The sequence below is a fragment of the Rhamphochromis longiceps genome, linkage group LG16 (assembly GCF_057381845.1).
Source record: "Rhamphochromis longiceps isolate RC_006_pf linkage group LG16, R_longiceps_female_GT1.1, whole genome shotgun sequence".
NCBI lineage: Eukaryota > Metazoa > Chordata > Actinopteri > Cichliformes > Cichlidae > Rhamphochromis > Rhamphochromis longiceps.
In genome coordinates, this window is record NC_140572.1 from 37,480,672 (window position 1) to 37,599,288 (window position 118,617).

Below are 118,617 nucleotides of genomic sequence, written 5' to 3' on the forward strand. Positions count from 1 at the left end.
AGTCCTTGATGATCCTCCCCGCTTTCCTCAGGCACCGCTTCCTGTAGATGTCTTGGAGGGAGGGAAGCTCACCTCCAATTATCCGTTCAGAGCACCGCACTACTCGCTGGAGAGCTTTGCAGTTGTAGGCGGTGCTGTTGCCATACCAGGTGGTGATGCATCCAGTGAGGATGCTCTCAATGGCACAGTGATAGAAGGTCCTGAGGATGCGGGGGCTCATGCCGAATCTTTTCAGTCTCCTGAGAAAGAAGAGGCGCTGCTGCGCCTTCTTCACTGTTTTGTTTGTGTGTACTGACCACGTAAGATCCTCAGCCAGGTGTACGCCAAGGAACCGGAAGCTGCTCACTCTCTCCACAGCAGCGCCGTTGATGGTGATGGGGGTGTGTACTTCTCTGCACCTCCGGAAGTCCACTATCAACTCCTTTGTCTTTGCGACGTTGAGGGTGAGATGGTTGTCTTGACACCAGTGGGTCAGGGCGCTGACCTCCTCCCTGTAAGCCGTCTCATCACCGTTGGTGATAAGACCCACCACTGTAGTGTCGTCCGCAAACTTCACAATGATGTTGGAGCTGTTAGTGGCTGTGCAGTCGTAGGTGTAGAGTGAGTACAGGAGAGGGCTCAGTACACACCCCTGTGGAGCACCAGTGTTCAGTGTGATGGGGGATGAGGTGATGCTGCCCAGTCTGACCACCTGGCGTCTGTCAGACAGGAAGCTAAGGATCCAGCTGCAGAGGGAGCTGCTCAGTCCTAGATCCTGCAGTTTCCTGTCCAGCTTCGAGGGAACGATGGTATTGAATACTGAGCTGTAATCTACAAACAGCATTCTCACATACGTGTCTCTCTTCTCCAGGTGTGACAGGGCAGTGTGTAGTGTCAGGGCTATGGCATCATCAGTGGACCTGTTGTGGCGGTATGCAAACTGTAGAGGGTCCAGTGAGTCGGGTAGTGCAGAGCAGATGAAGTCCCTGACCAGCTTCTCGAAGCATTTGCTTACGATGGGGGTCAGGGCTACAGGTCGCCAGTCGTTCAATGAGGAGATGGTGGAGGATTTGGGTACAGGGACGATGGTGGCCATTTTGAAGCAGGCTGGGACTACAGACAGAGAGAGGGAAAGGTTGAAGATGTGCGTGAACACTCCAGCCAGCTGAGCCGCGCATGACCTGAGGACGCGGCCGGGAATCCCGTCCGGACCAGTAGCTTTGCGTGCGTTCACCTTCCTGAAGCACTTCCGCACATCCTCCTCAGACACAGTGTGCGCACTGACGTCATCCGCGGTGCGCACACTGTCCGGTCTCATGGTGTTCGCTGTGTCGAATCTAGCGTAGAATACGTTTAGATCCTCACACAGAGAGGCCGTGGTCTGCGGTGTGCTGGGTTTCCCTCTAAAGTCTGTGATCGTGTTTAGTCCCTGCCACATACTCCGAGGGTTGTCAAACTGTTGCTCCACCCTGTCCCTGTACTCACGTTTGGCTGCTTTGATCGTCTTCCGGAGTTGGTAATGTGCGTGTTTGTAGTCCGATGTGTTCGCGGAGGCAAAGGCGGTGTTCCGTGCCGCCAGTGCCGCGCGAACATCTCCGTTAATCCAGGGTTTTTGATTTGGGAAGGATTTAACTGTTCTGGATGGGACGACATCTTCCACGCATTTCCTGATAAATCCACAGACTGAGTCTGTGTATTCATCAATGTCTCTGGCGGCCACGTGAAACATTTCCCAGTCCGCGTGATCAAAACAGTCCCGCAGCGCAGACTCCGATTGGTCCGTCCAACAGTGCACCGCCCTCCGGGTTGGAGCTTCCTGTTTCAGCTTCTGCCTGTAGGCGGGCAGGAGCAGGATGGAGCAGTGATCTGATTGGCCGAATGGGGCGCGGGGGAGGGCTTTGTACGCATCCCGGAAAGAGGTGTAACAGTGGTCGAGTTGCCGGTTTCCACGTGTGTTGAAAAGGATGTGTTGATGGAGTTTTGGTGAGACTTTCTTCAGGTCTCCCTTATTAAAGTCTCCGGCTGTGATAAACGCTGCCTCTGGGTGTGCGGTTTCCTCGCTGCTGATCGCGCTGTACAGTTCCCTGAGTGCACGGTCAGTGTCGGCTTGTGGGGGAATGTAAACAGCCGTAATAATCACTGCTGTAAATTCCCTCGGTAGCCAGAATGGCCGGCACTTAATCATCAGGTACTCCAGGTCCGGTGAGCAGAAGGATTTGACCGGGTGCACGTTCGCATAATCACACCAGCTGTTGTTGATCATGAAACACACACCACCGCCTCTGCTTTTCCCAGTAAGATCCTGTGACCTGTCCGCGCGGTGCACAGAGAACCCCGGCAGTTGTATTGCGGAGTCCGGTACTTTGTCCGATAGCCAGGTTTCTGTGAGGCAGATCACGCAGCAATTCTGCAAATTAAGGCAAATACTCAGTCACATGTTTCTTTATATTTTATTACGTTACAGATTAAGTCACTTGTTCATACTTACTTTGTTCTGTCTTTTCAGTCTTCACGAAGATCAGGTGTGGGGAAATGCCTGCCTAGCATTTCCTCATTTTAAAGTCCTGCTGATGTCACACATGACATCAGCAGGTCAAACCAAGTGGAGGGGTTTCTTTGTCAATAGAAATGCTTCCTTTTTTTGTGTTAAGGTTTAAAGGGATTTGTTGAATGTTTTTCTTTTCATTAATACCACCATTTAGCTGTGTAAATGTGCATATTAGAAGTGTGAAGAGGTTTTGTGTCTTTTTAATCATCTGTGTAGAGTTTTAGATCCCTCAGTTCGAGTGAGTGGTACTGGCTGGGCTAATTGGAGGGAAATTGTTAGCCCTATTTAAAGCCAGTCTCTACTAGATTCAAGAGAGAGACGCTCCACACCAGTTAGTGGCGGTGAGGCTCCATTTTGCTGTTTGCCAACCGCTAGTGATGTGCATACCACTGATTTCCTTTCCGATCCCAAGTAATATTCAGGGTGGTATCGACGATACTTTGTGCAAAACCTTATTTTATTTATTGTATCTTAAATTATAGCATCATAATGATTACAGGACATCAGATCACTTGTTCTTATCACTTAATAATGCAGAGTTCATCATATAAAACTGAAGTTGTGTGCTATTTGAACACCTTGCCTGCCTGCAGCACTAAAGGACCCCGTGAGAGACATCTGTCTCGCCCTAGCAGCACCTGTCCCTGTCCTCCTCTTCAGTTCGTCTCAACATACGCTCGTCATATCCTGTGATATGATTTACTCTGAGGCGTTTGACAAGGTTAGTGATGTTGCCACAACCATACATGCCAACCCTCCCGATTTTTCCAGGAGAATACCGAATTTCAGCGCCCCTCCAGAAAATCTCCCGGAGCCAAAATTCTCCCGATTTTCCACCCGGACAACAACATTGAAAAACCATATCGCAGAATTCATAGCGCGGCCCAGCCAATTCCAGTTTCCAACAATGGCGGCAGCGACTTAGTTTTAATATTACTCTTATTTCTCTTTCTGGGTCGCAAAAAGACTTTTAACATATTTTCAGGTGAGACTATAGCTGTGTGAACTTCAAATATCTGAGCCGACCGACACATCGTCTTCAAACCCCCGCGGGCTTTCACTACTTGGGTTAAACATGATATATAAGTCACTTTGATAACTTAAAAATGTTATTGTTTGGCTTTTCCAGTGTTTTATTTGTTCGTGAGATTAAAGTTATTAGATTAAATTAAATTTAACTTTATTAATCCCTCGGGAGGGTTCCTCCGGGGTTTTCACACAGTGAACATGTGGGAAAACTTCCTCCTGTGTTAATGTTCCGCCAATAAACCCTATACTGTAGAAGAAGAAGAAAGAGAGAGGAGAGGTGAGCTGTGTTACCTGATCCATGTTCTGTTGAGTTTTGTTAATTGAGTTGATTTGGGGGAAGTTTTGTTAATTTATACATTAAATTAAGTTCACTGTAAATAAATTGCTCACCTCTGGGAACCTGAAATGTCTGCGTAGTCTGCTTTCCTACCACCTTCCTGGACGTTGGAGTCTGACTATTCACAGGTTGAAACTGAACTTCTTTTTCTTAAACGTATGAATGGCTGTCTGTCTCTCTATATTAGCCCTATATGCTAACATACACTACAGCTCCCTTGTTACGTTGAATTGGAGTAATAGAAGAAAATGGATGTATATATTTTGACGTATGCAATAACAACATTTTATTGAATAATAATCTTGAAATTCTAGATATTAAAATCCTTCAATCAAAAATGAGCCCAATAGTTAGTTTAGAGCTTTAGTGATCGAGCCTTACATAATAACTTGGTGGGAGAACTTAGTGCTGCTGGAGCAAATATGCTCCTCACAGAAGTTGCAGGGGTTGAAATCTCCGAGTCGCCATGCTGCCGCTTACAGTCTGTAATTGCTATGCTTCAGGCTTTACTGGAGTGATTTTTCCAGTTATTTATACTTCACCCAAGTGCTGAATATCACCCTCCATACAGCTGCACCACAGCGGGGCGTCTGGGTGCACCTTCGACAAGGCCACCCTCTGAGACTTCCTCACCTCTCTGCCTCTGTAACTCCACCTCAACCGAAAACGACTGCAATCAGTCGCTTAGTTTCCCGTTACATCTGCCATTTGAAATTGTGAGGCACCGTGCAATCATTCTAATCAAGCTGTTATTGGATGCCACACGGTGAGTTAAACATAAAGGAGCAAAGTGAAAAGTCCCAGTTTTCTTGATGTCAAAGCTGCTGTGTTAATCTTTTCTGCACCTTTGACACGGAGCAGAGCTTTAGCACACAAACCTTTGAGTGCATAGCTGCTGAATCTGGCTTTCACTTCAGTCGTGCTGCATATGCTTACTCACAGACCGCTCTTTACAGCACATCTTCCTCTTTTTTACATTTCAAATGCACGGTTTTCACTTGGAGCTTCTCTCTTACCCTCAATCCATTTAATAATGCGCGCACTTTAGCACAGCCTACTTCCATGTCCTTAAAATTGTACAAAACCAAGAAGGAGATCCTTTGAAATGCTACTGAAAGGAAGGCCCGCTTCATTGTAACAATCAGTGAGCGTACCATTGCACTTAGTGATGAGGTTCTGCTCTTGAAAATGCAGCTCAAGTAAATCTAGCTGAAAAAAGCTTGCAGAGGATGATGGGAGAGTGCAATTAAGCCAGCCGGCTGAGCAGGTGTCAGTGGGTTGTTTGTTACCAAACAAGCTGCTGTTGCTGACCATGTCCATCCCTTTATGGCCACAGTGCACCAATCATCTGATGGCTCGTTCAGGATAACATGGCACCAAGCTCAAATCATCTTAGACTGGTTTCTTGAACAAGACAGCTGACTTGACTCAAACGGCCTTCAGTCAGCAGATCCCTGCAGAGGACCTTTGGGATGTGGTGGAACGGGAGATTCTCATCAGCTGGCAAATCTGCAGCAGCCGTGTGACGCAGTCACGTCAACGTGGAGCGAATATCTGAGGAATGTTTCCAGCAGCTTTTTGATTCTGAAGGCAAAACCCAGCATTCACAGGTTGTACCTAATAAAGTGTCTGGTGTGCATCTGAATGCACAGATTGCTCTAATGAAAAGTAGGACATGCTGTAAAGACCCCAGAGTCCCTGAACAGTGCTACGGCAACATGAGGCTCTGTTTGCTCCTGCCTCAAAAAAAACATCACTCCTGGTTAATGTATTCAGGCTGCTGTGCCTCAATTTGGTATTTTTCTATTTCCATATAAATGACTTATTTGTGAGTTTTCAAACTACTCGGAGAACTTGAGATTTTTGCCATTTTAATTCTGAATTTGTCCATTTTGGGGGGGTGGGTCCTTGAAGCAGTCTGTGGGTTTGCTCACAATGCAAAGGTGTGCTTGGCAAAGCTTTTGGTACCACTGTAGCGACAGTGAAGTACTGACCCCCAGTGGTGAGCAGTGGTGATGCATTTTAAATCAAAGCAGAATGTGGTTCATTTTTCTCTCATTTATTCATGTAAGTGTGCAAAAACACTGAGTTTAGAGCGTCATTAAAGCAGAAACAATCTTCTAGTTACGGCAAAGATGACCTTTTCTGCTTCATGTCCTGATCATTTAATGTTGGGGGCATGACTCACTGCTCGTCCACCTGGACTCACACTGAGCAGCCTCTTCCCAGTTCACCTGTGCAGGAACAGGACTATGAATGATTTACATGCAGGACTTGTTCTGTGTGCCAACCTGGCCAAATCCCCTCCGAGGAATTTGGACAGGCTTTTTTTGCCAACGAGGCAAAAGTGAAGCTTTCAGCATTCTCACAGTTGAAGTCGATGGAGTGTGACGTCTCTGAAGATTAATGAGGGGAGCTTCTGCTGAGCGAGCAAGGCGACAGGAAACACGAGCAGCCGCTGAACGCCACTCTGATCACATGATCAGGAGAGTACTGCATATTCTACGGATCCACCCCACCCACCCAAAAAGTGTCTAAAAAGATAAATCACAGTCCTGTTATTTATTTTATTGAAATATAATCGACCCCTGAGGCTAGAGAAGAAGGCCACAGATTGTGCCTCGTCTAGCGCCTCAGTCTGACACAGCCAGTTAGAACACAACAGACCTGCCAAAAAACACGTTACACAACTTGTGAAAACTCCTTTTTTTGCAAACCAAATGTAAAAGTTTCCACCTTCATTCACTTACAAAGTTTCGGGATGTATAAAACTGAAATCTGTTACATAATTTAAACAGAAGCTCTTCATTTACTCACAATCGCCCTTTCAGGATTCCTCAGGGATTTTGATCAACCCGAGAAAGGCAGCAATCAAATGTTTCTGGACAAAAAACAGATACCAGCAGGTAGTTTGCTTAGTTTAGCACGAGCCTCACCAGGAAATTTGAAAAACACACACAGTGGGGAGCTTTTTTTCTTTGTCCAGGTCTGGGACACACTGAGGTAACAGACAGTAATAAATTATTTAATTCCTTATAAAACACACAAGATTCATATCAATAATACAAAATGGTATCAAACACACATGATGCAACATTTTCAACACATTCGGTTTTTCTTCTTTTTTCCTGGAGTCTGTTGCTTCTGTAATAGCTGGAGTCCTTTTCTGGAAACTCCTGATCAGTAAATGTCGATCAGTACTGTCAATGTTGTATTCCTCCTTTAGCAGAGGGCGATTCCCACTTCCACGCTCAGGTGAATTTGTCATTTAATAAATGATTTTTCACGGGCAGCCTTCTTAAATTCAAAACTGAATACCGAACAACGTTTTTTTAAATACCTTTTGAATATTTTTAGTCCCATCCTAGTTTTACTCTGTTACAATCACCACAGAGGCAACAGGCACACAGCGTTACGACACCTATCAGCTCGCTTCGTTTTCCCTATTTTTACATTCAGACGTTGTTACCGTGCTCCTCGCTTCTATTACTGATTCAGAAAGAAAACAACATGCCGATAGGAAAGTGAGAAATCGTATTAAAAGTGCAAAAAAAAAAAAAAAAAAAAAAAAAAAAAAAAAGATGCACTCCTTCCTTCAAGAGTCCGTATTCATCCAGAGAGCAAAGTGTCAGCTGAAACTTTAGTGCGTTAACAGTACGAGCCATTTCGTATATTATTAAACTGTACATTCCTATCCACCGCACGACCACGAGCACCGAGTCACTGAGCGTGTTGTTGCTTCTAGTGTGCAGTTTCCCTACACCTAACCGTGGTCTGTGGCTAAGCTAACATGGCTTTCAGCCCTGGGAGCGCCGCGCCGCCGACACATTCCCAGGTTACCGTTTTTACCCCCCACACAGATTTATCTTATGACGTAGTCCTGAATTCAGTGGTGCAGTCTGAACAGCCTGTAGACTGAAATAAAGTGACATCACATGGTTTTGGTTAGTGGCCAGCGCAAATCACGAAGCTCTCGTTATCCCTTATTCTATTTCATTAAGACTTTCCTGGAGAGCTTCTGTAAAACAGCACTGAATCTGTTTACATTGCCACAGTTTGTTTTTTTAATATCAAATATAATCATATTTTTCTGTAATATTTCAGCTATAAAAACATGGGAGGAAAAGAAAAGTATCAGGACAGCTGATCGTACAGTACTTAACAGATTGCACTCGTTACCGACGACGACTGAAGAGGCAACCGAACCAACCGTCAAACACTTCGAGACAAAGTGGCTCCTGGTGCCGTCTGTTTGCACGTGAGAAACTAGTCCCGCGTAAGAGTGTAAACAAGGCCTTTAACAGATCGCCACGCCAACCGGTCTCAGTATTCTCTTTAACAATAATCAAACACTTGCTGATCTGCTCGTAGCATTCACTGACACATGTGACACGTTTCTTTCACTTGCCCTCTCGCCGCCCTCCAAACTGACATTTCCAAACCACATCACCACAATGTTCACGCTCACTATACTCACTGGGCTCACCGTCCACGTATCGACGACACTGCACAACATCTATTGTCACCACTCTCGGCTTCGTCCGCTCTGCAGAAAGAGAACAGGGATCCAAAGCCGGCCTCGTCGGGCATCACGTCGGAGCTTTTCCCACCGGAATTGAAGGTGCGTGGGGACAGACTGCTGGGAGTCAAAACCACAAACACCGCTGCTTTTCCTTCCCTTGCTCAAGAGGACAAAAGGTTCCAAGTCCAAGGTGATTCTGACCCCTGTCTTTCCCGGACAGTTTGTTGTCTTGTGCCACGTTTCATAGTAAGTTCATAAATTAGATAACTATGCATTTCAGGGACGAGTACAGATGGGGAGAGGTTCTCAAAGAAAGAAGAAAAACCTTTGAAAAGGACCATATAGTGAGGGGGGCAGGCGTAGCGCTCAGTCCGAGGCATCGTGAGGGGCCGAGTCCAACATTTCAGATCAATTTCATCCTTCCTGGATCCATCGAGTCATTCCTCAACCAACCCCCAGTCCCTTTTGTGCTCCCGTAGTTTGACCACTGCTGGGGAGTTCCCTGACATCCAAAGGTTTGTTGGTGTGTGTGCGTGTGTGTGTGCGCGTGTGATAGATGATGGAGATGATGAGCTTGGTCACAATATGGCGCAGTGGAACCTGTGGGAGGCCGTGGAACGCTCCGCCCTCCACTTCATCTTCTTTTTCTTCTTCTGGTTTCTCTCTGGGACCTGTTGTCTGCAGGCAGCAAAAAAGAAGAAGAAAAGGCATAAACCTCTTTTTTAATCATTTGAAAGCAAAACTTTAACTTTGTACTTTAAATGATCATTTTTCTCCAGCTCAGGAAATCGTCATTTTAATCTCCAAATTTTACCCACAAGGTCAATTTCCCAAGTTTTACTTTTGATTTCCATTTCTGACGCCGAGTAGTGGGAATCAAATTTAAAAACAGCAGATAATTGCAATGATCCCCCTGAACTAGTACATTACGCCCCTTTAATAAAACTCTTTTTATAACCTTTGCACTGTTTTTACTGAGCTCCAGGCTTGTGTGTCTAATGTTTTCCTGTGCTCATGTCTCCAGAATCGAGACAGAGCCGAGTCCACTGCTATAAAAGAACCCATAAATCCATAAATCAATGCACTGGCTGTTGCTGATTAAGTATAGCATTTCATGAGTGCTCAGGGCAGATCATTCAATATTCTGTGAACCTCCCTTGTGACTGGATGTCTAAAGTATGACCACAGGAGGGCAGTGTTGATTCATCGAGCTCCAAATGTGTTGCAAAGGAAGAGTTTTCTCATGAGTCAGCTACAAGCTGGCAAACGCACAATAAGAGCTTTCCACAAGTCTAGTAATCGTCTTTTTTTAATAACGTGTGAGAGAACGCACTGATCTGCTGCTGTGTAACGAGCACGAAGCCCCGACACCACAAGAGGGATTACTTGTCACCCTTCGGAGTGTTCGGCCAGACTTATAAACAGGATGTGACCACATACAAAAACCAAATTCTTCTGAAATTACACGGGTCAAGACAGGAAGTGGCTTTGGTCTTGTTTCCCCCCCCCCCCTTTTTTTCCCCCATCCTTCCTAAAAACACTTTCACAGTCCAGCGTTGCGCTGCGTTGCATCACTTTAGCTTTATGGCCAGCTGATGCATTTTTACTGTTGCTTGATATGAGATTTCAGCTGCTCCAGAGTTTTGAAGTTTTCTTTGCCATGCTGTTTGTTATAGGTGACTGCAGATCAGACTCCTTTAATTAGAGCTGCATAGTCATGTTTTGTGTTTTGGTATCATCTATGCCTCTTTGATCCAAAACCCTTTTACCAAGTTTATAATTAACAGCACCGTCACAGATGTGCATATTAGCCAATGGCATTTTTTTTTTTAATCCTTTATTTATCCAGGTAAAAAATCTCATTGAGATTAAAAATCTCATTTCCAAGAGAGACCTGGCATCATGGCAACAAAAGTCACATACCACATTGGTATATAGCATTCAAACTAATACCCCCTCCACACCATCTCACACGCCTTTAGGACAGAGCGCTGTTGTCGGGAGGATTTTGTAAAAGAATCCGAAATTCGTGTCTTGTAAAACAAACCTCACTTCATCTTTAATGAGACGGGAACACGTCGGCGTTCCTTTGCAGTTTTAACCTGCACTCACAGGCGGTACCACGATTTTTGTTCCATCTGTTTTAATGAAGTGCTGCCTTTCACGCAGTGGTGACCCATCTTTACATAAAGTGCATCCCTATCCCAGCGTATTTATTTCAAAGATCTGAAGGTCCTCAGGTTACCTTATAACACGAACCAGTTCATGAAAGGCTTTGTCCACGTTCATTGGGGGGTCCTTGGCACTGGTTTCAATATAAGTTATCTGAGGAAACAAATATGAAACATGAGCAGCTCAGTCAGGTGTTTAAGTTTACAGTAATGTGCAGTTCAAGTCTGTGATGGTTCTGAAAGACCAATAATGATTAAGCATTAATCGCATTCAGAACTGTTGCCTGTCTAAACAAGCTGAGAAGTAGCAGCTTGCAGGCCTATAAATGCCATTTGCTCATTTCCTTGAACGCTGGTCTTTTCTGCCCCCGTACACAGCCTGTGTTTATTACAGACTAACATGAAAACACTGAAACTTAAAGCTTTGCATAATTCAAAAACCCTGATGCTGTTTGTAGGCGGTAATAAGTCATCAGGGACACGTGCTTAAGGAAAGACTACTTACATTATGCTTTGCAGCCATCTCCTGCCCCTGGTCAGTTGTGACTTTTCTTAGGTGGACCAAGTCCACTTTGTTTGCGACCAGCACCATGGGGAAGGCCTCCCTGAGACGATAAGGACACAGAGTCGAGATGCAATGCATCGCTGTATTACTGAATATTTTATCGATGCGTACAGATGTTTCAAACAGCCTTGAATGCTTAGTCATAGGAGGATATGACTAATTCTCGCTTGCATTTGAAACGCTAACACACTAAAAAACAGGCCATGTTTAATTTGGGATAGATCAGCTGCTGATGAGCGCAAATTTTGACAGACTCCAACTCGTTCAGTTCCGTTTTTTTGTTTTTCCATTTCCTGCGTGTGACTCAGTTTTATTTGTCAGTCACGGTCGAGAACTGACGACGACAGATTTCAGCTTTGGAAATAACTGATGTTCCGTCGGTGTGAGCAAGAGCGAGGAAAGGAGGAGACCTTCATCTTCAACCGCCCTTAAATCACATGATAACCATACCCCTCAGCGCGGCCCGAGTCAGCGAGGGCAAAGTTTGGTCTTTAATGAATATGATGAACTACTTCCTCTTTTGCTATATTTAACAGAGTGGTTCACACAGACTTTCAGTTGAAATGTTGGTGCTTTCCAGACTGCTCGTATAGCTTTTGCAAACAAACCTTTTGAACTGCGTACCCTTTGTGTTCATAAGGGCACACTAGGACAGAGACCAAGACTCTCTGGAAGATAACATGTGCCTTAAATGGAAAGGGGAACCTAATCGGATGCTATATATGACATCTAAGGCAAAATTTACTTCACAACATTTCAGTTCTTTGTCTCCCTTTGGACCAAACATGACACAGACAGCCCTGACTGCACATTTATGACACAGTCTGACACAGATCTGTCTGACGGTGTAATGAGACATTTATACTGAATGAGATTAACAGTATAAAGAAAAGGTTCAATAAAATAAACTACATACAACTTGCCTCCAACTTTCACACAGTGCAATCAACGTTCGTGGCACCAGTGATTTCAAGCGTTTCTCATGATTAAATACCGTCTCAGGTTGCTTGGCACCATGTTAGCAGTAACCATCCTCTGACTGAGGACTTCTGAAACCCCCCAGTGCAGCCAAAGCCAAGAAATAGGTTCAGTCACCAACACACTAAAAAGTGATTCTCTCCACCCAAAAAATACTATCCTCTGTGCTCTCATGTAACACACTGTAAAAAAAATGCCCACTTGGAAAAGTGTGGGAGTTTAAACTTGAAAAAGTTTAAACTGCCTATATATGGATAAACAAATGCTTATAATGCACTGATACAGTAAGCGCACCGTGCATTCATTTCTTTGTATAATCTTCAGCTGATAAGGCTCACTGCTATGACGTAGTCAGCTAGTTATTAAAGCCATGTTTTAATAACTAGCTGCAAAACTTGCTCCAAGAGAAACAAAGAAAAGAGGGGCTGCAAAAGACTTTGCAAGAATATTTTATTTTGTTGTCCAAGTGTTTATTTTTCTGCTCCTACCTGTCTTTGACCCGTAGTATGAGTTGATGGAATCGGTCAACGTGTTCAAAGCTGGCCTTGTCCGTCACCGAGAAGACGATCAGGAAGCCGTCTCCCGTCCTCATGTACTGCTCCCTCATTGCACTGAACTCCTCCTGACCGGCCGTGTCCAGTACTGTGTCCATGTCGGGACAAATGCATTAATACACTGAGAAGGGTCTCAGGGCTCTTCACTTAAATCACACAAGTACACGAAATACTCCCCGAGCATCATCTGATGCAAGGATCGCACTTTGAACATGCATACGTTCATTAAAAATACATCAGACTAAAACAAAACTGATCCACACACAAACATCAGTAGTATTTAAAATGTGATTTTTATCAGAGCCACTGTGGACGTCCTGTCACTACAACAGGTGAGTTTTAGTTTCATGCCCCCCCCCCACCAGCACAATCGCTGCACACTGGGAGAAACACATTTGTACATCTACGTGGGTCTGTGGGCCACTGTCCTTATCTTGAGTGCATTCATGGCTTAGCTACACACTTGCGTAACAGTTGCATCACAAAGTGACATTTTCTCTTTGCAAAGGTCAGAAGTTCACTTATAAAAGACTGAACATATTCAATGATAGAACAATTTAGAAATGATCTGTTTTTCAGGTCTTTTTGCATCCTTTATAATTACTCAATTTATATTTAAAGGGAAAGGATAAAATTATGGAATTGTACACAGTTTCTCTCACATGGAAAAACCACAGCTGATGTTTTATATAAAGCTCAGTGTAGACAGCTGCCGCAGGATTGTAATTACGGGCAAAAGAAGAACAATAACAAATGTTAACTTGTGGCACGATGATGGATGTGTTGTGCTGACTGAAACAAAAGGAGGGAAAAATAAGCATAGAAGATTTACAAGCTGTCTGGTTCTTTGGAACTCACCGTCCAGTATGGCCCACTGTCCGTCTATTTCTGTGTGTTTAAGATACGAGTCCTCAATCGTGGGATCGTAGTCTGGCACGAAGATCTTCTGGAAAAACTGGATGGTGAGGGCACTCTTCCCGACACCCCCATCCCCCACCACCACCAGCTTGTACGTTGGCAGGTTGTCACTTGGCACGGCGCTGGTTGCCATGGCTACCCTCTACAGTGGCGGTAAAGGTGGGAAGTAGGTAGGATAGCAGGTGGCTGACGAGACGCACCTGGCTGGCTGAAATGCAGAACCAAGTGAGGGAGACGAGGGATTGACAACAAAGGGAGGGAGGGAGAGAACAAGCCAGAGATGTGTTAAGATTTTTATTTCCCCCCCCCCCCCCCCAGGCTGGTTTTACATCACCATGGAGACAGAGCACAGCCAGGAGATGTAGATCAAAGCAGAAAGAGGAAAAACAAAGATGGGAAAACTAGAGCAAGAGAGGCCAAAAGGCAGAGTTCAGCTCGGCTCACGCTGGATTATTTTCATAGCTGAGTAACAGTAAGTTCGTCCCAGAGCTGCACCCACCAGAGGAACAAGCTCAGCGGCATGTGCTCACGGGCTGAAAGCCCAAAGCAGCGACAACACAAGGTGGATTTACACATCGGTGGGTTACAGCTAGGGCTGGGTATCGTCGCCGATTTTTATAATTGATTCAATTCTGATTCACAAGCTCCCGATTCAATTTTGACTCAAATGATCAGAATTAGAATATTTCTGTCTCAGTACATGTCTATATTTTTATATCCATGTATAGAAACAAAGCTGACACGTGTGAGCATCACAGCAGATGACTGTGTCAAAGTAACCAAGGATAAAAACATGAAGGCGATTTTCCTGGCCTGGCTTTTTATAGCAGATAACCCTATTAAAATATTCTGCAGTAGTTAAGAAAACCATGAATCAACATACGAACATTGAGTCACTTAAGCAGCATCAGGTAGAGCTCTCTCTCTCTCTCTCGACACATACACACAATCATAGGCGAGCGCTTCCTTTGCAAGCAGCTAAAACCACCACACAGGAAAATCCCTGCCAAGCAAAATACTTCGGTTTCAAATTAAGAGCTTTCCTCTAAAATACAAAAAAGAAAATGCTGTCATTCTGCTGCTGCGTGAAACAGACGACCATTAGAGCGTGCATATGGCATCTTTGTAAGCTGGCACATTTTAAATCTAAGTGGGAAGCTTTCCTGCGTGTGCTTCACAAGTCAAAACTAAATGAATGACGACAACAAAGCCACAGAAATATGACGGCTCAAAACACAGATGTACAGCTGGAGCTTCTAATTACTTTTTAAGAACAAAAATGAACTTCAACATTAAGGGGTTAAACTGAAGCTTTCTGTGGGAGAGGCGTCAGTGCTCAGTATATCAAATCATTCAGAGGCATTCTGCACTTAAACCACAGGAGAACAGCCTGTTTGCTACTCAGTCGTAAGATTATGTGCTTCGAATCAGGCATCGCCTTGTTGCTGGAGCTTTAATATCCACCATGCTATCTCAGTCTGTCGTGGCAGAAAGTTCAGACCACAGCTGTCCTCGAAGCTCCCAAATCTACAAAGAATGAGTCACGAGAGGAGAGCGGGAAAGCGGGTGAGAGAAATCGGAAGCAGGAGTGAGGCGGAGGAAGTCGGGCCGTACGAGGACAAAGTTGACAGAAATGTTGTAGCGTGGTGTTGAGTCGCTGCACAGAGAGCCGCTTTAGTTCGCTTCCTGTTTTTGATGCGTGACACTGACTGCTCTTAACTCCAGGCATACAATTAAAACAGTTTTTTAAAAATAATCTGAGCAGACAAATAATCGCACAACACTTCCTTCATGGAATTAGATCTGCACAGGTTGGAACCAACTTTTCCTCATCATTCACAACACCCAAATTACAGCCACAGTCAGCCCAGACGCTGCCAACCTTCAGTCCAACCCAGAGCCATCGGAAGCTTGGAGATGTGTGTGATAAATCTGGGGTGACCAGAAACAAGTCGATCAGAGGGACCGCTTGGCTCGAGCAGTTTGAGGACAAAGTTAGAGGTTAGAGGAGGAAAAGATGAAGAGCACCGAGAAGCTTCATGGATGTAATGAAGGAGGACATGCACAGGGTTGGTGTGACAGAGGCAGATGCTCAGGACGGGTGAGCTTTAATAAATTTGCATTTTCCTCTGCGTGCCCTTCCTAATGCAACCCTCCCATTTACCTGTGCTTGGAACCATTACTAGGAGTGACCAACGCCCATGAGACCGGGTTTGTGTGTCATCCCCTCCCAAACCTAGAATCTTTCACATGTCAGACAAATAACCACCATGGAGCCCCAGAATTTCATCACAGGCTCTACAGGTCGCTCTTCCAACTGCTGCTTATAAAGAAAAAGCATCTGCAATCTTTTAAGAGTGTGCATGAAGATAACCTGCCAAAGAGGCCTTTCTGTCCAGAAAGAGCGTTGGAGTAAATCTGCAGTTTGATCTTGAGGGTACAAAGAGCAGGCCTTTTGAAACAGAACAATCAGAGAGAGTCGTTTTGCCAGTAACTGAAGCATGACGATAGGAAATCTTATTGTTCTGGATTGTTTTGCTGCCTCTGGACAGCTCTCAGTCGTTGACTCTACTATTCATTTTTTTTGTATTGGGAAGCATCTGAGGAAAATTTGAGGCCATGAGTATCAAAGCTGAAGTTGAACTCCAAGTAGACCTTGTAACAGGCTAATGATCCTAAGCACGCTGGCAAATCCACACTGGAATGGCTCAAAAGCAAAAAAAGACCCAGATATGAATCTCATTAGAATGTTGAAACATGAGGCACGTGCAGGAAAATCCCCACACAGCTCCAAACTTAAAGGATTTTTCCACAGAGAAAAAAAAAAAAAAAAAAAAAAAAAAAAAAAAAAAAAAAAAAAAGTGTGTCTGCTGATGTTATAAAAGCTGATTTGATGATACCAGCACTGCTAATCTGTAGATACCAAATATTTTTAAAAATTAACAAATTTAAATAAGATGTACCCTTTTTAAAAACAAAAACCAAACATTAGTTTGGGGAGCTTTCCTCAACATAAATAAAATAAATTATCCAAATGGTTCTTATTATTTTGATATCATTCCAGACTCTTTGGCTAGAAATGAAACACCTCCAATGTTCATAAAGAGAAATTTGCTCCAAGGTCATTTTATTGGTAACATTAAGTATATGAAATTTTATTGCAAAGATATTAAAACATGCACCCAAAGCCATCCAAATACATATAACACATAAAATTAAAACCAGACTTTCACATTACAACGAAACCTGCAGATTTACAGTTTTAATTAAACTGCAGCAAGAGATAAAAGCATAAAAAAAGAGAAACATTCACCCACTAGCATCAACACTCCTACCACCCACACACCCATTCCTCCTCCATCGTGCAGGAAACAGCTGTCAGCTGGCTAAAGTCCATCCTTTCCTGCAGCACAATGGAGGGAAGGAAGATGTTTCCTTCCTTTGCAATGCCAAGCCAGGTTAAGCAAAAAGATTGAGTCAAATTCCTGATGTTAAAACAAAAAAATAAAAATAAACTCTTCAGTCGTTTAGATGTCTGGATGGCTGTCAAAGCCACAAAATAGGTGTCTATTCCACTTTAAAAGCCATCTATGACTGAAGAAAAACAAATAACCTCATGAAGCACTCTGAAACCACAGCACACATTACAGCTGTGGTTTTTACACCAGTCATACATTTGGTGTTCTCGATGAAACCAACTCACATCTAAACCTTATCAGGTTCATCTTGATTTCACTCTTAGACTATTTGGTGGCATCTCCCTACAACTGCATCTGTGCCTTAGAAAAACAGAACGACAGGTGACATCAGAAACCACACAGAAGACTCTGTGGAGAATCTGTTTATTACAAACTAGCCAAACCACTTAACCCCAGCACAAAAGAGACAAATAACCCTTAACCTTCGCCTGACTTTTGGACAATAACATGCATCGAGAAAAAGAGAGCGATAACATGAGGACTAAAATGTTTGATGTGTTCAAGAGAAGTGTGTTAAATTTGTAAAATAAGGACAACGTGTTACAAACCACCCAAAACAGTATCTGCTGACACTTCTGAGGTATCACTTCACTTCACTTTAAACAGACTGTACTTGTGTTTTACTCAAACCTGGCATCAGCTGCAGGACAGAGATGCTAACTAGCCAACTGTAGCAAAATATAATATAATATATGGCCGGGAAGCATTAGCATCAAAGGGTTTGTTTGTTTTTTAAATATAGATTTGTCTGTCTGTGAGAACGTCATCTTCGACTGCTAAGTTAAGTGTTGACGTGTTTTCCAATCAGCTGTGCGAGGCCCTTCTACTCTCCATTCTTGTGTATTTGTGAGCAGCTCGCTCACTGGTCAGGTTGTTGTTGCGACAGTCCTTCATCATCTACCCTCAAAACCAGTTTTGTCCTTAAAGCTGCAGAGCAGGAGTTCAGGATGAGAGACTGTCTCAGTAAGGCAGCTGGTTTACTGCCTACTCGTATTAAGTGACAAAGAAGAAACATGAAAGTTGTGCTCAGATCACACATGCATTCCTCTGTGGAAAACCATCCCTGTTGTATTTATAACATTATGATTTTAGGGGAGGAATTATGCTAAGAAAGCAGTCATGGTTTATAATCCTAAAGAAATCCTAGAAGGCAGGTTTAAGGTTTAACAATCCAACTCTAACCCAAACTCATGTCAGTTTCCCACTGGGCTACACGAGAAAGTCGTTCACTCCTTTAATAGATTCTTTCAAAATAAGACACACCTTTGATTTCTCACTTGTTCTAAAAGCATTTCCTCCCACATTCATTCCAAGTTGTTAAAAGTACACCCAACTGCACGTTACAACTACAGTTTTCTACAGTGTGTCCCATTACACGAGTCCAAAAACCACAAAATTAAATCACAACAACTATGATTTCAGTAAATACCCTGTGGGACACAAACAGGAGCACTCGCTCATGTCTTCACCGAACTCGGCAGCCCCAGCTGACCATAAAATGCCGTTTCCCCCCCTCATCCCTCACACAGCCAGTAAATCTGCAGCACATCTGCTTACACTCTGCTGGTGTGTGCATTTACACAGAAAATGGATGAAGCTGGTGTGTTTTGAGCCTCATATTCTGCCCTCGCAGAAAGTCTCCCTGGGCTCGAGACGTGGCTAGTTGCTGTTGGGAAAGGATCAAGGGATTTCCCTCTTCACGTGGGAACAAAGCAGCTCCATAACTCACAGAAGGAACACAGCAGTGCACGCCCCGGTCTGCACTGTACTGCTGATATAAACACTCATCAATCAGATGAAGTGTTAAACCATAATTCACCAAGTTAAACATGCGATAAAGTCCACACAGATTCCACTTTAACGTTTTAACTTATCCATTTCGAAAATTTACATTTTGCTGAAGTTGATCAAGAATAATAATCGTTTATGTTGAAACTAACTTTTTGTTGAGAAACAGGGTTCAAAAAGCAGGAAAAGCAGTAATTCACCATAGAACTGCCCGCCACTGAATCCATCCACAGATAACTCCCCAACGGGGTGAAATCAGTGCCCGACCCATCAAAATCAAGACACAAGAAGTGGAATCCTTCACTGCGCACATTAACGCTGTGGATAAGAACATCAAGTTCACCAGGGAAGACACAAAGGACAACTGTTTGCCTTTCCTGGACTGCGCTGTGCACATTGAAGAGAACGGCAAACTCAACATCGAAGTTTACCGGAAGCCCACACACACAGACCAGTACCTCCTCTTTGACTCCCATCACCCTCTGGAACACAAACTTGGAGTAATCAGGACCCTACACCACCGGGCAGAACATGTTCCCTCTAAGCCTGAAGGGAAAAAGAAGGAACACACACATGTAAAGGAAGCACTCAAAACGTGCGGCTATCCTAAATGGGCGTTCTTAAAGTCAGCAAAGAGGCACAGAAAAGAAGACCAGACACCAGCGAGGGAGGACAGACGCAACAACATTGTCATCCCCTATGTAGCCGGCGTATCAGAGAAACTCAGGAGAGTTTTCTCCAAGCATGACATCCCAGTGTATTTCAGACCCAGCAACATGCTCAGACAGAAACTGGTTCACCCGAAAGACAAAACGCCAAAACACAAACTTAACAATGTGGTGTATGCTGTACAGTGCAGCGAGGAATGCTCAGACCTCTACATTGGAGAGACCAAACAGCCACTTCACAAGCGCATGGCACAACACAGAAGAGCCACCTCCACAGGACAAGACTCAGCTGTCCATCTGCATCTTAAGGATAAAGGACACTCTTTCGAGGATGCCAATGTTCACATTTTGGACAGAGAGGACAGATGGTTGTAAAGAGGAGTGAAAGAAGCCATCTATGTCCACTGTGAGCGACCATCTTTGAACAGAGGCGGGGGTTTACGACACCAACTCTCTGCCATCTATAATCCAGTTTTGAGATCCTTCCCAGACGCCTTAACGCCCACTCACATCCTGGGCCATCTGACCTCAGGAATTCGCATGATAAGGTGGGGCCAGGTTTCACAATGAACACACCCGAAACTCTGGCTGATTGGGACCCACACCCAGTTTCCCACCTTGGCTCAGGCGATTAGAGGATCATCAGGGGGTCCTTTGTCCCTCTGTGGGGGGAAACTCCCACTAGGTTTATATCTGGGACTCTCCACCATTTGACCTTAGAACTGAAGAAGCTTCTCGGATGAGAGGTGAAACGTCTTCAAGCAACTTAAAGAAGTCCAGACGCTTTTCTTTGCAAGCTCCTTTGACTACGATGACCTGGATGACTGAGAACCTTCACAGACAGACCCATATTAACCATGTAATGATCTAATCGCATCACAGTTTATAACAGCCAGTTATATAAAAACAAATAATTTATTTTTTTACTATAAGCTGGGAAAAACTTCCTTCAATCGTGCATGTTTAGAAAGCCATAAAGACGCCAACCAGCTGATCAGAGCAGCAGAGAATAAAGGAGTGCATAAATAACTGTGCGTTAAAGAAAGAAAACTGCTTATATATTTAAAAAAAAAAAATTTTTAAACCCTTAAAACTAACAGCTAATAGCTGAGAATGCCACTACCTCTAATTAGAAATTACAGTCTATAATCAGTCGGCTTAAAATAACAGCAGTGTGGATCTCACCTGTTCAATCTGGGAGAGAAGGCACTGCACAGCTCCCACCATTTATAATGTGTGACAGTCCTGCCATCTAGCCAAAAATCTAAATACACAAACCTGCTCAGGGACAAAATAATAAACATCAGGCTGCAAAAAAAAAAAACAAGCGCAAACAGCCAGTGAGTCTCATGTTAACAGTGTTAATCCTCAAACAGGAAACGCTAACATTATTAAGGTAACGCCACAGTCCAAGGACAAGCATCACGCCGACTGGTTCAGGACATATCTGTGGCTCGAGCCTTTAATGGCCGAGCGAGCTGCTTGGTTGGTAAAATACACGGCGGTGTGTTACCTCACCACTGTGTATTTTACCAACCAAGCAGCTCGAAGCCAGAACGAACAGAGCAGAAATGAAGATGAGAGAAAAGTGAAGTTAAAGCCATATTATAGCTGGAGGAGAACAGCGATCTGAGGTCAGCTCACAGGTTACGTTCCCACCATCCTCGCCTCCCCCTGGGTGGGGGGCCAGGGGGAGGCGAGGAGCATTTAAGGGGGTGACTGTGGAATAATCACACAGCCAGTCATGTACACTGGGCACTTTAAAATGTTTGTGTGAGACAGACTGGGTGGGAGTAGTTGCAGTACAGGACTTTTCTGGAAAGGGTCATGTAAGGGGTGTGGGGATGCTGGGAAGGATATGTAGTGACTGACACCATCCAGCCAGGAAGCACATGAGTAATGGTTTTCAAAAGACTGTCTCTGCCCATCAACACTAAAAACAAGCTCTGTTTTCAAGCTAGAACTGGCTCAGCACCATTTCCAGAACCTTTTCCAAAACGCGGGACTCGTGCAGACGCAGCAAAAGCTGCACAGAAACCGAACGTGCAGCCTCCGTGTGGAGTAAGATGCTATCCCCAAGCCAGCGTCTTATTGCACAGCTGAGACTGCTTCAAAGTAATGATTATTTAAGCAGCAGCAGGCTTTGATAATTACACTTCACAGTCAGATGCTTTAAACTCATTCTGGCAGTCGGTGTTTTACTGTACGACTGCCTCCAACAGGAACACATCAATCAAAGTCTCCCGCCTTCGACGCATTTCCTCCAGTAACACGTTTCACGCTCAGATCTCAAACACCCCACGGCTGAGAGGACAAAGTGCGAACAGCTCGCTAAATGACTAATCACATGATTGCAGGTCACAACCACTTAGCAGCCTCTGGTCTCAGAGCATTGTTGGTGACCCGATTTAAACATAAACTGCACAAACAGATGATGTGCAGCCTGAAAAAACAAAATAATCCATAAATTTTCAACAATGTGTGTCAGTTTGATCCAGAGTCACTCCCAGTACAGAGACACGCTCCTGTCATAAATCAAAGCAGCTCCGGGGCGCGGCGGCTTGGTGTTACCATAACAGAGCATGCAAACTGCTGTCAGGGAGCAGCTTTAAATGTGATGTTTGCAGTGCGTCTTTGTACTAGAAGAAAGATGAAATGCTTTTAAAGTTTGTTTGGTTTTTTTTAATATTTGATTACGCAACAGTTTTAGTGGTCACTACACTGCATACAGCTCATGAAATAGAAGGGCGATCTCAGAAACACAAATATAACGTTGTCTGTGCTTTGTGATTAAATTTGTCAATTTGCTTGCTAGTCAATATAAAATGAGAGTATCTGTGACTAATGTCACCGCCCATCAGTTAGGAAAGTCCTGTTGTGCAGCCTCACGAGTGTTTTCAACATCACCTTCTTGAGGTTTTGAAATCATATGACAGAGCAGGGAAGTGTTTCAAACCGGGCAACCGTGGCCAAGGAGGTTGGGAAGCGCATCTGTAACCGGAAGGTCGCCGGTTCGATCCCCGGGATCGCTCTCTGTCCTGGTCGTTGTGTCCGTGGGCAAGACACTTTACCCTACCTGTTGGCCAGAGGGCTGCGATATGGCAGCCTCGCTTCTGTCAGTCTGCCCCTGGTGTGGCTACAACTGTAGCTGCCTCCACCAGTGTGTGAATGTGAGAGTGAATGAATAGTGGCATTGTAAAGCGCTTTAGGTGCCTTGAAAAGCGCTATATAAATCCAATCCATTATTAATTAAGACTGGGTAAGTGTGGCCCAGGTAGGAACTAAACTGGTTTGGGAAGAGTCATTACATCCCCCATTTACCAGTAATACCTTATTTGCATACCTCACATAGTAAAAATGATGGATAATCTGCAAATAATGCAGATTACAGCCTCAATAACCTGCATAAAATAGTGATTTTTATTTTAATTGTGCAATTCTTCCGTTAAATCATGAGCATAAAGAGAAACTCGGGCTTGTTTTTACACTCGTGTAGCTCCCGTTTCTTCTATCTCAATACGACTTAAAGTGTGTAGTTTATTGCTGGGCTTCAGTACAGTTGCATCCATAAATCAGCACATCTCCAGAGGCGTGCTTTTCCTGCAAGACTCGATATTGTGAAATAATAAAACATCCACGAGCAAAAATACAGGCAAAACAAGTTATTTTCCAAAGGTTTTGTTCACTTCCAAGTACTTTTTCATTCTTTGTCACTCAGTTTTATTAATTTTTTTAAATCCACTGACATGGAGTGCCCACCAGTATTTGGACTTGTCTTTAACACACACACACACACACACACACACACACACACACACACACACACACACACACACACACACACACACACACGATTGTCTTTCATTTCAGGAATAAATCCTAGTTTGCTTTTTTTGTGGAAGCTACTGTTCTGCCTGTGATGGTGATACTGTACATGCACACCGCCTCCTCACTTTTACAGTCTCTCTCTCTGTGTTCTTTACAACTTGGTGGCCACACACAGAAAACAGCACTGTGTATTTTTATCCTTAGAGAAACTTGTAGCTTCTGTCTCAGATCTCCTTTAAACGGCTGCTTGGTTTGTGATAGACCAACGCATCCTAAACTTTGAATATGTTGCAGAAGCACCTGAACGCGCTTATTTCAAACACTGAATTTAAAGACAAAGGATCAGGCAGGAGGTAGCTGTTTGTCAGCTGATGTTATATTTATTGCATTTTCAGCATTTTCTTTTCATTTGAATTTAGGTAAAAGTAATTAAAATACAACCAACTGTTGAGCATAGTTCAACCTTCTGAATTCTGACCTAAGTGACTTTCAAACTTTATGCTGAAGAGACACCAAAAACAACTACAACGACATCCAAGACAATTTCGTCTCGTCGGCCGAGGGCACTTTTGAGCGCACCGCCTACGATGACTTTGTCTTGTAGTAAGCTCCAGTAGCATATAACCTACTCACTCACACACACACACACACACACACACACACACTCTCTCTCTCGCTTACTTCCTGTGGTCCACATCTAATGTTGGGTCACAGGACACAAAGTTGCTCTCAGAGAGCTCTGGCTCTTTAGCTTGCATCAGTTCACTCAGCCCAGTAAATGAAACCCTCAAGCAGAAGTCTGACCTGACAGTTGTGTGTGTGTGTGTGGGTGATTTTGGTCTGAGTTTTCTCTACGGAGTCAAGTGACCAGCTTCATCCTCATTATGGCCTTTCATGTACTTTTTGTGCAGTTGCAATCATTTGGGAATCACTGCTGGACCTAATCAAGCATGAAGGATACCATCTCAGTACATGACGGGGACAGAGGATAAAGGCTGTGAAGTCCCACATAAAGCTGGACACCTGGTCAATCTAGTCTGCAGCCATCTGAATGTAATTTACCTGCATGAAACGTCACAAAACTGTTCAGAAAAAGTCAGAAAAGCATCCAGCACTGTGCCCACCACCATCATCCTCATGAGGAGCAGAGGGAGGTGGAGAAGGAGAGAGGAGAAGGGTTTGGCCTTTCTCTGAAGTTCTGATGAAAAGATAAAGAGGGATCTGTCTCCAGACAGCCTAATGAACTGATGATTTCACTTTGCTATTAATAGTGGTGGGTGTCTGTGTGTGTGTGTGTGTGTGTGTGTGTGTGCAGGCTGACTGGTGCTTCTGAATGATCTCATCCTATGATTTGATGTATGAAGAATCTCTCTGTTCTCTCTGTCCAGCGGTTAAATCTGCACACGATTTCTGCCTCACAGCCGGACACCACTGTGTGTGTGTGTGTGTGTGTGTGTGTGTACACAGCTGCTGGAAATAAAGAAATAGAGTAAGAGAAAAGGCAAACACTGTGTTTATGACTCTTCCCTGCTGGAAACGTCTGACACACGGAGCCAGGGCCTGCCTGAGTGTGAGGACGCCGACAGTAACCGCCCCTGAATAACGGATTTCGGCTGCTTCATCCTTTTCTTCAAGTTTGCACTGAAAAAGGAAATTCCGCAAATGTGATGCGGTAGGTCGTACGCTCATTTACAGCGAGCTAATCCCCGCCGACCGCCTGCCGTGCTGTCATTACTCGAAGTAATCCTGTGGCTGTTAGCTAGGCTACAGTAAGTTGTTGGCTTTCGCGTTAACGGCAGATTTCACCCGCGGGAACACCGACGCCCGCATTCACGACCTCTAGAGTCTCACACTCACCTACAACGAGCTTCCCTCTGGCGCAACGGCGACGTGTCCTCACACCGACATGTTTCTCCTCATCCTCCAGCTCGACTTCAAACCACCGCCGCCCTTTTGCCTCAGACGAGAGTGAACTGCCCACATCTACGAAACAATACGCCGAGTAGCTAATCTTTGTATTGCAACAGCTGATGCTAAAAATAGATGCGCCCCCGAAGGGGTGGACAATGGTTTTACTGTTGAGACGCGAAAGGACTAAATGTTGTTTTTCAGTGTGATATTAAATGTGTGTTCATGATTATTACAAAAATATAAGCCCTCTGTCTTTTCCCAGGATGTGTTTCTGGTGTTAAAATGTATAAAAACCACGAGGCAGTGACGGAGTACCCCCTTTTTTACTGAAATGGACTGTTCCCTTCTTCAGCGGAATCGTTTAAAGGGCTAGTCCTGTCAAACTGACCGTTCCTAATTTAGGGGAAGTCAAACGGATTAATTGGAAGACTGAGTGTTGATGTTGAAGCTTGTTCGGGATTGTTGGGGGTCTAATTCGCTTATACGTCCACGTATGTGGGCCTATATAATATAGTTATATAGAGTATAATATAATTTCATGTATATATAAAGTATTAATAAGCATTAATCATGAAGTACAATTCTTTGGACAATGTGAATCACGATATAATTTTTGGACATCTAATTGTATTTTCGTAAGGTTTGCAGCTTTTCCTACTCATGAAGACCTCCCCCGTTCCCATTCATACTACATTAAAATAGAAATACACGACCAATGAAATGATAGAAAGTTCCCGTTTGTCACTATCTGCTGTAGAAAATTCTGATTTTCACAGCAGATTCACAATAACACTAACAAGGTTTCTTTACATTTTACAATTTGCATTTATTTCTTACAATTTAAGCCCAAAGAGTCATCCTCACAGACTTCTTTTATTTACTACAGCAGTATTTCTCTATTAAGCAAAAAGAACCGAGATGCACTATTGAAATTACACTTTTTTCTTATATTAAAATATATCAGGGTTTAAATGTGAAATTAAACTTCTTTACACTGACAGAAAGCTGAGTTTTAATTAGTTAAACACCGTGTAAAATGAGTTTGTCATCCCTGCCCTGTCGCTTTGAGCAAAGACACAACTCATCCCTTCTTGTTTACCCACTTTGTGTCGAAAATTATTTCATAATGTACAGAAAATATAACACACGATTATATTAAATACTTAAAAAACTTATAATATAATATAATATGCATACATATTATATGATGTCTTATACAATGCTGAAGGTAGTGTTCCATATGTGATACCATAGCAACGAGCCAAAACACCAAAACCCTAAAACTGAAGGTGTTACTGTTGCAGCGATGTGCAGGGCTTTGACTGCACGCTTTTTTCTTTTAGTTTCCGTATCCATGCCCACATACAGCCTTTTCAGATGTTAGTAATTGGCACTTGCAGTATGTTGTTGTTTCATTATATAATTCTCTCACATGTGCGAATCTCGTAGATTAACTCCTTTATTTTTTATTACCAAGTCTTAACCTCCAAACTAGGAGACAAACTGAAAACTGTGATAGAAAATATCAACATCATCCCTTTTTTTCATTTATTTTTATTTTTGTATCTATTGATTCATTTACTGAATATTTACTTTGGTAATAATAATTATTATTTTAATAATGACTTGAGGTTAACCATGAATTTCACCTGTGTCATTTACGTGTATCTGTAACAGTGTATCTGTTAACAGTTTTGTGTAAACATGCCCATGCAGGAAAACAGTGCACTGTTAGCTCGTTTTTGCAAGAGGTCAATAAAAGCAATCAAGAGAACGGGAGCAGGACTGTGCGTAAATGCACTGATAATGATTGAAGGTAAAGAATGTGTATCACTGAGAACAGATAACTGCACATGCTCTAAGGTTCATTTCTGGCACTTAGACGTAGTAACCACTGTTTGTTTTATAGATTTAAAAAAATGACTAGAAGTTACATTTGAGCCATCAGGTTCATTCACAACACTTTGAAAAGACACCGCATGTCGTCATAAAGTGTAACTCTGAAAGGCAAGGTCTACAGGGTTGTCTAATTTAAACAGAGGCTTCTCATTAGTCACACTAAGCAGTAGAGCTTAAAAGAGGAAACTTTATACCGTAAGCTTGTTTGGAGGAGGTGAGTGTATGCTCTCAATATCAACCTGGAGCCAACAAAGAGTAAAGCTAGTACTGTATCTCATGAGAGAGATCGAGGCTAACACTGTTCATGAGTGGGCACATAGACTGCATATTCAAATACAAGTGTGATTACTGATGGGTCTATATTTAGAATAAAGTAATAACTGACTTCCAGTAACCCTCAGAAATATGTGTGTGTGAGAGAGAAAGATGTAAATAATTCAATTGAAACGAGGAAGAAGGAGCCGATATGCATTTTACCTCTGAAAATAATCAGATGTTAGACATTTTACAACTCACATTACAGTGAGTAAGTGATGGGAAATGAAGTCGTCGCTCTCTGGCAGCATTTCCAGGAAAGCCCATTTTAAAAGCATGTACTCAGACACACACACACACAGCCAACATGCACACACAGTCATTCTTTCCATATGATTGATGTGGTGGTAAATGTGATATTGAATCGTTGTTGGTCTTGATAATATCTCATCAACACTTGTGGAAGGAAGAAAGTGAGGAAATGAATTTAATCTCATGTTTTCCTTGTTTTGATAAATGGGCTGGTAGTTAGTAGTTACTCAAGATACCTTTTTCTATACTTGTAAGCACTCTCTGTCACGGATGCATTAAAGTGTCACGAGCTAACAGAATGATCACCTAGGTGTGAAGCACTGTAAGAGTTCAACAGATTTATTGACAAGTTTTTTTTTGCACAGTGAAAAGGTAGTAACAAAGCTGATGGTGGGGCATTTGAGTTCCAGCAGTGGCAGTCAGGCAACACAGGCTTCCCAGGGCATGCGCACACACACAAAACAGGGCTCATGGGAGTGGGGCTTCATAGCAAGAAAGGTTACACAGAGAGGTTATCCAAGACATAAAACACACAAACCAAACAGAATCAAGGGCGTCTCTTGGCTGGTGCAACGTTGTGACAAGCTTGAAGTAGTTAGCCTAGTCATAGACGAGCAGAAAGTGAGTCAGTAGAGCTGATTGCAGGCAGGTGCGTGCCTGAAGGAAGGCGGAGAGGCAGGAGGAGCTGCACTGAGGCAAGGTGACCACAACACGCCAAAGAGACAAAATAAGAGAGGCAGGCCAGCGCGAGAGACTCGAGGAAGTTGGCACAAAGTTCAGTATTGTACCCAAGGATGCTTCATCATGCAGGCTTCTTCTTCTGCCTGCTTCCTCTAGGGGTCACCACAGTGGATCATCTGCCTCCATCTCACCCTGTCCCTAGCTTCCTCTTCTGGCACACAAACCCTCTGAACATCCTCCATCCTGTTCCTTTGTATTTGGCCGACAGCAGCGGAGGCAGTCACTGTTAACCTGCATGGAAATCTCATCTTTTATATTCATATATGATGCAGTTGCAGACACTCATTTTAAACATGGTCTGTGTTTGAAAACACGAGATAACTGTATGTGCATTTTAGTCCTATAACCTGTGTGCGCACTGTTTTTTTGTTCTACTCCAGCCTTTATGATGTCAGGCTGAGTACATATCATTAAGAGCAATCTTAAAGCTGTTACACAAAAGCTCCACCAAAGCTTTTATCTGTAAGAGAAACCCAGTTAGAACAAACTTGTCTTAAAAGGAGGATGGCCTTAAACAGACACCATGTAAAACAGCTTGTTTCAGACACAGGATGAATTGAGGAGCTGCATAAAGGCAGAGTAAAATTTAAATAAGGATTATTCTGAACTGTGAATCATGCAAAGCTACTCTGGAGCACAGGAATAAAATATCTGGAAATAAGCTAAACTTTAATTTAGCCTCTCAGATGCAAGGCTTACATATGTTTAGAAAGTAATGGTTGCCCTGCTCATTCTCGATGTGAAATATCTGAGCTCTCCAGGTTTTCTGTGACATATCAGGCATCGATTTGACAGTTTCGATATATCCTCACATGTTCACAAAGGTAAACACGGTGCTGTTCAGATCTACACAAGAGCAAGATCTCCGCTTTGGTCTTACCAGTGTGTTTATGAAGATGTGAGAGTCATGCCCTGTTGAAACCTAAAGATTTATTGATTAAGGCTATGGTCGACTTGTAGGACGCAATCAAGAGGTAGTAAATCGGTTGGCTGGAATACTGATTTAGTCATTAATTGAGAGGTCTCACTGCGAGCACAGGCAGCAGGCTGATGGGATGTTAATTTGATAAGCGATTGCTTTGCATCTACTAATTTGTCCTCGGATTCTGCAGGTTGAGCCTTTCTTGTGGCCACCCTACACCTCCAGTAACAGATTGCACTTAAACTGCAATGCCGATTTCCTCTGAAGGGGTATCAAAGGGTGTTCTTCATGTTCATCTTGCACAGTGCCATAAATACACCACTGACATCTGTGTGCATGTGTGAGCAGAGCAAGACCTTCACCACCACTTGATGGATAAACACGGATTTATTTCGGGGTCAGAAGGAATGCAGCTTGAAATTAGCTCTTGTTTATTTAATAAAGTGAAAGGAGTTGACAGTATAGGCTCCAAGCCGTCTTTAGCCTGTGTTTAGTCCTCTCATGCAGATCTTAAATGCCAATATCTGCCTGCCTAAATCTTTCCACAGTCATAGGGACGTAGCTTCTTCCAGCATGTAGTGTGCAGAAGACCTGAGGAACCACCACAGAAGGGCCGGGCATCAGTCAGAGGACTGACACGGTCCTGTGTGACGTGCATCACCATCAAGTAAAGCCTTATTTAGGGTTATAGCTCAGTAGAGGAGAATGTGTATCCCCCTTTAAACCCACATCAAACACACACACACACAAAGACACATACTTCTATTGCCTCCTGCCTGTTGCCATGGAGACACTAGTGAGCCCTTTCCTTATACCAGGAACAGACTGATTACATCACAATATGCAGATGCGAACAGTGCACACACGTGTACTGTAAAGTGATTTCATTTTACCATTCCAGTCTGTGAAACAGTTGCTGTGCCCTCAATGTGCACACAAGCTTATGTTGTCATCGCTCGACAACATCCATTTATCTCTGTGTGCGTGCGTATGTCATTTATAAATGTTTACCATGAATGGAGTCTTGTTTCCAGATCCTACAGATCCCTGCAGACAGTATGTTTATGTTTGATGACGTGCACTGGTTTCATATTTGTGTTTTCATAAGGAAACCATTACAATAGAGAAGGGGGTGAAATTAGCTCAAAGAACTGAGAGTGATGAGGGGAAATATGAGCTTACTGTTGGGTGATTAAACTAGATAGAATAGTAAACCTTATTAAGAATGAGAAAAGTAGACTGTGATTCTCTTTCAAGCTCCATGCAGATGCAGTGAAAGAGCCTGAAAATGTGCTCAAAGGATATTCTCTACCAAACTCATCGGAAGACTTCCAATAATGTTTTAACTTCTTCTCCAAACAGTTGTCACATTGGTGCTAGAGCCTCCAACAGGGTGGGCTACACTTTGAGCATCTGAATTAACAGGTGTCGCTTACAGCGCTGGTTTATGCTGAAGTCTGTTCATTCTGAAGTGGGAATAAGAGTAAGTAAGAATAGACTGTTGTCAAGAATAAACGTTGATGTTGTTGTGTTATTATGATGCACTCCTCAGATTCGGCATCAGTGTTTAATGTAATATTTGGCACTGAAGTTGTTTTAGCTCAAAGAAAAAACTTGGAGTGCCTTCTTTCCTCACAACAAGTATAGACACATTTACATAACGCTGCTTTGTATTTATTTAGTTGTTTAGTTTTGGGTTGGTTGCTTAGTGTCTCACCCTCCAAATGGCTCAGGTGTGGGGGGGTGATGGGTAGGGATGGGTATCGTTTAGGTTTTATCCGATACCGGTGCCAAACTGGTACTTTTGAAATGGTCCCGGTGCTTAAACGGTGCTCGAACCGCTGCTTAAAGAATGGAGAACACAAACTTTGTCCAAAAACCTCTCATGTTTAACTGTTTTCCTCTTTTTCTTTGGTCATTTTAGCCTTTTTGGCCAGGGTGAAGGGAGTATCTGCCATCAAACAAGAAGACAGCCGCATGTAGCTATGATGATGTTTGCTAGTTCACCTTACATGCATTAATGTAATAACGTGGTTAGTGTACTCAACGTAAATTACACACGAACAACATTAAGCTACTCACGCAGAGAAGAACGGCTGCTGCTGCATCATCATCCGTCATCATTTCTTCTACACTGGCAGGGCTAGGGGCCAGGACTCTCCTCTTCGGGTTCTTGGGGGATGTTGCTAACTCCGGGTCCGATAACAGGCACCACACCCGCAGTAGATGTGCTCGGTGTGAGGTCTCGCAGCAAGCTATCAAGTACGGCGCATTTCTCTGCAATTTTAAAAAAAGCTATGCGTCGCCAGGTGTTTCATCAGATTCGTGGTGTTACCTCCTTTGCACTGTATCACAATATCACCTTAAAGCACGTGTTGCAGGCTGCTGAGTTTGCATCTTTTGCTGTGAAGTACAGCCAGACTTTGACCGCTTCGCCTTGGGCCTTTTTAATCTGTAGCTCTGCTCTAAAAGAACGTACGTACCTGGGCCCGCCTACTATCCTTGCAAAGGTAAAATGATTGGCTAGAATCCAAATGTGCGCTGCTTTTCGGTCTGGTTACTACCGTTTATGTCAGAACCGGTGCCATGATGGAACCAGATACTGGTACCCATCCCTAGTGATGGGTGGAGGAAGGTGACGGGGCGGAGGGCCCAGCTTTGGTCCCACAGGACCGAGGTGAAGGTTCGGCTTTCAGAGTTCATGTCTCGATGTGTTCCCTGTAACTTCTCAACAAGCAAAGTTAGGACGTGTTCGAGCTGACTGACACTTTGATGGGACACGACTGCTGAGTCTGCAGAGTCCAACCGGTGGCCAGAACATTCAGTCACATTAAACAAAGGATTGGACTCAATAAGCAGGACCCGGGTGCCAGCAGCACTTTTACAGATCTTATTACAAAGATTGAAGAGCTGGTAAGTGCAGGTAGGCCGGGGGTTCTCCCAGAGAGAAGAGAAAAACAACCAAGGTGAGTTTAAGATGATTTTGTTAAGTCTTGTAATTGGATTTAGTTTGGATTGGTTTCCAGAGAGGTGGAGAGGGATTCGATGGAGAGTGGAGCAGGGAGGTAAACGGATTAACTCAGGCTCTTTAAAGCAGCAGGGATCCATGGAAGCTGAGGAGTAACTCTCTCTGGAAAACAGACGAGAGAAAAGGGTTAAAGGGCACAAAACATGAGGATGAACTAAAGACATGCGAGTCTTAAATACCACCGTGGGGGTGACAACGGCCTGGGCGAGAGCAGATTTTTCCTCTCCAGACTTTTGTGGATTACATTTCATCACCGCCCACTGTCACTTTAATTTGTTTTAAGGAGTTCAGCTCCAATCAAATGTCACATAATTCTCAGAAACCTAGATAATAATTTCCTCCCATCTGCTGAGTCCCCCCTACACTCCGACACCTCCCAGCCATAACCTTGACATGCCTATCCCCATCTCATCTCCTGCTTCACTTCACCTCCTACATGTAAACTTGTACCTTTTGGTTCATCATTCCAGTGCTCTTGCTATTGCTTCATTACTTCACGATAAACAAACCAGTTAAAGTCTATGTTTCCTTTACTGACGGATTTGTTTGCGAGTTTATCTGCTTTCTCATTTCCTGGAATTCCTACATGAATATTGTGTTTTTCCCTTGACTAATTAGCCATGAAGCGACTTACAGTACTCCATAAAAAACATGTGGTTATTGGTTACTCCTGTAAAAGCTGAATGTTGAAGCTGAATCACCACATGAGTATTTTGTTCTCTGTCACTTCCTCTGTCTGCTCCAGAGCTAAAACTACTGCACATCTTTACCTCACAGTCAGAGCACAAACCGCTCCTTAAGAACCAAAAGCTGATGACTGAATGTGCTGAATGTAGCACAGGTGTGAAGAACCGTGGCCATTTTATTAGGTTCAACTTTTTAACATAAATATATATTCAGCCAATCACTTGGTGCATTTAAGCATGCAAACGAGGTCAAAACAACCTACTGAAGTCCAAACCAATCATAAGAATGGAAAAGGAAGGTGATTTAAGTATTTTGAACAAGGCTGCTCAGAGTATTTCAGAAAATGCTGATCTTCTCAGATGTTCCTACAAAAACCATCTCTGGGGTTGAACCTTGAATCAGATGGGTTACAGCAGCAGAAGAGCACACTGCGTACCACCCAGTCAGCTGAGAACAGGAAGGCTACAATTCACACAGACTCACTAAAAGTGAACAGCAGAAAACTGAGAAAACATTGGCTGACCTGATGAGTCCTACTTCAGATGCTAGGGTCATAAACATCTTGAGAGTACGGATCCATCCCGCCTCGTATCAGCAGTTCAGGCTGCTGGCAATGACGTGGCACACATCTCAAACTGGTTTCCTGACCATTTCACTGTACTCACACGACCTCCACCGTCACAGATCTCCAACAGAGCATCTTTGGCAAATCTCCAGCATCTGTATGACACAGTCATGTCCATATGGACCAGAATCTCAGAGGAATGTTGAAAGCAGAATGAAGTGGACACTGAGTGTATGGGTGCAGTTATTTTTAAGCATTAAATAACTTTAATTTTGATGGTCACTGAGACAAACAGAACAGGATGTATAGATTCAGCAGTGAAATCTGAGTAAAAACACTGAGGCACAGAGAGGATTTTCCACTTCAGCACAGAAAGGCCCGAACCAACAAACCTACAACCTTCCCTCTCTGTGGAAGAGTAAAAAGCTATTTTAAGGTAAATAAAGCTGTGCAAAATACTGGGTGCTGAACTTGAAACTAATTTTCTGGGTGAACTGAAAATTAGTGACCAATCGGCACACAATGTTCTCCCAGCTTTGATGAAATCTCCCTCAACACAGCATGTTTTCACTGTTTAACCAACAGCCCTTTGCTAGTAGTAATAGTAGTAGTTCTTTTTTAAACAATTATCATTAAAGTTCATCACTCTATCAATTCATCACATGAAACCGACTATTTTCGCACTTTTGGTTGCACAACTTTCACTTCCTCCTATACAGGGCAGCCCCTGGATGGGGAACAAGTAACAGTCTATGATTCAGCCTGTGCTGCTGTATATTACTGTAGAAGTACCTATCTAGACTACATTACTAACATCTGCCTGTTTGATGTTTTACGGGAATTTTCCACAGAGGGGGAACCACATTTTTTAAATTTATAATATTTCATAAAATTATTGCCAAGCCTCATCAATCCCAGCTCTTCTCCTGTGCTCATCTCTGCATGTAAGCCTGTTAATATTAATCAGGTCAATATTATACCAGCAGCGTAACCGTGTTGGACTCTTCTGCTAAATATTTCATTACTTTGAATTATTAGATTCTACGGAGGGAAATGTGACCGCATACTGCAAGAGACATCTTTGAGGCTGCTTTCAGGCTGACACCAAATTCACACATGCAAAGTGTCAGCGACACATTTTTAGACGCATGGCTGAGCAAAGCCTTGAATAGCTGCTGCAACATCTCCTTCCTGCCCTTGATGTAAAGTGAGATTATCATTTAAAGCCGTCCTCCACTCCTTAACCTGTGATCCAGTTTGCAGCAGGCTATTTTATTTCTAGGAAGAGAACGGCTAAATAAAATCACGGCTGGACACAGTGAAGCAACGAGAAATCTGCTGACCCTGTGTGCGGTAGAGCCGCATCAGCTGGCTTAACACAGATATGGTAGCTGAAAAGTTTGTCGTGCACAGTGAGGTTTGGTGATAAAGCTGCAGAAACGTTGTGAGAGGCTTTTAGGCTCAAATGTGTACCATTAGCAAAGGACAGAAAATGCCTGTGAGGTGACCGGAGCTGTTTTCTGCTCTTTCAGCACAGTAACAAATTTGGAGCTTCAGGAAAACAACAGAGCTGGGTTTGGTGTTTAATGTGTGCACAGTGAAGGCTAATTAAGTAGAACTCGTGCACACTTAGGTGTAGAGCAACACTTGATTAATATGGAGTTTTAAAGCCAGAGATATTATTATTTAAATCACAGAGTCAGAGTTACTCGTGCTGAAATTAGTCTGCGTAGCAAGCAGTAGCGGTTTTTTGATGCGGGCGACACGGGCGGTTGCCCGGGGCGGCATCACGGGCATCGTGAAAAAAAAATGCTCGTACTCATGCTGCCCCGACATCACGCCAGCGCATATTGGGAATGGCAGAGGCACCGATCGGTTTTTTTTATCGCCCATTTGCTGGGAGTAAGGGCGCCCTCCGTTTGCGAGGTGCGCCTGCTGCTTGCTGCACAGGGAGGAGAGGACGGAGCGGCATCTAATAACCAACTCGCAAAATAAAACAAAATAAAAACAAACCAACAAACACGAAAACACCAGACATCATGATACAGACTTATAATTTGCAGACTTATAATATTTTTTTTCGACATTCTGTACGCGAAAAGTGAGCGCGAGAGCCCTCGGTGCGCCTGCTCGCTGCTGAAGTCAAAGTAAACTTTATTGTCATCTCCGCTACATACAGTCCAGTATATAGAGAGACGAGACGACGAGGCTCCAGTTACAGCAGTAAACAAACAATAAATATAAGAAGAGTAAGAAAATAAATATACACTTTAGGACTCGGGGTAAAGGATCAATAACAATTTAAATTTATAATTTACAGTTTGATGATTTAAAGTCTCACACACAACCCGTCGAAAGGGGGCCGGCTGCTTCCAAATAGAGCACATTTCATTCATAATGTTGTAAATCCAAGCCCATTATGTATTCATGATTTGAATCCTGGGTTGTGTGAAATCCCAGAAATAAACCTTAGACAAAGTGAATCTGTGAACTAAGGTGTAGGTCTGTTAGGTTATGTTGTGGCGATCCTCGGGTTGGGGGATGGGTGTTCATACTGGAGTGCAAAATGAAAACCAGTGGAAGATGGACAAGAAAAGTTCAAAGCCATCTGGTGCTCAGTTTAGAAAAAGAGAAAAGAAGAGGAGGAGAAACGAGCAAAAGATGCAGGTAAGCAGATGTGTGATTGGATAATGGCAGCTCATCCTGAAACAATCAGAATCAGAATACTTTATTAATCCCTGAGGAAATTATGTGGGTTACAGTTGCTCCAAGAAGAAATGGTAAAAATAGTAACAGTAACAGACTAAACTCCAAACAGTACATTATGTTACAGATTGGAATATTAATTAGACATTGTCAATTGTTGATTTGTCCTGTTCTCATTGCATGACGAATTATGATGGCTGTTTGGTAGCTGTTTGCATACTATGCATACTCTCTCTCTCTTCGTGTGTGTGTGTGTGTGTGTGTGTGTGTGTGTGTGTGTGTGTGTGTGTGTGTGTGTGTGTGTGTGCGTGCATGTTTCTCTGGTGAAATTCAGTATGGTTCTGACAACAGTTTTATGTGGGGGGGCGCAGAGACAGTGTTCGCCCACGGCGCCAAACAGGCTAGGACCGCCACTGGTAGCAAGGCTATAAATTGGTCAAGGGTTAGAGAGACAGTCTTCTGAAGTCTGTTCTATTAAACATGCAAAAGATTTCGACCTTTGTCTTAAACGTTTTCCCTGATGTCATGAAGAGCACCTTAAACTGGAACAGCAGAGAGGTCATATTTTTGGTTGTGTTGCTTTTTACCTCGCCGCTGTGCAACAGGAAGCAGCATTTCGGATGTAACCTAGTTGTCCAAGCGCAACTTAAAACCAAAAGAAGGGCACTGCCAGCCAACAATACCTCAGCTTTATTCATAGCAGTCAGTATTAACAGAAAACAAAGTGCAAACCCATACAAACCACATACGGTCAGTTTGTACAGCACTGTTTTACCATTTAGAGGAGTTGTTTTTTTATGAAACAAAACAAAACCGGATGATAAAATATATGTTGTTGAATTTTTCTTTTTTTTGTCCTTTGTATCATGTTTTTAATTTAATTTTAATTTCAGCTGAACTAGAAATTCAATAAAGGCTTTTTTTAAACAATTATTATTATTACTATTATTTATGCATTTATTTATTTGTTAGCCAGAAATGTTACTTATACCGTAATATGAGGTGTATAAGCTTGACCTGTTGGTGCTGTACACTCTTTTCTGTCACTGATATCTTTAGTTAGACTAAATGTATAATATATATGCAAACAGAGCTTTAGAAATGCATACTGATTAAATATGTTCTGCTCTTCTAATGCTTAAAAATCAATTCAGCTACATGAGCACAATGCATTAGATTTAATAATTAATGTTAAGGTTGAATAATAAATAGGAAATGATTTAAATTTAAGTTCATGCAGCTTATTTATTTATTTACTACCTTTGGTAAATGTATTCACAAAGGAACGTTTAGATGTTGTTAAATATATAATTTTTTTATTGTTTAACAAACGGAAATTAAAAAAAAAATTAATTAGCAAGACCACTTCAGAAAAACAAGTAACTGAAGATAATAATAACAAAAATTCACGTCAAATCAATGAGCCTTCTAACTTTACCGTCGTGAAACTGTCGTGAAACGCCATGACGACAGCTAAATCGCTTTCCGGTCACTGTTATGTCTCCATGCCGTGCAGCTGTCCTTGGAAAGTGTCTCGTGTGCGGCTCGTGGGAAAGATGCGGAGAACAGGTGAGTGTCCACCGGAGCGGAAACTGAAGCAAGTGTTTCAGACGCGCTCGTGCTAAATGGAGAGAAGCGGACTCGTTTACGGCTCTGTGTGTAAGGGTTAAGGCTGCTGACGTCATGCGCAGTAAAAGCATCATTAACAGGCTCGTCGTTGTTGCCGTTTGCAGTGAAGTACTTCACGTTTCATCAGTGACAGCCTGCCTGTGCGTGCTTCAGAAGCTGTTGGTGTGTCTCCGACGACACGACCGCGGGCAGGTGTGAGGCAGGTTGTAGGGTTAGCTCGGTTTAATTCATCTGTTTGTTCACAGCGAGTCCTGAGTGAAGACAAGACTGACTATGATTAAGTTTGACCCCAAACTACAAAACAAGTTAGTCTGACTCATCAGCGAGTTAAAAAAAAAAAAGTGCAGAACTGCTTCTTTAAAGTCCATGAATGATGACGTCATTATCACGGTTGCGGATTTGACTCGATCCTGAACACTAAGGTTGTTATTTGGGACTGTCACCACATCAGGTTGTCTCTGTGTGACTGTAAGTATTCATTTTAATGAGGTACTACAATACTGCATGTACTACTATACTACTACAGACCATAGAAGAAGAATTGTGCTGTCTCTCATCTTTCATTCAGGTAAACAACACTTATGATAGATACTTTATCGATCTCTCAAGGGAAACTACTACATTACAGCAGCATGTTACTCAATAAACATACTTTTAAAATGTAGAGATTTAAAACAATAAACTTATAAATAAAAATGATATTCAGTTAAAGAAGTGTAAATAATAAGACTAATAATAAGAGAGCAGGTGTGATGGGTTGTCCATGATGGAGAGCAGTTTGTTCGATGACCTCCAACCCTCGCTGACTCAGACGCCTCCAGATTCTGGCCAATGATGTTCCAGCCTGTGGATCAGTTTGTTGATCCTGCTGGCATCTCTTGCTCTGATGCGGCCCCCCTCCCAGCAGACAACAGCAAAGTAAATGTCCCGCGCCACCGCAGACTGGTAGATGGTCTCCAACATCCTGCTGCACACTTTAAAGGATCTGAGCTTCCTACAGTAACTCCACTAAGGTTTAAATGTTTCCATGTTACAAAATACAGAAGAGATGGAAGTGACCAGCCAATCACAGCCTGAGGCTTCAAGTTTAGTTGATTTTCAGCTTGTTGTGTGATTCTAAGGCAGCTCAAGTTCATTTAACTAACATGTTTTAGGTTGTAGTACACTGTGATAACCACGTCGTGTGCACTGATGTTGCGTTAGCCCGCATGATGAGCCCTAACCTCGAATGAGATCGTGCTATGTGACATGTTAATGACATGTTAAGTTCCTGGGGGAGGATGAGTCAGCACAGTGTCACAGTTTTTATATATCTGTGACATGCAGCTTGTTTTCATGGATGTATCGTCTGTCCTCTTCACAGATGTCACCAACTGAAGCTTGCTGCTGAAAACAACACGGGAGCCAAAAAAAGGAAGAAAATAAAAGCCATGGCGTCTCGTTTCCTGAAGTACTCCGTGCTTCTCCAGAAGTACCGCACTCCGCTGCTCATTGCGAGCTGCGGTGGAGTCTTCGCCGCCAACATGTTCTACCACGTTTTCCCTGACGTCTCCTACCGTCAGCTCTATCAGGCCTGGCACCGGGGGGAGCCGGTCGTGCTGTCGGAAAAGCTGGAAAATCTTTTTCAGCAGGTTTTAATTTATCTTATTTTTTCAAGATCACACTTCAGATATGTTTAAAAGACTTCAGCTGTAATATGCATGTGATTGTCGCTGGAATGATGCATAAATATTTTTAGTTGCTGATGAGAGGAAAATAGCAGTAAAGATAGACGCAGGCGTCTTAGATTAATAACCATCATTATACACAAATCGAAACAAATTGTTCACAAAACATGAAATTTGTTCTTTCATGAATTTCATAAAATTCACATTTCTGCTTTGTCATTTGTAGGTGCTGAAGGACTATGGCGTCAGCTCACCCAAGAATGTCTCGGCCTTTGCGTCCTTTGGCTTCCATCCGGTTGGCGCTGGCGTCCCGTGGCTTCCTGCGGGGGCCCAAATCGGCATCCCGGCTAACTTCAACAGCACCGCCGACGACCCGAGTGGAATTACCAATCGCAACATTTTCATCAACGGCAAAACGGTGGACTGGAGCAGTGAGTCCGGTTCGACTCTAAAGGAGGCGCTTGTGTTTTCCCTCGATGCGCAGAAGTTCGCCATAGCGCGCGAGGTGGCCCGCTTGCAGTCCGGGGGACCCGTCATGAGCGCTGCTGTCGCTCCGTTCTGCCTGGGAGGGGTTTGGGTGTACAGCGTGGTGCTGAAGCAGGTTTTCGGGCTGTACGGCGGGCCTGCGCTGCTACGCGGGGCTGTGAACATCGTTGCGCTTGGCATTGGTGCTGTTTCCTACTTCCTCACCTCGGACGCCGTCAGCCAGTGGCTTGACTATAGCTCGGACCGACGTGCGGCCGGAGTGTCCCGCGATTACGCCAAAGGAGGGGTGGAGTTTTACGATAAAATTCTGTCCAGAAACAAAACGCTGCGCTCGCTGATGGGGCAGAAGGGAGAGGATATGTACGCTCCCAGTGGGAACTTGTTTCCTGCTCACGTCTTTCAGCTGAAACACACGCCGTACACCTCCAGGAGGGAGCAGATCCTCGCTCTGCTGAAAGAGGAGAAAGTATGAGAGGAGGGCTAGCGATGGGAACTAAACTAGCAAGACTTTGCATGTTTTTTCTTAAAATTATGTCATCACGGATGTGCTGAATGTAATTTGTAATCAGCAAAGTCCTGAGGGGTCGTGTATTTGCTGACTTTATGCAACAACGATGGCGTGTAGGGCACAGTGTACCAATAAACTGTTTCCCTGCCTGTGTTTGTGGTCATATGTGTGATCAGTCGTATTAGTCAGATGCTGATAAGTGCTATTCCTGTTTCTCTCACCCAGGTGAGAGAAACAGGAATGTACATGCATGCATTTGTATTTTTGTTTCTATAATATGCTCTGGATAGATTTAGACTGTGGGCTGCTGACAGGTTATGCCTCTCTCTGTAAAACAGAACATTTTAAGCACATAATCAGTGCATGTGCAGATTAGTTTCTCCCATGTGCAATAAATGCCTCGACATAGCAACAGGTATTACAGGAAAAGCCATAAAGCCTTTGAATGAAAACAAACGCTGCTGTGACAGTGATGTACTGTCTTGTTGGTATATGTATGATTTCTATACATTTTACATCAGATAAAAACTTTGGTTGTAAGATTCAGATAATTATTTTTTAAAAGCGAGACATTTTAAATGAGAATAAGAAAGAAAAGTGCTTCTTTGTGCCCCCCTCTCCCTGTTAATGCCCTACCTGCCCCCCTGGCAAAACTTTGCAAGACCCGCACAGTTTATAGCTGATGTTTGCTGGAGCTGTGGCTCCAGCAAACATCAGCTGATACTAGAAATTAATAGCAAATAAATTCTAACAACAGCTGATCAAGCTTAAACGTGCTGCTGTTGTTTAGCAGCTGTAAAGCTGCTGGTCATGATGTCGGTTTGGATATGTGGTGAGAGGGAAACATGAAGATGAAACCAGGAGATGTCCTTACTGAATCATCAGAGCTGAACAGGTGATGGAGAAACAGGTTTACCTTTTAGGTGACATGAATGAGTTGAAGTTATGAAGTGTTTCTGAGAGACAAATAACACCAGGATCCTTTTCTAAGTAGCTGACAGCTGGTAACTGTGCAGGGGCGGGTCTAGCAAAGTGTTGCCAGGGGGGCATGTAGGGCATTAACAGGGAGAGGGGGGCACAAAGAAATACTTTTCTTTCTTATTCTCGTTTAAAATGTCTCGCTTTTAAAAAATAATTATCTGAATCTTACAACAAACGATTGATAGATTGATGCATATATACCATCAGAACAGTGTACATCACTGTCACAACAGCGTTTGTTTTCATTCAAAGGCTTTATGATTTTTCCTATAATGGTGGGCCGGTCTCTAGTCAAAATGCCCGGGCCGATTTTTTGTCCCAGTCCAGCCCTGTATGCAGCTCATCTGCAGTCTGGTGTTACCTACATCTTCCTATTCAGAAGGCAGAATTTCCGAGTTTCTGAGTACAATCAAAAGCACCACGACTGCAGTTTTTGTGTTGGATGTAAAAAGCGCACATGACGCTGTGACGTAGGCTAGAATCATGGCGGAGGTCAATGACGGTCCAGGCGTGGGATTTCTCTCGTGGAAATATGCACATTATCTTTTTCTTTCTATTGGTTGGTGACACAGTGCACTGTGGCAAGTAAGCAAGCTAGAAGACTGCAAAGTTATGGAAGCAACACATTAACAAGAGAATTCTGAGTAAAACCAAAGTTACTTTCCCTAGTAACTAGTTACTTTGAAAGTAACGAGTAACTTGAAGTAACTGAGTTACTTTTGATAGAAGTAACTAGTAATGTAACTAAGTAACTTACCCAACACTGCGTGCGCAAATGGAACAAGGCAGTCCTACACATTTGTGTAATGTGTGCATTGAAGGACAAATCCTGGTCGAGAACGACTCCATGATTCCTCACAGTGTTACTGGAGGCCAGGGTAATGCCATCCATGTTCTGAGATGTTTAGCTAAGTACAATAACCTCAGTTTTATCTGAATTTAGAAGCAGAAAATTCAATCGTCCAGGTATTTGTCTTTATGATATGCCCACAGTTTAACCGCTCGATTCAGCATGGATAAACCAACATGGGTATCGTCTGCATAGCAGTGAAAATGTATGCAGGTTTTCTAATAATGTTACCAAAGGGAAGCGTGTACAATGTAAACATTATTGGTACAGCAGTGCCCTCTGTTGGCCAAATATGAACAAAGGACAACCCCACAATAAAGAAGTCCATGTGCAAGGCAAGGTCCACATTTCAGCAGCTTTGGGAAAGATTGTTATGCGGAGTTTCCAGCAGAGGTTAGGGGTGTTTTCCATGGGAGGACATCATGGCTGATAAAACCTCTGAGCAATCACTGCCGATTCTCTTGCTGTCTGCTCTCCTCTGGCCAGTGATTCCAATTTTAGGCAAAGCAGTTTTTTTCCTTAGAAATGCATGGAGTCTGTTTCAGATTAGAAGCTCACAGCATCTCACTGGAAAAGGGGATGTCATTAAAGTGTTGGCTCGCCACCTGCTTCTGTAGCGAGAGTACAGAGCAGGTGAAAGAGAGCCTGGAGAGGTGGAGGTTTGCCCTGGAGAGAAGGCGAGTGAGAGTCAGGAGAAGGAAGACAGAATACATGCGAGTGTGAATGAGAGGAAAACTGGTAACAATGTGAAAAAGTTGAAAATTGAAATTCTTGAAAATGTCTTAAAAGTAAAAAATATGTCAAGTGGGTGGAGACGAGCGTCAGAGGTGAACTGTGACAGGTGGAGAGCAGTGGGAGTGAAAGGGAAGGTTTACGAGGTGTTACTGAGACCTGCTGTGATGTGTGGCAGGGACAAAAAGACAGGAGGCCGAGCTGAAGATGCTGGACAAGATTAGAAAGACATCAATCAGATCAAGTTCAGTGTTTTGGAGACACAATTAGAGATGCAAGGTTGAGATGGTGCAGAGGAGGGAGAGTGGATACACCGGGCAAAGGATTCTGAAGATGGAGGCAGGAGAAAAAGAGCGAGACGATGCCAGAGGTTCATGCATAGGTATGATGGAGGAGGTTGCTGAGATAGGGTGATGGAGCAGCTGAAAGGAGAAGAAGAAGGGTCACCATCTGCTGCTGCCTTTGTGCCTTCAAATGGAATCTGAAAGTCTCAAACTCTATTTTAGGGATTCTTCCAAAAAGAAAACACCTGATTTAATGTCACGATGATAAAGATGGAGAGTCCAAAATCTGCCAAAGCTGACTGCAAAAGCCACATAATGCATAAAACCTGACATGAGTCATTCTCATCAAACCATTCAGTGACCTCTTAATCAACAGGAATGCTTCACCGCCACATAAAAGCATTGATTGTACACAGAGATCCTTAAACCTGTAAGGGGACAATTACACCTCCCAGTTCAGAATAAATAACTCCTAATGGCTTTAAAGAGAGGGCTACTGTAAGGATCCACAATTTGCGCAACTAAACTGTTTGGTGATAATAATCTTAACACAGCTTACGGTGACTCAGGACTCATCACATGCTCACTCAGATTCCCTCAGGTCATCTGTCTGCATATTAACAAGGTTCACATATAACGTTTTAATTACACTTCCAATCTTATGCCCCATGGACTGAGCTAAATATAGAAGCATGCAATTAATCGTGTTGTAGATAGATGTGCAGACAGATTTGTTGTTGTTTTTTAACATCGCTGTCCTTCAGTGACACAGAAGTCTGTTTCACCGTTGAGTGAATGGGATCGTGAGCAGGTGCATGCTCTGATAAAATCCAGACATAAGATGCGTGAAGATGGGAGAAGTGGTGAGGCAGAACGAAAGCGTGGCTGCATTCTTCTCAAAAACATCCACCATCCTCGGTGCATTAGTGCCCTTGAGCAACATGCTGAATTTGCTCCAGCTCTGTGGTTATGCAGCACATTGTGGGCGTTGACATGCCGCAGTATTTATTGGGAAATGTTCTAGCAAATACACATGATATAAATGTGTTTTTGTTTGTTCTCCATCAGTTCATACGATGCTGGAAAAATGATGAAGTTCAAAAGAAGGCAGGAGAGTACTGAAAACGAGACAAGAAGCTTTGACAATTCTGCTCCACTCCATCAACGACAAAGCAGCTTTTGAATTATGCAGATCAACAACACTGGGGTCATTGTCTTCTTCTTACTACTGCGCTTCATCAGCTTACCTCATTGTGTTCCCCACAGAATTATCCCAACAATGGTCCATTGTTTGCCACAGCGTGGCTTGTTTCTTTTGCTAACCACTTGAGGGCGGTATAACCCAGATTACCAACCTACTGTCTTTTAGAAACAAAGGATGGGAAACAGATTGATGAATTGATGAATGGGCAGCCTTGGATTTGAAATGAAAGAGAACATTTACTTTTATTCTGAAAAGCACAGCTTTTTGTCTCCAGCAGAGAGATACAGAGCTCCCTGCAGAGCAAACATGGAAGGTGGAAAAGCTTTGTTTGTGTTTGTTTGTGTGCAAGTTAAGGGGTCGGGCACTTACTCCTGGTGCAATTTATCAGTATGTATACAGAAAAATAGAGACATCAAATGCATTTCAGGTATGCAGAACCACCTATATATCCATCCATCCATCTTCATCCGCTTTATCCGAGGCCGGGTCGCGGGGGCAGCAGCCTAAGCAAAGAGGCCCAGACCTCCCTCTCCCCAGCCACCTCCTCCAGCTTATCCGGGGGAACACCAAGGCGTTCCCAGGCTAGCCGAGAGATATAATCTCTCCAGCGTGTCCTGGGTCTGCCCCGGGGCCTCCTCCCGGTGGGACATGCCTGGAACACCTCACCCAGGAGGCGCCCAGGGGGCATCCTTGTCAGATGCCCGAACCACCTCAGCTGGCTCCTATATATATATATATATATATATATATATATATATATATATATCACCCTATCTCTCTCCCTTAGATATATATAATTTTTTTAATTTATTTATTTATTTTAATGCAATATAAAACTCTGCATTTAAACATTGGTTATTATTAATTTCTGGCTCTCTTCCACAATGTGTCTTTTGTCCTGTCCCCCTCTCTGAGCCTGGTTCTGCCAGACGTTTCTTCCTGATAAAGGTGAGCTTTTCCTTCCCACTGTCGCCAGCTGCCCAGTCATCTGACTGTTGGGCTTTTCTTTGTATTATTGTAGGGTCTTTACCTTACAATGTAAAGGGCCTTGAGGTGACTTTTAGTGTAAAATGCTGATTGTTCTGTTATAGGGCCAAGCGTTCAGGAGTCGTCATTATAACAACTTATGCTGCAGTTACAATTAAGAAAAACTTAAACTTCAGAAACATATTTGACACATGTTACTTTATTCCCAACATTCTATGATAAACATTATTACGTGTCATCTCCTTATGTCAATGACAGTGGAGGTTTTTGCCCGACATTAGTTGGGCTGTATCACATTTGATATGTGAGTTTTTGTATGTTTTAAGATTTCTACATCATCTGTGTGATTTTTCCCCTCGGATAAACATAAATTAATTGCACTTTATGGTTTCAAGTAATAAACTGGAAAATAAAAGCTGGTAGCAGATATGATACATAATAAAACTCATTTATGGAAATTAATATTGATTTTTTTTTTTATTTGTCAGAAGGTTCAATAAACACTAAAAAAACCAGAGCTTTGTCCATTTTTACTGTGTCCATGGAAACCTCACAGCTGAAACTAATTGTAGAGAGTACACTTCTGTCAGTATTGTGTTTGGTAAAACGCGGTCAAACTTATTGTACTTTGAAACACATTAATATGAAGTAGATGAAAGAAAAATGGTTAAAGATAATATACAGGAAACATGTTTGAGATGCATAAAAGTTGACGTGTCTCACACCAATTTCCATCAATCTATTAACAGACATGGTAGACAGCTTCAGTTCTTCGCTGAAGCTGTTAACCATGAGGCCAACTTCTGGTTAACTGGCAAACAAGCTGACCCTTTAATGTTACACTAGCTGAAAAGAAACTGAGGACCATTCAAAGTCATTTTACTCTGTGAGCCACATAAAGCCTACTTTGATCTAAATGGGCTGGAACAGTGGAACTCCCCTTTCTGTAGCTATTTTAATATAGGAAAAAGAATTGTAGAAAGAAATGATGCTGTAGTAAATGAAAGAAATCTGTCAGCATGGCTCTTTGGGCTTAACTTGTAAGAAATAAATGTGCAAAATTGCAGAAAAAGCTCTGGTATTTCATTGTCCAGACTGTCCTGTCATCATAATATAGAAAGTTTTTCTTAAATGACAGAAAACTTTTTTTTTTAAAAAATTTGAAATCACCAAAATAAAAAATAAACAACAAATCTTTATTAGTTTGCGAAAAACAAGACCTTTTCTGTAATTTAACTATCACTTTATTTACACTGGGTTAGTGTGAATAGGAATGGGGGAGATCTTTATCATTAGGAAAAGCTGCAAAACCTTTCAAAATACAGTTAGAAGTTCAAAATGTATCTCCTTCACGTTTTCCAAAGCAGTCCAACGGGCTGGAGTCCGATACTGGCCCCGGGCCTTATGTTTGACACCCCCGCTCTATGGCATGGTATTGCCTTCAACAAACGTTTTGGTTATTACGCCCTCCCTTAACCCCTTAGTGTATCATATCTGATAAGTCAGTTTTTGAGACTCTTTGATCACCAGCACGTTTTAAGCAACACGTTTAAAAAAAATGCCGGATGTAGAAAACGCGATTCAAATTAAAAGTTGTTTACGCAAATTTATATTTCATTCATCAAAAAAAGTCGGAGGGTTCGAAGAACACTGAATTTTCTGGTAACTTTGTCACGGTTCAGACTTTAACGGGGTGAAAAGCGTCAGATTTTGCGGCACTGCTACCTGTGTGCGACGCGTGGCCCCGCCCCTGTGCGTTCGCTTTGCGCAATTACGTCGCCGCGCTGCCGCTGCTGTGCTGCAGGGCAGACAGGCAAAGCAGCTGCGGAGACAGCGGGGAGTGCTGACAACAGCGCACAGGCTCGTGCTGGGAAACTCAGAAACGCAACATTTTCCTAATTTGCGGCTTTAATGTGCGGCTTTCTTCGCGCCTGAAACGTTCACTCTTTGTTTCGGTGCATGCGTGGGATTATTTTCTCATTCCGTCGGCCTGAAATGACTGCTGGTCCCCGCGTCTAGCCAATGGTTACCGCTGGGGGTCCTGTCCTGTGGATTATCCGTCGTCGCCGAGCCAGTCGCATGGTCGAGCCCGGAGGAGGCCCCTCTCTGCTGGATGGATGTGCGTGAATCAGCGCGGAACTCTGAGCCACTGATGAGCGCTGTGATAAAGATGTCGCCTGGATTTTATCGGCAGCGGCTGGACTGATCTTGGATGTTCGGGCTCTGTTGCCCCCCCACCCCCCCTGTATACACAGACCATTTCCTCACATAACAAAAATTGTATTCCTTAAAAACTGGACGCCCCTGGAGCAGTTTATGACGGTAAGAAAGACGCTCAGTCACAGCTTTTCCCCCCCTCTTGGAGCCAGCTGACGCGGGTTAGCTAGCTAGCTTAGCGCTGTCACTTTTATCCAAGTTGTTCCCGCACACACTAAATAGCCAGAATTGCGAAATAACAGCGGGAGAGCGCTGTTTCAAAAGGCACGTTTTGCAACTGCGCTTGTGTTTGTTCAGTGGAATCTCATAAAAAGCCCCAGCACATACACATTTTCTCCCACAGCCTTAATAGCCAGCGGTTGTGTAGCTTGCTAGCTGTTTCTTAGCTCATTCGATATCTCGCAGCTTACAAGCTGATCCAATGTGCGCAACATTAGTGCGCATTTAAAGGCTTATTTAATCAATGAAACTTTGTTAGCAGCCTCCCCGGATCCGTTTCATGTGTTAAGATAAACGGCTCGTTTATCTGCCAGTCACCGGACAGCGCACAATAAGCCCTTTAATGAGCAGTTAGAGCTCTCTGGAACCAGCGCGGCGTCATTTAATGTTGTGGCTTTAAATATGGCACACACCTCTTATCGAGCGATAGGCACCAGTGAGCGCTTATTACACGGTTCCTGCGTCCCGTGTGTTGTTTGACGGGCTCCGTGGATTTATTTTAACGTGTAGCTTGGTGCATTCAGCGACCACAGAGCTGGTTGTGTGTTTTTGGTCAATCGTTGCTAAATAATTGTTGGTGAAGCAGCGTTTGTGTACATGTCACATTCCTGAAATGTCACGGGAGGGGGGCCTGCGTGGACGAGCTGCTGAGACGCAGCCCGTGCATTCGTATTTATTCTTTTTTTTTTTTTTTTTTTAATGTGAATAAAATGATGGAGATGATGTGCTGATCGGTAAGGTTTTAATGTAATGGATGTAAGGGGGTTCGCTGGGATGAGGCGTCCTCATTTTTTCGATGACGTAATCCCCCACCATCCGTGCCACATCTTTGGGTCGCAGTCGGTTCCTCTGCTGCCTGCTGCTCCCCAGTCTGCTGCCGCTGCTGAGATCATATGTACCCTGCTCTGTGCTGTTTATCTGACCGTGTCTCCGTCTCCCTTCGCTCCCTGACTAAACTGTGACATGACTTTAGAGTGATGTCCTCTGAATGGGAACCAGGAGCTGGGCTCAGTGTTCTCCAAAACAAACCCAGGCATCCAACCTGCACGGCATACTGTGCATAAACAGCAGAGTCATATAGCAGTTCGTGAAACTGTCATTGCATTCAGTCTGTTTTGTGTTCCTGCACATGAAATTTTGTATGATGGTCGTATATGTACTGATTTGTGTCCATGTACCCAATGTGAATGTTTTCACTCTTTTAAAGAGTAACAAAGTGCATATTTGGGGGGTTTGGTGAGAGAGCCTCCTCTGCTCACACCAGACAGCACAACTACAATCCCATAATTCAATTAAGTTATATTTGCACAGCGCCAAATCACAACAACAGTCACCTCAAGGTGCTTTATATTGTAAGTTAAAGACCCTACAATAATACATACAGAGAAAACCCCACAATCAGACAACTCCCTATGAGTTAACACTTGGTGACTGTGGGAAGGAAAAAATCCCTTTTAACAAGAAGAAACCTCCAGCAGAGCCAGGCTCAGGGACGGGCGGCCATCTGCCACGACTGCTTGGTGGGGATGGGAGAGAGATGGGACAAAAGACATGCTGTGGAAGAGAGCCAGAGATTAATAATAACTTGAGAGGTGTATAAGCACATAGTGAGTGAAGAAGAAAGACTCAGTGCATCATGGGAGTCCCCCAGCAGCCTACACCTATTGCAGCATAACTAAGGGAGGATTCAGGGTCACCTGGTCCAGCCCTAACTATATGCTTTAGCAAAAAGGAAAGTTTTAAGCCTAATCTTGAAAGTAGAGATAGTGTCTGTCTCCTGAATCCAAACTGGAAGCTGGTTCCACAGAAGAGGGGCCTGAAAACTGAAGGCTCTGCCTCCCATTCTACTTTAAATACTCTAGGAACAACAAGTAGGCCTGCAGAGCGAGAGCGAAGTGCTCTAATAGGGTGATATGGTACTACAAGGTCATTAAGATAAGACAGGGCCTGATTATTTAAGACCTTGTATGTGAGGAGCAGGATTTTGAATTCTGGATTTAACAGGAAGCCAAAAAAGGAGAAATCTGCTCTCTTTCTAGTCCCTGTCAGGACTCTTGCTGCAGCATTTTTGGATTAGCTGAAGGCTTTTCAGGGAGTTTTTAGGACATCCTGATAATAATGAATTACAGTCGTCCAGCCTGGAAGTAATAAATGCATGAACTAGTTTTTCAGCATCACTCTGAGACAGGATATTTCTAATTTTAGCGATATTGCACAAATGGAAGAACGCAGTCTTACATATTTGTTTAATCTGCACAAATATGGACAGATTTTCAATTGTTATTTGAAGTACTTTATTAATCATCTTTAGGAAGTCCATTGTTGGGTTTTGGAATTAAAGGAACGGAGTTATACTTAGACAAGAAAAACTACTCCTGAGGTTTAGGCTTTAGAAGTACTAAAATTACTGGATTAGGATTAGCTAATGGGTTAGGTTTTAGGTTTCTTTCTTAGTTGCCAGGGAAACAGGACCCTCTAAATAAGCCGGCTGATACTAGACAACAGCTGTAGTTACAAAACATGCTTCCTATTGAAATACATGTCAAAGTCATGCTGACTGGCTTTGGGGGGAAAAAAGGAGAAGTCATGTCCATGAGCTCTTTTTTATGTATTTATTTTTTGGGACTATTTCATGTTTAGATTTAAGGGCAGGCTGGCATACAACACATGACTTACATGTATTAGACACAGAGCTGTTTCGACAGGAGCGTTTCTGTGTGTTTTTGTCCCCTCCAAAAAAAGGTAACAGATTGCTGTCCAGAAATGTATGCGAGCTGCTGTTTGGTGTTGGTCTTGACCTGAATCCATGTGGGAATCCCTGCTCAGGCTGCTAGTTTCTGGAGCTGAACTACTTATCCTGGGAATTAGGCCTGTCATGCATCACATTTTTATTTGGGACAGTATTCCAGGCTGTTGATTGCGACCATATCGTGTTAAGCCGTGGAAGCAAGGATTATTTGGCATTAGAGACTTGCTGGCTTGTGCAGTCATTAGTACTGCAACTGATGCTGGTTTTGTTATGAATTGCAGGTAGCAAGATTTAGTTTTAAATATGAAACGTAAATATGTGATACTGCTTTGAAAACAAGCCAAACCACGATGGGGTTTGAGCTGAAGATGCGAGTGTCCATCCGTTTACCGGACAATCCATAATCACGAAGCAGAATCCCACCCCGAACGCTGGTGCACACAGTGGGAGTGGGTGCTGTGCCGTGGCTGTGTTAGCATCTAAATACGACTAAGTACAGCAGAGCAAAGTTTGCTTCCATAAAATAAAAATGCACTCATCGTTTTTATTTTTATACACATTATAAATTCATGAGCGGTGTTCTGAGGAGAATCCTGCTTTGACCCCGTCTGCTCTGCCCGAATCTGAAGAGGTTTAAGCAGCGGATAGACACAGTTGGTGGAGCTTAGATCGCCTGCGGCAACAGCCCTGCTTTACTTGAGCGCCACACCTGAACCTGCCATCCCTGCGGTGTACATTAGGAGGGTGTGTGTGTGCGAGGAGGAGAAAGACATAAGGGGTACAGGTGTGGCAAGGGTAATTGGGATAAACTGCACCTGCTAGCAGAGGGCAGGGGGCTCCCGCGGGAGCACCTTTGGTGTCAGGAATGATCAGATCCCCAGGTAACCTGCTCAGATTTGTGAATGATTCAGTGAATGTGATGAGGAGGCAAACTATAATTTATGCATTTATGGGCGCCACAGACTGGAAGACTTTGAAAAGACTTGGAGAAAACTTAAGTCTGAAGACGGTGTGTCAAAACTCAGAGGTTTAATCATAGATTGTAAGACTGGAGATGCTGCAGGGTCAATATTTGCAAGAGTACAACAAAAATTCCTCTCGGATTATTTCCCATCATCCTCCTGGTGGAAATTTACAAGATGTCGAACAATAGAGCAGAAACAGAACAAGCGCTTGGCCACAGCTGTGTGTGTGTGTGCGTGCATGCATGTGTGTGCACGCTCTATGGTTTGTTCTGCAAAAAAAGAAAGAAAAAGAGAAGACGCAGCAGAATGCGTGCACGACTCTGGCTGAGCGAACAGAGAGCGTGCCACCCTTCTGGCCGATGACAATATTTACATGGCTAAACTTCATGATTTACATGAGCCAAGATGAAAAAAACAGATATTAAACATATGTTATGATTATCATTAGAGTTTGCAACGCATTTATTTTGCTCATAATTTTCTATTGTTCAATAAGACTTTAAATATCTGATGGGCTTTTTACTGCAGTGAGTGCATAAGCGTATCCATGTGAGCATAAGGCTGTTTAATTTCACTCGGGAGCTTTATTGTCAACAAAATGACAACTACGTCAACCTCTCATGCTGTGTGACAATCAAAGCAAGCCAGTGATATGGATGAGGATCACAAAATGCTTGTGCTGGTGATTGCCAGAGTAACCACCAGCACAAGTGTTGCACATAAGTCAGAAAAAAGTGACGCGCGGAGGTCGAAAGTGCAGCAGATTTGCATCTATTTCAGCTTGATTAGTCCTCTCGTTGTCAATTTATCATCACACCATTTCTGTAACTACAGGGAAGGTGCATAAAGATGTCAGCCCCTCGGTTAAACATAGGTCATAAACCAGCCCACCTAGCAGTTTGGCCAAAGGTCAGCTGTTCTTGTTATGTGTACAGTCAGGGTTGGGCTGGGAGCAGCAGAGTGTTGGGGAAATGTGATTTTAAAGAGCCTAGAAAACTGAACAATTCTTGAGGACTTGATGCTGAGTTTCTGTACTGTCATAAAGTCATGTCTGTTCAGGGGAACGTCCGTCTGACTTTATCTTTCCAGCATTTCTTCCATCCTCGCCGTCTCCTTTTGTCCTTTCCTTATTTTCTTCTGCTTCCTTCCCCCCTCCTCTCCTCGTCCGGCTGCCTGCTCTTGTTAGTCTCAACGTTGGAAAGCACACCCTTTCTCTCAGCGTGGTGCTTCTCCACGCTGACAGCTTAGTGTTGCTGCTAACTGAGAGTATTGGTAAGAAGATTGCTGGCTGGGTGCTGCAGGCAAGATACGTTATCATGCTTTAAAGATGCTAGCATTTGCAAGCCTCAGATAAGTAGGCTTGGAAATGTTGCCAGAAACGCTGTGAAAAAGCCCGTCAGAAACTTTGTGTAAAACTCGAAACATTTTGAGGCCATATATGTAGTTATTGTCATTTTTGCCTTCTTTATTTGATTGACACCAGCTTCCTGTGACCTTTTGCTCACAGCCCTGTTCATGTTTAGCCAAGAGGACCAGCGACCTTTCGTTATGACCCTTTGGACAGCTCGCAGTCCTGTTTGCACACATGAAATGGAAGTTTAACCATTGATCCACAGAGTTTGGCCGTTTCACTTTGGAGTATCATGCCAGCTTTCTGCAGTTACCCGTACGCCGTCAGCATTATCGCGCTGGACTGAACTTCCTTTAGTCTGTCAGACTGGCTGTGCACAAGTGAACCAGCAGCCATTCATTCACACAAATATCCAGCCAGATATCTCTCAGAAAGGCAGCTAGTTAGTGGTCTGTTGCTTGGGCGGATATGGCACGACTTTTTAGCGAAAACCGTCTCCCGAGCTCCAAACACAGCTGTGTTTATTTGGCGCGAGATACCACAGCTACAGGACGCCAGGATGAAGGTGCCTCGGCAGATCCAGACTTCCAAAATGGAAAGCGGATAGCGGCACATTTACAATGACACAGATTTTTGTTTTTGATATGCTGCGACGAACGAGTTATCAAATGGTGGATGAGTGTGACAGGCTTTTAGAAATCTTGTCTGAATATCAATGGAAAGTAAAGCGGGAGGTTGACATGCACGAGTTTTTCAAAATCGAAATCCCAGACTAAAAATAATAATTGTCTGCTTGTGAACAGCGGGACAAAAATAAAAGCTGCCTTGTGGATTGGGTGTAGCTGTTCTTGCACTGAATATTATTTGCAAATGAATGCTGTATGTTATGACTGGATGCAGGTGTTGTAGCGGTTCTTCATGATATATTTTGTTGGCCATGTTTGATTTACTTCTGAGAAATCTTATTCTTTGTCCAGCTTCGGTGTGCTTGAGTCACGCATAACTAATCAGGTGAAACTGCATATTATGATAATGGTGCTCTCACTTAGCGGGGGGGTCATAATGGTTTGATTAGCTGGAGCAGCATGCTGTCCAGGCGAAGGGGAGGTGGATGCAGACCCCCTACTGCTTAGGCAAACGCAATTAATGCCTCATAGAGCTGCATCGATTACTCCATTGCTTAGTTGAGGAGAATGAATTGAAAATTATGATGATTTTAATCTTTAATTAATCCATTTGAGTTATTTAAAAGACATCCAGATATATTCTAAATGTAACACTTAGTTATCCTGCAGGCTAATGGACAAATAAAACAGGACATCACCGATGGACACATTTCGAAAGTATCTATTAGGTGATAAAATTATTGTTTGCAGAAATGCAGACAGGTTCATTTTTAGGGTTCAATCAGAGCAATCGCTGATATTTGAGTAAGTAGTAACTGTCTTTGAACTGAGGTTGGCATGCAAAAAATAACCATCACAAATCAAATGTTTACTTTTACAAAGGTGGTCAAAATGTTCCGTTATTCACAGCATGTAAGTTGAAGCAAAGTCTAAGCTTTGTCTTTGTTGGATGATCTGGAAGCTTTAAGTGGCTGTCGTGCTGTATCATCACATCAAGCCGGCCTGGATCATCCACAGTCCTTTTTTTCCCAGCGGAGGCCCTAGGATGAGACTTCAAGGGATAAAGATCTCATGAAAAGCCTCCCTTCACTGCATCCCTAAACTGTTCTTGGCATTAGTTGACGGAGGAGAACGCAAATGCCCGATACAGCCTTTAATCTGCCAGCGCCCTAATTAAAAGTCTGTGTGATGACTGGTCTTGTCTAATATAAGAATAGTGCAGGTAATACTCTGCAAGTATGTGGTCTTCTCGCTGCATCCTGCGTGCTCTACCCAGGCAGCATGTTCACTTATACCAAACTGAGCTTTTCCCAGAAGTGAAAACGCATCTAAACCAAACGTATGAGGATGATTTGTAACGGTTCTTCAGACTTGTTCCAAATTTTGTGTGTTTTAATGGCTTTAGGAGAGGATCCTGTTTTAAAAAAAGAAAAAGGTACTTGAGGATTTTGGACAGTAATGTGTTTGCGTACAGGTAGGACTGAGTTTTGGAATCATACCCGTTGTTATGGAGGACCACAGAATGAAAATATGGAAAAAAAATAATGCGCTGGAAACACAAACTTTTCTGTCTTCTTACCGTCTTCAACGTGATTCACTGTGTTCTGACACCCACACTGCTGTAGACTTTGGAAACATTGTGACTCGAGGCGTCTATTGTAATTCAGCATCCTTTATTGGCCCTATTATGAGTCATCTGTGTGTTCTAATAGGGCTGTACAATTTATCAAAAATCCTATTCAATTAAAATTATGATTTCTAACAATTATGAAAACAAAGATGATGGAGATAAAGCAATGATGGGGCTGCCTTGCTTTGACAGTACAGCTGCTCTCATTTAGTCTTGTGTTAGAAACCCAGCTCACCTCTTTCCTTCGCAACGTTTGAACCTCTCCGAAAGGCCAGACTGACTCCCTGAAAGGCTGAGGCCAATTTAAACCAGCCTGAGACACGACGACTTTGGGCAACAAGACAGATAAACCAATCGAACGGCCTGGAAACTGTTTCACAGGGAGCCCAATTAGAGGGTGAGATTATAGCTGTGAGACAGAATTACTTGGATACATGTAAATCTTCGTACAGCCACTGATCACTTGAGATGGATAAACAGGCATAAACAGAGAAATGACCGTTTGATAGGTGTGGAGACAGAAAGGAAAGAGGGTGACTTCCTGGCATGAGTGGGCGTGTCTAATGTGTGAATTGATGTTTGTTCTTATTGGTTACATTCATGAGTTTACCAATACCGGTAACCTTATAGCTCTGAAATACCAGGAACTTCCTGTGATCCTTTCCATAAATAAACTCAAAAAATGAACTGAACTCCTTCTAGAACAGTCCAAGTATTACCGGGGAGGTACTCATCTAATGCAGCTATTGGGTGTCTAGAACCAGTTGTAGATGATTGTGCTCGTTATTTATTTATCTGTCTACCTCTCTGCAGTCTTCTTGTTCAGACTGCTGTCGTTCAAATTATCGGGAGTGTTGGCAAACTTTGTCAAACCAGTTAGAAAATGCGATGTTAATCGTACTTGTGGGTAATAACGCCGCGATGCCCTCAATATGCTGCGTTTTGGGAACGTCTTTGTAAAACTGCTGCACCGGTGAGATAATCATATCTGACGTTTTGGGGAAGTTGTCTGTTAAATTTGGAGAGCGCTCTGGAGCGAGCAGAAGAAATGTAATTCAAGTTTGCCCTGGCAAAATGAAGTTTTATACCAGTTTATGAGTAAAACTGCTACATCCTAACATTATTATCAGGATTCCTCTTCAGTGCTGCCCCACCCCCGTGTTTACTATCCTCAGGTATGTGAGCACAGCTGACTCCCTGGTTATGTTCCAGTGCTTGTTCAGACTTGTGTTTTCCTTCACTCTCCTCCATCCCACATCCATTTAACCCAGCAGCAGGTAGACACGTGTGCGCTTACACATACAAGCCAATGAACATTTGAGTTGTAGATCGATTGCCGCGTGCCCATTTTAACCTGCCACCTGTGCAACCTGAGCTCGGTGTGTGCGTGTCACCTTCAGATCCTCAGGTCTGCCTTTGAAACAGCTGCTTAAAGAGCCTTGAATACCTCGGGGGGTCAGAGGACACAGTTGCTTAAGAACAGTGGGTCAGAGCCAAAAATGGATTGCTCTTTTTCTGCTGTGCCCTCGATGTAAAAACTGCATTGAAGGGCTTCTGGGCTTTTGTACTTCCTCTGTAGACAAAGGGAATTTTGACGTGACTGAGTTGCAAAATCCCAAATTTAGCCCGTTGTAATGTTTATCCTGAATATAATGTTTTGAGCTATTTTAAAAGTAATGAGAACGGGTCATAGGAGATATTTAGCCTACCTTAGTGACAGTAAGAGTGCTGTTATTTTGGTGACATAGTTAACATCTCCAACTTTTCAGTCTTATGCCATCTTTTTTCAGACATGCAGCGTTATTTTTGTGCTGCACTTGACGGGCTTATTACTGGAACGTCAACGGTTTACATGGTAAAACCTGGTTTTATCCGCTGCTTGTTGTTGTTGGAGGTCTGTCGAGGAAGCCCGGAGTGATTCCGTATCCAACCTAAACACTCACTAAAAGAGGAGTTTGAAAACCTGGGACATTACTATTTTTACTTCGTGCTACTTATTTCCTCACCGTCAGGCCTGTTTTCTGTCCAAAAAAATCCTCGTTGGTCTTGAATCATATTCCACAGGACCAGCTTGTCCAAGACAAAGCTGTTTGTAAATTCTCTCTCTGTAATTTGGTCAGTTTTAGCCAGCAGATGGCTTGTGCCAAATGTAAATTTATAAATTTGTGCTGTGAAAATGTTTTCACTGTGTATATGAGTCGATGCAGGGACGACAGCGATGGGGATGTCAACATGCTTAAGTTGCTGCGCTCCTTTGTTTATTCCTGGGCCTCCGCAGCCTTTCTCAGCTGGACTCAAAGCCCGAGGATAGAAACGGTCCCTTCAAAGAGCCGACTTTGTCACAAACAAACAAAAAACAATAAACCCCGATTATAGCTGGCATACACTAAGTACACACATCAAAACTATTTACTCGTATGCCTTCACACACACATGAACTCGAGTGTCATCTCATTCTTAATCCACAGGGTTTAATATGATTGGCTGTAACAGCTTCAACTCTTCTAGGAAGGTTTGCCACAAGGTTTAGGAGTGTTTACAGGACTTTCTCCCAGAAGAGCATTTGTGAGGTCACACCTTGATGTTGGACAGCCTGGATCGGCGTTTCAGTTCATCCCAAAGGTCTTCTGTCAGGTTGAGGTCAGGACTTTGTGCAGGCCAGTCAAGTTCTTCCTCACCAGACTCGCTCATCCTTGTCTTTCAGGATCATGCTTTGTGCACTTTGTTCCTTTCACTGCACCTAATGGGCCGAGCCCCACTCCTGAAAAACACCATAAATCCCTCTTCCACCAGACTTTACACTTAGCAGCACAGCCAGGCAAGTACCGTTGTCCTGGCATCCACCAATCCCAGACTCGTCCATCAGATTGCCAGAGGGAGAAGCGTGATTGGTCGCTCCAGAGAACACGTCTTTACTGCTCTAGAATCCAGTGGCTGCGTCTTTACACCGCTGTATATGACACCTTGCATTGCGCTCGGTGATGTAAGGCTTGTGTGCAGCTGGTCGCCATGGAAACCCATTCCACCAACACATCTATGCATGCGCTGTTCCTGACTCTGCAGAAAGCCGGTAACCTTTGTGCGGCTCAGCATCCGCTGACCCCGGTCTGAGATTTTATGTGGCCTACCACTTCACGGCTCAGTTGCTGCTGTTCCCACTCACTTTCACATTGTTATCGTACCGCTAACACCTGATTGAGGAATAATTTATATATAATTTCAGCAATTTAAGCCTACGAGGCAGCCTCTGGCCATCCACAGTCCAGTTTCATTGACCTAATGCTGTGTTTCTGTCATTTTGGCTTGAGCAGAGCTAAACTGTTAGTGAGCTGGGACTTTTAGGGAGGGCTGAAAGCACACCGCAGTAAAGTAAAGGGATGTTATTGGTTAGAAAAATGAGGCACGAGAGCTTTTTAAAAGTAAAGGTTTTATCCCAGTTTTCTTGTTTTCAGGATCATAATTTAAATTTGATGAAACGCCTCCGTATAGATACTTTGCAAAGAGCTAATAAAAAGCTAAAGTTGTCAGATTATAACCAGTTTGGAAAGTACAGCTTCCCATATTTTATTTTATCTATTTAGTTATTTACATGGACTCTTGAGGAAAAATCCCTTGTCTCCCGATTCTGCACATTCATATGCAGAGATCTGTTTCTGCAAATTAAGCTTGGTAGTAAATCTATGAAAACAGATTGAGGCTATAGCGAGCGATTTCCATTTAATCCTAATTGTTTGCATTGGTGCAATTCTGTGCAACTGCCAAACAAGGCAACAGGTCAACACTCGTCACCGGAGAGTTTGAAGGGCTGCTGAGTCAGCCTCACGCTTTACATAAAGGCTGCTGAGTGTACGCGGCTCTGTGCGGCTTCATTTCAACAAAAGGAAGTCTCGTGTCTGCGACGGTCGAATGATGTTACTGTGAGCCGCTTTAGACAAAAGCACGTGTGCCGCATGTATGCAATTTATCGACTGCGCTCGTCATTTGTTAGCAGTGTTGCGACTCATCCTGCTAAAAGACACCAATGTAACTGTGGTCAAACACTTTGCTGCTGTTTAAACCCTCCTCAGAATACCATTAAACCCAGATGGTGTTGAAATTTGGACGTATATCGGTTAAATTTTAAGTGTGTGTGTGTGTGTGTGGAGAGAAAGCTAAACAAAATGGACAGCCATAGCCTGAGAGAAAAATGTGTGTGTCAGATTTGAGAATGAGAGGATCGAGAGAACATGAGAACAAGCGTGTGTGAGTGAGAGAGAAGCCAGCCTCGCTGCTATTTTCTGGGGCAGGCCATCAGGTTGCGAGGCAGCAGGGAGGGATAATAACAGAAGCTGTTACATTCTTGTGGTTTCTCTGATTTCAGCATGAGGCAGGGGGCTGGCTCCGGCTGACTCATGGCCGCTCTGCCCGCTCTTTCTCTTTCGGCCTCTCTGCCAGCACTGGAGCCTCTAGCCAGAGGACAATACATGACATTTCGTCACTTTAATCTCAGACATGTTAATTACAGGACCATAAATCTGAGCTTTTTTTGCAACTCCCCTGAGCAGAAACCTACCGACTGATTAAAACTGGCTAAGCTTCCACTTCCACGGTGAGCGGTGGCAGTAATTTCTCTTTATGGTTTGGTTGTTCAGGCTTGTTGCTCGGGCTGATTAAAGGCTGATTTTTAGTGGCTGCAGCTGAGGACAAGCCCCTTATTTAGATATTAGGTATCCTAGGATATGACTGTTCGTGTTTCGTTTGTATTGATCTTTAGAGGAGCTGGTAAATTGTTTTATGTACCCTTTGTACCCTTTTATGTACCTAGATTGACACTGAGCTGTGTGTGGTTGTTGGATGTGAGTCAGAATCGTAGAGCTGAGGCTTTACTGAACAAGCTAGAAAAACAAAACCACAGTCATGTGTTCGTATGGATTAAAGCCAGTCCTTCTACATATTAAAAAAAACAGATGTGCATCCTTTTTGGGACATTACATTTCAGACGCTAAGATCTTAAATCATTAGCGGCCTTTAAAAACCCATCGGAAATGATATGATGCCTCTTTGAAGTCATGTGTTTTTAGATGCTTGGTTGCTTTCAGAACCGTTTTTTGTCATTTCTCTTGTGCAACAGCTTCGCTCTGAAGTTGAAGCTCATTTTTAGGATCCGACATCTAAGTATCAGGTTGCACTCTTTTTGTGAAATCAAATAAATGCGGGGCAGGTTAAATCGAGTGCTCTTTTACTCTTTTTCGTACGTCAGGCGTGCATCGCAATACTCGGATCAGTGACACGGCTGCAGCTTTATTGTCGCACAGTATTCCACATCAAACCCGAGCGAGTGCCGTCTGAAGGCTGTCCCTACTGCGTCAGGACATTTACAGTTCACTGGTTTGAGCGATGCTAGCAGAAATAAAAATTCAGGGGAAAAAACTCGCTGCTTGCAGATTTGGATCAGCTGTTTGAGTTTAGCACATAAGCATGCGTCACATTTTTTTCTGCAAAGCAGATTGTGGCCTGAAAGGCGGCTCATCCACACAAAAATTCAAACTAAAGCACCTCAGGAGATGCAAAAAAAGGCAACAAATTGCTGTCTCAGTATTTTTTCACCAGCAGCTAACCTTATTTTTTAAAGCGTGGCAACATTTTACAGGCTCTGAGGTGACTGTCAGGTAGGCCCACGCTTTCCTGTTTTGGCCCTGTTTACCAACCGCAATGTGTTCCACCCACCTCCATCTCTTCATCTTCACCTCTTCATACAAGCCGTGGTGGAGAGACATCCCCTAACACCTCTCCCACACACATGCTTCGTGTTATTTAAGCTATATAATACATTCAAACAAGCTGTTTAATCATCAACACTGCTTTTGAATCACATCTTCCGCTCGAATTGGCCGTATCGCAGCAGAGCCTTTGGCTGTTTTTCGGCGGATCGAAATAGTTTGAAGTTCTTTATGATCTCCCCCAAGCCCACATATATTTAAATTACCTTTAAGGTTTTGTGTCTTCAGCGCTTACCGTAGGACTAGCCACAGCCCGGCCTGTTGTCACCTGTCTTCACATTGAGTTCGAAAGCCTAAACCACAGCACTCGAAGGACAAAACCATTCTCATGTAAATGTAACGTAGCATGCAGAGGACATCCTGAATTTGTGCACGTGGATGTATACACACACACCAGAAACCACGAACAGAAGCTCAAGCTAAAGGTGTTTAGCTCAGAAGTGCACGTATGTGATAAAAAAAACCTCTGAGATGTTTTAAAGACTGCATGGAAGATCTTGCTTGCATGTCCCTCTGTTTCACACTGTTGGCCATCACTGCAACAAAGAGGCGAGTGGAAGTGTTTCACTTTACCTAATTTTTGTGCCCTTGTTTGATTTAAGCCTGTGTCTGCAGAGAAGCATAGACAGTAGATGCACAGCAGTAGTTGGTGCTGAGGACTGCGGCTGCACTCATCTTTCTTTGTAAATTCTAGCGAATGCAGAACAGGCTAAATGAAGCACCGTTTAACCCGAGTTTGTGAAACCCGGTTTGAGGTTGTTGTGCATTAGGCCAGGCCACAGCTGAGTGACACAAGGCATGCACATCTGCACTCACATCCCAATTTCAAGCTTTTTCCTTTGGTGCCATCGCTGCGTCGCGACAGGGTGACAGGCGAGATGGCAGAGTGTAGTTTGGAGCATTCGACTGGTGTCCTCAAGAAATAAAGAGTATTATTCATGTTATTTACATTATTTATATGCAGATGTTTAATTTGCATGCACATCATCAGGGTGGGCTCAGTATCAGCAGAGCCCCCATCGTAGCGCTTGTTTTTACAGCATGACCTAATGGTGTGGCTGGATTTTGTGCTTCTCACCTTTGTGTTTGTAAATGAAATGCATGCTGCGGGGGGTTAGGCCTGTATGTTTGGGTTTGAAATGCTAGTGCATGTTAGTGCAAGAGTCAGCCGTTCTGAAGGTTTTGCATTAAAGCAGCAGGTGTTTTGTTTTTAATGCGGTGTGCTTGGGAATAAGGAGAAAAAGGAGTGGTTGTGTGGATGCACATATATGCACTTACGCTACCTGGCTTGTTTTGCATTAATATCCATTTTGGCTGTTTATGTGCTGATGTTTGTATGTTTGCTGCATTTGCATAATTTGGTGTGGTGAGAATCCTCTAGGTCCAGGTTTGCATAAATCTTTAGGGCCTTTTGTCTCTTTTGTAATAGGACCTTAATAACTCATTAACTGTGGGGGGGGAATGATCCTGCACACTGATAATATGATATTATGGTCACATTTCGGTAAAGCTGCCGTAATAGTTGCAGAAACGTCCAGTGTTGCATCTAAAGGCTGTGCTCAGTGCAAAAAGCCTTTTCCTGTTTTCTGAGCTGCCTTTGTGTCATTTTGAATGTCAGCCGCTGTTTAATTAAGTTCTCAGCAAGGAGCAAAAATAAAACATGCGCATCTTCTTGGAGAAAAGGCTGGAGTAGTGTAAGGGGACACCTCTAATAAAGAGGTGGTTTGAACTTTGATGAGATGAGTAGTGACTGGTTTGGTGTTTGACTGTTTTGACCTGAGCAGCTACAGCTTCTGAGAATAGAGTACAGGCTCGTCCCGAGGGTGACGGGGAGTAAGTGAATCATGTCGTTTTCCTGACTGTCACATGCCGTCCCGTCTGAGAGGCTGACACATTATGTTAGTTCCTAGCTGACAAAGAAAAATCCCGTGCCTCAGGCTGACTCCTCACATCTGCGTTTTCATTTACAAAGTGGTATTTGAAAACAAAACTATCGCCACCTACACGACCATTTTAACACCGTTTTAGGATTAATCCCAGCTCTGCAAAGCTTTGCAGACCCACATGTATGTGTTTTGGCTATCTGCTGTTACTGAGGGTCAGAAATATGTGGAGCGACCGGTAATATGGGCGACTCTCGTTCATGGTGTTTATGTTAGCTCTGCACGTGCTGCAGTCGCCATAGACCAACAATGAGTTTGTTTTTAACAGGTTTGACTGAACTGCAGCCATTTTTTCGTTTTATGCTGGCCTTCTTGTTAACGTCTACAGGAACATGTTTGTTTGTTTTTTAACTTTTTCAAGTCTATCATAGGCTTTATATTTTAGCATGGATCTATCTTTATATTTTACATGCTATAGTGCCATAGCTGGGAGCATTTTAAGTTGTTATACATCAGTACAACCGTTATATCCCAAATTTCAATAATACGCCTGCATAAAGTCCATAGTAACTGCATAGCTTGCAAAAAAGTGCAGTAAACTACAAAAAACGTTTTTGTTTTTTTACACTTATTTCTAGTAAGAGAAATTTCAGAGGTGTAACCCTTAAAATTGTAAATGCAAAAAAGTTGCCCAAAATAGTTTCCAACCACAGGAAATTCATTTTGAGTGTCTTTATAGTTTCGTTTTTGAGATACACCAATTTTTATAAAATGCAGGAAAAACAAAAACAAATATTATTGTACACAATTTGCAAAAAAAACAGCATGTTCATCAAAATAAAACAAAATAAACTATTTGCAACAGTGAAATTAAGCCTCTCAGAAACTATACAGAAAGGCTTAAAGTCAAACGTGACTTTTACAAACACCAGTAAACCTTTGAAAGGTCACTTCCAGTTTTTGCAGATAATGGCAGACATGCGATAGTTCGCACTGACGTAGGAAGTACTATTAACAGCTGATCGAATTGCGTGTTTCAGGACGATTATGTTTTAGTTGTTGGCAGCGCTTTTTACGCGATTTTTGCAAAGCCACATGTGGGAGGAAACTGCGACCTGGGACAAGTTGAATGCATGATATGTAAGTGCAGCTCTGGTTTTATGTGCAAAAGAAATTATTGCGCTAGCTTATGTGGTTGCAGTTGTACCGGGATTTAAAAGTAGTTACACAAATTGGAGCGTGCCCGCTCCGATGGGCTTAGGATTTGAATATTTACCAAAAAAAGAGATTTTACCTGCCTCCAAATGAATATCTTGGAATATGTTTTTACTTCCATGACTTACTTTGAGGCAGTTTCCACTTTAATGAGTCAAAGATCTGCCCACTAACAGCTTCACACTACAGTATTTTGTGTTTTTGGACAAAAGCTGCTTTCGCACGATCAGAGCATCGGAGCACTTAATGCTGCATCTGTTCATGTTTTCAATGTATGCATGTTGTTGGAATTTGAGCTGAAGTTGTCATGTGAAGATATTTTCAGATGCAGCACAAACAAATATGTTCAGACGTGTGTCAGCTTAATTGTTGTGGCAGCAGAGTTTGGTGATGAGGCCACAGACGCACACGGTTCAGATAATCTCACACTGCTTATACATAAAGAGCCTGCTCCTGTCTACTGTAGTGTGCTTGGCTTCTAGCGGGGTTTCTGCACCTTAATGCAGAGAGGCTGATTAACTTACAGCTTATTGACTCCACAGACTGTTAAACACACACTCGCTTACAGGACCAGATTCAGGGAACGGGGTTCAGCTTGGCACAGAGACACGGTGAATGTCAGCGGTGGTTTTACTGATATCAACATTAGATGCTTGTAGTTTGCTTATTTACTCATTTATATTTCAATGCTTTTGGGTGTGGAGATGTGTTGAGCTGTGTTTGCCACTTAAATCACTGGGATCTTTCGAAGGATTGTGCGAAGTGCTGCATTGTCACTGAGCTAATCTATCTGCCTTGCAGCAGGAGGGCGTGCGCTTGCTATAGAACACCTGGCCTCCCTGCTGGTGGGGCAGGAATGTGCAGGGTTGGGGTGGATGCAGGTGGAAATTTGCAGAGTGTTCAGAAACCGACCCCGGTTGCACGTAAAGGCGCCGGCGTCAGCAGGAAAGGAGAAATGTGCAGCTTTAATCAGACCTGCATCTCTCTCTCTCTCTCTCGTGTGTGTGAGAATATTACTGCACAGAGGGCCTGCTGTTGTATAAACAGGGGCCCTCCCCTCTCACATTCTCAGTCCAAACTTTCCGTGGTGTGTTTAAAACATCAGTGACCACTCTGACAAACCCTAAGTGGTATTTTATTGTTGTCCAGCTAATTCATTAGTGCCGGTGACAGACAAATGTGGTCTTTACATCACCCACTCCTGGCTTATCTCCATTGACTTCCTGTATGTGTTTACAATTGATTTTGTGGATCTGTTTTAAAGCGACACCTGCGTCTGGCCCCGAGCCTCAGAGCACAAACGATGACCCGGCGTGATCCAGTCTGCAGCCGTACAGCCTGAGGTGCCCTTTTATGGCCCTTATATCTCCTTTTATTCTAGTTTCCTTCCATATTTTCCTGTTTTAATATTTTTATCTTTATCCGTTTTTAATGCATTGTTTTGTTGTCTTTTCTTCCGCGCTGTTTTTTGGACCCGTCCTTCAACTTTTGCTCGTCTGTTGTTAAGATTGTTTGCTTTTCACCTGTTCATTTAGTAACACCTGTGCTAATGAAATCAGTTTTTAACCACGTGTAGGATATTTGTTGGCATTGTTTCAGTAATTTTCTCACACAGAAATGCTGCTGTGTATGTGATGAACATTATGAATAGATGAATGATTATTTGCACTGTTAGCTAAAAGCAGGAAACCTCAAACCTGAGATAGTCGCCACTGATACCATTGCAAAAATAACAAAATGCGACGTGTGTGTGCATGACAAGAAGAAGAGAACCCCAGGTGTGAATGTCTACTGTAATTCATTTATTTCTTTTACCGTACTCAGACTATGACATGTTTTATTTCTCCTCAATATTTTAAGAAAGTATTCAGTGTGCACTTTACAGATGCAGATGTGTTCACGGCTGTTATTTGTCTTATTATTTGTCTCCAGGCCTTGAAGAGTGCCGTAGTTGAAGCTAAATGTTGTTTTGCAGACAAATCAAGTGGACAGGATGTGCTGCTTTTGTGCATTTGTGGTGGAACGACCACTGTTTTGCAACCTTTCTTTATTCCAGCGCAGCTGTTGAGATTAATCTGTCCTCAAATAACTCACAGTGATGCAACACAGAGAGTAGATGTTACTCGCTCACACAGTTAGCTCTTCTCTTAGCAGAAAATGCACGTTAGCGGCTTCTAAAGGGGAGACGGTGGCGCCAATAACTCGGGAAAAGAAGCAGAAGAGAAGCGAGAAGTGAAAGATGGAAGAGCCAATGGGAGAGGGGAGGTTGTGAAGACGATGACATTATAATAAATCTAATAGGACGATGAGATGTCACTCGAGATGCTTGGAGAGACGAGGACTGCAGCGGGAGAACGAGTTGAGAAGTCTCCTCTGTGTTATCTTTGATTCAGCAGGAATCTGTGACAGGTGTTGGCTTTTATCAATGGCTCTGTGTGTGTTTGTGTGCAGAAGTAAATGGCTGCTCTCTGGCACTGATGACTGTAATTTGCATAATGGACTCACGCTCCATACTGACACTTAAAGTCAGGATGAAGAGGAGGCGAAGAAGAAGAAAAGTCAGGGATTTAGTATCAAAGATTATCGGAATGTTTCTGCATTGTTTGGAAAATCGGATTCACAAATTTAGGATTTATTCTTAAATTCATTAGAAGGAAGTTGCTCAGTTACTGCTCCGCCCTCATGCAGTAACTGGTGGACTTGCAATAATAACAGTAATGCTGTGATTTATACTATGAAGAGACTTGAATGCTTCAGTACTAACGAGGTAAATTACATGTATGTTAACAGTGCTCCTCATTAAACTGGTGCAGTTCTGGAGGATAACGTTTTATTCGCTTTTTCTACGTCAGTCTTGTTTCGATCACATTGCCCGTGCACACAGCTGGGACTGACTCTGCAATTTTTAAATAATGTCATATATAAAAACGCTCATGTGCAAATAAACGTGCGCCCACTGTGTGACGCTCTGGGGAGTCCTTCATCTGTTTGGACCCAAACTCCAGTCGGCGAGCGGTGATCCTTCTCCCGCTCCTCAGTGACCCCCTGAATGGACGGGCAGAGCAGGTTAGCAGCAGCTGGATCGAATGTTAAAGTGTAAAATATTCCTGGGGAGGTAAACCATTTTAAAAAAGTGAACAGACTCTGCTAGTTCGCCTTAATAATTACACGCAAATTACATCTAAATGTTTTTATATGAGAAGTATTGGGCATGACTTTCCCATTTTTGATAGTTCTAATTATTGTTGATTGCCTAACACTCGACCTTTAACACTCGGCTTTACTGACTGAATGACCTCGTTTTATCCTTTTGGCAAAAACCTATTAAAATATGTTTTTATTGTTATTAATTTAGTAGGTTTTCTGTAATCGCGTTGCCCCGGGGCTCGGTAGGAACGTTTAATTCAGCGGTTTCTCATTCCTGTCTCAGGAGCAGGTTATTTTCCTCTTTTTCTTTCTTGTAACTACAGGTGAAAGTGCACAACTGATGTGTGAATCTTCAAATGGAGCTCGTGATCTCAAAGGCATTTTGTGAGGTTTAAATGCGAAACGCTGAATCTCTGTTAGCTCGACTAAAATCACAAGTGCTTCCTTTTTCATCAGAAAGCTTTAGTGTTGCTGAAAGTCTGTGTCGTGTCAGGTTATTTAATATAATTCAGTGATGAAATATCGAGTGTGAAAGAAGTTAATAAGAACTGAAGCGGTCAGGAAGCTCCAAAATATAAATAACTTTGGTTTTTGGTTTCTATGAGATGCTCTCTGCGCAGCAGATTTGTTTGCTCTAATTATATTTTTACGTTTTCATACAATCTGTAACGTGTGAATCCTTAAACGTGTGTCTGCTTTAACTGTGCTCCGTGCTCCATACGTAAAATGAAATTTCCCCCTCTCAGGCTGTTATTGCTCTTTGGTTTTGTAGCACACGTTGGTGCACTTGTGTTGAAATGCCCGATGAAGTGCTTCTGGAAAGCTGAGAACTAGAATGGACGGTGTCGTTTTTCTAATCAATGCAGTCGGGCCGGCTGAGTCAGGATTTTCATTCATGCTCTCCGAGAGGTTTATTCCACAAGGGCTCGGTAAGGTTCAAGCAGAGGTCTGCAGACGTTTGCAACTCTGCACGGCTGAATGATGATGGGTTTGAGACCAAAGGGGGCAGAAACGGAACCGGACATTTATAGTTTATAGTTTGCACAGTTGATTTGATTTACTGAATCTGTGGATTAGCAGTGTCTGTTACAGGCAAACTGAACGCGTGCAACACAAAGTCTGACTTGGCTCTGGTACTGCTCAGAGTTGCTGTTATAAATGATATTCTAGCTTCTTGTTGGGTCTTCATACATCTCTCTTCTCAAGGTTATTTGCTGCCTCAGCTTTCTCGCCTCGACTGGCCCGAGTTTTTGGACTCCCAGACTATCAGAGACGCGCAACAGCCCGATGCTGTTGCTGCCCTAAAATCACAAGTGGTTCCTACATAGAAGAAGTAAAATCAAAGGGTTCATAGTGGTGATCTGATGGGGGAGAAGGGAAAGGATGTAAGACCTGGTATAGGAAGTGTTTTTCTGTCTTAATGCCAAACAATAGTTTATTTCCTCATGTTTATTTGTATAGCACCAAATAAAAACAGCAGTTGCATGAAGGTGCAGGTGAAACCCTCCAGTGTTCAACCGAGTGCTGTGCCACTCGTTCTTATTCTGATTGAAATCGTCCACGAGGGCTTTAAAGTAGTTTTTCTAATCATTTATAATGAAAACGGAAATCGCAGGCTGTCTACAAACACGCACGCGCAGTGGCACACATCTGTAATTGACCACCTGTTTGTGTATGACCTAGTTTACGCTGTGCTGTGAAGCTGTTATGCACAATTCCTTTGGGATTCCTAACTGCAAGCCTCTTATTTCAACGTAGCAGTTCCTTTGAAGGAATCGGGATTATAAATAGAAATGTAAAAGGCAAGCAGAGTTCAGCTGTGAGCCCGTATTTGAGCTGGAGCAGACGGCGCCAGTTGTGAAGCTTTCGCTTTGAGGACTTCGGCGACACTAGTATAAATAAGAGGCACGGGGAAGGACGGTGCTTCAGCCCTGTTGGGATCTGCTTTATTATGTACACAAGTGGTGTGCATGCTAATAACAGCAGAGCCATGTATACAATGTGGAGCAAAGGTGATACTTTGGTCACTTTTGCCTGAATGTGGGTAAATGCTCAGTTGTTGGTGAGCCGACTCACTGAACAGAGACCTGGCGATTGTGTGGCAGCACTCAAAGCTCAAATTTATGCAGCTGCTATTAAAAAAAAATCATAATGAAGCTGGACAAACGAGGTAAAATTGGGACATTGGAGCCGGGTGTGCTTGCAGATGCAGAGAGGATGTTGGGAACTGCTCTGTGTGGAGAACGAGAGAGAAGAGAGACACAAACCTACAGAAGAAATCATGAAACGCAGCTTTAAACTAGAATGACCGAAATGCCCAGCCCGATCTTCGCATTAGATAAGTCTGTTTGTGTGTGCATGCTAATATCAGCATGTTTATATATGCGTTTACATTAAAGGCTCATTTTCCTGTGCATGGACAGGAAGGCTGCAGGAGCGTCTGTGTTTGCAATAAGCTGAGGGAGCCGCAGGAGCCCACCAGTGAGGGAAGCTTGAGGGTCAAGGGCCCTTGGTTAGACACACACACGCATTTCTGCCTGTTTGTTAGCTCCGCTGACTTCGGAAGCACGCTACAATAATTGCTTCCTGCAGTTCCGGAGGCTTCTCTCAGGGGAGAGTGGCTGTCCTGTCCAGCTCAGCAGAGCAAAGCTGGAAGGACCACAGCGGAGCAGAAAATTTCAGTACGGCGAGAACGGAAAGAGTGGAAGAGGAAACGGTGTAGTAGGACAGGAAAGAGATGAATAAGGAGGAAGAAACTTTTAAAAACCTAAAGAAAAACAAATGAGCTTAATCTATTATCCAGTTAGTCGACTCATTGATCCATACCACGAATACTACTCAGACAAATTACTTTATCTATGTGCAACACTTTTAACTGTTCCTTCTATACGCCAAGGGCTGCAACCCCGGCAGATGGCTTTCTGTCACTCTGTGACAGGAAGTTGTAAAGAAGCCAGGTAAAAGCAAGCTGCACCACCCTGCATGGTCCTGCAGCACTGTAAAGATGGAAAATGGACTGAACAGCAGACGAATGGAGCGACGTGTAGCCACATCCTGCACAGACATGGATGCTAAGGCTGATGCTTATGTCATAGCAACACTATGCAAACTAATCTAGTATGATATGTTTGAGATGCTGTGCACGAAGGCACCGATTAACCAGTTTAGACTGTTTAAGTGGGTTCCTACTTTTATACTAGTTGACCGGTTAACTAATGAGCACCTCCAGTTTAATCCATCCAGTCCTCAACTGTGTCCAGATTCTGTGTGTGGCTCAGGCTGAAAATAAGCCTGCTCGCTGTGGCGGCTCAGAAGACAAAATAAAAGCACTGTTGTGAAAGGAAGCAGGCACGATAATTGTTTTATCTCTTTTATCTCGTTTTCCTAATCCATGGAGGCCACAATTTTAATTGAATAGACATTTCGATTAATTGCGTCACTCTAGTAAAAGTTCATGAGAACAAATCGAATGAGATAAAACCTTGATGAAAATCATTCTTGACAAACTATTTTCATTTATATTTCAAACAATGGTTTTATGCCGGACTTTAAACTGATCATTAAAGCTCTCAGGCTCAGGTAGGTAACGTGAAAACGTGATTCAATGGTTGCAGACAGGATGGGATCATCCTGTCTGCAGTTTTGAAATTGTCTTCATGTGGATAAGCAGAGGAACGTTAAGACAGGAAAAGGGCAGGGCAAGGCGATACAGCCTGTGGAGTGTGTGTGTGTGTTTATCCCACAGCTCGTCCTCGGAGAGAGCCAGCGATAGGAGCACATTGCTCCGTCCCTCCCTCCCTTCTGCATGGCTTCATCCCTGCATCCGTCTCCCTGCTCTATTCGCTCTGTTTCCCAAGCTCGCAGCGCTGTGGCTGGCATCATCGCGCATGCTTGGCCACGTCTGAGGCCAGCGTGCTCGTTCCGCTGGCAGAATATACCGATCCCACCAGGAGCACCTACAGCACGACCAGCTCTGCATCTTGCAGCACTTTGTGCTCTGATGCTGTGGCAGTTCTTGCCCAGGAAATTGTGAGCGGACGTGGTAAACCGTGACCCACTGATGTGATTAAGACCGATACAGACTGATGTCTTTGTGTGATCAGTTTGGTTACTGTGACATCATAAACAATCAGCTTGCTGCACATTGTAGCTTCTTTTTCCTCGATAGGCTAATGCTTTGCTAGTTCTTCTGAGATTGTTACTGAACATCAGAGATAAATTTATGAATTTAAAAATTCTTTGTAATTAAGTAGCTGGAGGCATTACATACATGTTCCGGTTTAAGATGTCAGTAAACGGTAAGTAGGCACAAGAGATCGCGCTTCTGGGTTTGGTCAGATCTTCTGGGATGGCAGAGGCGGTTGTGCTTTTGAATCGTATAATTTTGAAATTGTTATCAAAGACATGCCTTTCTTTATCTTTGCATGGAGGAGGGGAGCAAAGGGCAATGAGTTAACTGAAACTAAAATAATAAATGGATATTTTTCACCAGCCTGTCATTGAACAGAGGAGTTTGACAGTGTGAGAAATGCTTAGCTGGAGTTTCTGAGGTTTCCCTGTTAGTTCAGTGAAGGCGAGATGCTTTTGAATCCACACTTTGCATATTTTATGTTTGTATTAAACACCTGCAGCGTCATGCTGTCTGCAAACACGATAGCTATAATTTGACTTATATCCACCAAGGTCTTCAAGTCAGCTTAATGATTAAAAAAATGACCAAAAGAAAAAACACCTCATAGCTTGAGCTTGTGTATTGAAGGTCAGTAGATTGATCTGATCATTTAAAACTGTGTGTCTTACTGCCAGTGTTTGGACTGATGAGATGTAGGCATATAGGGAAGGATAATGTTACAGTAACAGGTTGTAACTGTTTCAATCAAAAACATTTTTCACTTTATTACATTTACAGACATTTTACCAAAAAAGGATCCTATACATGCATGATATCCACATAAATTGTGTCAGGTATATTAAAATGAGTCTCAGCAGGGTACAATTACAAAGTTAAAGTCCATTTAAGGAGAGCCAAGAAAGCTAAATGAATATATAGAATAAACCATTGGCCCTGGTGGAGCACTTCTCATATTTTTATGCTTTCCTGAGTTGTTCTTAAGTCACTGGACATTCAGCACGATGAAGTAATATAATGTGACCACAGGGTGATAGATGCTTTCTTGAGATGTCTGTCACATGTCATTGTGTCTATTTTTGGTCTATTTTTGGATGAGGCGACTGTCAGAACTTCCTCTGTGCATATGACATATAGATTATTGTGTGTCTGTGTGTGTGAGAGGGAGAGTTTGTTAGCGGTGACCTGAAGTATAAATGTGCATTTATAGAGAGCGCACCATCTGTCAGTAGGTCATCCTGGTTTGTGCTCATGTGTAGTGATGAGCAGCTCGGAGAGCTCTCCCCATCCACAGATCCGTCGCTACAGACACAGCAGCCCGCGATGACAGCACCGTGACCCCTGTGGGTTTGTCACATCTGCAGTCATGCTAGATGACCTAAAAGTAAAAAAGCAGGATGTGGACAGGAAGGGCTTGGAGCTCATTGCAGCATCATATCATTCCTCTGTTTCATTGACCAGCCTCTGACAGACGGCTTTAACGACGACTCCAGACAGTCTGCGAGCCACCGACTTCTCATCAGAAGCTTCACAGAACTGAACTGTTACTCACTAATCGGATAATCGGACAGAAACACAGTTTATTGTAAAGGAAAAGTGAAACACTGTGGGGGAAACGGGGCCCGTCTGATTTCTCTGAAGCAGCTCAGAAAATTCAGAGTCGCTATTTCACTTGAAATTGACAAACAGGAAGCTCAGCAGCAGCAAAGGTGACGAGGTCTGCTTATCTCTTCCTGTGAAGCTCTCCAAGTTACATCGCAGGTCTCTTCTTTGTGTAAAGTGAACCAATCATCTTTTTTAAAACCCTCGGTTTGCATGGAGCATCCGTCCAGAACAAACGTGGCTTAAAGGAAAATAGAACAGCCCTGGTCTGAGATAATGAAGACTTACTCTGGATAAGAGCTGCTCTAGAATCTGAGAATATGCATCATAATGTATGAAAATCATGTGGAACAGGTGCCCGTGATCTTGTCTTTACTCTTTGAAAGAACTGTTCATCTACGGAGATTACAAACACATTTAGAGTCACGTGAAAGAGTCCTCAGCAGGGTGTAAAAGCAGAGAAATCCCACACCTTCATGTTTTACCTTCAGTCGACATCAGTGACTATAGGAGGTTTACTCATTCGTCGCTTTGTGTGAAGCAGGTCCGTCATTCGCTGCTCTAACTCTGCTGTAGCCTTCGTGTTTTTGTCTTCATGTTGGAAGTGAGAGCTGCGTCGTCCTCCTCATCAGCATCACCATCAGCAGTGTGTCTGCACAGATCACACAGTGAGAGCTGCACCTACTCAGCTGTGCTCTGCCGTCACAGGGCGCCTTTTTTGTTTTAGATAGCGGCGTGCTAACAGCGTGCTGCATTAATTCTCCCCACTAAGATTAAAACTGAATTGTTCTTTGTTTGGAAAGATACATCAGGTGTGCTGTGGTTTTTGAAGCTTGTAATAAACAGGGCAGCATGGCCCCGGTTGTTGCATTATTCTTCACTGACGAAGTCTAATTGCCTCTTAAAATAATAAAATGTGTCATCCTGGGTTGTCCCGTGAGTGTTTGAGGTGGCGGGCTGAGCCGCATCACCCTGGCAGGGAATCTGCCGCTTGCGTATTGACATTCTTTTCCCATGAAACACTCGCTCGCCGATGCTTCGACCTGCTTGCACGGGCTTGCGCGGCTGCCGTCGCTGCGTGCCGTATTGTGCATCTGTTTGTAGATGGATCGAGCCTTGAACAAAGAGGTTTTTGTCCCCTAAAGCGCACTTTAAGTTTCGTGGTGTTATGCATTCATTACAGGCAATCTTAGATCTTTGGCAGATCGGACCCTGATCGAGCCCCGTTTTGGTTTTGCTCTCACTCATCGTTTTCTCCTCTGTGCTGTGTCCTCTCTTGTTGCAGACCCTGGTAGGAGCGTGATGAGCGCGCGCTTCCGCTTGCCTGCTGGCAGATCCTACAATGTCCGGGCGACTGAGCTGGAGCGAGACAGGCAGCACACACAGGTTGTGTGCAACGTACTGCTGCTGGACAACACAGTCCAGGCCTTCAAAGTCAATGTAAGTAAACCCCCTTCAGTCCCAACCGCCTTGTTTCAATTGTGTGTGCGAGTTAAAAGCACATGGCAGAACATTACGTTTGTTTTTTGTTTGTTTTTCTTAGTGTTTTCTCAATAACACTGAAATTGTTCCCAGACAAAGACGTTAGGATGAAGACAGTGGTCTCGTCTGCTCTTTCTTTTTTTAGAATTGAAAACTTCCAGTATCAAACCCCTTCCCCTTTCTCTCAGACCAACTTTCCTACATACCTTTTTCCGTTACTGTGAATTTCCCCTCAAGCCCACCTCAGATTCATCTGAGAGTCGGTGGGGGAAAAAATCCCTTGTGTTTCGACACATCGGCAGACATTTAAAACGCAGCCCACTCTCTCTCTCTTTCTCTTGTGTTCTGATGATACTAATGGGTAGGGTTTCACTTGTCCCACTGGCTTCAGTTTGTTCCATTTCTGGCTTTGAGGTTTGATCTCAGCGGTTGATCAGTCGGTCTTTATCTCGCTTTACAAGCATTCGGTCTCACGCAGGCGAAGCTCGAGGGGAAAATAAAGCAGGGTGTCTGTAAGCGAGCGCGGTGCGTGCGCTTCAGACCAGGTGACGAGCCAGCTTGTGACTGATGTTACGGCCGTCTGTCTCGGCTCTCCGTCTGATCAAGCACCGTGACAGAGAGACACACAGTCAGTCGGGAAATTCCCTTTGAGTCACAGCGCAGTTCTTCTAATAACATCCTCTCAGACACATCACTTCCTGTTAGCGTTGAGATTTGTGTTTACTGAAAGAAAAGCACGAACGACAATATGAACATTATATCTGATGAGTGCTGATGTGATAATGAAGTCGTACTTTTTACTCTGTGCGTTAATCCACGCTACTTTGTAACTGCTCGTTCACTTCCTGTCAGTCTTGTCATGCAGATGAGTCTGAGCCACGTATGTAAAAGACCGTCTGTGTGTTCAAGCTTAGCCGAATGTGAGAACTTCAATGTAGTGTGAGCTCTGTCGGCCTCTCTGCCAGCTTCATTGATCAGGCCCCCGCAGCAGCAGTAACTTCCTGGAAGGACAAGCCATCCCGAGAGCAACAATACTTCTATTGATCCTCTCTGTGGCCGACTGGCCGTGACTCCGGCGGAGAGTGAAAATCCAGAAGCAGCCTCTTATTGTCATGGGAACCGTGGGGGCTGGTGGTGTGCGAGTGTGTGGGTTGGCTGTGGGAGGCACATGAGGGGCTTGTATTGATGATCGTATAGATGGAAAGCCGTAGGCTGAAATAATATCAGTGTAAAGTGTTATTCCAGATATTGTTGTAGCGCCGAGCGTAATTTAAATGTCATCTAAAGAAGGGTCGATGAAATTTCAAGCATCGAGCGCTTGGTTTCCATCATTTCTTGTCAGTTTTGTATTTGTTGCGCTTCAGTTTACGATGGAAAATTCAAGAAAAGCACCAACGATCAATGCGACGACTGTATTTTAGACAATAACTCAGCGAGGAGGTCAGGTATTCCGATTTACGTTCAGATATTTATTCTAACTTTTGTCTCTTAATTGCATTCATGCTGAGGCTTTTTTTTTTTTTTTAATGATTACGTTTTAATTTGTAATTTTGAGTAACTGTGGAATTGCCCTGTTTTCACATTTAGTTTGAGGAAGAAGCCTCGTTAAATGTCAATGTGTCACACTTTCATAAATTAATGAACAACAGCCCCTGGACTTACAGTTTCTGCACAGTCAGAACATTTCAGACATTATCTCTGTAGTTCTCACCTACGTAATTGAGACTCACTTAAAAACTGCCTAGCAACAACACTCAGCTTACTTAATTTTCAGGAAGAAAAATATCAGATCGCCTCCTCCTTTTCCTTCCGGCTGTTCCATCCTGCACGCCTGCACGGTGCAGGTACCAAATTTCATATTCATAGTTTGCAACCCACTGCAGAAGTAGGAGAGACCTGCCAGAGGCATTCATCGCTGAGTAATAGCTACACCCATGTCGTCATCGGAAACACGATCACTAATAAAAGCAGTTTTATCTGCGTTCACCTTAAGTTCAGACTCGGTGTGGAAAATGAGGCAAAAACCCACAGCAACCATCAGTCACACCAGTCAGTCACCACTGCAGCGTTTAATAAAAAAGGAAAAATACAATGATATCACGCGTTATCCTCACATATGCGTGCTTGGAAAACCCACCTCCCCACATACAAAAGCAGGGTTAGCAGCATGGTCAATTCACAGGAAAGCAGAACCAAAGTAACCACAATACCCAACATGAATATTCAGCTGTCTGTAACAGCTATTTGGTAATCAGGCAGCTCTTAACAAAGACCCAAGTTACTGGGTTTTTTTCCCAGGCTCACAGTCAGTCTTTCGTTTGTCACACATGTATAGAAAGCACCACGTGTCCCAGTTTGCATCATTGAAATCACTACATTTGAGTATTTCATAAACAAAAATGTCTGGGATTAGGTAATATCCCTCTACTGCTGTACTACATACGGAGATCGATGAGTTGAAATGGCACTGGGATCATCTGCCCAGTAGAGAAAAGTACAATAACAAACTTAAAGTAGAAACCATCAAACTGCTTCTTTAAAAGAGCCAGCTGCTGCAAACAAGCTAATCAGAGCTACACGCTACTGTTGTTTTCTGTTTTTTATGTGTGTACCACAAGGGCAGTCCTGTGAACTAAATGTACTTAAACACACTAGTAAGCAGACCTGACTTCAATGTAACAGCAAAAGCTGAACTGGCGTTTGTCAATGAAGCGCCCGGCCCACTACAACTGATTTAAATGGCTTTAAATGGGGCTTATTGTGCTCACATTTCTCTTGGACATTCAGTATTAGCCCAACATTATTCCATACCATACCCACTTTATTTATAAAGCACTTTAAATGCAGGCACGACAGATACAAAGTGCTGTATGCACACAATAAAAACGATTATGAAATAAAAACGAGTAAGTGCTCACACTAGGTGGAATAATGGACAGGCTCCGCCCCCTCTGAGCTTGGATTTCTGTTTCTGTTGGTCAGAAACTTTGACATGGACTCTGCACATGCAGGCAGTGAAGCACCGCCACGACAGGTGTGCTTGTTCTTTTTATTTACGTGTTTCATTTTGAACCAGCTGCAGGCGTGACTGGAGTGTGCTTCTTTAACCCCAGACGTTCGTGTAGATCCATCGTTGAGCTCAGCTTGGTAACTGCGCTTTTCTTTTTTTTTATTGGGATTTTAGAGGCCAAGCAGAGTTTTTGCCACCTCTCCCCTTTTTCAGTTATTGTATTTCTTTTTTCCTTTAATGGGACTCTATTGACTCAGTGTTTCTGTTTAAGAGATGCCCTTAAATTCCTTCTGAAGCGATTCCTGTTCTTTTATTAATGCGTCATTTTTGATTCCTGATCAGTTTTTCTCTGTGGAGCCAAAAAGATTCGATGAGCTTGGAGATTTTATTCTGATGGAGTGAACAACCACTCGTTCTCGACTTCTCACTTCCTCCGTGTGTTTTGGTTTTTGCAGCCAGCGACAGGACAGCAGAATTTGCATGTGTTGTTGTTGTAGTGCTGACAGTTTCATGGAGTTGGTTATGCTCGATGGTGAGAAAAATGAGAGCGTAACAGTAAACGGTTCGCTCCACCTCTGTGACTGGAAGAGCCAAAATAGTGAATGCAACCACGCTGCTTAGAAACCAGGGAGGTGTCACACTGCATGTGTGGGCAGGATGTGCTATACGTGCGCTCTCGCATGTTTCTTGGCCTCAGCACGACGTCCTTTGTTTTAGGGCTGTTTAAAATCAATATTAGCAAAACAAGGCTGCCCACTAATTTTAAAATGAAGATCACTGTTTGCCCAGATGAGTTTTCACCTCCGTTGTAAGATAAGATAAGATAAGATAAGATAGAACTTTATTAATCCCTCGGGTGGGTTCCTCTGGGAAATTCGATTTCCAAAAAAAGCACAGCAACGACCGAAGTTACAGTTACAGAATTGTTATATACACACACACACACACACACACACACACACACACACACACACACACACACACACACACACACACACACACACACACACACACACACACATATATATAAATACAGAAACAAATATAAATAAAATATACAAAGGGGATAAATAGAATAAATAGGAATAAAAAATAAAAATACAAGTGAATTGCACATTTCAAGTATAGAGTCTGTTGACTATTTACAAAAGTATTGCACAAGGTATTGCACAGTGAGGTGAAGAGGCACTACAGCTTAGTTGTTCCCCCCTCCTTTGTCCTCCTGTTTCCCCTCCCTCTCCCCTCCAGAGAGGAGTTAAACAGTCTGATGGCGTGTGGGACAAAGGAGTTTTTAAGTCTGTTAGTTCTTGTCTTGGGGAGAAGCAACCTGTCACTGAACAGACTCTTCTGGTTGTTTATGGCCGTGTGCAGAGGATGCCCGGCATTGTCCATAATGTCCATCAGTTTCTTTAGTGTCCTTTTCTCTGCCACTGTCACCAGAGTGTCCAGCTTCATGCCGACCACAGAGCTAGCCCTCCTGATCAGTTTCTCCAGCCTGGATGAGTCCTTCTTTGCTGTGCTGCTCCCCCAGCACACCACAGCATAGAAAAGTACTCCAGCAACCACATGTGCATCACATGCCGTCGTGCTTTTTGGCGTTGACTCGGTGTATTAAACGAGAGCTGGTGCTGCTCATTCAGCGAGGTGGACGGACGTGCAGAGATCACAGATCGGTCCCTCGGTTCTCATCCTGAAAGTCTGTGCTGAGTTTACTGGAAAAGGAAAACGGCTATAGATGTCAGCGCCTCCACCTTCACGTTGTTCCTTTCCTGCCTGGACAAGCTGCCTCATACTTCCTGAAATTCCGTCATTCTTTAACACACACACACACACACACACACACACACACACACACACACACACACACACACACACCCATCTTGTGGGGACATCTAATTGACATAATGCTTTCCCGAGCTTTTAGAATAGAATAGAATAATCCTTTAATTGTCCCAGAAGGGGAAATTTGGTTGTAACAGCAGCCAAAAAGACAGATATACAAACAAACAGTACACAGGAAGTGGTTACTATATACAGAGAGTATTGTACAGTTATTAAATTAAATAAAAATAGCTACAGATAAGAGGCAAAGCAGGTTGTAGTGCGAATCGGTTGATTAACTTATTGCAGTTACAGCGCAGATGTAAACATCTGTTTGTTGGGAGCAGTTCTGATTGTACAGTCTGACAGCTGCAGGGAGGAAGGACCTGCGGAAACGCTCCTTCATGCATCTAGGATGCAGCAGTCTGTCACTGAAGCAGCTCTGCAGCTTTACCCTAACCATGAAAGATGAATGCCTAACCCAACTGTAACCCGTCACTAAAACCACATTTGGAGTCTTAAAAATGCCTTCAAGCTCGTGGGGACTGGGATTCTGGTCCCCATAAATATAATAAACTTCCTATTTTTGGTCCCCACAAAGATATGAATACACGCTCATGCACACACACACACACACACACATTGACACACTCAGTTGTTTCTTGTGGAAGGACTTCAATAAAAATGTCACATTTTTTGTTAACCTGTCATAAAACAGTGGAATTTCCCCCCGAGTGTTTGATGTTCGATGGTCCGCTCCCCTCCAACCCTGAAGATGAACCCCTCGGGGTGACAGACTTATCAGAGCATCTTTTTCCCCCCCTCTCTCTCGCGCTCTCTGCCCCTCCTCTGCTCTCAGCCAATCTCTTGTGCTCTGATTGCTCTCTATCACCATGTCTCCTTCCTCTCTCTTCATTCTCACGCACACAGACACTGTTTCAGTCCGCGGTGCGGGTGAAGGGCACAAAGAGGGTTTGTCTCACCCGCTCGCATCGTCAATCACTCCGTTTCTCTTCTTCCATGCTCCCTCTCTCTTTTCCTCTCAGTGACTTTCTCTCTTCTTACGTTTGCATTCTCTTTCTTTTCTTTGAAAGTCTTTCTGCATTTCTCTGCTCTTTCTGACTCGTCTATCCAGAATGTGGAGCTGCTGTTGCCATAGTCTGTGTAGCTTGTTGCGTAAAAGTCCAGAGGAAGCGTGTGTGTGTGTGTGTGTGTGTGTGTGTGTGTGTGTGTGTGTGTGTACACGCTGGTGCTAGTCTCTTCTGGTATTCTAAAAGCGTACGAGCCAAATGTGCGATTGCTGTGAGAGCAAACAGACATACATTGTTAAAAGTGAGCCAGGAATACACACAAAAGGCAAGCATGCCCGCTCACACACAGACACACACACAGGCGATGGGTTTCCTGGGATTGCAGTGTAAAAGTGCACAGAGGGCTCCCACATCGAGCTGAAAAGCTGCTTCGTACAAAGGAGAAGCGTACACACAGAGTTTCTCATGGAGGCAGCAGACACGTTTATCAAGAGTCTCCGAAGGAAAGTGTCACACGAGAGGCTAGCATCGCTAGCTTCCTCATTCTTTCGGTTAGCCGCTGTCAGCTGGCTGTAATCATCAGACTTTTCAGGCACTTGGGATTTCCACCAGATACTTTAAAGCAGCCAGAATTTAAAAACTGATTTTATATCATCCTAAAAAAATTAGTATATTTCAAAAGCCCTTCTAATGTATTTAAAGAGGCATTAATAGAGATTTAAAATGCCCCATTTTTCGAAATTTAAGGTGTGGTGATGATGGAAGGGAAATGTAAGAGCCTTGATGTTGATGAAGCGCTGCTCCCTTCATCTGTCGCCACAGCAGATCATCTGCATCCATCTCACCCCATCCCCAGCATCCTCTGTCCTCCTTCACTACGTCCATGAACCTCCTCTGAGCTCTTCCTCTTCTCTTCCTGTATTTTCTTCCCGTCTCCAAACCATGCATCACAGCCATCTTGTGCCTCCTGCTGCTCCCCAGACACTCGTCTCCTCCAGCTCCACTCTGCCTGTACTCTCTTGTTCACCACAGTTGCTTTGGATTGTTTCCTCCTCTCTCTAGTGCATACCTCCACCTCTTCAAGCTCCACCTGCTCCCGATGCACACTACAGATCAGTGTTGTCTGCACGCATCATAGTCCACAGAGACTCCTGCCCGACCTCATCTGTCAGCCTGTCCATCAACACTAAGAACACTTTGTTTGATTTTGAGGAAAACATGTTTCATTTGTTGGTTAACACATGAATTCAGGAAGAGACAAAATATGGATGAAGGACAGCCCACTTGTCTTCCATGTTTAGCCCATATTTCATATTAAAATCACAGAAAGCAGGGATGAGGTCCGCTTCGGTGACTCGAGCAGCTATCGGCTAAAACCAGGATGCGTCTGCCTGTTAGCAGATGAGTGATGGCAAAAATGATCATCCCTGCAGACTTGCGATGAAGGGTAAATGCATTATTGGTAGCAAAGCTGTTTCTAGAAACGTGTTTATCGGTGATGTCAATCTGGGCTCTTTAATATGGGAGGCAGCCTCGGGTGCGCTTTAGAGGAACAGCAGCCACAAAAGGGCCGTTTGACGCAGTGAAATATGAATTTGCTACTAGAGTAAACAGTTGTTTACCAGGTTTTAATGCATTATTAAACTGCAGATAAATATTTTTTAATTAAACCGCTCATGCTCGTTTCCAGCTCATGCTGCCTGATAACACTTTCTTATTTTTCTGATTGGTGGGCTTCTTATTAGGGGATATCCCTAATGTGGTCATCCTCTCTTCACGTCCTTATTTTAAACTTCTTCTAATAAGCAATGAGCACGTAACTCGACAAAGACAAGGAAAGCCTAACCGATCACCTTCGACAATGTTCTGACCAAATTGGCTTTGTCCACAGGTTTTCCTCTCTGCAGCGCTCCTCTTTTAAATGTAGCCATGTTGAATTTTTCATGTTCACCTGAGTGTGACTGGAAAGGCCAAAAAGTCACCAGTTCTCTCAGTACACCAGCAACTCACACATAACAAGGCTTTGACATTAGTAGATTGCACACATGCAAGTTGTCCTAGAGGGCTGCCATGTCAACATGTCAACTGTCAGCTAACATTGTGTCTGTTTGCCCCACACACACACAAACAGTGCGTTGTAAAACTGTGTCAGCAGGGCAAAGGGGAGTGTGTGTGTGTGTGTGTTCTCCCATGGGAGCTCTGATGGAGCCACACATTTGTGCCCTGCCTCCTCCTCCTCCTCTTAAAGTTGCAGCAGATCAGGTGTGACTTTCTGCCCCACTTGTGATCCCGTGGCTTCTCCTCTCACCCTCGCTGTTTTCTCAGGAAATGATGTGATATTAATGATGCGTTTGATAAGTGATTTCTCACATTTTACAGCCTTTTAATTGGCTCTCTGTGGACTCTGTGTTTAGGGAGAAATCCCCCCTTTCCTCTTCCTTAATCCTGATCAGAAACCATCTGTAAACGAAACCTGCTCACCGCTTCGCTTGAAACTGATGTTTATCTTGACGTCTCGTGGAAGCTCGAGTGCAGATGGGCAGTTTCTGTTTCTTGTTTTGTTTTTTTTAAACCTGTCAACATCAGTGACTCTCACATGAAACCTGTTTCCAGGAAGGTGAATCAAGGAGATTGTGTATACAACTTTTGTCTATCATTATATGTTGGTAGTAAATAAAGCTCAGCGTGGATGACCGTGTTTTCCTTTGTTCTCTGCAGAAGTCGGATAATGGCCAGGTGCTGCTGGATGCTGTCTTCAAGCACCTGGAGCTGACCGAGAGGGACTATTTTGGCCTGCACCTGACTGACGACTCATCAGATGCACCAGTTAGTATGACAGCTGTGTGTGTGTGTGTGTGTGTGTGTGTGTGTGAGTGAGTGAGTGAGTGAACTCTTTTCACTCAGGGATCGGCACTTCTGTGGAGCACTGATGGGCACTGAAACTATGCAACGTGTTGCTGGGTAAAGATCAGCAGCAAATTAAACTTTATCAGCCTAAAGTTTGAGTCTCGCAGGCCAATAGACTGATCCTCTGTGATCCTCCGTGCGCTCTGAACACCTGTGGTGAGTGGTTCCTAGCTGTCACTGTGTAACATTGATTGCAAAGAGGGCGCTGCACCAAAATCCTCCTCGCGATTGCTTTGATCGATTGCAGATTGCTGTGGCTGACTAGTCTTTAAAGACTAGCACTACAGAAGGTTTGCCTTCAAAGTAAAAGTTCACCTGACTGCTGCAACCAACACGTTTAAAAAGGTGCAAATTTCACTTTAACATTCAAATAGTCATGCAAAGTACAGTACCAGTTGCCATGACAACCCGATGACGACCTGATAACAGCCACAGAAATCACAAAAGAGTTTTTAGTGCAGCATCTTATGTCTCTTAGCAACCAATTTCATCTAGCGACTGCTAGCAGCCAATGACGGAATGCTCACTTTACCTTAGCAACCAGTCGTTGCCAGGAGGTTGCCGACCGGTCTCTGTGAAGCACGCCTGAGAGAAACCAGTATCAGTTTAATGGTGCTGTGTTTTTAGGGGATTTAATAGAATTACATTTGATCTTTAAAACACGACAGACCCGCCTCCTGCCGCCTTACTCGGTTAGCTAGTTTCATTATAGTTTGACTTTTTGGTAAGTTAGGTCACATGTGTTTACTAAAGAAGTGATTCATGTAAAGCAAATTTAAACTGTGCTGATCCTGTATTTTGTTGGGAAAGTTGGGAGTTGATAAGAGCTTGTTTAAGGGCCAGTGTGATGAAATTAAATCATGTCTGCCTGCGAGTAATGATCAGTGTGTGCGTGCGTGCGTGTGCGTGGCCACTGGTAAATAATTGAAGTTGTGTGTTCACACTTCATGGTGTCTCTAAGTGTCTCTCTATCAATATTTTACAGCGCTGGCTGGATCCCAATAAGCCCGTCAGGAAACAGTTAAAAAGTATGTGAAATCCTCCGCACACACCAGCTCAGCTAATTCACTTCATCCTGCAGCCAAACACGTTCACTCAAGTCAAACTTCATTACACGATTTTTATTATTAATTTTCTTCCCAGCTGGTTGAGGCTGCAGCGTGCAGCGTGGTCCCAGCAATGGTTAAAAATCCACTCTCCACCTGAGGCTGATGTCTCTCGTCCACGCTGCCATTTAAAATTCTGCCTGTGCTTTGAGCCGTTATTAAACTTAATTTCAACTCCGCTCTTGTTTTTAGTAACGAGTAATATAATATGTGACGTGTGGAACAATTAAGCTTGAGTGGAATCTGCAGTCCTCCTCCAGCGATGTTTGAACTGCGCTTCAACTTTATTTCATGTCGATTGGCTCATTGACAAAAAACACTGCAGCTCTGTTTCTTAAGCAGCATGAGCGTACGTGTGTGTTTTACACTTATTAATTATCCCATTATCTGCATCACTAAACAAAAATACACATGCATAATGTTTCCTAAAGAAGCCCCTGAATAGAGAGCACATGTTCATTTATATCACAGACTGACACTCTCCGATGAACATTTCTCCCCTCTAACTGCTCGTCTCTGTTTCTGCAGGAGGGTCTCCCCATAACTTAAGCTTCAGAGTCAAATTCTTTGTCACAGACCCCAATAAACTTCAGGAAGAATACACACGGTAAGAGTTTCTAACAACACGACAGGCTAAGAACAGCAGCAACCACTCGGTTTGTTAAACGCTGACATTAAAGTTCACTAACAGAGGAATAAAGGCTCAGTTGTAAACGAGATCCGCTCCTCACAATGAATGAAGTGTTTTTGTCATTTGACTGAGCGTCACAGAAAGTGCTAATCAAAGCAGAGCAACTCGAACTCGCTGTATTGATGTCGTTTCATTCAGAAACGGAGCAGTGATCTCTGCGAGCAGGAGCTTTGCAATGGAAATGATGTTTCTGTAGATTTGTTAGTTCTGCGTTCAGGGTCAGTCGTCAGTAATGGCATCAGCATCAACAAAACACACACCATCAGTAGCTCTTGTAGTAGCAGGTGTTTAAACACGCTAATGCAAAAAAAGTCAACTTTGATGCTCTGAAGTGTTTCAGTCTGAGCAGCAAAGAAAGAGATTTTCTTGGTCCAGAAGATTTAGGGACAGGTTTACGTGTTGGGACATCCCAAACTGGGGTTTGGCATTTAAAAAAACAAAACAAATAAAACAGAGTACTGTCTGATTGCGTGTAAAAGGTGGGAACTCTTGATGCTTGATGCTGAAATGAAGCGATCTTTGAGCGCTGTTTTGTCCCGTTTAGTAAATCTGACCTGGCTGCAGACCATTAAAGGGAAACACTGTGTGCAGTTTTTAATAGGAGAAAGATACACCTGTACTGGTTGAGATGCTTTTTTTGAGCCACACACAGCAGGAAACATCAGTACAGTCCCGGAGTTCCCCCCCAAAAATGTCATTCTGTTAAGTGAATCTGTACAAAATATGTGACGTATGCGTTTAATCTTAAGTGAAGGAAATAAACAGTTGAAGTTTTTTAAGGTCGCCCACATCGGTTTTTCTCTGATTCTTCAAAAATTCTGGCATGAAGAATAAAAAGATTTAAAAACAGTGACCCTAACCCCAAAAACAGCAAATTGATTCTCTGGATCTGAGCTGTATTTTCTCTCTTAATGCAGATCAAGAAATATTTTTAAAAAGCATCTTTTTCTAAGAGAAAATGTTCTGCAAATCCACTGTCTGCTTTGTGCACGTGCAGAGGAGCGATCGCAGCTCTGCAGAGATCGTTTCAGCCTCTCTGAGCCTTATCTCGGTTTTGCACAGAGCTTGTAAAAGTGAATAGAGAGCCTTGGATCTGACGTGCCCGTCTGATGCATTGTACATTCAAGTCACGTTTAACAAGCACTCCTGACAGCAGTGTAGTACACAGAAAAACCTTAACAGTGTTCACACTCAGGTTTGAAACCTATATATATATATATATATATATATATATATACACACTTCACATCCATCCCGCAGAAGTTGTAACTGTGATAATGTTCCCACCAGGCCAGTGCTGTGTGCTCGTCCTTACATGACAGTATCACTGCAGCTGTGCTGGTGTTTCACTGATGACTTGTCCTGATGCTCTGTTCCTCCCCCTCAGGTACCAGTATTTTCTGCAGATCAAACAGGATATATTAACTGGAAGGTGAGTGTGTTGTTCTTTGTGTACACAGTGTTGCTGACTCAACTAGGTGGAGCATTCTGCCTCAGGCCAAATGCACTCATACAGGTGTGTTTACGGCATGAGAACCATTTATGCAGATATTTTTAACAAGCCTACACTTTAAAGGGCATTTCCCATGTTTTATTTTTGACCAGGGTAACTTTGCATGACTTACAGTTAATCCGTATTTTTATGTTACTGGGCCTTGGTGCAGCAGCGTAGGTCATCTGAAACAAGCCGCTTTAATTTTCCCCTCCCCTGTAAGCCGGGGGTGTCAAACATGTGGGTCGCGGAACAGGTACGGCCTGCCAAAGAGAATAGTTCGGCCCTCTGAAAGTCGTGAATTCATTATTAAATATTTGTAGATCAACACAAGCTCTTTAAATCATGAAGGATGTAAAAGTCGTGCTGTAGTTTAATTCCAAAAACACACAGAGGTAAAAATAAAAGTCACCTTGCGTTCATTTCGGGGCGTTTTCTCATTAAACGCTCATTAACCGTGAGAAATCGGCACAGGTGAGCATCCTCTTCTTCGTGGAGGGAAAACGAGGGCATTATTATGCGATGGTTGCATTTGTTCGACCCCATAGATCAGATGGCGTTGTGCGTGAGTGAAATCGAGGTTGACACCTCAGCAGCCTTCTGATTGTTGCACAGTGGGTCCTGCTTTAAAGCCAAGATGTGGGTGACTGGAGGAAATATGAGTTAATGCAGCGCACGTAGGCTCATTGGGCAGTCGTACAAGCACTCACGACACGCTCATTATCCTTTTTGTCAGTGAATATAAGGCTCGCTGCTTCCTCTTACTTGGTTCTTCACACAAACTCGAATAGATTTTTCCCCCTCCACATTTCTGTTGCTGTTATTGATGATAGCTAATCTCTGCTCTTTGAAATGAACTGTAATAACTTTTGTATTGATCCAAGGCTGAAACGTCTGTTTAATCTGTGTGAATGTGTGTGTGTGTGCGCGTCTTCCTTCGACTTCCAGATTGCCCTGTCCTCACAACACAGCCGCGCTGCTGGCTTCCTACGCCGTGCAATGTAAGTAGCGCTCCCTCGGTGCTCCAGTTCTACTTAATAATGGAAAGGCAATTCATTAGGACTGTCTTTAGCTGCACACGCTCTTAAATGTAATGACTGTGGTTGCCTGAGTGCATTTATAACTGCTGCTCTGAAGCCATTACATTTCAATTAAGCCACGTGCTGATATTTGATATTAACACCAGTGGTATAAATATTCGATGAGGTTGTGGCTTCTCTTTGCAAAAATGGCTGCTCATAAATAACATGCAGAGGTGAAAGTGGTGAGAAAGCCTGCTGCGACGGCGCTCCTCTGCAACGGCGCCAGCTCCGTCCGCTCTGAGACGCTGTGGGTGCATCAAACGGGGAGAATATATAAACTAGACTCTCAACATGAGATGTTTTACCTGAAGGTTTTTCTTTCTTCACCCTCTCCCATGATGTGCTGCCACAGTTCTAAAGCGTTTTTCTTTGTTATTGCGGTTCTGTGTCGTAGACTACTTTTAAGGAGATTTTCACTTTGCCGTGTGAGAGCATTTTAGGCTCTTTGAGCGTGTTTTTTGACGCCGTTGAGGCCCCATTTTAAAGAGGGCCTTAAATTAATTGAATTGTGACAAATACCAGATACTGGACAGGACACTGTGGCGATTTCATACCCGAGTTTCCTCATCTGAGAAACTGATGACCTTAAACCAGAAGCTGATGGTCGACGAGCTGCTGGAGACATGGAGGTTATATGGAAACCACAATGGAAACAGTCACCAGAGAAGCCGATGTCCATGTTTGTAACACTGCATGGCTCAGAGACACGGCCACTCAGTAAGAGCCTCAGAGCCCGGTTGGATGGATTTAACTCTGGAGCACCCAGAACAGTTCAGCAAGCCAACCAGGGAACACAGGAACGTCTGATATCTGCTTTGTGGTTTGGACATCTTCTACCTCTCGACCGTCCTACAAGGTGCTGCTGGATGGAAGCAACCGATGGATTCAACAGAACGTTGGCGTGGATCCTGTAGCTGCTCGGCCGTCACTCAGGAATGTCTTACGTGGAAACCTCTAGTGTCACGTGCCAATGTACTGTTGCAGCAGTTGTAACGGGTCAGCTTGGTGGTATTATATACAGCAAACACTTATTAGCACACTCCATTAAATAGAAGCATGCAGCTGTATAGCTTAGAATGCTGATGCAATAGTCAGTACACTACACGCCAGTGGGACCAGGCTATTTTCTGGTTTTCATTGCTCTGGTGATGCGTGCATAGACTCAGTCGCTTCACCCTTTCATGCATTTCAGTAGCTGTTGTTCAATATTTATTAGCTTCAGGCTCAACACAGTTAGCTCAGTTTCACTGGTGATGGCAGAGCAGTGCAGATGCTCTGCTGCCAACAGCAAAGCAGAGGTTCAGCACACAAGTGTAAATCAAGCTTTATGCAATAAAGCACATACGACTCGGTCACTAACAGCATTTCAAATCCAGCCGTTCTCAAGGGAATTTGATATAAAAAAATTAAATAATAATCAAGTTTCTCTGTCTAATCAGATCTGTTAAATCCACTTCTGCACTTGGCTTGATGTGATCACCTTGTGCCTTACTTTAGCTGTTCTGGAGCCTCATTTAACCACTATAACTGTAAAACCCACTGACTGCAACCTGTTCATTACTATGCAGACCTGCAGACTAGGCCATTGCAGTCGATGTTCAGCCCCTCCTCCACCGATTTATGCGCTCATAAACCCCCTCTCTTACCTCGTTCCACTCTGCCTCCCTCTTCCTTTCAGCGCTCTTCCTCTATCACATGTTTTGCTGGGAATATCCTCAGCTTCAGTATGTAGGTCACAGAGCAGATTTGGCCTAGTCTAGCTGAATCACACTGCTACTGCTTTTACACACACGCGCGCACACACAGATACAGAGTGTAGCGAGGTCCGTGTCGTCACGTCGCTCAGTGCCAGCATAGATTATGAAGATACATGTTCACTTTTGGGGAAAAACTGTTCGTAGCAGCTGTTATGCTGCTAATTCAGTTAGCTCAGCCCAAATGCTGTACTCACAGCTCTAAATCCAACTCCAAAGCTCTGAAAGAAAAAAAGGCAGAAAATGACTGCCTGAAAACCAAAAAGTTCAAAAGAATTTGAATATCATCCTAATCTTACCGCAACTTGTACCAACACAAGTATCCACATTGACATATACACACTTCTATTAAATTACCTGCAACGTGAGTAAAATCATCAGTAGCATCATTATAAGACCCTTGAGCTCAAGCTAGTATCTCCCACTTTGAGCCAATCGGCAGCTGAGTATGGATTTCACATCAAGAGATGGATCCACAAAGAAAGATCAGGTTGACGAGTCTTTGAGGTTCATTGACCTTCGCGCTGAACCTTGGTAAAGAAAGAACTGCAGCTTAAAATAAAACTAACCTTAAACTACTGTATGAAACAAGAGCTATTGACCGCACACACGCGTCCCTGGTGGTGTGTACACATCAATAAAAGGGAGAGCTAGAATTGATTGGTTGGTCAATATGCTCTGGCCACCAGGTTTGTAGGTTAGTCGAGAGACTGCTTGAGTGAATTGATGGTTTTAGCCTAGTGAGCTCGCTGGATTCACTTTGAGCTCTTCATCTTAGAGCGCTTTGAAAGCTATCAGAGATCTGACAGTTATCATTGCACTCATCTGTTACTAATGTTTTGTTTTTGAAGGATGCCAGCTATTCCCATTTCCAACTCTGTGATGTTTCACATTTGCTTTTTACTGGGGCTTATTGCAGTATTTTAGTTTGGCCTCTGTCTGAAACTAGCAGATTTAGCTCCTCTCCCTTTAATGACTCTCTCACTGCTCTTCTGATTGGCTGCCCCTCCTGACAGAATATTGAAACATCTGGTGGGCGGGGTTTCTGGGCTCAGAGGCAGAGCAAAAGTTCTTCACACACTTAGTTTAATGTGTTTAGTGTGAAACCCCAATTGTGACAGTGTATATAACAGAAAAGGTCGCTTTAAGATATTTTACGTGTCGAATGATGAGGTCATTTGATGTTATTAACAAACATCCTCCTGATGTGTTGTAAAACTAAGTGCACAGTTAGTACTTAGAGTTAGTGACTCCACCAAAGTAGCTTTGCATGATTAAGTGTTCAAAATAATCCTTATTCGTCTTAAAACAAACTCTTTTGCCAACTTGTTCCTGATTGGCTGCCCCTCTCAATCAAAAGGTTTGAACAGCAGTTGGGTGGGGCTAGTTGACAATAGACGGTTATATCCACTCCCACAGATGGATATGTCTGAGCCAAGAATGGGGAAAAACTGAACATCCTGAAGCCTAACGTGCGTCTCTCTTCTCTTTCTAGCTGAGTTGGGGGACTACAGTGAAGCAGAGCATAGTCCGGGCTATCTGTCTGAATACTCCTTTATCCCAAACCCCCCTCAAGACTTTCACAAAGAGGTCGCCAAACATCACCAGCAGCACAGGTACGCTGAGACACGCTACAACACACCTGTGATTTGGTACAGTTTCCTGCATGTGGAGGCGGAAAATCGAAAATTGGTTCTTTATGTTGATTTTCAGCACCTACACCATCATACTGTATATTACGGGCCACGACTAAGGGCGTGGTTCCCGTGTAATTAAATCAGATTTAATTGTTATTTATATTTACCTGCAAACACTTAAATGTAGGTACAGTCGAATGACTGAAACCAGCCCATTGTTTCCTCAGTGGGCTGGGCACTTGGATGAGTGACGAAACGTTTCTCCCACTGTAAACGCTTCGTCCAGATGAACAGAATCAACCTTTGGAGCTTAATTTATTTTTCTTTCATGATCGCTGCTCAAACTAAACTGACAAAAGGAGTGTACAGAAAGGAGTTTCTGCTTCCCTGTAATGTACCTGGAAGTTAGGCGAGGTTAAGCAAAGGTTAATCCATAACACTGAACCTTAGAATTCAGTCATGATGAAAGATGGGGAAATATTGTTTGTTCCTCTGCAACATTATCAAGAAATGATGCAATACTTAAAATCACTTGCATCATAATTGGTTTCTATAAAATACCTGGAGTTATGCAATGTTTAAAATTACTCATGCATCCCTCAGCAGACTTGCAGTATCATTATTTCTTTGTTTCCTGTCAAACCCTGACCGGTTACGACAACCTTTGAGCGTTTGCAGGTAAATTTAATTACTTGTAATTTGATTACAGGGGTGTTACATTGTTAGTTATGGACCCTTATTATAAGGTGTTACCAAATACAGTAGAAATATGAAAGACTGATTACTGTCCCTGTATAAAAGCACACATATGGCTCACATGCTGCAGGTTTAATGACCTTTTCCTTCTGCCTGGCTCGTTTGTTTGCTGCTTTTCTTTGTGTATTTTCCGCCTCCATATGTCTAACACACACCGCGTCGTCGTCGCTGCTCCGCACGGCCTCCCGACGGCTGCTTCACCCTCTCTCACTCTGTTTATTTTTTCCCCTCTCTCTCTCTCAGCGGTCTATCTCCGGCCGAGTCAGAGTTTAATTATCTGAACACAGCACGCACGCTGGAGCTCTATGGGGTAGAGCTGCACTATGCAAGGGTAAGTCTGTTAACGCCTGTGTGTTAAAGACTGTGTTACGAAGAGTTTGTCCTTGCTTCTGGAGCATTACGGTTCATCACCTGCAACATTTTTATTTCTTTTTTAATTCCACCAAAGCTCGGAGGCCTGTCAGACATGTCCAGCGTCTGCGATCTCACTCTAGCCGTCTTGCTTCCTTCCCCTCCCCCCCACAGCAACCGCGAGCAGTTAGGTGATAATCCAGAGTCCGGACCCACCCTCAGCCGTTGTGCTCAAAACTGATATCACAACGTCTTAATCTGTAAAAGGTTTCCCTCTTTCCCGCTGTCACAACGTGGTTCGTACACTGTTTTCACAGAGCCAATCACGTCTGTGCTGGGACTGAGATCAGGTCTGTGGAGCTGCAGCGTGTACAGCTGACGTTGTTGCCCACACCCTGCAGAAATGCCACACATTGGCATTCAGCTCTCATCATGACACCAACACATAGAAGCAGAGCAGGAAAACCAGCATTTAATCCGTATTTGCGATGCAGTTCTTTTTATCCACGAGCTTCCTGACTAATTCATCTGCATTCTGTTAGATTCATGTAGTTTCACTTCACAGCAGCGAGCTAAAACACTCCCATGCTAACTTAAGAGCTGCTCTAGCCTGTTGTAATTTCTAGCTGAGGCAGTAGAGAGTGGCGCTCCAGCTGCTGAAGGAAATGAGAGCAGTGATTTTTCAGGTGTGTTATTATGGGATGTACAAACGGGACTCGAGCGTGGATTAAATGTGACGGGCAAAGTATGAAATGCGTATGAGAGCTATAATCATGAAGCTCAGTTTAAAACTGTGACTCTGTGTCAGATTTAGGAACACATACTTGGTTTACATCAGTGAGGAAGCCAGTTTTACTCTCCTCCCTCCCACCTGCCTCCACCTTTACCACGCCCTCCTTCACCTGTCCCACTCTCCTCTCCTCAGGACCAGAGTAACACAGAGATTCTCCTCGGGGTGATGTCTGCTGGAATTGTGATTTACAAGAACAGGGTACGGATCAACTATTTCCCATGGTGAGTGACCCACACGTCAAGAAGAGAGGATCACAGACATCACTGTGTATGTGGGCTCAGTTTCTGTACTTTCCTGTGTCCTTTAAAATACAACAACACAAAGTAAGAAACACGTGAAAAGCAGAAGTGACAGAGGTAGTGCTATGACTGGATTTACATGGTATTTTTAAAGCGAGGTTTCAAAGGGAGCTCTGGGGAATCCCTGAGGATGACTGGGATGCTCCCCTGAGTTCTGTGTGACTTCCAGGGTGTTTGCCTTTCCGGTGGTAACAGGAATGCCAGTATGATGCTCTGTGAGCATAGCTTCCAGCTGGCAGCCAGACTACAACCACAACAAGTTGGAGGAAACAGAGTTCAGAGTTGAGTGGTGGTTGTGTGTCATGGGTTTTGTGATAACACTTGAAATGTGAGTTGTGTGGTTGGAAGAACCTGTTTTATCCTGTTTTAAGTCGTATAGCATAACATTACAAGTGACTTGTAAGTAGTAAGAATCAGAGGTGTGGACTCGAGTCACATGACTTGGACTCGAGTCAGACTCGAGTCATTAATTTTATGACTTTAGACTTGACTTGAAAAAATGTTCTAAGACTGTGACTTGACTTGGACTTTTACACCAATGACTTGGGACTTGAATTGGACTTGAACCGGTTTACTTGAAAAGACTTGATATTTTACCCCAAATATAAAATTTAACATGCATATTATATAGAGATTGAAAATGTGACGTCATTCACGGGTAGAACCGCAAAGGATTCTGGGAACTCGTGGCAAGCGGTACTAGCGCACGCAGGCTTTCAATTAAAATCAGTTATACAGCGATAAAAAGAAACACAAAAATGTCAAGAAGCCGTTGTATTATTAACTGCAATAGCCGGTCGCATGACAGCCACGGGAAGCCGACGGGTAAAGAGATCGGTTGTTATCGGATTACGTCGTTGAAGAGAAATTGTTCGAGCCATGTTTCCGAAGTAACAAAGACGCGACTGGATTGCAGCCATTCAAAGATCAAATATAACGTCCTAGAACACTCCAGCTCACAGGTTAGTCTGCTCCAAGCATTTACACGAAGGTCAGTGTTTTTTAGTAGTTAATACGTCATTTTCATAACATAATTGGTGATATAGGTTACAAGCAAGTCTGGCGCTGAACAGAAATTGTCGCGCTATGCTCCTTTGTTTATTGTGCATAAATAGTGAATTGTCCTGACACAATATTGCGTTTCGCTTCTGTTATTATGGTACATTGACAAAAACATATACTTTTATTCACAGGGTAAAACAGTTGTTTTGTATCACTAATTGCCCAGTGCGATTACAGCATACAGTATTATTGTCACTGCTACATTTCTGTGATGGGTACCAGAGATTATTTCCACTACTAATTAATTACCGTTGAGCTCAAAGGTCCTATTAATAAACGGTTAAGGAATGTGTATTTATGACGACGATTTGTGAGACTGGTAAACTTATGATACGTACGATGGTCTTTACTTTCTACACGGTGCATTTCATGGTCCCTGCACCCATCTGTCGGTAAACTGTACCTGGGCTTGTTGCAGTGACCTGAAGTTACTAAACTTCATGAGTGTGTGCACTCACTCCAAGAACCGTATGATTATAAATATGCATATAAATATGCTACGATGAGATAGCTGACTTCATCTAACTAGCAAATGTTGTCCAGGCTACGTTGGTGATACAGTTTTTTTTAATGTGTATGATATTTTTGTCATGCGATTTTAAAGCCGGTCCTACAACCGCATCCAAGAATAACATGCAGCTTATCTCAGAACTGTCGGTGAAAATTATTCTTGGAGCTAGGTTTAATTGAGCTGCATTTTAAAGAGGTGCAATTTCACAATTTGTGTATATTTTCTAAGTTCACTATTTTGTCATGTGTTGAGAAAAACAGATTTAAAAATTACATGGTCTAATATTTACATTTAGCATAACTGCAACATTATTTTTTCTTTTTTTTTTTTAAAGACTCGAAAGGACTTGAAATTCAAAGTTTCAGACTTGTGACTTGACTCGGACTTTTACACCAGTGACTTGAGACTCGACTCTGACTTGCCTGACATTACTTGAGACTTGACTTGAGACTTGAGGATAAAGACTTGAGACTTACTTGAGACTTGCAAAACAATGACTTGGTCCCACCTCTGGTAAGAATACAAGGAGCACTGAGCTTGGACGGAGCTTTTCCCATTGCTAGCAGATGTTGGTGTGATTTCTGAACTTGACTGGTTTATTTCTTACCCTTCACAAAGCCTTTAATGTTACTGGATCCAACTGGTTTTAGAGTGGGCACCAGCAAATACCCAGCCGATGAACCCTCTGTGCTCTCCTTACCAGACTATGCCAGTCTGTGGCAAAGGACAGCATCTGACACCTCTGAGCCGTTGTGGTTGAAATCGAGTTTCAGTGTCATTTTCGGTCTCGATAGCTTTACAAATTGAGAGAAAGTGCCGGGGAGGTTCCTCTGCGCAGGCAGATCAGATCCTTTGGGGCCAGCCTTTTGACGCCACTGGTCTAGACTGTTCCTCGTGGATTGGCGTCACTCAAAGATGCCTCTTTAGTACCTGTTTACCCGGTAGTATTGCTTAATATCACCCCCCACACAACAGGGAAATAAGAACTTTTAGTTTCCAGTTCTTTAATAATTCATGTGTAGACTTACATAAAAGGAGGACTTCCTCCATGATATGTTTAAAAATGTGACGAGGTTCCTCTGGTCAGAACGTGTCCAAATACGACTCTGAATCTGAGGCTGTGTGGACCTGTGGCATATGGGATTCACAGGTGACTCCTCTCCATCGTGTACTTTCAGTAAGGTGGTTGGTCAGGGTGGAATGACTTGCATTATCAGTGAATTTGATGATGAATGAGAATATACAAGATGAACAGGAGAGGACTAAAGGGTACTAAACCCCGAGGGACACCACAGGGGGGAGAATCTTTGCCTCGGCACACCCAGGAAATCGGATAGATTAAAAAACGTAGAAACTACATATGCTTTTCGAAACATGTATGTATTCCTGTAAACATCGTGTATTCCACTTATTATTTTCGGAGTATCAAAAAACCCAAAAGACGCTTATGATCTGAGGCTGCAGTTTCACCTGCTCGGAGCCAAAGATCAAGGTTGTTTGAAAGCAGCTCTGCAGCCAGCGGAGAACCTGGCACGTATCCGATGTGGATGAAAAACGGTGCACTGCTGGGGGAACGAAAGAAAGCGTACTTCACTGATATTTTCATACTCTGTCATTTCCTCCTGCCAAATTTGCCCCGAACTGGGAAATCAAACGGTGGATGTTCTTGTCACAAATCCACCTCTGCGCCTGTCGGTCTGCAGTTCCTCTTGTACTGCTTCCAGGAACCCTTTTTGCTGAGAAACGAGCTGCATAATATTTTGGAAACCCCTCACATGGTGATTATTGACATGGCATATTAATGTTTAAGCCCCTGTTGAGCTTTTCTAGAATTATACAGATGATTTCACCAGATTTTTCTGGGAAGTGGGGGGAGGGGGTTTGTGTGAAACTAGGTTTCCTGAAAATATTACAGGCGTCAAATCTGCTCTCTGTCGTTCTCTCTTTGTCCTGCTTTTGCTTCTCTCTCTCTTTCTGTGTCCAAGTCACTTAATCTCATCGCCTTTTGCTCTCGGTCTCTCTGTGAAGCATCAGTTCTTGGAAATCTCCCATTCTCTGCCGTAGCATTGTGGGTGGTTAAATGTTAATGGGTGCTGAGGGTGGGAGATGAACTACTCAAACCTCTGTAACGCTGGAAGATGTGTAGGCTTAATACATCCTGAACACACTCACACAGCGGCTGGTGTGTGTGTAGGTGCATCTTTGGGGGGTTTTCTAAGATGAGTTTGATTCGATGGAAGGATTTTGTATTACAGACATTGCGAGGCCTATATTCATAAATCTGAGGTCTTTCCATTTGGGCCACAGGAAAGCCAAACCATGAAATCGTAGGGTTAAGACTCTGTTTCCGGTTTGAGCGACTACGGATAAGTCTCCGTGGAATGAGTGCTTAAGCGAGAGAAGCTGATGCAAAGTCGTCCTGAGTGGAGGAAAAATAGGCTAAAGGAAGTGTGCGTGTGCATCCAGTCTGTTGAGCTAAATTTAGAGCCCAACAGCGGTGTCCCCAACAGCTGCTGACTACCATGTGTGAGAGAGGGAGGGAGCGGAGCAGAAACATTATAGTCAACAGCATCTCTCGGCCTACGCTCGCCAATTTTTCTTCCCGTTCCTCTTCTTTCTGCCCTCCTTTAACAGAAGCTCGCCGTTTCTGCGTCCGGTTCCCTCCCGTCACACCTCACGCCGCCTCCCCTTTTGCCTTATCGCAGATCGATCTGTCAGATGAGGAGGGGTCAAGAGAGACATTTAGATTTCTGCCTCTTTCTTATTTCTGTTCACAGCAGCCTGACAAATGAGCCACACTTAGATGGGGCATGACTCACGCTCTGGGTGTGTGTGTGTGTTCATGCACGTGTGTGTGCGAGCAAGTATGTAAAATATATTTAGCAAGCAGCGATGAGTCACAGCAGCAACAAAACTAGAGGAAGGGATTAGGTTACTCTGCTCCTGCCGCTCATCAGCAGACTTTCTTACTGTGGTCACGCGTGTGCAGTTTCTGAGTCATTTTTATAGCGTGTGCGTTTCAGGTAATGCACAGATTGATGAGGTAATATCGGCGTGGTTAAAGCCTCGGACTCTCTGGTGTTGGCACGGTCTTTTAGCCCACGCCTTCAAGCTCTGGCAGGAGGTCAGAGGTTAAATGAACAGTTGATAGGACACGTGAGTCAGCCAGCTGAGAAGAAATGAGAGATTTGCTTTTCAGAGCTCGGGTCAGACTTACAGAAGATTGTGGTGGAGAAGGAAGCAGGAGTACAAAAGCACTGTATGAGAACCAGAATCAGCTCCAAATTAATTTAATTAATTCAGTTTCTTCTTAAAATGTAAATATTCCACAACAGTTTAAAACTAAACTTGACTAAACCCTAAAAATCACCTGACTGTGGGACCAATCCCAAAGGATTTTATCTGTACACTCAGATCTCATCACGCAAGTCTACGAGCTGTGACTGCTGTCTGTTTAAAGATGCACTGATTGTAAATAAGCTTTCGCGGCTCACCTGCTTTGCTTTCATTGAGCGCTTGTAGCTGCCGTGTGGTCACGTATTGGTTTCTGGACTTGGTCATAATTTCAGTGTCTGCATACATCAGTAAAAGTAGGTTTTGTGGTACTTTTTCCTGCAGTGCTCTTAATTTTAAGCCTTAATGGTATCCTCTAAGACAGGGGTGTCAAACATAAGGCTGGGGGCCCAGAATTAGCCCGGCAAAGACTTGAATCTGGAAATGTGGATGAGGGGATAAATTTTGGACTTTTAACTGCATTAGGAAGTTTTCCAGCTTTTCCTGCTGATAAAGATAAAGACCTCCCTCATGGCCAGTCATACAACACCAGACTAATTAAGTCAGAGATTTGGCTGGATGGGTGGAAATGAGAAGAGATGACGAGGCAGACGTGACAGCAGAGAGGAGGCTAAATGTTGTGCAGCGTGAAAATGTGTGACGAGTGGAAAAGAGGAGAGTGTGTCGCGTTGTTTGAAAGTGGAACGTCAGCGTCTCAGGACTGAAGATTTAACTCCGCTTTTCTGCTTCCAGGTTGAAAATAGTGAAAATCTCCTTCAAGTGCAAACAATTCTTCATCCAGCTGAGAAGAGAGGCAGTAAGTACACACACACACACACACACACACACACACACACACACACACACACACACACACACACACACACACACACACACACACACACACACACACACACACACCTGTTAACCTCTGTGTGTGTGTGTGACAGCATCAGATTAACCCCCTGCTGTCTGTGTCCTGGGCGTCTCTGTTGTAATCCCTCCCTTTTGTGTTGTTTCACCCTTGAATGTGTTTCTGCTTTCAACACAACAAACAGCATGTTTGTCTCCACCACAAATATTTACTCTCCTGTCCTCATTTAGCCCTCTTAAACCCGACGTAATATCTTAAGCTCAGCGTTATTACAAAGCAAACAATTACAGCCGCTGGCAACTCCCGTTCTCAAGCATCGTTCTCAAGATTCGACGTTAAGCTTCCTCATTTTTCAGTGTGTTGTTGTTGCTGTATCAACACATTTCATTCCAGGTGTTTCAGATCATAGTTCAGGAGATTAGTTGTTATTATTGATGACAATACAAATTATAATACACAGGAAAGTTTGAGTGTTGATCATGTGAGAGCGCACACAGGACGAGTATTTGTATTTGCCAGCATGAGACCAGCGCAGGTCAGAGACACTGAGTCAGGTAGAAGGTGGAGCTCGGGTGTAGGTGAGTTGCTAAACAGCTTGGTTTCATGGCCCGTCTGAAGTTAAGCTCATGTTTCTGGTGTTGGTTGTGTGTGCATTATTCTGTCTGTAAACACAATAGTTTAAAAACTTAATTCTAATAAATCTTGTAGGGGTGTCGAGTGGGCTCATCTTAACGAGCCGTTTAAATTTGCCTTCCACCCACCAAGGTCTTCAAGATCAGCTTCATGAGTTATTATTGGAAGATGGACAAAAAGCCTTCGAGCTTAGAAACCGTGGTTCTAACACGCGAGCTGTGGATTCTCAACATAAGGACATGATCACATATCAGGTCAGATTTGACCTCTGACCTCTCCAACAAGTTCAGTCTGGTTGATCTGACTTTGAAAGTCATAGTAATGTTAGTTTAGTATGTTTGTATTTTTAATGAATGCACTATATCCACATCAATAATAATTATACTCAGCAGTGCAGATAACAAAAGCTCGCACTTTTACGTTTAAAAAGAAAACTAAATATAGACTGGGTCTAGAGAGTATTTTAAATTCAGGGAATTTAAAATAGAAAGTAGCTCGTCCACAGGAGGACTGGTAGCTCCCCTTACGATAAGGGTTCAGATCGCGCGAACAGGTGTGAAATGTGTGTGTTTAGTTAGTTAGTTAGTTTGTTTGTTTTAATCAATTTTAAATCATGCTTTTTATTTGTTTTTGTTTCTAATGTCTCTGTAAAGCACTTTGAATCACCTTGTTGTTGAATTGTGCTATACCAGGGGTGCTCACACTTTTTCCGCATGTGAGCTACTTATAAAATGACCAAGTCAAAATGATCTACCCACTACAAAAATCCAAAACATATACTTATTTATAAATATATTGAGGATTCTTTATATCTACAATGTATATACATGCATAACCGCAATATCCAATATTTCACAACACAATTAACTATGTAAATTTTTTGTCATTACCTGAGTTTACTCTGATGACTTGCACTGAATTGAATCAGCCAGGGATGCATAGTCCGGACAGTAGCTGCTGACGGCCAGGTTTAAGAGAAAAAACCGAGAGCTAAAAATTGGAGTTAACTCGCTGACTAGCTTGTCAGTTTTACTACACTTCGCGCCGCTGTTTGCGCATGCGCAGCGACCTAAGCGTCAGAAAAAATCTGATGTCATCTGACTGGCTTCCCTGTATCAATCAAGTGACGGGATGGATGATAGGCTGGCATCTATTTTTTTAATGCCATGCGATCTACCAATACTACCTTTGCGATCGACTGGTCGATCGCGATCGACGTATTGAGCACCCCTGTGCTATACAAATAAATTTGCCTTGCCTTGCCTAGAAAATAAAAACAGTTTTCTTAAAAGCTGCCTTGGTGGAGTTTGTGCTCTCTGAGCGCTTCTTGTTTATTTATTTCTGTTTTTTGGCTCCGGACCAAAAGTGTTAACAAGCTAAATGTTTGAAATAGACTCAGAGTACTAAAGACAAGCTTATCTCAAAGTAATGAAGTGTGACGGGGCTTTTCCTGGATTTTTGCTGCTCTCTGAGCCACACGATGTTTCTTTCTTGCACAGTTATCACCCCCTGAAGGCCCTTTGTGATTCAGGAGAAAAGAACCTGTCTGAAATCGCTCAAAGTAGAGAATAAAAAGTAATAGCAGGGCGGCAAACATGTGCAACAGTTTGTTACTGTAGCTAACAGTTATGGATGATCGGAGCAGGTCACGAACTAACCCCGTCCTCTCCTCGCTGCACACAGACCGAGTCTCGTGAGACGCTGCTCGGCTTCAACATGGTCAACTACCGGGCCTGTAAGAACCTGTGGAAAGCCTGCGTGGAGCACCACACCTTCTTCAGGCTGGAGCGGCCCATCCCGCCGCAGAAGAACTTCTTCGCCTACTACTTCACCCTGGGCTCCAAGTTCAGATACTGGTGAGAACCGCAGGCCACAAACACGAGCTGTCAGAGAAGCACCGGAGAGCCTCTGAGCATCCAGGGTCTCACATGTCCAGCACACACACAGATATGTGGGTGGATGCTTTGTCTGGCCCTCCTCCTTCGCGTCAGTTTGCGAGGCTGAAAGTGGCCGCCGTTTGCCTTTGAACCTTCTCGCACTACCTTGCCCCTGAAAAGCACGGCTTAATTATTCATGGTTTGCCTGAAACAAAGTAACCGAATTCGTGTTTGGCCTTCCGACCGTTGTCTTTCAAGTTTTGCGGGAAGTGTTTGTGTCCACGTGAGAGCCAGCCGTGCATTTCATTTCATTTTCCGTCACGCTGCCGCCGCCCTCCTCCTTTCAGACAGAGCATTCCTTCCCGTTTGGTTTGATAGTTTTTTGTTTTTTACTTCAAGTTGGAACCGACACCGAAACATAAAATAAAATGAGGTTTTCTCCTCGCTGCTTTATGACATTGCACTGTGTCAACTTTGTTTCACTTCACTGGCGCCATGTTTTTCGTTTCCTTTTTCTATGAAATGTGAGCGAGAGCTGAACTGAGAGCTGGAGGTCTTGTGATGCATTATTGAGCAGCAGTGATGCAACGTGAGCTAGGCTCGTCTGATGTTTGGCTCCGCTGAGTGCGAGTGGTTGAGATATTGACTGACTTTTCAATAAGCACAGACCTGAATTGTGAATTTGTGCTGTTAAAAATCTTATTAACTTTGTTTCAGAAGATGAAATATGCTGTGCTTGTTACTGGTTGGCAGGCAGCTCATGGTGTTTAGATTTCTTAAAGATCGGAGGAGCTAATTCACTGAAGTGCCTCTCGTTATTAGAATAAGGCAGCACGGTCTTGTTGTGTTAAATAAAATCGATATGCATTTATGGATTTATCACATTTGTCACAGAAAACCTTCGATAGCTGCTTTTTGAAACTGTCCTAAACTTAAGAGTTGTTTTTGTCGTCTTCAGCGGGCGGACGGAGGTGCAGTCTGTGCAGTACGGGAAGGAGAAAGGCATCAAGGACAGAGTGTTTGCCAGGTAATTCTCGGGTTCTTGATGGTCAGCTGATGATTCATGTTGATTTTGTGCAACGCTGAGTTAGTGCGTCTGTCTGAGCAGGTCACCCAGCAAGCCGCTGGCCAGGAAGTTGGTGAGTGGAACCGACTGGGAGTCGGTCAGCAGGAACAGCCTATCGGACGAGAGATTGGAGACCCAGAGCCTGCCCACTCGCTCCCCGCCCGGCACGCCCAATCAGTGAGTTCTGAGTACACTTCAGCTGTCTCCGTAACTCTTCACCTATGTCCCGCAGACCTGGACTTATCTGGGATTCAGACAGCAGAGATGTGATAGCCCAAATGTTCACCTGCCAGCTGCTGGTGCAAAGTCCATGTCAGATTGTGCCGATGTGGGAAAAGAAAATAGTCTGGTGTGTTCATCCCAGCACATCTAAAACCTGCAGCTCCCCCACCCTTTCCCTAAACAATATTCAAGATCACTGCGTAGTTTCACCTGTAAAGAAAACTAAATGTTAAAGTGCACGTTCACTGATGAGGAGTTTCTCCTTCGTCAGGATATATCGGATATTTCCCGTCCACTCCTCTCTCACAGGGCTGAGGCTGTGTTTATTTTCAGGTCAGCTTGTGCTCTGTTATTATAGATTAACGAGAAGCTTATAAATAAAACTGCTGTATTTCTGCAGGTAAAAGTCTGCTTCACTGTGGAGAGAACAGACCAGGCTCTGGTCCAACTTCTGCTTTCTTTCTCTCCTTTTGGACACCTGTTTGTGTTTTTATTGAACTTGTCAAGAATTAATTAGTGGGTGATAACGAGTTTTTCAAGAGTCGTTGCTGGTTCTGAGTGGCTCCGCCTCTTTTACCACAACGTTTGTTAACTCAGTATTCAGCCAGAGAAACATCGACTTCAGTCTGAGCAGCACTGCTGGGATCTCCTCGACCATAATGGCCATTTATGGCTTTCAGCCTTACATGAGGAGAAATCGTAAGGCAGGCTTAAAGATGACAGAGAGCAGGTGAATAATCTTCCAGTTGTTCAGCATCTGTTATGAATCAGATGAAGGCAGAGCGTCATTAAAGTGTCAAATCTGGATGTTTTAATAAGCAATGCCTCCTTGCAGCCTTACAGCTGACATAAATCCAGACGCGAATGTAAAAAGAGTTAAATTGTAAAGATCACGAGCTTTAAATCTGAACGTCTTGCTGGTAAATAAACGAATGATGCGTTTGGGGTCACGTTTCCATCGCTGCCCTTGAACACTGTGTGTCTGCGTCTGTTTGTTTGTCAGGAACTCGCTGTTTGTCCAAGAAGGCACGCGACTACGGCCGTCGTCGGTCGGCCACCTGGTGGATCACGTGATCCACGCTTCACCCAGCCTGCCCGTCTTCTCCTCCAATCACAAGTCGGCGTCGTCCACGCAGGCTAACAGCATCAGCCTGGACTCCACACCGTAAGTCGTCTCCTTCTCCTTTAACGCACGTCCCACTCACGTTTCTTCAAGCTCTTTGTATTTGGGCAGCAAACATCAGCTTTGGACTCGGTGGCAGAGCGGTGGTTGGATCATAATTTGACTGCTTCGTAAATAGAGCGTCCCCCGAACACAGACACCCTTTAATTTACATTTTACTCATCAGATTTAGTCTGAGAGTACTGCTGAGTTGGCAGCTTTTGTTTTTAGTCTGCCTGTCGGTGTCTGTGGCTTCTCCCGACAGTTCACACCCTCCCAGTGTCACTTAGCTGGCCCCAGTGGAAAGATGAACCCTTTGAAAAACAGCCCGTAAAATGTGTTTATAGCGCATAGCAGGGCGGAGCGCTTGTGCAACAGGGCTGAACTAGGAATTAGCACGCGCGTGTGTGTCTGTGTGCGCGTGTATCTGTGCTTTCTGGATCTCCTTAAAATGCTCTCACACTGTGAAATATTCCTCGAGTCGTTTAATAAAGTTCCACACGGCTGCTTCGGCGTCTGAAATCTTGCATCGAGCTGGTAGGAGAGATGGATGTCTCAGTTGGACGTCAGGATGGTTAAGTAACATTTAAGTGGTAGTTCCTCTGCCTACAAAGCTGCACACGCAGACGAACACGCCAAGTCAGTGGCTCATCGCTCTGTTACGGAGCCAGAACATGACATAATCACCTGCTCTCCCTTCCTCCCTCTCTGTTATTGTGTGCTTCGTCCATCGTGGTAGTGGAAATAAAAACAGGCCAAAACAGCGTTTTATGAGGTGAACCTCAGATGCTTTATTTTGGAGTTTGCATGTTTAACCCTTCAGACTTTAGTCTTTCCTGATGAAAACAAGTCTTCACATTTAGTGTCAAAGCACCTCAGGTCCGTGAGTAAGAGACATTCATGATCCATGTTACCTGTTCAGGTTAAAAGCAAAACACATCACGGTTTAGAGAATATATAAAAGCTATGAATTCACTGATAATATTAAACCTGGTGAATTATTTTGATTACACTTTATAATGCTGCCTGTGAAGTATTTGGAATTATTTGAATGCATTATTTAAATTTAGTTACAATGTAACATACACGAGGTTCTACTTAAATGAGCTTCCAGTACAATTCCTTTGTTTCCTGTAACGGTTGTTAGTGTTAGTCTACCCAGCTTTGAGTCCATATAGGTAAATATCATTTCAAAAATTGCTGTGACGTTGCACGCTCAGTTGAAGGTCGAATTCTTACAAAGCGTTAGCGTTGTTTTAAAATCTGTTCTATTTTCAGCTACAGTTGTTCAGAAGCACATCTATCAGTTTTAATCACAGCGCTATACTTAGTATTAGCCACGTTCCTTTTGCTGTGAATGTTTTCTGCAACTGTGCAGAAGAGAATTGGGACGCTAACCATTAGAAGAAATGTTTTTAAGTACGTCTTTCAGCTTCAGTGGTTATGAACCTCAACCATGAATCACTTTTTGATATCAGCCGCTGGTTGGAACCGCTGTGGTTTGGCTTTGATATAATTTATCAAATAAATTCTGCCTTTTCGAGTGAATATTTGCAGCATTGCTTGCGTGTTTTCAGGTGGATCACTCCTCGGCATTACGCGTTGGAGATTTTCCTCCAGTTAAACTAAAAGGAGATTCTGCTTTTTGTCACCACGCCCTTTAAAAAAAGCCCCAATGTTCTGTTTTCTAGTGGCGTGAAGTTGAAAATGATCTGTTTAGCTAACCACAGTACACTGGAGGGATCCTTATTTTTAATTGCAGTGTCTTTATTTCCTTGACAGCGTCAGGGAAAAAGCCTGGCGTGATTATGCCTTTGGCCGGAGCTGGGAGTTTATGACACGGTGGATTTTCTTTCGTTTGTTATTGTCGGATTAAACGTCGATTGGGTCATCCTCTTTACAACAGCGCGGCGCTGCACACGCAGACTTCTCGCTGCAGTGCCAGAAGGCGTGGCGTTGTTTTCGCGTGCACCCAAATTATGTGCTGGTGCATCTAAATGAAAGTTGTCATAATAAATTATTTTCTGTGCTGTAATCAAACTCTTTTCTCTGAATTCAAAGCAAAGGCAGGCTTTGGTGAATTATTTAGTTGGAAAATAAAAACTGGGTGTGCACTGAAACAGGTCTTAAATTTGTCTTTTTGTGGTTTCTAAAGCAACATTTTTCTTTATTGCAGCTCCTTTTAGCCCTCTCGTGTACCCGCATATGATTTTTCTGTCACTGCACACTCATTTGGTTCCCTCTTACACCGTGCTTTCAAAAATTTATCGAGCGATAAACATAGATCCAGTATGGAAGTATTTGATAGAAGGAAAGCTAAAAAGCAGGGCTTAGCCGTGTCCTCATCCCGGGGCTGGCCTAAGGTTGTGGCTGTCGCGCCGAGCAGATGCATAATGCAGGATGATGTGCAGCCTCGGCTCAGGCCTGCTGCGCGCTGCCCTCTCTCTCTCTGAAAGCCTGACCCGGTTTTGACCCATAATAAATGTTAGTTTGCATTCGTGTGTTTAAGAGACAAAGTGACAGTGGTAGCAGAAGCCAAAACAAAGGCAATGCTCTTTGACTTGTGCTTCTGCCCCCGAGGAGCGCCCGTACGCAGCAGTGCACACGCGTGGATGCAGACAAGCCTCACCTGGCTGCTGATTCGCCGTACACGCCGACTGCTTCTTTATTGTCGGGATGATGGAGGGGGGATGTTTTCCTTCCTCCAGCAGCCCTTTTATCGAGGTTAATGCATTGTGACTAACACAGTGCTATTAAGCCTCCCTGTCTCTCACGGTCTCCTCGCCTGCTTTTCTCCATTTGTCTTCACTCCACCTCTTTAACAAAGAGGAAGACCATTGTTGTGTAGTTATCATGAATGCATGTTTGTGGCTTTGCTGTCCGTCCTCGAGCGCTCACAGCAGCTTCACAGGCTTCACAAATCCTGTGTTACTAACGGTATCGTAACAAATGGCGACACAAAGGACTTTGAAACGTGTTTCTCGCTGTCATCTCGCCTTCATTTTTGCTTTATTGCTGCTTTCTTCTTCTTCCTCCCGCCGTTTGCCTCCCTCAGGTCTCCAGATGGGGTGGATGGCCAGCCTCCAGCTCTCCCGCCCAAGCAGCTGAGCAGGAAGACCCTGAGCCAGATCATCCAGGCCCACTCCCAGCAAAGCCTGCTGGACAATCACCTCAATGAGATGTATGACGTTCCCGTCAATGCCGACAAGACCACGGTCAGTACGAAGGCGTCATAAAAAAAAACTGCAACAGTTTCTGTACAAGTAAATGGAAACTGTGTTAGCTTCAGAAGTCGTCTGATTCTAGATGTTTGAATATCTGAATAGATGAAGAGAAATCCCCGAGTATTTTATATTTGTGCCGTTTTTATATAATCTTTCTAAGCTGTTTAGAGTCTTTTAGCTCATTGTTTTGGCTGTTAAGCATCTACTGGCATCATATTAAAAAGGCGGGGTCGTTGCTGTCTTTGGTCCCAAGACTTATTTCTTCTATGAGTCTCTAAATCTGGCAAAATGAGGATGAAAGAAGGCGGCACGCTCTGCTTGGACGTATGTGTAAAAGGGACTAAACCTTAGAGGTGGTTTTAAATGATTTGGAAACGGTGACATATACCTGCAAATATTATGACACCTGTTGAAGTTTCTCATTCTGTTTCATTCTTTTTATGTGTTTCAGACTTGAATTTACTGGTTACATTTTTTAAAAAGTGACGTTTGTGCTAAAAATGCAAGAAAAGTTGGGCTGAAGTGAACCACTTTATTCTGGTGTACTGTGGTGCATTTATAGCCGTCTGTATTGTAATGTATTTGCAGTTGTACTCGTGTAACAGGAAAGAGAATGAATCTATTAAGCTTACAGGATCGGCCGCTGTTAAAGTCTAAGCGCTCGGAGCTGTTGTTTGACAATGTGCTGATCCGTGATGTTGACGTGATGACTTGTGTTCTTCCAGCTGAACGGAGTAGTCCCTCACGATAACTTGGTCCTGATCAAGATGAGACCGGATGAACACGGACGCTTCGGCTTCAATGTCAAGGTGAGAGCTGAGGAGACGGGAGTGAAAACTCCCCTCGCCACCTTTTATCTCTCCTGCAGCCGCTCAGTCTGACTTGTGTTTTTCTAGCTTATTTCTATGCCTGGTGTAAACCTTTGCCCGTGGGCACGTCATCTGTAAGCACGCGGACACATCCGCACTGCTTTCCCAAATGTTAACTCGACCCTAAATATAAAAAGGACGTTTGTGTAAGACGCTGTTAACGTGTGTGTGTGTGTCTGCAGGGTGGAGCTGACCAGAAAATGCCCATCATTGTGTCTAGAGTGGCTCCGGGAACCTCAGTAAGTCAACAAGAACCTCATTTGTCTTTACACTCTAGTGAGTTGCACATTTTTTCCTCTCACTCATAAAAACACGTCTTCAGCCGCCAAACTCTCTGAGGTCTCCGTGGTGGAGTCAGATTGATGCTGACTTTAGTATAAAACGTCCAGAAACACAAAACTTCAGCTATCTTATTTGTTTCTTCTCTTTCTCCTCTTCAGGCTGACCTCTGTGTGCCTCGCCTTAACGAGGGCGACCAGGTAGTCCTGATTAATGGGCGGGACATCTCTGACCACACCCATGACCAGGTAGTCATGTTCATCAAGGCCAGCTGTGAGAACCACTCCGGGGAGCTCATCCTATTGGTCAGACCTAATGGTGAGTGGTTGTTAGAGTGCCCAGTGCATTAAACACTGATCAGGTGTAACATCCTGACCGCTGACAGCTGAGGTGAATAACACCTATCTCTTCATCATGCCATCTGCTAGTGGGCGGGATATATCAGGGAGGAAGTGAATATTTTGTCCTCAAAGTTGATGTTAGGAGGAAAAATGGTCGAGTGTAAGGATTTGACAAAAGGCCAAACTGGGTCAGAGCATCTCCAGAACCTCAGCTCCTGTGGGGTATTCCCAGGGTGTCCCCCAGGGGTCAGTGTGCATCAGCGACAGGGTCATGAGTGGCCAACGGTCACGGATGAGCAAAGGCTGACCCGTGTGGTTCGATCAAACAGCAGAAAAAGTTGATGCTGGTTCTGATAGAAAGGTGTTAGAATACACCGAGCATCAGAGTTTGCTGTGTGCTGAGCTCCAGACCAGTCGGGGTGCCCATGCTGACCCCTGTTCACCACCGGAAACGCCAGCAACGGACATGTGAGCGTCAGAAATGAACCACAGAGCAATGCAAGGAGGTGTCCTGGTCTGATGAATCCCACCTCACAGCTCACAGGCCTCACAGGTATCTGTTGCTAACATCTTGGTGCGGTTACCACAGCAAAATGGGAACCAGCACAATATCAGGCAGGTGGTCATGATGTCATGTCTGATCGTTTACACTGACAGGCAAACTTCTGGTACTTAGGCCTTTACAGAAAGTAATGAAAGATCAGATTTTTAGAGGATATTTGTACACGTATAAACTGTAAGTACTCTCGAACACTAGTACTGTAGGTATGTGAGTAGCTCATATATTTTCTTCAGGCTTTAACCTTCAGAGTGTCTTTGTATGCTAGTGAGCTTCTTCTGCCACTTCCTGGGTTTGAATATTTGCTCCTGATGAGACTTGCAGTTTGTGCGGTGCGGCCGGTTTTAATTTAAGGACCGTAAACATTCGAATGAAGTGTTTTACAGGCTGAGTTTAACGTATTAACACATGGTGCAGCACACTCCTGAAAATGAAATGTGGTCAGAAACTGGTGGAAACGAGATCTGCGAAGCCGCACGTGGTGGTATCCGTACGTCTCGGCCGTATGTGTGTTCACCACATAGACTCGTGCTGAAGCGTCTCCTTTAATCAGCGAAGCGGGGAGAAGTGCTCTTAAAGATGATGAAACAGAGAAACTGTTTGGTGTGTGGGTCAGAAACAGATCAAAGCAGATAGAAGAGTCCATCGAAGTCTTTACGTTATTCAGTTTTGCTGTTGAAATGTTGGACTGTAAGTATTTACACACAGAGGACACGTGTTCTCTTTGTGCTCGAGTTTTGTTGTATTTAAAAGTTTGTTGTTTAACTCCATGTTTTTATTCTTGGGCTCTACTAGTGTAGCTTTGCACGACTTACAGTTGAGCGTTAACGTGTCCTCTGTAAGTCCTTTATCTACTGTCTTAAACGAGCTGTTTGGACTCCTCTTCCTCCTCTTCCTCATTCCTGATTGGCTGCTTCCTGCAAAGGACAGATTTGAGCAGCTCGTGGTTTGAGCCGCATGCTCGACACAACCACTTTCATGCGGATCCAAGATTAGAGCCTTTGCCTTACAGGGATGTAAGCTGAGCTCATTATTGTGAACTTTGTTTAATCTTAGCAGCGGTGATCTGTATATGTGTCAGATGGAAAAGCTCATAGATTCCTGTCACAGTTTGTTTTCCTCTCCTCTCCTGCTCAGCCATCTATGACGTGGTGGAGGAGAAGGTGGATCCAGAGCCAGATTTTCAGTACATCCCTGAGAAATCCCCTCAGGACCCGGCCCAGCTAGACCAGCATGCTTTGAGAGACTCTATGGTCGCACTGAAGGAAGGCCTGGGCGGCGGAGCCATACTGGCACAGTTTGATGTAAGAAGGACACGAAAAAAGTTCACACGCTCACGCACACGTGAAACTGCAGGCTCGAGTCGGTGGTTTGTCATTTATTTTAAAATATTTTGTTGATTAATTCTTTCCTCCACGTTCCTGATTTATGCGCTTTTAAAATTTATAATACATAAAAACGCACAAAACAAAGACAAATGCTGATATTTGTGTTCCTTGTCTTGCAGCAACTGTACAGGAAGAGGCCGGGGATGACGATGCTGTGTGCCAAATTACCTCAGAACGTTTCCAAAAATCGCTACAGAGACATCTCTCCCTGTACGTGACCCCACAGCGCTATGCTCGCTAACTTTCTCCTTTTTCTCATCATTTCCCCTCGACTTCTATTTTCTGACTTTTTCCAACAACTTTTAACAGAAGTAACAAAGTAACGACCCGAGAACAAAGGATAAAATCCTCCTTAAATGCAAACATGCATTAAAGACACAGTTTGGACTTGTTGCTGTTTTTCTTTGCCTAATCTGACCCCCTTCTCTTGTTCGTCTCTCCCGACAGATGATGCCACCCGCGTCATTCTGAAAAGCACAGATGATTACATCAATGCAAATTACATCAATGTGAGTTATCTTTAATGTCTGCAGTTTTGCTTGCGTGATGCTCTGTTACACTGATGCTGAATCGCAGCCGGTGCATTTGAACAGGACTATCATATCACACGCTGCTCCAGTTTCGGAGCCGTGAGTTTGGGTCCTTGTGGCCATATTTGGACGAGGGGCTTGAGTGCTAGTTTGTCAGTGAATCCTGGAAAGCTGCACCCATCATCTGGTAGTTATGCTAAGTAACTGAAACTGGAGCGCAGACTTCTTGGGCTGGCTCTGCCACATGGCAGGCTGTGGTATCGGCCCGCCAGGCCTTTATTTTTCAAAGCTAACGGCAGCTTGCGTGTAGAAGAGGGTTACAAACAGAGAACAGGTGCTTCTTGGTAAGAATTTAATATAAGAGCGTAATATTTTAATGAATTGAATCTCCTTCCTGTGGGTGGCTCTGTCTGTTCATGTCATGCCTTCTCAGACCTACTGGAGGTTTGTTCCCTGCAGCAAACACGACAACCTTTGCAAACAGTGTTTCAGTGTGAAGGGCGGCATTTTAAAGCCTTGTTCACTCTGTGATCGGTAGTTGTTTGGCGTGAAGGACACAGGCCCTGCTTCCTCGCCGTCTAATCAGCATGAACAAATCCAGCTTCTCATCAGTGTCATTATTAATTCAGGGGCTGTAGGTAATCTGATAAAGACCTGGGATAATTTGACTGTTATTTGATTTGATAGAGTTGGGACGCTCATGGAAAATGACCATTCATTTATTCTCTGTTAGCTAGAAAGTGTAGTTAATGACATGTTGTATTGGGACAAGCGCTGATCCAAAAAAACAACAAAATAAGTTGGAGTAAGATGCAAATCTAATGCAGTCTCTGCTTCTTTAACCTGAACCTCTGATGTGTGTGTGTGTGTGTGTGTGTCGTCCTGTGTAGATGGAGATTCCTGCGTCCAGCCTGATAAACCGCTACATCGCGTGCCAGGGCCCGCTGCCCAACACCTGCCCCGACTTCTGGCAGATGACGTGGGAGCAGGGCTCATCCATGGTGGTCATGCTGACCACCCAGGTCGAGAGGGGGCGGGTATGTAAAAGATCTCTTCAAGGACGAGGGCAGGAAACTGAAAATGTACTGTTAGAAAGAGCCGTTTGAATTTAACGTTTCGCCGGTAAGCGGCACAGCTTACGACGCTGAGGCGTCTGGTCGAGCTGCGTCGTAATGCCTCAGTATATTTAATTATTTACAAAAGTCTGCAAAGTCTCACACGCTGCAGACTTCTCTGCAGCTCAAGCCGTTGTTAGTTTTGGAAAGAAGTAATCCTTAACACAACATTACGTAACAACGAAGCTTCCAGACACGGTGCAGATAAAAAATCTCTGGACTCGATCTACAGTTTACATCCAGGGATGAGAAATTGGAGAAACTGGACATGTTTAATGGTTTGAAATGTAACGGCGAGGACGCGATGGGTAGATGCTGAGAGTCATAAGGTGTTTGATGTGTTTACAGGTGAAGTGTCACCAGTACTGGCCCAACCCTGACAACAGCGCCACATACGGAGACTTTAAAATCACGTGCCACAATGAAGAGGGCAACTCTGCCTTCCTGGTCCGGGAGATGACCCTCACACACACACCGGTAAACTCACACACTCTCTCACACACACACACACACCGGTAAACTCACACACACACACACACACACACACACACACACACACACACACACACACACACACAGCCAGATCACATCAGAAAGTAAAGCCGATGACCCAGGCGGGCGAGGGCGCCCCAGAGGAAGACTCCGGGTCCAATCTCAGAGAGGGAACCGCATCTCAGGAAGGATGAGCTGTCGAAGGACCCCGAGGAGGTGTGTTGCCATAGTGACCAGTGTGGGCTGTTCTTTTTCTGGCTCCCGCTGCAGCACGCGGGCCACATATTGGGATCTGGTTGCCACGACAACCCAAACACTCCAGTCGGCCACATTGCAGAAAAGGAGAAAGACGGAGAGCAGAGGAACAGAGAGTGGGATGAGGATGGTTTGAAGAACGGGGACGTAAGTTCGGTTCGATCGTGGCGTCGAAGCCTTCGGCGTGCTGCGGCGTGCTGCGGCGTGCTGCGGCGCACTTTTAGTTCTTTCATGCTTTTAAACCACACACAGCCAGAGTACAGCACGGGCGCCAGAACGAGCCACGGCGGCCTGAGAGCAAAACAGAACCACCCCCTTTAACTAGATTCTTTGTTTGATACTTTCATTTATTATATTTTTTATGGTCATTTCAAAAAACAAATAAAACGAATACTAGAACAAATAAGTCTCGGTCGTTGTGTCCTTGGGCGAGACACTTCACCTGTGTCTGCTGGTGCTGGTCAGAGGGCCCGGTGGCGCCAGTGTCCGGCAGCCTCGCCTCTGGCAGGTTTGTGGGTTTGTTTTCATCACTCTGATGATGTCAGAGAGCATAGATATTCTTAATATGGTCATCCACACCCCGCTCTGGCTCCACCTACTCCTCTGTTCTTATCTTTTAATCTTAAGGAGGATGGTTTGAAAAGAATGAGGAACACGAACCAACGGATTTCTCCAAAGCTCCTCTGACTCCAAGTAAACAGATATCTTTCTGGAAATGAGCACAGCAGATCCCGCCTTGATCTCCCTGTGAGGAAGAGGAGGGGGAGGCCAGTTTGGGGTATTCAGTGCTACAAATCAGCTGACCCAGCTGTTCGTGTGCCTCTTTTTGAAGGAGGTGCCTCTGAATGTGCCAGAGATGCAGAGTGAAGCATGAGCCCAGGCTTTTTAAGTGCAGCGACACACACACATGGGAGGTGGGCGGGGCTTCTGCGCCTGGACGTCCACTCTCGGTGACGTCATACAGACCCAAGAACAGAAAAACCTGCAAGAAATGAAACTTTTGGCTCACAGGCATTATTTGTGTGACCTCACCGATTGTTTAATATGAGCATTCGCCATGGAAACGGTAAAAAAAGGATGATGGATCCCCTTTAGTAAACCACATGCTGCTGTATTGTCTCCTGTTAAATGGGCACTGTTCGGGGAGTTGATATATAAAGTTGGTATGAATAAGTAAACCGAAGGCTTTTGTTTGTTTGCTGCGTGTAACATGTGTGATGTGTAAACGTAGCGTCCAAACGGCGAGCTTTCGTGCCGGATCAGCTGTCTGTTTTTCCCGATCGCTTTCCTGCGTGCGGTCCGCGCAGCGTGACCTTTAAAGTATACGGCTATAAGAGGAGCCAATTAGCATTCTCCTCTGCCTGTGATTGTTGCTATGGAGATAGATGTGTTACCATGGCGATACGGCGAGGCAGTATTAAAGAGGAACACAGCGGCTCTGATTCGCACAAGAAACGGTGGTCAGTGCTTGGTTTCTTCTGCAGGGTGTGTGTTTGTGTGTCACGGTGATCCCGTGGGGTTTAAATCCTACCAACTTCGATTTTTCCATCATGGTTGGACCTTTTTTTGTATTTTTCTTGTCCCTGATGAATCGATAAAAGAGAGAAGATCTCTTGTGTTTATTCAGTGTCTAATAGAGACACTAAAAAATGTTTTCATAAGATGTGATTTACCAAATGTGTCCAGCAGAGTAAAAAGAATTAAACTGCTGTTACTTCTTCGCTCTACCCGTTTCATAACATAATTACACAAACAGGGTTCTGTGTTGTGTACCCCCAGGATGCAGAGCTCAGTGAAACATGCTTAGCGGTCTCCCACATAAAATACAATTCCTTGTTTTGGCGTGAGTGTGGTTGACATTTGAAAGTGAGGAATTCTTTGTGAGCTTTAGGTCTTCACTGAGGTCAGGGTGAATACCCTCAGTTGGTCTTCAGTGCCCTCCATCATGAAGAAGAAGTCTTTGTGTAAAAGATTACATAAAAACATAAAGGAGCATTTGTAGTCGGGCTAGTATCGGCTGGCTGTTGATGTATTGGTGTAAAGACGTTGCAGAAAAATGAGCCCCGGGGTAATCAGACGACTGTATCATCGGTGTTTGTTCAGCAGAGCAGATCTGATGTCGTCTGTAACGCTCGCGGTCTGCAGCACATGCAGCAGAGCAGCGTCACTGCTGCGGAGTCGAGCCGTGTCTAACTTCCCCTTTTAAACGTGTTGTATTTACACCGTTGCTCCAGCCAGCCGGAGAATCCTGGATGCAGGACCTTGGGAGTGTCCGGTGGCGTCTGGTGTTGGGAGGGTAGCCTCGGGTCCTGTAGGTCGAAAGGCTGAAGCTCTGTGGATCAGACTGACGTTACACCGTAGGTCTGAGTTTGCAGAGCGGGCCCACGGCACAATTTTCACTGCCTGTCAGGAATTCTGATCCCATTACTCATCAGCGTGTGCACATCTCAAACATCTTTACTGTATCTGCATCTCCAGAATCCAGCACTGCTCGTCCACTGATGATCTTTATTTTCTGTGTGTGCGTGTGTGTGTGTGTGTGTGCGTGTGTGTGTGTGTGTGTGTGTGTTCAGAGCGAGCAAAAGAGGGAAATCACTCAGATTCAGTACGTGGCTTGGCCCGACCACGGCGTTCCCGACGACTCCACTGATTTCCTGGACTTTGTGGCTCTCGTACGGACCAAACGGGCTGGACAGGACCAGCCAATGGTGGTGCACTGCAGGTACGGCCATTCTGTGTGAACCATGTGACCATGGCGAGCCAAAGATTACAGGATAAAAGTTAACCTGTCTGAGCTGGAAACGATGGATGTAGTGAAACGAGTGACTCTTCCAAACAGGTTTACTTCCAAGAAAAGTTCCAGTTTCCGTTACCAGAAAATGATTTCTCTCCTTTCCCAGGTCTCAAATGTTTGAACACCTCTCACCTGCTCCTCATTACTTCCTTCAGGGCAATTTGTTATACCTTAAGTCCCGCCTCCTTCACAGCGTGGGCAGTACCGTGACAATATAGCGCACAAATGATATCCATAAAGTCTCAGAATTGTTGGAATTTAGCTTATTTGCTCCTTACAGAGATTTTTGTTACTTCGTTAAATAATTAGTGTGTGTTATTAACAATCAAATGATCTTTCTTGATTTTTTTCCAGCGCTGGGATTGGTCGGACGGGCGTTCTGATCACCATGGAGACGGCACTGTGTCTGATGGAGTGCGGTCAGCCGGTGTATCCTCTAGAAATTGTCAAGACCATGAGAGATCAGCGGGCCATGATGATACAGACACCTGTGCGTACGCAGCACCGTCCGCTTGCTCTCCGACGCTGTAAACTTTAAAAGCTTAAACTCTGCCTCCGCTTTTCTTTTCAGAGCCAGTACCGCTTCGTGTGCGAGGCCATCCTCAAGGTCTACGAGGAAGACCTGTTCAAGCCGCTGAAGACGGCCCTCTACCAGCAGAGAGAGAAGGCGGCTGACGAGAAGGAGGAGCGGAAAGAGCAGCAGAAAGCGGGAGAGGAGCGAGACGAGGCGGCGACGGCAGAGAAAGGGGAGGCGGCCAAGGTGGAGATGCTGGAAGAAGAGCTGGACGGAGAGGATGACGACGAAGTCGAGGTGCTGGATGTGGGAGAAGTGACAGAAGAGGGGGAGGAAGAGGAAGAAGAGGAGGAGGAGGAAGTGGAGGAGCCGAGCGTCGCCAGTGCCACCAGCGTGACGAGCGAGACCAGCGCGAACCCCGATCCCGCTAACCCGTGACGTGGGTGGGCGGGGCTCACCGGGAGGAGGCCGGACGAGAGAACAAAAGCACTGTTGCACTTTAAGCTGACAAAAAATGAAACGAACAGACAAACTGACATGAAAACCTTTGGACGTGATGAGTTAAAAAACCCAGCTGTGTCGAACAGGTACCTTTAGGGGGAGTTAATGTTCAGGGTAACGAAAAGAAGAATCAAAGAATGAACGAGATGATAAAACGTGGATGGGGAGTTGCTGTAGTGCCATAAGTACGAAGGGGAAGGGCGGCCACTGTGGATGGAAAGCCTCCCCTCCGCTCTCTCTCTTATTATTTTAGTTTTTTTAAATCCCAAAGGGTTGCCCTGTCCCCTTCGGAGTGAGTCTGCCAGACGGACCTGCCTTTTTTTTTTTTTTTAGTGTCCTTTTAGCAGATAAAGAGAAAAACCTTATCTTTTGTTCCTCAGAGTATTTATTGTGTTTTAGTTTGTGTCAAACCCTGTCCACTGAACAAAAAAACGCTGTATGTTTTGTTTGTACAAGTCTAGAGCTTCATGCTTTCCTGATTAAATCTTAGGTAGTAAAGTAGTGTGATTCCTCTTCTTCGAACTACTTCATTATTTCTTTTGATTTTTGTGGTTTGGGGGGGCAAAAACAACAACAGTGATTTAATTTATTGTACTTGCTTTGATCTTTCTCGTCTCGCCTCTCGTTCGGCGCTGGGGGGAGTTTGGTACTCGATCCTTCTGTGAGCGGTGTGTTTGAGCCCACAGACGCACACGTGGACGTTGTTTGGCGGGGTTTTTGATCCTCGTCACCACAGCTCCCGTCCGCTTTCGCTCACTTTCACGCTCCTGCATCGATTCGCTTCTCGCTAAAAACCGCGGTGTCCTCGAGCCGGACAGCGTCCCTCCAACCAGAGGGGCGCACCGTGGATTAGGATTAATGTGGAGCCTGAAGTCTTCATCGTGGCAAAGATGGTTTCTTTTAACCGAGCTGGATCCCGCCGGGCGGTACCTTCTGCTGAACCCGGTCCGAGCAGGTCATGTCAGTGTTTTGGCTTAAAATCATCAGGAAGCGCCACATTTTCCTCACTGTCTACCTGAAAACGCCATTCATGTTTTATATATGCAACCTGTAGAGCCCAGTTACAGATGTGAAGCTACAGCAACATAAACTCTGCTGCAATGAATTTGAATGTGTTCATTTGGTGATTAAGGTTTTTTTTAATTACACTGCGGGAAGTGAAGACGATTAGAAAATTCTTCAGGAATGTTCGATTGGCCACGAAATGAAAGTGATTCCCACGTCTCCTGCAGTATCCTCTCACGTTTCACACCTCTAATCTCTGGCCACATCAAATTCTTAATCAAATATAGTCATTTGAGTTAATTGGTCCATTTTATTTTGCAAAAGAAGAGTCAGACTATATGTCTGTATGCTTTATGTGCGCCTGAAGCAGAGATCCTGGAGAAAGAAAGCCTGGATATGTTGACCTTGCTTCCTCAGGCTGGAAATACTGGTCTTCTTTATGCAACTCAGATAGTTCTTGCTTTCTTTGCACAGGTCTTTAATGTTTAAAGGAACAGGTAGAGGGTCAGACATCTGTGGGTGAAAGCTGCTACAAGTTTTGTGCAATCAGTATTGTTTTTCACCCCCCACAGCGTTTGCACAATAGTAGCAAACTTTAATCGCTCCCTCCATCGATCTCCCCGCGTTTAGTCTTTTTGTTTTTTCAGCC

At 43.8% G+C, this 118,617-nt stretch overlaps 3 protein-coding genes and 1 long non-coding RNA gene across 4 annotated transcripts; 2 read left to right on the forward strand and 2 right to left on the reverse strand.

Annotated features, from left to right (window-relative positions):
* Positions 1-6,451: 6,451 nt before the first annotated feature.
* On the reverse strand, positions 6,452-25,382 carry mrasa (muscle RAS oncogene homolog a). The gene is made up of 6 exons (XM_085383857.1): positions 25,222-25,382; positions 13,542-13,809; positions 12,618-12,771; positions 11,092-11,191; positions 10,661-10,740; positions 6,452-9,093 (listed from the first exon to the last, which is right to left on the reverse strand). The coding sequence occupies exons 2-6, from the start codon at positions 13,732-13,734 to the stop codon at positions 8,994-8,996; spliced, it is 627 nt and encodes a 208-aa protein (XP_085239983.1). The 5' UTR covers positions 13,735-13,809; positions 25,222-25,382; the 3' UTR covers positions 6,452-8,993.
* A 2,724-nt stretch (positions 25,383-28,106) lies between these two features.
* LOC146651632 (uncharacterized) lies at positions 28,107-33,824 on the reverse strand. Its single transcript, XR_014907944.1, has 3 exons — positions 33,643-33,824; positions 31,487-32,534; positions 28,107-28,713 (listed from the first exon to the last, which is right to left on the reverse strand). It is a non-coding gene; the product is annotated as an uncharacterized LOC146651632 (long non-coding RNA).
* Positions 33,825-37,850: 4,026 nt separating this feature from the next.
* Positions 37,851-40,833, forward strand: tmem177 (transmembrane protein 177). The gene is made up of 3 exons (XM_085385406.1): positions 37,851-37,959; positions 39,383-39,650; positions 39,913-40,833. The coding sequence occupies exons 2-3, from the start codon at positions 39,450-39,452 to the stop codon at positions 40,642-40,644; spliced, it is 933 nt and encodes a 310-aa protein (XP_085241532.1). The 5' UTR covers positions 37,851-37,959; positions 39,383-39,449; the 3' UTR covers positions 40,645-40,833.
* Positions 40,834-47,506: 6,673 nt separating this feature from the next.
* ptpn4a (protein tyrosine phosphatase non-receptor type 4a) lies at positions 47,507-117,323 on the forward strand. The gene is made up of 27 exons (XM_085383954.1): positions 47,507-48,040; positions 74,496-74,650; positions 83,273-83,380; positions 84,447-84,489; positions 85,096-85,174; positions 86,646-86,690; positions 87,699-87,751; positions 91,082-91,202; positions 92,223-92,310; positions 93,256-93,344; positions 99,022-99,085; positions 101,459-101,631; positions 102,611-102,679; positions 102,761-102,895; positions 103,944-104,105; positions 107,158-107,317; positions 108,052-108,135; positions 108,378-108,434; positions 108,636-108,792; positions 110,512-110,678; positions 110,882-110,972; positions 111,210-111,271; positions 112,183-112,329; positions 112,756-112,884; positions 115,728-115,876; positions 116,303-116,438; positions 116,520-117,323. The coding sequence occupies exons 2-27, from the start codon at positions 74,513-74,515 to the stop codon at positions 116,898-116,900; spliced, it is 3,087 nt and encodes a 1,028-aa protein (XP_085240080.1). The 5' UTR covers positions 47,507-48,040; positions 74,496-74,512; the 3' UTR covers positions 116,901-117,323.
* Positions 117,324-118,617: the final 1,294 nt, after the last annotated feature.

What these genes read in the sequence shown, in the direction of transcription:
- mrasa (XM_085383857.1), bottom strand. Translation starts at nt 13,734, where the DNA reads ATGGCAACCAGCGCCGTGCCAAGTGACAACCTGCCAACGTACAAGCTG. An exon ending in ACAGTGGGCCATACTGGACG is followed by an intron (nt 12,772 to 13,541) that starts GTGAGTTCCAAA and finishes ACATGGACACAG; the next exon opens with TACTGGACACGGCCGGTCAG. An exon ending in GAACTGGTTCGTGTTATAAG is followed by an intron (nt 9,094 to 10,660) that starts GTAACCTGAGGA and finishes TGCTGCCTGCAG; the next exon opens with ACAACAGGTCCCAGAGAGAA.
- tmem177 (XM_085385406.1), top strand. Translation starts at nt 39,450, where the DNA reads ATGGCGTCTCGTTTCCTGAAGTACTCCGTGCTTCTCCAGAAGTACCGC. An exon ending in TGGAAAATCTTTTTCAGCAG is followed by an intron (nt 39,651 to 39,912) that starts GTTTTAATTTAT and finishes TGTCATTTGTAG; the next exon opens with GTGCTGAAGGACTATGGCGT.
- ptpn4a (XM_085383954.1), top strand. Translation starts at nt 74,513, where the DNA reads ATGAGCGCGCGCTTCCGCTTGCCTGCTGGCAGATCCTACAATGTCCGG. An exon ending in ATCAGCCTGGACTCCACACC is followed by an intron (nt 104,106 to 107,157) that starts GTAAGTCGTCTC and finishes TGCCTCCCTCAG; the next exon opens with GTCTCCAGATGGGGTGGATG. An exon ending in TGACCCTCACACACACACCG is followed by an intron (nt 112,885 to 115,727) that starts GTAAACTCACAC and finishes GTGTGTGTTCAG; the next exon opens with AGCGAGCAAAAGAGGGAAAT.